The 144,179-nt window shown below is 45.6% G+C and overlaps 2 protein-coding genes and 2 pseudogenes across 2 annotated transcripts; all 4 read left to right on the forward strand.

The window, feature by feature from the left end:
- The first annotated feature begins 14,212 nt into the window (after window positions 1-14,212).
- LOC144133773 (neprilysin-1-like) lies at window positions 14,213-78,477 on the forward strand. The gene is made up of 4 exons (XM_077666882.1): window positions 14,213-15,334; window positions 28,480-28,911; window positions 67,057-67,242; window positions 78,203-78,477. Exons 1-4 carry the CDS (start codon window positions 14,213-14,215, stop codon window positions 78,389-78,391), a joined length of 1,929 nt encoding a protein of 642 aa, XP_077523008.1. The 3' UTR covers window positions 78,392-78,477.
- A 13,776-nt stretch (window positions 78,478-92,253) lies between these two features.
- On the forward strand, window positions 92,254-97,565 carry LOC144133774 (uncharacterized; annotated as a pseudogene).
- Window positions 97,566-107,075: 9,510 nt separating this feature from the next.
- LOC144133775 (uncharacterized) lies at window positions 107,076-108,718 on the forward strand. Its single transcript, XM_077666883.1, has 2 exons — window positions 107,076-107,349; window positions 108,258-108,718. The coding sequence occupies exons 1-2, from the start codon at window positions 107,076-107,078 to the stop codon at window positions 108,716-108,718; spliced, it is 735 nt and encodes a 244-aa protein (XP_077523009.1).
- Window positions 108,719-119,798: 11,080 nt separating this feature from the next.
- On the forward strand, window positions 119,799-121,308 carry LOC144132360 (uncharacterized; annotated as a pseudogene).
- The last annotated feature ends 22,871 nt before the right edge of the window (window positions 121,309-144,179 follow it).

Here is a 144,179-nt window from a genome sequence, read left to right on the forward strand (position 1 = left end):
TGAGAATTTCATAATTTTGTCGTGCATTTGGGTTCATATTCCACAGAATTGTGCTAAAATATGGAATTTTTAATACCTGCACAATTGAGCACACACTTTCTATATCGAGTGTATTTTGCAACAACATTTAATTGGGCAGACCGCAAGGAGGCCTGTCTACTTGACAAAGACAACCAAACTTTATAGATGACACCTAAATTGTGTGCATGGATTGATGAAAGAGCTACAAAATAAAGGCAATAATATTACATGTAAAAAGACTGCAGTGTGCTAGTTTGAATAACTGATTATTTATCCTATGCCTGATTTCAGCTATGTGAATTTCTCCGTTATAATTACAAACGATCGAATATTTGCTGCTAACCTATGGCTTCTTCTAGTCCCGTATCCTTGGCTCCGAGAATTCGCGATACGATTCACGTCGTCGTTCTGAAATTGTTATTGCATGTTAGGGTATAGCGTAACTTTCAATGGGGGCACTCTTCAAATATTCGGAGGCAGAAATCTTAGATCGGTCGTTAGAACGGTTGCATATATGTCTGTTCTTCAGCGTAGTCTAGCCGACTAGCGGTCGAACGAGTTGTGTCACAATCGCAGTGTGATGCCCTTTTTCACTTTCTGAAGTAGAAATAGCGCAAACGATAATCGTTTCCGGTGGCGCTAATTTAGAACATGGCTTGCTGTGTTGCAAAGTTTGTTGCGACTTCGTTCGCGGACGTCAGAATTGGTCGCGCCGAGATCCATGGCTATCACAGCCGATCGCAGTTTTACCTGATACGAAAAATCTCGCAGGTAAACATCTCCCGGAGAGCCACCATATCAATGTTTGTGTATTTTTACGGCAAGACATCTTGGTGTGTCGCTATTGTACATGGCTGTGCTGCCGCACGGGCGGTACTGACGGCGCCCATCAGAACTCCGGAGTCGTCCGCTCGGTCGCATGCCGCAAATTTGATCGTACGTACAGCACCTCATCCGCAACGTGTCCTCACGCGCCCGTGCGCGTGGTCGCAAGGACGCGTGCGCATGCGGAAGAAAAATAATCGTACAGCGGCCATCAGGCCCCTGGTTGGGCGGCGGACCGGGACTGTTTTTGCTCTTTTTTGCTTCTAGGTCTGTCAGCGCTGGCTCTAGCGCTCGACTGGCTAGCTATCTGGAATGAAGTCGGCTTTACTCCATGCTTACGCCTTTCGTTTTGGCGCGCTTTTCACCGTATTTGTCCCCCTTTTCGGGTTTCGTTCACTGCCTAGTTCACTCCGTATTTGCTGCACTGCGTCGTTGTTGTGTGTATGAGCGTCTGCGCGTGCGTGAGGGCCCACTGTGCTTTATTGTTTCTGCTTATATGAGTGAAGTTGGAAAAAAACGCGTTGAGTGACGAAGCGACCTTCACGTTTTTGGCGCTCGTTGAGAGCTGCCAACCTATATAGAATATTGCACACCCTTACCCCCTCAGCATGGCTCTAAGGAATAGGTTGTGGCAAATGATCGCCAAGGAAATGGATGTGCTACAGACCGAGTCGGCCCTGTACAGAAACGGTATTTACTGAAACCTTCGATCTATGCGGGCTTTCGAACTTGCCCTTGCGATGCGTTTTACTTGGCTACGATTCCCTACGCAGGATTGATTCTTGAAGGCGCTGTTTGGAAATAAGCGCCGGACATTTCGAAATAAACGTAGAAAATTGAGGGCGACGAAGAGCGGCCAGGGATCCGTGCAAACAGCGTAAGCACACTGGAGGACATGGTATTCGCGGATTTTCCGCTGCGTCGTGTGAATGTTCGACGTTCGGACCGACTCGCGGATTCTTGGTCGCATGTAACTATAACTACAGTGTACTAGAATACTTTCCAGTGGCGCGACCGCGCCTCTCCACCTGACGCGCGCGGTGTCTCCTGCAGCGGCGGCGCTGCCATCGACCACTCTTGAAAGCTCGCCCCTGCAGCGTACGCGGCACACCAGAATGGAAGGCTTGTTTGGTCACATACCAACGCTGTTTCAACGTAATTCAACTGTTGTTTCGCCATTTATTTAAATTATTTTTTCAGACAACCTTTTCAGCGTCAACTTTTATTGACTCACCCTACGATTTCGGACTTTTCATTGTAAACAAAACTAGAAGCAGACGAAAGCCAGTCGATCTATTTTTCGCAACCTCAGCATTTCGCTAACACGGGTAAGAATATATTGAGAGTACGAAATTTCGCGAAGCAGAGGTTCTTTGTGGGACCAATTCTGCGGTTTTCGAGAAAAATTGTTTACAGTATCTGCCATTTTGTACAGATGCAAAATAACTGGTCGATTTAATTTGCACGTTATTTCATACGCGCGAAAGCACGGTAATTTTTTAGTGCTCGCGGTAAGCAAGGTTTAATACGCGACGCCAACAAGAAAAAGAAAGTGCGAAACTGAGCCCACTGGTAGACAAATTTTATTCCACATGCTTTTCATCTTATTCAAAGTAACACAAGGAGAGCAAGCGGTCTCAATACACGGTTGCAAGGGCGGCACAAATGTAGCTATTTAAGCCTGCTCAGCTTGAGGTGTTCCGCTGCCTTTCGCTTTGACAGCATATTGGACTTGTTCAAGCCCTTGACAAAAAAATGCAGCCGTGTGGTTACATAAAAGCTGACTATGCGAGGAGTCAAACTTTCTGCATGCACTCTGCATCCCACCTTTAAGGGGGAAGCGCAATGTATCATGTGCAAGATGTCCATCACACTTTCACGGTGTACCTTTCGTGCACTGAAACAACTTGTGAAAGTGTCCTCTAACCTGGTTATAAGACGAAACAGTTCAAGCGAGGGGTAGAGCAAGCCTCCTTCATCATTGTGCTGCACAAATACTGCAGCATACAAGCGGCGTCCTAGCTCTGCTGGAAGTAATAGGCTGTCGATACAAACAGAACACTTGCTTGGAAGTACACATGTCTTTGCCACATAGCCAGAGATATAATAAATTAGCCTAGAGTCCCTTCGCTGCACATGGTAATCATGTCCCACTGTTTCAGCACTGTCACATGAACCCGAAGGTCCCGCTTGCTCTTCTGTGCAAAGTTTCACTGTGTCAATCAGCTGTTGCTTTGCGGTTTCCTCCTTGTCCCCAGTGTCAAGAAGAGAACTGATGACATCGCTGTCCGCATTCCCACCTGCAACACTGTGAGCCAAATTATAAAAAGACAGACAGTGAACTGTGAGCACGAACTGTTGCGGCGTCGGGTGAGAGTTGCAGCCAGACGACAGTCTAACAATCCCGAAGAAGTTCTCCACTTTATCTTGACTAAGCCGGGACGTCAACAAGTAGCTATAGCCAACTTGCTCGTGCAAATAGTGAAGGAGCTCAAGAGTACTAGTCAGGGTAACTCTTAAGCCCTCCGCTGCTGACTCGCTGAGGAAATGCTTCTTATGAGTATGCTGCTCCCAGATGTCCAAGAAACTAAGCATCTCCTTTATTTTCTCAACACCTGCAGAGGTATGTCTCAGTGCTTCCGCTGGGTACCTTGCAGTCATTACACCAATCAGGGACTTCATTCTCATGAAGAACTTTTCCGTGGCTTCAATATTACCGCAGCTCCTCTCCAGCTGAGTCCGGTACAGAAAAAATGCTCGCAAAGGACCATGGCCACACAGTTGGAAAGCATAACTTGCGCGCATTTTTTCAAAATTGTTGGGGCTGATATGCACGCTTGTTATTCCTGGCATTGCCTTCATTGTAACAGCATTACTGTCGAGTTTGAAAGCCTCTCGAGCAAACTGCATGGAAACCATACCCTCAGGGGTGTCAAAATTTGTGACGAGGAGCCGGTTTCTTGACATTTTTGACCAGGTGCGGGAAATCGGAAAAAAAATGCAAAAAACGGCTGCTGTCGACAGGATATGGCTTCTTACAGACCACTTCTTTCGATGTTGCTCGAATGTTGAACATGCGCCACATTTTCCTGTTCCAGGATGCTGCGTCGCACGTTATGTAGTCCACAAAGAGACCAGCTCTTTCTGTCAGAACTGTGGACTCGAGCACAATTTTGGCCAACAGGTCACCTTTCACGTTCTCATTGCTCCCAAAAACACCAATAACTTGAGACCTGCTTCCAACAAGCGGCACGAACATTACAACGAGGCCATGATTACATGGTAATGTTTTTTCCTTTTCTGGAGTATATGGTCCCAAGTCAACAAAGCCTTCAATCTTTGCACCTGTTGTCACTGACAGATGTTCAGCCAGCTTCATCTCATCTATAATTATTCCACCGTGTCGGTGGAACACGTCCAGTTGAGCAACTTTCTTTTTCAAAACATCCAGCATCTTTTCATTAAACCCGTAGCCGCTCCTGTACTGGGCAGTGTACTTGCGTAGGGTTGTTTCACTTGGCAAAGCCAAGATTTTCTGCCTCCGCATATACTGATAGAGCTTCGGGCTTCTCATTTTCAGAAGAATGCACTCCAGAATCCAGTCTTTCGCATATTTCATGCCCCGTGGACTCTTCCTTCTGGCTGCCTCAAAACACTGCCTGACAGCGAGCTGCTGCTTTGGAGACAAAGCGCTTATTTTTTCAGCGAGTACTTCCTCAGCTGTTCTAGCACACTCACTTTTCATTTTTTTGAGGTTCAGCGCGAGATTCTGTAGCTTTGATACAAGTCGCTGGTTTTTTCGTGCACTTGCTTGCAGCTTCCTCGTAACGCTGCCGCGGTTAGTGTTACTATTCTTCGTTCCCTCACGCCTTTTGAGACGTGACTGGCGCGTAACTAAGGCTTTTCGCAAATATTTGCAAACGACGCAAGCCGTTCCCTCTTTCACTGCCTTTCCTTGGCAGTTAGTGCTATAGGCTGTTCCCGACTTGTGCGCAATTTGGCTTTTCAAGTGTACTGTAAGGCTGGTCAGCAGGCAGCTTTCATTCTGCAACGCTGCGCCTTTGCAGATATGCATTTCGTGTGCTTCCTGCAGGATGTTAACGGCATCTTGAATTGTTGCCACTGGCGCACCAGCCACCTGCTTACCCAGCACGAACGTCTTCGACTGCAAAGCGCCAGCGCTGTCGGCAGTCATGAACACGGCCTTTTCCACTGTCACCTCACCTGAAGTCGAGTCGAAGGTACATGAAGTGAAACATACTCCGTATGCGTCATAAAGTTCATGTAGCGTCCAACGCTTCCCAGGCACCTTCATATCCATCAGCGCGGCGACAGTCGCGGCCGCACCAACTTCGTTGCCAGCCGCAGGTTCGTCTACCTCGGTCTCCTCTGCAACCTGTCTTCGTGCTTTTTTCTGAGGCGCGACTTCGTCACTGCCCTTCCTTTTCCTTCCATTTCTCTGGGGAGTGGGCTTTTTGCTTAAGTAAGCTGGCAGGTTCGGCAGAATTGTGGGGACTGCGTCCGGTGCAAGTGTAGGCGTCCCTCGTGGAATGCCAACTTCTTCTCCATTTATGCGGTGCACATAGTCTCTGATAATCAGGTGTTGCTCAAAATGCAGTTCACATACCGCGCAATCTTCGGTTAGCGGCTTGTCGGCTCTGTGTAGATGTCTTTCCCACGTGGACCTCCGCTCAGGATCTGCAGGCACCTTGAACAGCGACAGCTTCTTTGCACTTTTTATTCTGGCGTATCCTGTACTACACCCTGGGGCGTAGCAGTGGTTGAGGCGTTGCTTTTCACTCATCGATGCATTGAGTGGGCGCATTCACATGAGAAGAGTATGTAAAACACAACCGCACGGAACGAAAAGGCACCCGAAACACAGCACTGAAATGCACTGGCCGTGCACGCCGAGACCAGCCGCCTTCAAGAGTGGTCGACGAGAGCGCCACCGCTTCGGGCTACACTTCCGGTGACGCGGTAGCTAGGCGATCCTCCCTGCGTTCGTTCCACTGCCCTCTTCTAGTACACTGTACTATAACCGCGCGTCAGCGATCCGTTCCGCTTGTCTGAACCCACCTTATCGTCCCGGCGACATAGACGGCTCCGGCCGACTCGCTCCGTCGATTGCGAGAACTACGATGCGAATTCCGCGTGGGCGGCGCCGGCTCCTTTTTTAGCAAACGGCGAGTCACGTGGCCACAGCTGCCAAGGCGACGGTCGGCACAGCGGTGGCGTGCGTATGCACCTGCGGCGAGTGACGGAGTATGTCATGTGGCTGCCACACCTCCACTGCTCCTGCACTTGAAGATCTAATTGCGGCGCCGATGACCTTGGGTTGACTAGGCCAGTAAAGCTTTCGCTTTCATAATACGCAAAACGCTGGCTCCAGCGATCTATGCGTTAACAGGTGTCTTTGTTCCCTGTTTCTCATAATAAAAGGCTTATCTTGCTTAGTGGTTGGAGCCCATCTTCTTGTTATATCGGTGCGACCCGTCGGCGCACCGATCACAATGTTGTCAAGGGACAAAGAGAATAGGCACAGTACACAAGTAGCGTTTTAGCTCCAAGAGGGCGCGAGTCTTCAACGGATGGAATGGATGGGTGGATGTTAGCGTCCCCTTTGAACAGGGATGGTGGCAGGTACCACAATGCTCGGTAATTCTTTTTCTTCATATTTCTCTAATTTGTCAAATTTAACAGTATAATCAATACATTCGCCTATACACTTGGTAAGCATTGACAGGCTAGCATCTAAGCCCCTACCACTTTTTAACCCATTGTGAAGTTCTCCCAGTACGCTGATGCTTTCTGTCATTGTCTATTTTTAATTTCACTGCTTGCATTGCCAGCTTATATGCAACCTAAGTTACCATATCAGATGTCCGAAGAATTTCTTGTTGGTCCTATCCCCTTCCATTTTGTAGATCACATTCATTCTACTCTGTCTCCAGCTGTCCACATTTTGCTTATTTCATGTGAATGTCTGCACGGCTGCTAACCACGCTTCAATTGGAGCAAGTATAACAATCAGCCTGATTGGAAATCTGTCTGTCCCTGCGGTGAGTTAGGAATATATCCCTGCGCCTATTTTCAGTTACGATTGTTCAATCCTAAATTCCTATCCGTTGCGCTGTCCTGTGATACATCTTCATTTAGCGAAGCAACTATCTTAACCCACACCCTGTCCTCAGGCGCCATCTATGGACACAAGTATGCATTATTGCTTAACGGAATAATGGCACAGATCAAGTGACAGGACAGCAGGAGAGTACAAACACACACAAGCGCCAACGTCAACCGATAAAGCGCAGAGCTTTCTACAACAGTGCCGTTGTAAAAAAAACCAATGACTGACAAGTCATTGACAAGAATGAATGACTTGTCAGTCATTGGTTTTTTACAAACGCACGGTTGCAGAAAGCTCTGGGATTTATCGGTTGACATTGGCGCTTGTGTGTGTTTGTACTCTCCTGCTGTCCTGTCACTTGATCTGCGCCATTATTCCGTTAAGCATGTCTGACCAACTTGTCCAATCGTTTACGCTTCTTGATGCATTATTGCCCCTCCCGAAAAAAAAAATTGCAGGCTTCGAGTGAGCCCCTGGCTAAAAAAGAATGAAGCGTTTTCGTGTATCTGCGTGAAGCAGAGCGTCTTTCCGTGTGTGTGAAATGCCTGAGGCTCAGGTCGACGGCATTGGCTCTGGACAGTACCGTGGGGGTGAGGGGGGGGGGGCAGTCCTAAGCCATATCTTCGATGCGGCGCAGCGCTTTGTAGGATCGAAACTAGCAGCTTCGGAGTGATCCACACCCATGCTGGGCTTCCTCGGCATGTGGAGTGAGCGCCTGGTAGACGGTAGTGCACCGAAGGGCAGCATCCGACTCCATAGAACAGGCGGAACGGCGTAAAGCCAGACTCTTCCTTTCCTGTCGTGTCATACGCGAATGTCACGTGTGGGGGGATCTCGTCCCAAGTCCTACGCTGTACTATCTTTGTCAAAAGTTCAAAGCCCAGGGGGCTTTATTCTGAGCCGCACATTACGGTTCCTAGAGCATTACCATCGTTACAACCTGAAACTAAAAAAAAAAAATATCGGGTCCTGCCTCCTGCAATGGTTAGAGCTTCCACGAATGCTAGAGAAGCCCAACTACATGGCTTACACCCAAACACCCTGGGCTGTGAACTTTAGAAAGAATTTATGAGAGAGGGCGCACACTGCGAAAATTTTCATTTTGGTTTTGTTGGGTAGCTCCTTCAGCCTATTCCGCTAGGGGAAACTAGCAATCATTTGATGGCGGGCTACTCAACTGTAACGCCTTGTGCACGAGCTACGATCAACGACGGATCTCAGATGGTTGATTAATTCCGTCAGTAAGCATATGCTTCACCTGCGTCTGGATCGCGTTCCTTTCTTTCGGCGAAATTCAGTACGGCTGTGTATGGCGCGGGCATTAACGGACGTGATGATTCGGTGCTTCGTGACAGCAATTTAGCACACTTTCGAAACAGACGCGAAGCAGTTATACTTTATGCTTAGCGAGTTGGTTCATATCTCTACTGCAATATCGTATTGTAAACACACGTAGCGATATTCACTTGTCCTTGGCGTCTCAGTCCCTCTTTTTTTGTCACGCTGCGTGCATTTAGAAACCTGAAGCAGGTTGTGCATAGGAGCTACAAGGCACGCAGCTAGTGATGTTGGACCGCCGATATCCCGTAGTTTATGTCAATGGGATATAGAGACGTGTCCGGAAGTTCCTAGGCGCCGGATGCAAAACATTCAAGAACATCTGCTAATTGGCCCGCAAGCGCGATGGCAGGAGCACGGGAGAGGCAGCAAGGTTCGTTCCTGTAAATCACAGTCTGTGGTTCTAGCTTCCAACCGACCGTTAGGATGGTGGACGAGGCTTAGGGCCGCGCAAATGCCGTGCGTCAGCAAAAGTGAAAGCCGGCCCTCGACTACTGCGGTCTTTTCACGTAGTCCGTCGCGTTCGACACTCACGAAAACACTCGCGCGTTGTGGAATCAAAACTGTGGGAGGAATTTCCCAAGAGCAAAGCTGCGTGGACGATAGTGGGAGTTATGAGCTTGTCAACAAAAAAAAATGCCGCTGTCCACTTTCGGAGATCGATGATCGCCTCATTATAACGGCGGAAGTGAACTCTCAGAGTCAGATCAGGGGAATAGTCACGGAGAACCAGGCAGCTCCCAATTAAAACGGAGTTGCGCATCTGGAGCCCAGCTGCCGAATGCTTCGGAGGCGTGAATGCATGTCAGTCAGCCGTACGGATATGCCTGCCAGACCTTGTTGTCGTACTCTTGAAGAAGCGCTGCCAGTATGCCGCTTAAAATCGAGCAGTCTACTCAGATTCCCGCAAGTCTGCCAATGTTATGACCGTCGAAAAGCATGGGTATGTCTACTGAGAACCAATCTCTGGTTTGAGACCCGAGATTGGTTCTCTCTGGAGAGTTGAAGCGATGTCGCCGAAATAGTCCAGTACCTGTTAGCCGATGTTAGCGTCATCGGCGGGACTTTATTGCGTCCAGTTCCAGCGACCCCACCTCCGTGCGTTTCTCTATTCGGTTTTAAGGGGAAAGTCTTCAATGGCTCATCGTTGTCCGTCTGTCCACGAAGTCTATCACACTATAGCTGTCAATCGAACGACGTCAACTGGGTAAGAAAGAAAACATTGTTCACGGTGGGATTCGAACTACCATCCTTCCGTTCCGCAGCCGAGCGTGCTAACGACTACGCTACTTCCTGCCAACGCATATGACGTTCTCGTGGGGCTGGGCAACATTATTCTTCCTTCTTTTTCTCTGCTCACAATAAAATATGCGTAGCGTAAGGACGCTGGAGAGTGTTTCCGGAAAGGCGTCGCATCAGACGGATGCCTCCTAAACGCCCTGCAGTGTCTCCAGCATATAAGATTCACAAACAGTTGTGTACTTAATCAGCACCTCAACCACACATCGGTGACAACAGCAGGAACACCGCGCTATAGGCTTTCGCCTCACCGCACTTTGGGTCAGCGAAGTGCCCCCTGAATTTTTTCCGGCCAGGGCTGTGCGACTGACCCTGCGTCTTTCGCGATACGAACAGGACTGTTGCTGAGGATGACAGTAGCCAACCTAGGTGTCACGGAGAGTGAACTGCTTTGCTTTGGTTGAGTTAATGGAGTTTAACGCCCCAAAGCGAGCGACTCAGGATATGAGGGACGCTGTTCTGGAGAGCTGCAGATAATTTGAACCACCGGGAGTTCTTTAACGTGCATTGACATCGTACAGTCGACGGGTCTCTAGCATTTCTCCTCCAACGAATTGCGACCGCCGCGGCCCGAATCAAACCCGCGTCTTTCGGGGGAGCAGCCGGGCACCATAACCACTAAGTACTTGCGGCGGTGGGGAGTGAACTACCAGGCAATTTAAACAGTTGCAATAAATAGAAGCAGAGATTTTGTCTCCCTTTTGTGAGTGGCTAAACTGAATCCTTTAGTTTTTTTTTCATGTTTCGTAACTCCGCCTTGCGAAGTTGATAAAAGTTGGAATAGCTCGTGCGGAGTTTATGCCTGCAGTAATACTGCGGTCACAGCAGAGCGACCTGCTTGCAGAGAAAAGCGCATGGTCGTCACAGAATACAGCTCGGCAAAACGAACACATGCATTCGGTCAGCCCCTCCCTTTGGCTGCATCGACACGCAAAGCGCTTTCAGAAAGCAAGCACTTCTCTCTCATTGTCCATTGAGCCGCAAAGCGACCCGGTCAGCGACCATAAGGAAACCTCCTCTCACCTAGTTGCAACTTGTCCAACATAACTCGGTCTGTTCCACGCTGGAGCGCTTCCATGGTCTGCAGTCTTTTGTACTGCAGGCATTGCGGCAGATCACATATAGCGTAGCTTGGGGCTGTTCGTTAAAGGTCGCACCTCTGCGCTTGCTACGTGCGACGGTTCCTACTCTTCCCGCGATGCAAATCGACAAGATGGAAACCATAGCGGTTTTGACTTGGCTTGTAGACCGCGCCGTTAGCGGTTATGCGCAGCTGTTTGCAGTACCACTTTTTCTCGTATTTATACAACGCTTTTTATTGTTTGGTGACGGTGACGCTGATGAAGAACCGCAGCTTGTCAAAGCGACAAAGTGGCGACATGTACGACGTAGCGGGTGAAATGACCGTTATTCTGTTCTGCCGTCACTGGGATTTGTTTATTTCTTCTTGAATTATCTTATGATGATGCTCGGCTCTTGGTGATGTTCAGCTCTTTCAAAAAACAAAGCTTTCGCAGCAATTACGCCACAATAGACTATAAGCAGGAAAGGACACATACGTTTATGATCCGGCCAGCAAACAAGTTGTTCTTCGTTCAACATAGCAATTGGCACGTGCCAACCATGGCAGTACAAAGAAAACCCTCTCTTTCATTTTCGCCAACATTAGGAGCGTGATTACCAAACGCGACATCCTTCATAAACATATCGATTCTTCAGATTCTAATGTCATCGCCTTAACCGAGACTTGACCGAATTCGTCTCTAGATAATTCAGAGATTTTTCTTTCATACCCAGACTTCCAAATCTTCCGTGCCGACCGCAAGAACAGACGCAGCGGTGGTGTTCTCATCGCTGCTCATCCTGATTTTAATTGCCACCGAGTATCCATTCATACTTATTTTGAAATAGTGTTCGTAGGCTTTATAGTGGCACACCCCCATATCATCCTAGGCGCATGCTATCGCCTGCCTTATTCCGACAGCTCATTCGTGCCCCAGTTCCATGACTCACTTAACTCTGAAGGATCTCTATATCCGCATGCCCCTATTGATATGTTCGGTGATTTTAACTTTCGTGATATTACTTGGTCTGACCTTGCCCTCTCCATCTCAAAAAATAATACTGAAAGCAATTTTGTTAACACATGCCTAACATTTTCGCTATTCCAGATAGTTGAATCAGCAACTAGGCATACCCGTCATTCGGCTAACATCCTGTAACTTGTATTTACAACCCACTCCGATAGCATTCCTTCGCTGTCATACCTAGATGAAATTAGCGATCATAAAATAAGCCATGGCACGTTCTCCACCAGACTGAACCACGCAGCCAAAAGCAGTAAAAACTTACTTTGCACTAAAAAGTTTTTTATCGAGATTTCAACGAAGAACTAACCGGGTTTTGGTAATTCCTATCTGTTGATTCCTGCATGCAATCTGTCGAGCAAAACAGGTAAAAGTTTAAGTCCAGAATGCAGAAACTAATCAATACCTATATTCCAACCATAGGCATTAGCAAGCATAGTTCCTCCCGTTGGTGTAACTCTGCACGCAAGCGTCTTAAAAACAGGAAGAATCGCCAATTCCGTACAGCCAAATCGTACTAAGAGTCCAGAGGCGTGGCAGAAATACCGCACCACGTCTAAATTTTATAACTCAGTGATTCCTAAATTTAAACGTTCCTTTTATGAAACCTCCCTGACTAACTTACTTCGAACTAACCCAAAACAGTTTTGGAAAGCAATTAGTCAAAAAGAGAAAGACAAATCAGTTTTAATATTGAATCAGGCAAGTCAGCCTGTCCATAGTGACGAGCTACCGGAAATACGCAATCTAACCTTTTCTTCTATTTTTACAAGAGGACCAGATGATAACCTCCTCTACATTTTCTCGTATAACCATCCCATCATGCCAGATATCACATTTTTACCCCAAGGAATATTGAAAGAAATCGAAACTTTAAACTTGACTTCATCAGCTGGCGTCGACGGCATCAATGCGAAGTGCTCAAAAGCACAAAGAAAATCACTAGTGTTATTTTGTCCCACATTTTTCAGCAGTCACTGTCATCCGGCATCGTTCCTCATGATTGGAAGGTGGGTAGGATTGTTCCAGTTCGTAAGCCAGGTTCTACTAACTACCGGCACATATCTCTAACCAGCGTCTGTTCCAAAATTATGGAGCACTTTATTTATTCGCAAATCACAAATTTCCTTACGTCTGTTAAGTTCTCTAACCCAAACTAGCACGGATTTCAGAAAACACTTTCATGCGATGACCAACTTGTTCTGTTTCTTCACGACATAAGTGCTAATGTAGACTTTAACACACCTGTTGATGCTCCTCTCTTCATCGACTTCGAGAAGGCTTTCGACAAAGTCCCTCACAAACGCCTACTACTGAAGCTTTCACAACTAAATCTTGACCCGCTCGTTTTCAAATGGATACAGGATTTCCTCACTAACCGTCAACACTTTGTTGAAGCCAGCAACAAATATTCACCCTACCCTCTGACGCACTCTCTGGTGTGCCGCAAGGCACAGTTCTTGGCCCTCTCCTTTTCTTAATTTACATCAATGACTTGCCCTATCATATTTCATCAAACATCCGCTTATTCGCCGACGATTGTGTCATTTACCGCTCTATTAATAGTGCAGCAGATAATAATGTTCTTCAAATTGATCTATTAAGGCTGGAGGAGTGGCGTCGTAAATGGCTGATGGTCTTAAACACTAGCAAAACTGCGCTTGTTTCCTTCCACAGATGACAAAGTTACCCTACCCCAAATTATCTTGTGAACGGTTCTAGTGTCTTAGCCCGCAATTGCACTAAGTATCTTGGCGTCGACATCTCGGGTACTCTTAACTGGTCTACGCATATAACGCGGATAATTAACAATGTTAAGAAAATTCTCGGCTACCTTCGTCGTAATATACGTTTAGCTTCACCAGCAGTTAAATTTATAGCTTATAAAACATTAATTCGGCCAAAGTTAAAGTACACATCAGCCATCTGGGACCTCGCTCAACTTAACCCAACCAACTGTATTTAACTTGCTCAAAAACGCGCAGTTCGATTAATCTACAAACTACTTATACTCCACCCTTGTTACTTCTCTAAAAAATAATGCATGCCTACCTAACCTCGAGCTACGTCTTATGGTAACAAGGCTATGCTTGTATCACAACTTTCCTCACAACTGTCCTAACCAGACTGTTCATCATTCTTCAGCACGCACAAGCGACCACAAGGCCGTTTAGCCACCTCCTGCTCGCATCGTGACCAATCTTCATTCCTTCATTCAAACAGCGCGTGACTGGAAATAAATAAATAAATAAATGAATATATATATATAAAACAAGTTCCTGTGTACAAGCTGACTAAATTAATAAGGCAATGTTTACTCTTTGTACAAGAGCAGGAAAGGGGAAAATGCAAAGCAATAAAGGGGCATGGATACGCAGCCTTGCTCAGTGACCAACCATAACGGCGCATGATGATCCGGTACGCACGCTAGTTCAACCCTACTGTTGCGTTGCGCCTTTCCATGTCGAGCGCCCAATGTTGTTCAGATTATGTCCACGTCGCATGACTGATCATGGCTCCAGAACGTAGCTGGATAGCTGGATATTACACAAACATCTCTGGTGTTTATCGCAGGGGCCTCATAGAAAGCCATCTGGACAGGAAGGTGGACCCGTGCGACGACTTCGCTGCCCACGTATGCGGCCGATGGGCACCTCGCAAGGAATTCTCCGAGCTGTCGCGCTCGGCACTCATGGACATGGTCATGGCATGGCTCAGCCAGCTACCCGACACACTGCAAAAGAGCGCCGACCAGCTGCCTGTGGGGAGGAAAGCAGCAGCCATGTTCAACAGCTGCATGACACAGACGGACTCGCAAGTGGGCGTTCTCAAGAACTTCATGCGAGAGCATGGTCTCGTATGGCCGGAGGACCCTACCGACAAACTCGGCCCAGCTGAAGTCCTTTTCGACCTGGCGTTTAACTGGAATGTGAACCTCTGGTTCTCGCTGAAGCTGCTCCCGAGTACCGCGGACGACCACGAGAAGCGACGCATATTTCTTGCCCCTAACGACCTGATGCTGCAGTGGCGGAATATCTTCAGACAGATACCGGAGGTCTATTTCAAAACAGCGTATAGCAACCTCTTCAGGCTGTTTAATAACGACATAAATATATTTCCATCGACTGGAAGAATACAGAAAGACTACGATATGCTGAAGAACGTTTTCGACGTTCTCTTGCGGCCGCAGTCACGTAAGAACCGCGTTCCCGCCGTGATGCCGCTCCGCGATCTGGGGAGTCACACGGAGGCCACGAACGCGCAATACATCACAGATGCCATGAATGCCAAGCTGAGAATCGAGCCGCCCTTGACGATGGACGACCTGGTGCTCGTCAGTGACATGGCGCTGCTCAAGGCTGTCTTCGACATTTTCGGCAGCGCTGAGGATGACGCTGTGCGCCGGCACCTGGCGCTCCTCTTCCTTCAGGCATACGCGGCCGTGGCGGATCCCGCGGCTGCGCTGCTCGTGTTGCTAGACAACAAGCAGCGGGCACAACAGCAGCGGCCCTTTTTCTGCGCCAGTCAAGTGGAGGCCAGCTACAGGCTCCTGGTGTCCGCAATGGCCACGGTTGCGTACTTCTCGCAGGACGAGCGGCGCCGCGTCGACAGTCACCTGGCCGCCATTCTGGAGGTTGCTTCACCTTTTTTGTCAAGAGCGCACCTGTTGCATGATAGGAACACTTTATTAACCGGCGCTGAGAGCCTTCTTATGCGGAGAGCATTTTTTAAAATGATAAATATACTAAGATGGTTTTTGACCTAGGCACCCTAAAAATTCGCTAGCAACTCAGCATATGAAAGAAAAAAAATTATTCTAATTTACTTGAAACGTAGCTAAGCAATGTTTCTTTTTATTTCAGTCAATCATACCTATTATTAACGTAAGTACGCGTAATGGGCATTTAAGAATGACTTCGAAAGTTCGCTAGAGCATAACGTTCCCGCTATTTTCGTACAAGCCGCGATGATACAAGTGTTTTGAATTGGGTTCTAAGGATCTAGATTTCATGAAATGGCTGCACCAAACATCAATTTAGTAATGAGCCGCATTTTTTTAACGACGAATGTTGTAGCTGTCCACCCCTGTTGTTCGGCTAACTGCTTAGAAGTTTATTGTAGTGCCTACATTACCTTATGGGACTATTACCTGGTGCCCCTGCACTCAGAAGCAATAGTCACATTTGCTACAAAGGCAGAACCTGTGATTTATACCATTTTAGCAAATAAAAGGTTAACGGCTCACTTTGACCGAAAGAATGAGTTTTGCGCCTGAAGTTTGTTTCGCTTAATCAAGGGACACTGCAAGGCAGATATTTCTCATATTTGTTTTTCTACACGATGCGCTACATGGAAGAGGCACGCCCTGACAGTGACGATGTTCCACTCGCAATAACTATTTCATGTACTCTTTCTTTCCTGGGACTCTTACTCAATGAATAAGCTCGATATTGACAGCTTTACCGATCGACTTCTCTGAATCTTTGTTCTTGCCCCTCAGTCTCATAATTTGACCTCAACTTATTTCATCAGTTTTATATATTTTCTTTCACGTGATGCTTTGTGTTTGTTTGTCTGCCCGTTACAATTGCTCTCTTTTTGTTTACTAACAAATTTACGTCTCCATGAATTGGTTTCTATTGAAATGCGAGGAGGGACTGCATAAAAACAAACAGAGAAAACAAACTTTCACATTGCGCTCCAAACTCCGGGTTAGCATTGATTAGAATAGGGCGCAGAGAACACGGATTAAATATTGCGACGATAAAGGTTCCGCTAAGTTATTACGAGCTGCCAAAAAGTTAAAATAGAGATGTGCAGTCGGTGCGTGGACATAACTTCAGAGACACGAGTTTGAGTTCAGGGCGATGGCTTTAGAGTTCAGTTCAGCGGAACAAGCGGCACCGTCCCGTCGGCGTCATCGTGCAGTGAAAGTCCGGCGTTACGTCACACGTGCATCTGTGGAATGAAACATGGCATTTAATGCGAATTACTCGTAATCGATTTTTTCCAATGCTGTAACTTGATAAAGTAAACGAGAAAATTTTAAAGAACCCTATTAGAGATTCGAACCTGGGACTCTGGCCGCTAGTCACACAAGCCACCACCTCTGCCACGTAGGGACGTTCGCTTGGCGTTCTTGCCGTAGTGATGTATGTGTGGCACATGGTGTTACGACATTATTATTGAGTTATGTGCAAATCGCCCTAATTGCAGACGCCACTAGGTAATGAGTGATGTATATACCACGTGATGTAGCATCCCGTGATTGGATGTGCTCATTAGGCTCATCAGTGTACGCGTCTCTGCGTGAAGAGAGTCCGCTGAAGGAACCCATTAGCGCTATGACGTCACACCCTTAACGCGCAGCTTAAATGTCTCCATAATGTTTAATTTTCTGTCGGTAAATGCTTCGGACGAACAGTTGGGTATTTTTCTCGTTTTTGGCCGTAATGCGGAAGCATTTTCCATTTTTCCATGATTTCGTGCAACCTACAGAATAAGGCGCATGCTAATTAGTGCCAACTGCCAACACCGTTCCTTTATTTCACTAAGAGTTACAGCGAATGCCTCGCATTCCACTTCGAGCCCATACATACTGCACAAAAATTTCATGTGCATCTTGCGGAAGGTGCTCCAAAACTGCTGCACAGAGCTTCTTGAAGCGGCTGAAAGCTTGACATGCAGCCACCTGTCTTTCTTGTCTTGTGTGTTGCGCTGAGTAAAACCGCTTCTAAGTATGTACCAACTTGCCCAGATCTCCGCCTTGAAGGCCACCTGTCATGGACGCTTAGTATATATGCTTCGATGCCACCCTCTCCTGCTGGGGAGTGCTGGTGTCGTTGTATGGAGACACTCTGAAATGGCCTCGAGAATGATGTGGCAAGCGATCAAGAAACTCATATATATACAGTCGCTAGATTGGTGCTAAACTTGGTTTAGAAAAAAGAAACACCGCACATAAACGCCCGAAACACAATTTAGTGGACGCAATTAGCTGCCCTTAACTGAAAGAAAAACGAGGCACAAAAAAAAAACCAGATTGACGGCGACACGTTGCCGGATTTGGATGAGATCAGCAAACCTCAAGGAAATTAAATTTCCTGACCGAGGCCGCAAAGGGCTTAGCTAATGAGGCTGAGCTAGTCGCCGTTCATGCCGAGAAACTTATCCCTCCGCAAGATATAAATACACCTGTATTAACACCGCAAGGCAAAGTGACCTGTGACGGGGTTGTCTAGGTTGCATTCGCATTCACGTAATAATTCGTTACAGCCTTAAGCCTCTTGTCCGAAGGCAATAAATTTCCCGGAATGTAACCGAATGCAAGGTACCATGCAGCCGTACCAGATTACCAATCGCTTCTAATATTTTTTGAATGCGTGCGTTCCTATGCTGGGTTGCTGTATTTTAATCATCATCATCATTTATTGATCCCTTAAGGACCCTTCACAGGGTATTACAAAAGGGGGGGGGGGGCGACGTACGTAGGACAATACAAGAACAAAGTCGAAGAGGTTGAAAAAAAGAACAAATCTAGTAAAACATATATATAAACATACAATGAGGGCAATTAGGACAACGAACACAATCAGTATCATCAAATGAGAACACAATTAAAACATTTAAAAAAAGATCAATCGAGTAGAGAAGGGGATTTACAAACGAGTGGCCCAAGCACATCAAACTATGGGCGAGAACAGAAATATAGACACATTTAATGTTCAAAGAAAGACAGTAACCGGTCTTTGAATTTGACAGGGTCACTTTCCATGACAGTAGAATCTGGCAATTCATTCTATTCCTCTATTGCGATTGGTAGAAGTGACTTATTAAAAGCAGATGTTGATCCATGCTTGCGCTGTATACTTAAGCTATTGAATAAGCGTCGAGATGAACGTGCTGGTGGATGAAAAAAAGATTGGCGCAGATGCGTGAAATGATAGAATATCTTGTGAAAGAGGCATAGTCGTGATATCTTGCGGCGAAAGACCAATAAGGGGAGACCCGGTGATAATTTTATACTGCTGATACTGATTTTGTAGTCGTATTTTGAAGATATAAAGCGAGCGGCGCGGTTCTGCACAGATTATAAAGAGTTGATAAGTCTGATGTGGACACCAGATTGCGCATGCGTATTCGAGTTTGGATCGTACGAAGGTTTCATATGCCAGTTTACGGACGGCCGGGGGCGACAACGATAATGTTCTTCGAATAAAGCCCAGTGTTTTGGAGCACTCCGCGACCAGAATAATTATATGCTCGGACCAATTTAGATTGCTTGAGATTAGGATACCGAGGTAACGATACGTTAGTACTTGTGAAATATTGACTGAGTTTTAAGAGTACACGTGGGTGATGTTAGAGCGTTTGCGCGAAACTTGCATAAACTTGCATTTTGAGATATTAAGCTGCATCAGCCACTTATTGCACCAGTCATCTATTAAAATTAAGTCATCGATTCGGCGGTAGAGGACACAGTCATCTGCGAAGAGACGTATTGATGATGAAATGCCACAAGGAAGGTCGTTAATATAGATGAGAAAAAGAAGCGGACTGAGACCTGTGGAACGCCAGAAAGAACCTTGGTTGAGGCTGAAGGATGCCCTCCTATGACGGTGAACTGAAAGCGGTGGGTGAGGAAGCATTTGATCCATGATAAGATTAATGGGTCTAAGCTGAGAGGAGAAAGTTTACAAATGGAGTAGCAAGTGAGGAACACGATCAAAAGCCTTAGAAAAGTCTAAGAATATAACATCAGTTTGAAAAAATGAATCAAGGTTTAAATGAAGATAAGTCGTGAATTCAAAAAGCTGCGACTCACAAGAAAGACCAGAGCGGGAACCGTGCTGATTAGCGAAGAAGAATGCGTTGTTATCAGGGTGTACGGCAACTTGAGAATAAATGATGCGTTCCATTAGTTTTCAGTGAACATGTTATTCATTCTCATCCTTTACTATAAACTTGAAGGCCAAAAGATGGAATAAGGGAGAATCATATGACACATAACATGGTGCACGAACGCTACGAAACGCCACAGAGAAGAAAGACGCCCAGAAACATTCAAGAAGGCTGTTTACCACAGACAATATAAGAGGGTCAAGAGAACAGATAAAGAACAGAAATGGCGAATAAGTCCACTTTAAAATGTCAGTGACAGCAGATTGAAATATGTTAGAAATAGTTGCGGTAACAACTCAGTCACGGGGCTATTTCCATGACTGAATGTTACAGTTAATGGTGAGGAAGAAAATGAGGATGTAAACGACATTGGAAGGAGAACTTTGCAAGAGCTATTGCTTCTACCAGCAACATAGTTAGGAGGCAAACAAAACAGCCGCATTTGGTAAGACAGGTTGTAAAATATTATGTCAAAGAATACTTAACTTCGAATAGTACGCCCCTCAGCCACGTTCTCTTGGTGTCAGACAAAAGATGTTCGGCTGTAATGGGAGAGAACGTACCAGTTGGGGCTGCTTCTGCAGGGACTCGAGGTGGTTGACGTGTGAGAACGAGGGTACAAAATTTAGCGGGCGTAGTTTATTTTAGGCCTAAGGTGGGCTCTGTAGGCAATGAGTCTAGCGTTGGTGCCAGAAGTATCCAAAGACCGACAGAAAAATGCGTTCTTGGTGTCTACTTCAAACTTAGCGCGCACGCTGAAAGCGCCCGGATTTCAGCCAGAGTCGTCGCTCGTGGTGGTAACGCTGGTTATTGCCGGGACCTCTGTGACTCTTGAATTAGGTGGCAGGACAGGGCCCTATAAGCCAAGCTATCTAAGCTGGCGTGCGGAGAAATGAAGATCGCTTACGTGCAAAAGGCGTGCGCTGTATACGCGACGTGGTCCCGCGTTGCGTAAATTGCTTACCTGAGAGCGTAGGCAGAGATAAATTATTCGTGCAGCCCTCGCGAGCTTTGAACAAGATGGTGGACAAGAACTAGTAGGCGAAGAAGAACAAATATCGGTTGAAAACATGGGTTTATGTCCGCAATCGGCGGAATTGCATTCATAGCGCAGTTACGCTCAAGATTTTCCGCATGTATATAGTACTGTTTTAGAAATTGTCGGTAGGCAAAAGGAGTAGTTTGTTACCACTCCAGGTCTAAAACCTGTTAAATGCGAAGCTTTCTGCATATATGCAAAACGAATAATTCTTTTGCAGCTCAGTATACTACGCGAGGTGACTCCATCTGCACGCTCAGTTTATTCATTGGGCGTTCAAAGACGGGCGATAAGAACACGCCGACAGGACAATGAATCCAGGTGTTGTTATCGGTGTTTGGGCCGTAGCGACCACCTAGCGCTGGCAGGATATTTAGTCATTTCCCAATGCCGCAGCTGACGGTAGCTCACTAGACATGTTTTGAAGTTTTGAACAAAAAACAAAAAACATTCATCGACTCATTCCCATTTAAGGGAGCCCCATGAATGATCCCATAGGCTTTGAAATACACAGATTATCTTTTTGCTACACATTTCTGTGACACAAACTCTGATAGAATCCCAGACCGTTTCGCATGGCTGGTAATCGAGGCCCTGTTAAGAGGGGTTCATAAAACTTCATTTTTAGCAGAGAGGGTAATAACACGTAGCAAAGATTCCAAGTCCAGAGAGCCTAAACATGGCGGAACTTCAGGATTTGTCAGAGTACTCTTGAAAATTGTAGCAGCTGTGGGCTTCAGTTATCAATGCCTCAGATGGCGTTAAAAATAACTACTGTGGAATCTGGATAGAAAGCGAATACTCTGGTGTATTCGGGCAGGTAGACGCGGCTTGGCGTCTCTAACGTTGAGTGCGTTCCGTACACCGAATAAGAAGCGCGCCCACCCTGATGGCCTGGCAGGTGGCGGTTGAATTAATGGTTGATCGCAAGAGGTTGGTCACGCACTGAACGCTGCGGCCTACTGCAGCAGTGCCGCGTGTCTGCCACACCGCTGTCAGCGCTAATGCATGCAGACCACATCCCTTTCTCACCACCGCCGCCTGGGAGCCAGCCATGCGCCCTTTGCCTCAAAATCATAGCAGTCTAAAATGTTGCCAACGCCAATGAACGCAATGAACGCCGATGGCCTGCACAAACAGGAAAGAGCGCTCGGTTTCGGCGACGTCGGCTGAGTGACCTCATAGCTGTCACGTGGTTTCTCCTCTGTTCAAGGTCAAAATCGCGCACACGGCGAAGAAGCTACGGAGGCGAGTAGTAAAGTTTTCGCCTTAAAAAATAAACTCCACATTAGCATCATGAATTATTCCTCTCGTTAGAACTGCTAAGGAGTGCAACATTACGAATTTCAAAGCAAGAAGGGCCGTAAGCTAACGCCAAGTTTTCAGAATAACGATCGTAGAAAAACTTGTAATAGAATGAGTCAAAACAAAATACTATTAATATGTCACGTGCAATTATTATACTTAATGCATTATTGTTTCAAATATTCGATTTGATGTTTAATAATTTTACTCCAGTCGTGCTCAATTTGCTCAACTGCTAGGTTGAATTCGCTCTTAGATGGTTGCCGACCGAATTCGGGTCATGATTTTCATGATTATACGGCGCTTTGACCACCCATCTATTGGTCGTACCCCATTTCCTCAGTTGCCAGGTTCAATTGGCTCTCAGATAGTTGCGAACAGAATTCAGGCGATTTCTCCAGCTATTTGACATCGCCATTTAACCATCCATCTGTTAGCGTGGGGCGGCAGAAGCTTAGGTCAGCGCCTCCTCTATTTAATATAAAAATAGAGGAGGCGCTGCTTAGGTGGACGGATGAGATTAACACGTTTACAGGCATAGGGTGGGCGCAGCTGGCAAACGACAGGGTTGATTGGACAGGCATGGAGAGGCCTTTGTCCTGCAGTGGGTGTAGTTAGGCTGATGATGAGGATCTATTAGTGGCGCACTGTTTGCTCAGTTTCCAAGTTATAGTGGCTCTCAGTTTTAGAACAGAATCGGGGTCAGAAAATGATCTATTTTATATATAGTGCACCATTTTCTCACTTGGCCGTGTTGTGTCTCAGGCGGTTGTGTACTGAATTCAGGTAACGATTTCTCCGGTTATCTGACTTGGCTATTTGACCACCCATCTATTCGTCGTGCTCCATTTTCTCAGTTTCCAGGTGATATTGCCTCTGTTGGGGATAGAGGTCAAAGCCCATCGCAGGCCACCAGTGTTGGGAATTGCGCTTCAACGACACCGGTGCAGCCAGAGTTTAGAGACGGAGAGGCCCTTGTGTAGGCTGACTCGTTCAGCCCCCAGGTCCCGTCTCCGAATGACGTTGTCAGACTCCGTTAACAAGGGAAACTGCACAGTAGTGTTTGTTTGCATTTTTACAAGCATGAGAATCAAAAGGTGGGATCTCTCTGAATGGAGGATCTTAAGGGAGGATGGTTTTCAATGCACTCGCTGTCGAGTTTTATAACGTTCTTCGTCCCTAAATTCCCTAGTTTGAGGACGCCCCCGCCAGTGTGGGAGTGGCCTGAAACTTTCATTCACGCGCACAAACTCAGACCACCGCACATAGGGACACGCCCCCGTCACATGTCGAGCCTGGGAGAGGAGGATGCCGTCGGGTTCACGTCTGTCCACGAAAGGTGATATTATCTGGCCAGTAGAAGGTTCCCACGCGCTGTTGACATCTGTTCTTCATTAGATGGTAACTGACGCGCCAGGCTAGATCGCAAGGTCGGGTCGAGAAGCCGAAAGGGGCCGTTTCTCATTTGAGATGCTTGCGAAATTTGCGGGCGGTGACCTCTAGTCCGCCGCTGTACTCGGCACGCCGTCTTCCACCGGAAACGAGGCCTCTTTCTTCCCCAACATAGTCACGGCCATTGGGGAAGATAACTGCCACTCGTTCGCCGCGGCGGCGTCTTTCAGGCCTCCGCTCCTTCGGTTCAGTTCTCAAAATCCAACCGGGTGACGCTCCACGTGGTCCTTGGCGGGAAGTGTGGGAGCGATCACCATCGCGTGGCTCGGAGCCACCCCGAAGAAGCTTAAGTGTTGGCTGCCAGCAGGCGAGACTTGCTGTCGACGTTGCTAATTCAGATAGGCTGTCGCCGTTCGTAACAGCCCCTCCGCGGCCCGAGAAATCTCGAATGGCCAGCGTTGACGACCTCTGGGCAGGAAGACATGAGCTGGCGTTGGTGTTGGTTTCCTGGATTGCAACGTGAGCGCCACCAAGCCAAAACCCAAAGCACTAAACCACCAACAAAGTAAAGCATAGATGGGACGTTGCAGACAACAAAGTAATGCTCCACACGCAAGCGCTCCGAATTCACTTCAGACCCATCAGGCTTTCGAGTAGTGCGAAAAAAAACCCTGCTCCAGGATACTGACTCCTTAATTTTGCCCGAATTTAGGGTCAGAGCGAGCGTCTGCGTCCCATCTCAGATCGTCAAAGACAGACTGCCATCTTTTACGATAAGCGGTGGAGTGTCAAAACCTACGAAGTTTGAAAAGAAACTCCATTCCTCAGCAATCAAAGCTCCGATCTCCATATACCACCCGAATATCGAAAGTCTGCTTAAATTTTTGGCCGAGGCTCAGATTGATCTACAGGTTCTTCGCAAGGTGCTTATACGCTCGAGACTGGGAATCCACGCTACCAGTTGAACTCTCAAATATGCGACTGCGCATCACAATCCTTACTCATTCCCGTACTGGCGAAAGGGTTCTCTTAACTCAATGAGTCAATTGTGCACCTCGTCACCTTCACCTGTACAGTAAGCTGCTACAGCTCTTCTACACATTATTTTGCAGCCTCACTTCATTCGCCTAATCTCCGAATAACACAATCGGCTAGCTAATCACGCGCCGCTAAACATTAGTACGCAAATGGGCACAAATACGCGTACTTTCGTTACCTCCGCAAGGCATTACCTACACTGTCGCTAATGTAGCAATAAACCCTTGGCATCTCAACCAAGTTTGACACGCCCGAATCTACCGAGCGCACAAAAGCAAATATGCGCCAAAATTCAGAGACAAAAACCGTCGGTCGCGAACGGTTCCCATTAAGGAATCAACGTCTCATCTACATGACTTCAGCTATTTTATATATAGTGCTCCGTTTTCACACTAGCCAGGTTAAGTGGGCTCTAAGATGGTTGCGGACAGAATTCAGGTCATGACTTCTCCAGCTATTTGACATGGGCATTTGGCTACCAATCTATTAGTCGTGCTCCATTTGCTCAACTTCCAGGTTATATCGTCCTCTGATGGTTGCGAACAGAATTCGAGTCAGAAAACCAACTATTTTATATGTATGAGCATCTGCGTGTTAGTCGTGCGCAATTTTCTCACTTCCCAGGTTGAGTTGGCTCACAGCCGGTTCTGGGAAGAATTCAGGTCATGACTTCTCGGGCTATTTTACATGGGCCGCCGCGGTGGCTCAGTGGTTTGGCGCTCGGCTACTGACCCCAAAGACGCGGGTTTGATTTCGGCCGCTGCGGTCGGATTTCGATGGAGGCGAAATTCTAGAAGCCCGTATGCTGTGCAATGTTAGAGAACCCCAGGTGGTCGAAATTTTTGGAGTCCTTCACTACGGCGTCCATCATAGCCTGAGTCGCTTTGAGGTATTAAACCCCCACAACCATAAACCATTTGACATGAACATTTGACCACCCCTCTATTAGACGTGCTCCATTTGCCCAGTTTCCAGGTTAAATTAGCTCTCAGAGGGTTGCGAACAGAGCTCAGGTAAGAAAACCAGCTATTTTTATGCCTGTTCGAACACCTATCTATTTTTAGTGGTGTTCCATTTCCTCACTTGCCAGGTCGAGTTGGCTCTCAGATGGTCGTGCACAGAATTCAGTTCATGACTTCTCTGGCTATTTAACACGGCCATTTGACCACCCATGTATTAGTCGCGCTCCATTTGCTCAGTTTCCAGATTAAATTGGCTCTCAGACGGTTTCGATGAGAATTTGGGTCAGAGAATCATCTATTATATACAGGGTGTCCAGGCTAATTTAAGCCAAGGGATAAAAATGAAGATATTTCAGGTAGGCCAGCGAAGCAACTTACATACACCTACCAACCGGCTTGCGCATCATAGGCAATATTTTGTTTTGCAGTTAATTAATTAGCAATTAACACAATTTTTCTAAAAGCGTAAATATGACTTTAGACAGCAAATGTGAATAGCAAAGTTTGAGAGCCAGCTTCAGGAACCCCCATTCTATTTGTTTCTGATAAAGAAAGCCTCACGTGTATCCTTTTTGCGAGCTCCAAAGAAAGCCCGCGAAATAAAAAAAAATCACGTGACTAGTGCATTCGCGCGCCTCGATTATGGTGCTCTCAATCCTGGCTTGAGTGCACGAAATAAGCTGCTGGCAAGGCGCGACGAGCTCATTTCTCCAGCAGGCCGACATCTCGATGGTGGTTGCGAGGCCCGCGCGAGCCGGTTTGCAAGCGTGACGGTGCGACCACCGTCGACATAACGGCCTGCCGGAGCAATCGGGTCGTCGCGCCATGCCAGCAGCTGATTTCGTTCACTCAAAAAAGGAGTGAAAGCAGGAAAACCGTGGCGCACGGAAGCGGTAGTCACGTGAGTTTTTTTTGTATTTCTCGGGCTTTCTTTGAAGCTAGGAAAAAAGTACCTGTGAGGCTTTCTTTTATCGCGAATAAATGGAATGGTGGTTTCTGAAGGCGCTCTCCAACTTTTCTGTTCGCATTTGCTGTCTTAAGTCAATATTTACGTAATTAGAAAAATTATCTAAATTGCTATTTAATTAATTGCAGCACAAAAAATAGCCTATGAAGCGCAAGCCGGTTGGTAGGTGTATGTCAGTGGTTTCACTGGCCTACCTCAAATATCTTATCTTTTAACCCTTGGCTAAAGTTAGCCTGGGCACCCTGTATAGTGCCCCATTTTCTCACTTGCCGGGTTCAGTTGGCTCTCAGATGGCTCTCAAATGGTCGTGGACTGAATTCAGGTCATGATTTCTCCGGCTATTTTACATGGCATATTGACCACCCATCTATAAGTCGTGCTGATTTGCTCAGTTTCCAGGCTAAATTGGCTTTCAGATGGCTGTGGACAAAATTCATGTCATGTCTTCGCCAGCTAAAGAAATCCAAGAAACCTTCCATTGAGCCCTCAGTTCGGCTTTTGTAGAACTGAATATGACGGTAAATTTTTATGGCGCAAGGGCAGCTTTGGCCAAAGGGCGCCACGGCACGAGGTAGTTTTCATTGCACAAGGTGCGGTCAAAGACCCATTTCAAAACCATTTCACCCTAAATAAGCCGAGCACCAGACCAGGGGAAAGCTTGCACCCATTGTATCACCGTTGGGTACCCGGCAGCACTGGGGATCGAACCCAGCACCTCCCGCATGCGAGGCGGATGCTCAAATCACTAGGCCACCGCTGCGGTCCTTTTGTAAAATTAGTGACATGCTTTTTGTTATCAGCCGCGCTGTGCTCGGGCTTTGTGCTTTCGAAGCTCTCTCCCGCTGTCTTGCTGTCTTTTGCAGCATGCCTTTCAGGCGTTGCCGGCATTTTATGCAATAGGCACAGTGAATATAAGTAGGAGTGGCGCAGTAATGCACAGCAAATCCACCACGGCTATTTCGAAAGCGTGTCGTAGGTTTAAAAAGAATGGTAGGGTTTCAACGTAGTTAAACCGGGTACATGTTCGAAGGCATATTTTGAGCCTGATTGTGCGAACGGTGTGCTTTGCTGGGTCGTCGGCACGTCTCGCGAAGATATTAGACTCAGCTTGAGCTCTGATCGAGGTTTAGGTGATCTGATCTGTTTGCGCCGCAGATGAAAGGTGATGAAAAGGACGATCTGCAATTCACAGCTCAAGTGCGTGTTAAAGTTAAACACAAGGCATTATCGGTTGAGGGCCATAGCGTTATGCCCTCGAGCAGTGGACCGCAAAGCTGATTTGTACGCGCGGCGGCGGGATCGGATCCCAGCCCCAGGTAGTATTTATTTATTCAAGGTGAAGGCTTCAGCCATGAATCTGCTTTTGAGACCTTTGCTCGTGAAACAGATCTTTCGTTCTAAAACACAACACACAATTACCATGAAGAAAATCGAGGGTAGAAGCACGTTTAGTTCCCTATATGTGCTCTCCTGGAACTGACACCCACACAACGGACAGAGCTGACTTGTCTTTTGGGAATTAGTCTTATCTTGTTATTTATCTCTTGAAGCGAACATGGCAGCATTAATCCCTGGCCGTGACGTTAGATGAAGCGTGTGATCGAAGCTGACGTAAAACTAAAAAAATGCTATATCCGAAATGAACGAAACAGGCTTGAGCTTGGACTCGTTGCTCAAAAAGGCGCACGGCTAGAATCTGTTGAAAGTTGAAGTGGCTGTTTCTTCGAGGCAGGTTACAAATTTTGCTTCAATACAAAGATGCCGAAGAAAGGCTGTGTATGCGACACCTGATAGTGCTCGGGGGCAAAGAAGTGGAAAAGTATACATGAAAGAGGTGCTGAGAGCTTTTAGAGAGCTGCAAAATAAGTTGCCCTAAAGCACACTTTCTACGGGAGACTATGCGGAGCACAGGTTCCACATGTGGCGATGCGCTATGCTTTCGCAGTGCACTGCCGTGGAAGTCTCTATCTGTGAGAAGTTTCGCTTTAGGCCAACTGTGAATTCTCTTTTATTGTGTACCTATGGTTTCCCTACTGCTCCTCTGCAATGCGGAGTTGAGGTGCAAGCACACTTTATTGAAAAAAAAAACAAGCGAGAATACAGGCTTTTGTATGTGTGTGTGCGTGTGACCTTATGCAGTAGCATCTTATTCTGAGCAACTCGTCTTTATGCAGGGGGCCGTGGAAGTGACTCAAGGTGCGTTGTGGCTCGACAACGAGACCAGGCAGGTTGCCGTTGAGAAGCTAAGGGATGTCCGCACCGTGCTGTGGCCGGCCGATAAATTCTTAACGGCCCAGAAACTTGAAGCTGCTTATGCCAACTTCACCGAGACAGCCTCCTCGTTCGCCGAGTTTTGGATCAAGACCCGACGCAGCTTGCGAGGCCTCGTCGGCTCCGACGTCGGCCTGCAGGAGCTGCGGATCCGTGACAGCACCGCACATCCGTACGTTCTCTACATACACGTTCTGAACGAGTTGTCCCTCTCCGTCGGGGCCTTGGCACCGCCGCTGTACTACAAAGACGGCACAAAAGCCATGCTGTACGGCGGTCTGGGCTACTGCTACGCCAAGCAGCTGTTAGGAGCTTTGGACAGCGAGGGCGTGAAGGTACGGACGGTTGCACATCAAATATTTCCTTTTAATGTTTCACGCGGGAAATAAAATGGTGTAAAAATTACTACGCAGAAAGCCAAAGTAATGTTCCAAAACCTCTGAACAGAACAGCAGTTCTCGATTTTAACGACCCGTTGGAAGTGGTAATGGAATACGTCTACTTAGAGCAAGTAGTGATCGCAGGTTCGGATCACGAGATTGAAATGGAGAGAATAAAAAATAGGGTGGAGCGCATTTGGGCAGGCTTTCTCAGGTCATGAATGATATTTTACCAATATTCCTCAATTGAAAAGTATACAACAGCTGTATCTTCCCGGCACTCACCTATGGGGCAGAAACGTTGAAGCAAAAGTAACGGTTAGAACTTCAATATATGAAAGCGCAGTGAGCTATGGAAAGGAAAATGATAGCTGCACAGTTAAAGAACCAGAAAATGGCGGACTCTGCCAGGGAATAAAAGCAGGTTAATGACATCCTGGTCGAAATCAAGAGGAAAAATGAGCTTGGGCAGGGCATGTAAAGCGAAGGCAATATAACCGCTGATCCTTAAGGTTTGTGGTTTATGGAGATTTAATGTCCTAAAACGACTCATGCTATGACGAACGCCGTAGTGAAGGGCTTCGAAAATTTCAACCGCCTGGGGTTCTTTAGGGTAGAATGACATCGCAGAGTACACCGGCCTCTAGAATTTCGCCTCCATCGAAAATCGACCGTCGCGGCTGGGATCAAAGCCCCGTCTTCAGGGTCAGCTGCCGAGGAGCACAACCACTGAGCCACCGCGGCGACCTGGTTCGTAAGGGTAACAGACTGGATTGCAAGAAAAGGCAAATGTAGCAGAGGGCGGCTGAAAGTTAGGCTGGCGGATGGTATTATGAAGTTTGCGGAGATAAGGCAGCCACAGCCGTCAAAGGACATAGTTAATTGGAGATATGAAAGAGGACTTTGTCCTGCGTTGGGCGTAGTCAGGCTTATGGTGATAATGAACCCTCAGTTGTTGATGTGTCTGGCGAAAAAGCATCATTGCGAAGTATACAGTGTGAATCCAGAACAGTACGTGGTCGCTCTAAGGTGCGGGCGAATGGTGCTTCTTGTGGTCTCTGCGCATTGAGAATTGCGCTGGTTTCCTACTGCAGTGCACCATAATCTTTTTATCACCGTGAAGAGGAGAGATCATAGGATGAGAGCTTTCGTTTGCTGCAGTCACGCATTTCTATAAATAAAATCAAAAGCATAGCAGGCGATAAAAGAATTTGACAGCTTTTACTTTATCTGCAATTGCCATCTCTTATTCCTTCGCCATTTCGTAACGAGTATAAAAAAAATGAATCCGTTTTTTTCGCATGAAGTGCGACACGTTGAGACTTGCAATGATCTGTCGACATTTCTGTGTACATATGCAATAGTTTTTCAGGGTTACTTTTCTAAGACACGTTTTCAAGTAAATATGCATGCTGGGCTTCAACGCCTGTTTAATGAAGACTGTGCGTATGAAGAGAAAACTGCGAGCTTTATTGCACAGAACCGGGCTTCCCGAACATTCTGACGTGAAAAAGCTGCGCACTATCTTCTGAATAGTTAAGGACCAGGTCTTTTACATTTATTTCGGTCACCCTGTATCATCGTTCACATAACGGCCAAAATAAACATTATTATTATTATTATTATTATTATTATTATTATTATTATTATTAATATTATTATTATTATTATTATTATTATTATTATTATTATAATTATTATTATTATTATGTTAATTATACTGGCGCTAGAATCGCACCAGCTTGCTCAGAATAAAATTCAGTTCGAAAATCAGCTTGCTAAGCTACCAATCGGTGCAGTATTTAGTTGCATTTTCTGTACAAGTAACGAAAATAGTTTTAATCGTCGCGTCCCCGCCTAAGGCCGCTAGGTCAAAATTAATGGAAGTCATGCTGAACTAAAACTCTTTGCTGTGCTAGAGTAGTGGTTTGGGATTGTTGGTCTGGTTGTATTATTAGGGAACGCAGCGCGAAACGACAAGGACGAACAAAAATCCAGGCAGGACTGGCGCTGATCAACTACCTACTGTTTATTCAGAGCGATGAGCAGCTTATAATTTCGGCCAAATCTGACATGACGGCAGGGAAACAATAGTAGAAAATAAGCAAAGGCAAAACGAAACTTTTAATCAATACCACGTGTATCGAAAACCTAAAATACTTTATACAACGGACCTAGCGTGGCAGCGAAATAAAACACTGAAAAAAATTAAAATATGATTATTAAATGTATAGCGAAGAGCAAGGCCCAAGGCCAGCGTAGCGTAGTTGAAATTGTTAAGCATGAAATTCTTTTAGCTCCTGCAGTCTTCCCAGCGTTCCATGACGTAAGGAGAACACGGAGGCGAACCTAAACGAACTTTGGCGAAAATTTCAGTTCATTCTGCCCCTGGTGCCACTTGTTGCCGCACGAGGAACACATGCGGCGACAGCGCCGCGGGAGTTGCCTTCATTACGTAACGCGCGTGAACCTCAGAGAGAAAGTGCCGTGGTGCCATCTATCAGCCTTGGCAGTAACCAGCTCAAAGTTCTTGTTTTTCGATGCGGTAGTCGGTATAAGCGAAATTCTCATCAAAATTCTGTGTAACCTTCCTCTCTTCTACGGCACGTGGCGAGCGCTCATCGCGCAGGTCGCTATCCATAGAAAGCGGCAAACAAGAACGAGCACGCTGTAGCTTTTGTAGCGCGAGCTACACTGGGCTACCAGTCGAGCAATTCGCGGTACATGGGAGATGCCGGTTGCGCGCATGCGTGGTTACCATCGCAACCGAAGAGGAGGAAAGTGCGGCTTGCGCTTCGCCGTCGCCGCGCGCCCGCTCCACCGTCAAAGGCGAGCGTGACGTGATGCGGATGAGCAGTTGTGCGCATGCGCCGATACCATGGTAACCAGAGAGACCACACAGCTGCGCCGCGTTCTTCATCGCCGCATCGCCGCACGCCGCTCTATCCCCTGAATCCCGCGTCGCATGCGCAGGACTGCGTACAAAAGGCGGAGATGTAGTGGACGTCTGTATCACGTTTGACATGCATGCAGAGAAGGAGAGTCCGGCCGCTGCTAAACGGCGGTATAGCAAGAGAAGATTAACTCTTCCGATCCTGAGGTTGTCGCCTAGCAGTTGGCTTGAAGCCGGTCGAGTATGTCGAGTATGTCTAGTTTTTCGAGTATGTGTACGTCAAACAAGGTATCACCGCTGTCAGAGATCTCCCTTCGATCGCGGTGAATAATGGTGAAGCCTGCTTTGTTCGGCTTCTGGAAAGCGGCATTATCATCCAAAGAGTCTACGTGGCACCGGGAACATCTATCAAGCAGACGATTGATGTGGTTGCCACGTGTACACCAGCCTACTGCACGGTTTCACAGTTGTGTGGGACTTTGGGTGATTTCAACAGGAAACAGGACTCTCTTCCTTCAATGTATGAAAGAAGACTTTGGGTATAATTTAGCTTCGGGCCCTCACGTCCAGACTAATCAATAAGGAACTACTATAGAGCTTAGGAAAAAAACCGTCTTTTTACTGTTTTTTTTTCATGAACACGTACCGAGCAACCTAGATTTCAACTCTACTACTATATAGAGCTTGTATACCAAAGAGGCTCTACCAAATCGAAATACTGTATCGACAAAATTAAGACCCCTGCATGCTACTTCACAGATCATCAGGCAGTCTTCGTCTCTGTCAAGCAAAACGAATAAAAGATGCGTATACCCAATGTCTCTCATCGCTAAACATACAGTGACCACAACAAGCTCAGCCAGCGAAACGTACCTCTCGCTACGTATATCCTGGCATAGCCGAGTTAAGCCACTGCCAATTTTTTTTTCTACATGTGTCTCTCCTTTTGCTGCGATGTACTGACACAGCACATTTAGCCGATCAGTGTTGCGAACGATCCGGAAAACAAGTAACCTATTACATATACTTGATCTGAAATTAAGTAATTTCAGTTGCCAATGACAGTCCAGAAAATAAGTCAACAATTACGGATTAATCGAATAGTGTTATATCTTTCATTCATAATTTATTAGCACAGCAAATATTCATTTATTTATTCATTCTCAGGGCCGAAGCATTACAGCGGGGAGTGGGCGGCCAAAACTTTAGTGCACAATTAAAAATTACAAACCAGGGTAAAGCCCGGTAACTCCTTATTATACAATGTTTGCTAAAGCACATTTTAATCGCAGGTTATCATGAATGAAAGCAATGTTGGAAGGAAGGCATTTCCAGTGTTGTGATGTTGGATGCAAATGACATGGCTCGATACCAACCTTAAGGTGATGGTCAACACGAGCAGATAAATAATGTCGCTGAAGAATAAATTCATCACGGAGGGTCGGGTGATAGTAAAGCCTGTAAAAGAAAGTTTAAGCTCAAGTTTTTTCGGCGCGGTGCTAATGAGGGAAGAGAGAGAGCGAATTTAATGATACACTGGCAGCTCGGTTATAAGAACAGGCGAAGCGAGGAGAGTGATTCTGTACCATTTCAAGTGAAGTAATCAAATTGTTAGTGCCTGGGTCCCATAGAGGAGTGGCGTGTTTCTAATTTAGATCAACTGAGTGTTTTATTATAAAGTTTTAAAGAAGGAGCAGATGAAAAAATACGGCGTGATTTAAGCTAAGGAGCAGATGAAAAAAATATGGGGCAACATACCTAACATGCGATTAGCGCTGTTATCTCCTCAAAATGCAAAGACTAGCATAGATTTTATGTGATGTGAACTCCTAAATATTTATAGAAGGAAACAGAGGCTCAGGGAGAGTTTTTCAGGTACTATATAAAGGGACTATTAAATGCACGGGAAACAAACATCACTTTACACTTGTTAATATTTAGTTACATTAGCCAGGTATTGCACAAGGTAAATATAGAATTTAGGTCTGACTGATGAATGTTAGCATCATTATGAAAAGTATTTCACGGAAGATACGAGTCATCAGCGAAAGGATGAATATTAGGCGAATCTTGAGAAGGAAGGTCGGTAATGTAAATGAGAAATTGAAGAGGGCATATTACAGATCCTTATGGGACTCCAAATTGAAGAGAACTTCGGCTGACAGAATTTTCATTGGCAACGATTACAAATGAAATCTTTGATACACAAAAAAGATTACAATCAATATTAAGCTGAAAACGTCTATGAATTACAAGTATATGGGGGACCTTGTGAAATGCTTTAGAAAACTATAAGTAAATACAGTCAGCTAACGAAGAATAGTAAAGAATACGGTGTAATTTTTCAGTAAATGATATGAGCAAAATTTCGCACGAAAATGATTTATACTTCTATTAGGCTTTTAAAGAACTGGAGTTACTTGAGGTCGATTCGAAAAGCGTAACAAGGTCCGAGCATATAATGTGTTGTCTGAATTCACAGCATGCGCTAGTAATACAAATGGGCTTATAATTATTTGGTGAATTTTTATTACGCGACTTGTAGATTGGAATCACCTTCCCAACTTTGCATTGAGCTGAAAGAGTTGATGTGTCAAGGGACATCTTAAATATTTTCGCCACTAAGGTTGAACTGTAAACACAAGTATTTTGCAGAAATTTGTAATCCATAGAATCATAGCCAAGAGAGGAATCATGCTGGAAATTGATTAGTTTGGCAAATCCAGCTTTGTCAACAATGATGTGAGGCATGAATGTGTAACTGTAATGCTGAGTTTCCGAAAGATTAGTATTTGAAACCTCTATAAATTTCTTGAAAAGTTATCGTTTGTGGGCGTATAACGTCCCAACGCGACTCAGGCTATGAGGGTAGCCGTAGTGAAGGGCTCCTGAGTTTCGACCACCTGGGTTTTGTTAACGTGCACTGACATCACACAGTTCACAGTAGTCCAGAATTTCTCCTCCATCGGAATTCGACCACCGCGGCAGGGATCGAGCCCGCGTCTTACGGGTCAGCAGCCGAGCGCCGTAACCACTGAGCCATCGCGGCGGCTTTCAAACGGTTTTGTTTAGAATAGTAGCTATTGGTTAGGTGGAACGGAGTTGATATCTGTGTCCACCAAAACAGCGGAGTTATCAAGACTGGGACTAATCGTGCGCCGAAACTCGAAAATTAGATTTCAGGAACAAGGGTAATGTGTTAGACTTGAAATTATTTTGAGCTTCCATAATGCAGCAATCTAAATATCAGATGCAGATTTGTAGGCTGTCCAGAGCGAGTTTGAGGTGATAATTTGGCCACACGCGATATAGTCGCTTTTTCGGTTAGAAGCCATTTGAACTGGTGATGTACCAAGGTGTTCGAGGATTAGACGTTATGATACGAACAGGCATGCGTTTTTCGATGAATTGATTTACATAAGTTGAAAATATGTCCGAGTTACGTTGAATAGAACGCTCATGAAAGTTAGTAAAAAATATGTCATTGAAATCAGCTAATTCATTGTTCATTGCCGGCAAATAGCTTTCCAATAGTCGCAAATTGTTTTGTTAATTTTCGTGGTTTTCGAAACATTAAGAATGAGAATAACGAGTGGTCATTTATATCTGGTAAATAAGAAACACTAGAAACAAGGTTAGACCTAGTTTCAAAGATTAGATCAAAGGTATTGGCCGAGACAGGTGTAATTGGCTCATGGTTTATGGGGGTTTAATGTCCCAAAGCGACTCGGGCTTTGACGCTGTAGTGAAGGGCTCCGGATATTTCGACAACCTGGATTTCGTTAACATTCCTGACATCACACAGTACAGCGGCCTTTAGAATTACGATGGAGGCGAAATTCGACCGCTGAGGCCGGGATCGAGCCCGCGTCTTTCGGGTCAGCAGTCTAGCACCATAACCACTAAGCCACCACGGCGGCGCGAGAAAGGTGTAATTTCAGTAGCTTGAGTGGTTAACTGTGACAATGTAAACGTAGAGCAAAGTTCTAAAAAATCGTGAGATTGAGAAGAAAAAAAGGAGACGTAACAGCTGGGTCGTTCTTCCACTTTATGTTTGGAAAGTTCGCAACCGATAAGAATATGGGGGACAAAGGAAAACATCCGACAATGCCATTAATACTGTTATGAAGTTCCGGGTGAAAAGTAGGAGTGCACGTGGGCGGACAATAACAAATGCTAAGAACTATGACCGTATAGTACAGATACCCAAATGATTTATACATTACTACTGACCTATATGCACGATGATGGAATATCGAGATAGCGTGAAGGATGCCGCCATCTCGGCGCGCCGCTGTACCACCACGATGTATAGAGAAACGTTTTGCATTTTGGAAGGTTTCCGTGTCTTGGATGTTGTCATGAAGCCACGTCTTGGTCACGGTGATAACATGAGCAGAAAATGTATCTATTGCGGATGATGAGAAGCTGTATTTCTTTAGTACGCTTCTGATATTGGTAAACAGGACGGTCACACTAGCTGGAGTGCCCATCGCCCCTCGCGCATTCTTAGCTTGGAGAGGCGGGTGAGTTGCAGCGCTGGCAAACCCACCGCGTAGCTCAATTTCTTCAACCTCATTAAAGACAGGATTATAAGTGAAGCATCTTTTGTCGACAACCCCTTTGTTGTAACGCGGTTTGGCCGGAGAATTGTAGAATTTTCCTAACCGGTGAGCATGCTGAATGGAATCGGCAGAAAATGAGGGGAACACAGAAATTATTGGATTAGTTAGTTTTTTCAGTCTGTTACCAACATTCTTTGCAATCGGGAAGGCCATAGTAAATTAAGTTGTCACGACGTGACTTGTCCTCCATTTCATCAAGCCTTGACTGAAATGAGGATGCTCTGAAGACGAATCTTGGACTTCCTCTTTTAGGCAAGGCACTGCTTGTAGAATCTGTTGAGCATATTTAGCCCGTTGTTCTCAAGTATACAGGTGATTTTAAAAACCGCGTTTGGTCTCGAGGCTTTTTGTTCATTTTTAATGCTTTCATATCGACGGTATTTACTGGTTTCCAAAGAGCGCGCTTGGATTTCCTTTAGAAACTGAAACATGTCATATTTGCTGATTCGGACCTTCAGGCAAACATTTTAATTCCAGAAGTGATTCTGAGCGGGTGGTTGGACTTGGATTGAGCTCTACATTTCTGGCACGTAACAATAAGCAAAACATTGAAAACCACTCACATAAGTTTCAAGTAATTCAAGGTTCCGCCTTTCGGTGGGCAAGGCAGTAGCAAAAAAGACCGCTTATGACTCTATAGGATTTAGTAGGCAGGTAGGCACCAACCTGCGCAAGAAGGCAGAACGGGTTGAGCATGGCTGTCGGTGCGTTGCTCCCAGGCCCTTGGCCAGCTTCGATGATGCAGACCCTTTTATAGCCATCGGTGAGGTCAGGCGGTAGACGGGAAAGGTCACGAGTGTCGAAGTGCACATGAACATCTCGGTGATAGGACAGGGGTCACCAGGACGAGATAGAAGACAGTCCACAAAACTGTTGTAGCTGATAGGCCATTCACTCGATCGGTGCAGGTGCACGCGATGTTGATTGCGTTGGCAGGCACACAGCAAAAACCTGCGCAAGAAGGCAGAACGGGTTGAGTATGATGGTCCGTGCGCTGCTGCCAGGCCCACTCCTGCTGATAGACCTATATCGCTGGTGTGCAGATATCTACAGATCCGTGATAGTCCGTGCTGCTTTCTTGCCGAACAATGCGGACGGTTTTGAGCACGTTGTCGGCGGTTCCAGAATAACTGCAGCAAAGAGAAAAATCACATGAACTTCCGCGTCGGTCGAGCTGCTCACCCCACTACCACCGCGTGAATAGTGGTTGAAGTAGTCTCCGATCTTTTGTAGCCGAAGTCTGGTGTTGTCACAGTGCTTGGTCCATTCGCTAATTCACATTTTAAATGTGGCCCGTCCTAAAACGCAGAAATAATAGTTTATATGGGGAATCGGTGCTTCTATAAATTTAAGTAAAATAAAATAGAATGACCTAACCGTACTGGCGATAAGTAAAGAATAAAATCCAATAAGAATATTCAAGTTAGGTTGAACACAATATTTGTGTTTGCTAGGATTAGCGAGACCTGGAGAAATTACGATAAATACAGGACTTATATTAACTTTCAAAGTGTTTAAAACTGCGCTGACAAGCACAAAAACATGCTTCCAAGGTATTTTCTGAGGCTCTGGCATTGTGCTAACTACGCAAACACGTCATCTCATTTCAAAGTCGAATTCATGACCGTTGCTCTCCAATACACACTATCCTGTAATGGTAAGTGAACGAAATAAGTTCTGTGTTAGGCCTTCAATTTTGTAGTTTGAAACAATATAATGCCATACTTTTTCTTGATCTATAATTGCCAGGTACTGACGCTGTTCCGCGGAAATTTTAATGAAAATCGGAGAGGTCGTTTTGTTCTTGAAACCTCCTTCAAAGTTCACCTTTTTAAGTTGTTTGAATTCTAGACGATTTCAACGCATAATTAAATATAATTTGCCTTTCTATAAGTACTCATTTTCTCCGGGAATAGCAAATCGAGCGGATTAACGCTGAGGAAAAAATTAGTCTCAGATTCTTACTTCTTCTTGTCCCATTATAATTCTAAGAACTGTCCTCATTGAAACGCCTTTCTTTTTCAGCATTATTTGCTATTTTTTGCTGCCAACTTATTGAAGCGAAAATATTTTTGCATTTCTTCTCATAGGAAATTTTACATAAAATTACTGGACAAATAATGAGGCTCAACAAAATTTTTATTTTACCTTCTGTACTTGTCCAACTTAGCAATTGAGCGAAATCACAAAACCGTCGTTTTCCACCGAATGTGATATGCAACTTTTTCAAGAAAACTACAGGGTATCCTGCAGAAACTAAGCACGATTCCCTTGTGTCAAAACATTTGCCCCTCACATACAGAATTTCATTGAAAACAAAATGGTCATGTGACCTGGATTACCGTTCTTATCTGAACACAACCATTTATACAAGATGTTTCACCAGCAATTTACACATAATGTAAAATTACGATTTTTGAGTTACAGGAGCGCTTTTTTCGACATGGCATTGTCAGCGGTGTAGTACATCAGCAATACCATTTGTTGGGCGAGTTGGTGCTTACGATGATCCATAACAGCGCGACAGATGGGACAGAGAAGAGAGGACACAACACAGAGCGCTGACTCACAACTAAAACGTTTATCGGCCGCCAGCCAATATAAATACTGCCCTGGTGGCCGGGAAGGATACAAGCACGCTTGACTTGCGTGACATTCAAAATCGCCAGTATATCAGGCATGTGTCAACAGGTAAGAGCCATACGTGGGAAATGTCACCGCTGCACCGCTATCACCGTGGGAAATATCACCACTTTTGATGTAGCGGTGATATTTCCCACTAAAGAACCTGAATGGTGCACAAGCCACTTGCAGGAAGCTCCACATTGGACAAATAATGTTTGCTATCTCTCTGCCTTTAGAAGTTTTTTAAAAAGAATGCATTTGTATATTGTATCCTTAAAATCCGTTCATTACTGTCACTTATTTTTGCAGTCCATAACAGACCTTTTTAAAGAAAATTTTGAATTCCGTGCTCCACTCGCGCATTGAAAATATTTTTCGAGCACTATTTTCATCCAGTCTATAAGCCTTCAATATCGATAAAAGCAGGATCCGCAGCAAGTATTACACAAAAACATGGTACATAGCTTGCGCTCTGTGGTATTAATTTTGAACAAAAATATAGTTCTTGGATTTTACCTTCATAGTGCAAGGTAGCTGTGTAAGTTTGTTAGACATTTTTTTCTGAGACTGCAGTTTTAAGCACTTTACAAAACATTGTTACTAGCACGTCCTCAAAACACTGCTCGCAATTTAACTTGTGCATGCGACTTACACTAATTCCATTGGATGTTCGAAAACACTGAATTACACAGACCACCGCTACAAATAGCACTGGATTATCACAAGTGTCAGTTACTAACCTACACACATATCTGAAATATTAACACCAGCAGCATTAAAAGGCTGCTTAACATGTCAAGCTTATTCAATTGAAAATAAATTGAAGAGCCTGCGTGAAGTAAACAAAAGGTCACGAAGACCTGTAGATTACAAGTGTATTTTTTTTAAATGGAGGACAATAAACAACATTTGAAACCACAATTGTTGGACAGGTATTAGAGATAGGGACTAACTTGAAAATCAGCACCTAAAAGTAATCAAAATGGTATAATAGCAAATCTTCAAAAACAATGCAGAGTTGACTTGAAAACTTCTTCGCTACACTTCAGGCTAACTGGTGCTGTCAGGTAAGATTAGCTAAAAACATGTTATGCACCAGACAATTCCCAGTGGCTAGTTCTTAGTGGCTAACTTCAAGGTGCAGATTACAAACTACAGTAAAAAAAATACTAAACAGACATCCTAAAGCAGCCCACTAAATTTATAGTAAAATATCACAGGTATCCAAACTCTATCGTTTGTGTTTGTTCTTGAGAAACACATAGGAAAAACAAAACCTTACAAAACGTATAAAATACATTCACTAAATCTGGCGCTTCGCTGCCGAGGAAAACAGCATGGTGGAGCGGGAGGAGAGATTCAATTTAACACACAATCACATAAAAACAACACAAAACAAAATTTACACTCAATATATGGAGGCCTATGCTCTAGAGAAAGTTTACGTGCCCCGAAAAATATGTTAGCCACCCATTTGAAGAAGCCTGTCACAAATTAAATGCAGTACTCATAACTTATATAGAAAAAATTAGAATACAGAAGCATATCCACACATGCTTTTCAATCTAGCTAACAAGTAATGACTAATGCTGAAGCACGAAGAATTAGTCAACCTTTTATTACGTGACTGTGCGTACTACAAGCAAAGCAAAAACACATGGGCTAAGGTCAAAGCGCTAAGGACATAGGCATTCTGTTTGATTGGGGGAAAGGCATTTATCACCTTCACTTTAGGACGAAGTGAAGAAAAATTCCAGAAAAGTTCCCATGGCAACTGATCAGACTAAGGACTAGTAACTTTGTGATTAAATAAGCAATTGAATCTCTGAAGACCTGTGTCTCAGCACATATTTGCTTGAAAACCTAATTGTTCACCAAACCATTGTCACCATTTTTTTTCTAATTAAAGGATATGTGTAAATGCTAGCAAATGTCATGTGACAGAACAGGAAGTCTAATAAAAACATTTAAAAAAATTACAAAATGCTGACAGTGCTCCCAGGAAGCTGTCCGAGCTCGATGCAAAAAGATAAAAACCATGATTAGCCCATGCAGGCACAAGAAACCAGTGGGGTGATGATTCTTAGGGTGAACGAAATGTTGCTGTTCCTGTTTGTCATGTCTTTCCATGCTGTCACATAATGTGAGTACAGCATTTGTCAAAGCTTAGAGCCCAAGGAATTCGCTTCTGAGCCTTGTTGGGCATCGCTAGCATTCCAGATATCTTGAAGGTACAGAAAATCTTGCCTTGATCACCGTGAATATTGGACACCCATGGATGCTCAGAGGCCTTGTTACACGGCGTAGAAGCCAAACCCTTTGGCTCTGTACTTTTTTACAAAGGCTGTACATCAGTTTTCTCAGAGATTCATGCTGATATTGTTTTCTTTTTCTTCCCTTTGGCCAACTGTATCATGTCAACATTGATAACTTATAGCAGCACAGTTTGTGTTCCTCTACCAGTGTTCCAAACAGTACTAAAAAACTAGACATGTAAAACATGTACAGGCAGATAGAAGAGGCAGCTGTGAAGGAAAGACGAAGTGGTTTTTAAAAACTGATGAGCTCAAAACCATCGAAGTGTGGTTTATTTTAAGCCAAGTCTCTAAAAGCACTATCAAGAAAGGTCAACAGACAGAGAGCCTTCTTTAGATTTTCCAAACGGAACACCCAGAAGGCTGCAAACAGCTGAATTTCCACAGAAGCGATGAGGTTTTCACTACAAGGTGATGGCCAATGAACAGGAAAACTGCGCCTTGATAGGTGAGGAGGCATGCTGTAAGTGCTTGGTCCTGCAAAATTAAAAACAGAATATCACTGCTATTTTTTCTAACACTTGTAGAAGTGCAAAAAAAAAAATACTGTTGCATTTCAGTATAATAGACATTATGACTACACTATCCTAGGGATGAAATCATGAGGGGGCGGTCTCCCGTCCTCAAAGTGAGAAATTTTGCATAGAAAAACCATGCTCAACCCAATTTTTTAAGAATAAAGTCAAAGAAATGCAAGGTTCAAACATGTCCCTGTCCGATTTTTAAAGATAATGGTAACCAGGCTATTGTACTTGGAGCTATCAACACTGTCTAGCTTCCACTTCGTTGCCCACCACTATGTGCAAGAGACCTTGGCGACAAGTTTCGTATCAAAACTTTTTCATTCATGATTCGTTAGTATCGATGAAACATTTTGCGAGAATTTTTCTCCGAAACCAAAGTGTCCATATTACAGCGGCACGACTGTACATATGATTTGTCCATTAGAGCCATGATCACATTTTGTGGGCCACCACAACTGTGCAAAACTGAAACAAAATGCTGCAATGGCCTCCCTGCCAAAGATTTGAAAACCATATTCTAGTTATAAGACAACTGATCTGCTCAATCTCATTTAATTGCAACCAGTGCAGCAACAGTCTAACTGTAATCGAACTAGAGGCTAAAGAAACAATGGTGAGCCACTGCTCATAAGGGAGCGTGATACAAAGTGCGTATTCGAAAGGTACAGCTGCACACGAAAGCTACCACTCTTGCTTTATCCGTGACATTTCATACATATGGCGACTACAGGAATTTTTGCTGAGCATCGAAGAAGCAAATGTTCTCTAGGGAATCACATTTTGAGCACCTATAACAGCCCGGGAAGCAACAATCAGTACTTTGCAATCATATTTGCATGTGTATAATGAAGACGTAAAAATACAAAACTGTTATGGTGTTGTTCAAAGTGTATATCGCCATTATACACAGTTTGTGAAGTAGCGCTCCACAATTATTGGATGCCATCGAAGACTACTACACAAAGCACTCTTTTCCAACTGAAAATGAAAAATAGCTGCACCGTATGCAGACCTCATTACCATTTTTCAATAAAATGACAAAACCACAGTCGCAAAAGCAAATAATGGTGATCGCCTCTAAATAGTTTCTTTCAAGTCTAAAGAAACCACAACCGTTTCAACATTGGATTATTGGTTATTTGAAAAGAGTGGTAGTGAACACGCGGAAAATGAGACAGTAACAATGCAAATCCCAAAATAGCAGCGTGTTAGTACGCTGTATCTGGTTGCACAAGTAACTATGCCTGAATTTTAAAGAAAATCCCTTGAGGGTCAGCAGCTCCTTACTGTCACTCTTTGTATCCCGCCTATTTGCAAGATAATGAAACACCAGGGCTTTGTGCCAGCCTCATTGTAAAATAAATAATCACAAAACCCAAGCTTTGCTAAAGCTCGTGATATCAATGCCTAAATTTGAGTAAATTCTGCGCCTAAAAGGTAGTCATCTGATGCTCAGATAGATACTGAGCTGCTATCTTCGTACAAAAATTTCAGTTCCCGCCTATGTCCACCAATCATTTGCACAAAAATACCTACAAGTGTTGCAGGGAGCATCTTTCTTTGTGACTTAACTCTGAACTGTTTGGTACTGCTTGTCGATTGAACTTATGCAACCTTGGAGTTCTTCATAGATTATAACCTGGATAGAACAATGTCCAGTCAGGTTTGATACCAAACAAATCAGCATGAATAAAATGTAGTCGTTCGCATTACTGACTCTAATAGTGATAGGGGAACAAGGCAATGAAGTATGTGATGCTTTGAAATTAAAGCAGCTGTTATATTTTCACAAATAGTGACAGCACGTTTATACTGCACCCATCGAAGTTATGCCGCAACGAACCGCAGAACATTATGCAAGAACTGACAGCTGTTGCTTTCTCGCTTTCACGCGTGTTCCAGTGACAAAGAGATTGTGCCATTGACTGAAAGCAACAAATAATCAGACTGGAATTCTAAATGTGGCGGCTGAATCTATGACGCAGAATAAAAGTATGGACTTCAGAAGCTTTGAGCACATTCATTTGCTGCGACGTGCACGATAAGCAAAATTGTTTTTTGTGGGGAACCATGGCATTTTTAAAAAAGCAACCTGAATTTTTTTATGTTAATAGCGATGCCGCATACCTCGTTCTGCGAACATGCATGAAATTATGAGTGGACAAAAATGCTGCACATATCCAAACTAAAATGACACAAATGCTTCGGAGGGCACTAAAATAAAAATGGCGAAAACCTACAGCCGATTGCAAGGTGTACTACATTGCAGACGCAAGCAGACTTGTACAGAGCGCTCGTGCGGTGCTTTGCGGAATGAAGGAGAACTTATAACGCAGGCAGTGGGATTGACCGACAATGCAGGTGCTCAAGCGCTGGCGCATAGTCATATAAAACAACCCATAGACTAGCAGCGCGTCGTTAAGAAAACTGCGCTAATGTTTTGCTCCATTCCGCAGCACAGTGCTCCAGCGCTCCACACAAGCCTGCTCACGTCTTTATCGTACAACGATATTTAAGACACAAAATCACTTACCATGACGGCGAGACGGATGTGAGACGGCAGGGATTCAAAAATATCCTTCCGGGCAGCAGTGTCGAGGTAGAAATTTCTCTCCTGCTGGCCAAGGGCGCGGCAAAGCCAGCGCTTGTCTCAATTCGCTCACAAGGGCGCCATAGCGCCATTCGCAAACCAGAGCGAGGGGCAAGCTCAGCCGTCGTTTACGATATCCACTTCAGTGAACTCGGTTAAGCATCCCTCTTTCCTTTCTCCATCGCGCATCGAAAAGCAGCAGTGTCAAGCGCGAAATCGCCGCTCACGATATCCGTTCCAAGAGAGGCTGCAGACAACCTGCCGTGCTCAATTCTGCGACGCAGTCCGAGACGGCCCCGCTGGCGCTGCTACGCCTAGCGCCTACGTCGCTCATTCACAGCGTCCGCACACACGACTCTCTCGCCGTCTTCTGATCCTTTGCGCCGCTTGCTGTCGATTACATCTCGACCGAAACCATAACTTGCTGCTTCGTTCCGGAACTAAGCGAAACAGATAAAGGTACACAGTTCCACTGGCGCGTTCTTTTGAACAGCAGCAGCAATTCGACCTCGCTCTGTCTCAGTTGCCGTACGGTGTTTTTTTCTACACCGTTCGGAACGTTCGGTATGGCGACAGCCACTCCGTTAGATACGGCTGATGAACGATTGCGGACCTCGTTAGCACACCGTCAGTTCTAGCTGGTGTTGCTTCGGTGTTTATGATATCAAGTGCACCGTTTTACCGGTATTCTCGTCTGGCGATGCGGAGTTCTAAAGCGGACGAACACCGATAAACCTCCCATCTCATGTCATTCGTGTTCAGTGTGTACAATCTTCGCCCCAGACATGTATTGTATGAACCTGGCGATAAAGTGTGCGTCTGGACGCCTATTCGCCGCCGTGGACTCTCCGAAAAACTATTACGGCGATACTTCGGGCCCTATGTTGTTCTGAGACATTTAACCGACGTATCGTATGAGGTGGTGTCAGACGGGCGATCGACATCTAAGCGACACCAGCAACAAGTCGACGTCGTCCATGTTTTACGTATGAAGCCGTACTACTCGGACCAATCTTGACCTCCTACTTTTTTTTTGTTACCATCGAGTCTATGCTTCCTGAGGACGGGGGCAAATGCCGCATTCAACAAGATGCCAAAGATGAGGACTGAGTCTACGAGCGCGAGGCTGGGAGAGAAAGAAGCTCAAACGCAGGACTCTTTCTGGTTGACCACTAAACGGATTCTATCTTTAAGCCCTTCTTGGAGTACAACCGAGTGATGACAACATTTTCAACCAACCTGCTAGTTAGCCCTCCTTAGCTATAATCTGATGTACTACACCGCTGACAATGCTATGCCGAAAAAAGCGCTCTTCTAACTCAAAAAACTTAATTTTAAAAATAGTCTATAGTCTTTGGTGAGATGCCTAGTATAGGTATATATACAGGATGTCCCAGCTAACTTTAGCCACAGTATAAAGTAATCCCGCGGCACTCTAAAAGGACGGGGCCAAAGGCATGTTGCTGGCTATTGCATGCAGCAACTCAAATTATTTTTTTTTGTGTATTAGGCTTAGTTGCATAATTAGCCGAGATTAATTAACCAACTTCGCAAGCTTCGAAGATAGGCTATAAAGACCAATGAGAAAGTTGTAGAACAGTCCGCGAATCGTTCCGTTGAACAGTTTCTAACTTTCTATCTAATAGGTATCGGCTTTTCGCTATCCGCAGATGCCCGCGGAATGCAAGAAAATACCACGTGAAATGACCGCTTGCGCGCCACGATTGTAGTGCTGTCAAACGTTCCGCCCAACAAACCAGCCTCTCATTTATCCGGGTGTGCTGCCGCTTAAAAAGGCGACAGGGCTGCGACGCAGGCGCTGGCTGCGCGATTTATGCGAGCGCAGGCGATAAGGACTGTGTCTGCTTGTCGCTATCATCAAGCTCCCTCAAGGGAAGCATACTGCTGGCGTAAATCGCACAGCCAGCTGCTGCGTCGCTGCCCTGTCCCCTTTTTAAGCGGCAGCACACCTGTTCGTTCCTACAGCAAACGTTTGAGAGCATTGCAGTCGCGGTGTGCAAGCGGCCATGTCAGGTGGTATATTTTTGTATTTCGGGGGCATCTTCAGTGAGCGAAAAATAGCTTATGCGTAATAGATGGAGAGTTGAAAACTTTTCAATCAGACGTTTTGCGGACCGTTCTACAACCTTCTCATTGGACTTTTTCGCTGGTCTTCGTTGCTTGCGAAGTTGGTTAATTAATGTCCACTAATTATGCAGTTAAGCTCAATAAAAAAAGTAGTGGGACTTGCTCCATGCAATAGCCAGCATGATGCATATGGTCGCGTCGTCTTAAAACTGCCTCGGCGTATATTAGACAGTTTTAGTTGACCGGAGCGGCATCCCGTTCCGCTCAGGCCGCCCAGCGGGAACACAACTGCGCATGCGCAGTCCGCTTGGCCCTGAGCGGGCTACCGGAGCGCACCTCCCATTCCGCTCGCAGACGACCCTAGCGGAGCGAGCCTTGCGAGATGGCCCCCTCGGCAGCGGAGCAAGATGGCTGCCCCCAGCGAGTCAAGCATGCAGAGTTCGCCGTCGAATTTTTCTGTAAGCGGTGCTAATTCGTCGCAGCAGAGGCTGCGGAAACGCTTCCGTATCGACGAAGATTTGCTGCTTCTTCAGGAAGTAGTGGCTCGAAATCCATTCTAGAGCCCGGAAAACTGGACAGCGGTGTTAAAAAATGTGTTCGCTGTGGGACGCGAACTGACGTTTCGTGCGATCAAAGACCGCACGGAGCTGTTGGTGGGTTACTTCCGCCAAGAGACCGAGCCAACCTTCGGAAGTAAGTGGCATGTTATGTATGTATACTGAGCATAAGTATTCCCACGCCGACACTGTCGCAACAGCTGCCGCATTTTTTTTTCTCGCGCGCACTGCACATTTCTTTAATCTCAGATCCGCAACGGAGGAGCAGTACACGGAGAGAGATCAGCTGCTCCAGGAAATCTCGGATATTGCCCGGGATGGGGGCTACATGCTCAGGACGGTGCCGAGAAAGGCCAGTTCCACGCTCGCAGCGAAAAGGAAGCTGCCCACTGGCAAGAATAGCCAAGCGCAACAAAACCGGCTCGCAGGATGCAAAAATATTTTTATCGATGATGAGCCAGAAGAAAACAGCCAGTTTACGGATGGTAAGCATCTTCGTGTTTTTCCTGCTCGTTGTTTATTGTTGGCCTCTCCTGAAATGGCATTTATGTCCACAGCGAGGGACTGACATACGTGTAATTAAATCAAGGAGTGGATATATACGATTGCTTAGTTATGCAGACATGAATTCAAGCTGGGGTAGACTTTAAGACGTTGGCGTGAAAGCATATGGCAACTTTTGCTTATGGCGAGTTCGGTGGTTAGAGGTGGTATTCATAAAATTTTGGTATTACTTAGTACAGATTGATTTATTAAATCCCAGGAAAAGTGTTGCATGCTACTTGTGTCAATGCAAACGAAAAGTGGTTATTAAATTTTGTTCTTAAATTGTATTCTACCTGTTTACCTTCCTATCGCAAGCATAACACAGGCGCATTTCTGCATTAAAGCTGTGCATTAACAGTAGTCATGCCCCTGTAATGACCTGTCAGTGTTTGTCAGTATAGACCTCCTGCATGTTTGTAAACAGACGAGGTGGTGCTGCAGTCGCTAGCGAGCTCGTGGTAGGCAAAAGGTCGGGGAGTGGCGTCGCGGATAGGTGTTGAGCGCGGGTTTTCAAGGCTTGTAGGCGCATTTCCAGTTTCTGCGAATCATAGCAATGGTCGATGCTTCCAACTTAGTAATTTGTCGAAGTACACGAGCTCGCGTTGGCCACGTGCGGCCTATAAAGAGAAATAGTTTGCCACTGTGTATTGTATATATGGTTAGTAGTAAACATGTAGAAAGCATTCCTGCCGTTTATTTATGCGCTAGGCATTGAATAAAACAAGTTTTGACACTCTGCACTAGCCGGAATGATTGGACAGTAGTGAGGGGAACTGCTGGCGTTGTTTCGTCGGAGCAGACATGCGCTCATCGTCTGCTGACATACGTACGTGTCGCGCTGCGCGAAAAGTGGGGACGGCGTCGTGTCCCTGATCTCCTGTCTCGCTTAGCGCTGTTTTTGGCCGCATGACCACGCACCAGCCAGGCCGACTTGTCCTCTTGTTAAGCTGGTCGATTTGGTAAAAATTTTTGATTTCTAGAATTATTTTCTTTCCTAGCCCTGAAGTCTAGTTTCGTCAGGAAAAATTATAGCAAAATATTGAGTACAAATTTATAAATTACGCTTTTTAGAAGTGTGGTCGTCAAAAATTGTGAGGTAATTTCTTTGATTTCAGTGCCGCATTTCTTTGACCAAAGCGAAAACGAAGGTGCCATAAACGAGGGAATAAAACTTTAAGGTTCGTTTTCTGACCTCTGACATTTTCTGCGACTGTATCTCTCACCTTCGTAATTCGCATGAAAATCAAATGATTCCATTTGTCGCAAACTATTCCTGAGTCGTTGAGGAGCGTAATAAATCTCTAGATTTTTTTCCCTACACGTGCAGTACTGTGTTAGTTATTTTTTGTAAGAAACGTTTTCGTGTAACTATGCATGCATAAGTACTGATCATATAGAAAAAGAACTAATCGCGTCATCAACAGAACATTGCTTTTTGTACATGCTGGCATAAAAAAACTGCGCACTATCTACTCAATTATTTGAGACCTTGGGGAGACTTGACGACGGTGTTAATTATAGTTACCCAGAACTGCACCAGGTATAGCTATAAATAAAAGGAATTACTGAAACTAGCGTAAGAATTTCATATTTGCACCAAGTTTAGTTACATAACGCATGCATGAATAATAAAAACACTTTTCATTGCCGCGTCCACTCTCAATCTCGCCACGTGTCTGTTAGTAGCACGCCTGCGGCTGCTTCTTTCCAAACAAGCTTTGCGATCATGTATTACCTCATGAAACATGACACATGCATGATGCAATGAAAAAGCATATGGCGTTTAGCACACTTAAGGTACGCTATTCTAAGCAGTCACCAACGCGACCGCGCAAGATTTACATAACTTATCAGACTTCTTTCTACTCGAATGAAATAATTACGTCGTCATATCAAGAAACAGTTTCAAGTAAGTATTTAATGCCATAAAAGGAGCCATTAAAACATGGTGTGCTATTAACAAAAAAACGCATTCCTTGGGTGCGAGTGAACCTGTCGGCGCCCCGTGCACAAGGTGATAAGTACGTGTGCAGCTACATATGTCTGTTTTCGGTGAGCAATTATCAGCCTACTATCCTGAAGTTCAGGTGAATGAACGCAGTAACTTGCATGCTATTAAGTGCATTGAGTGGCAGTGCCTATCGACTCCCAGACTTCGCGCTTAACTACCGTGGCCCAATGCCTTTTAGCCAGTTTCCGAATGCGGCATTTATGCGCGAGAAACCTATCGAGGCTAATTTAATATTTTTTATGCTACTACGCGGATCCAGCAGTGACGCAGCTGGTCAATACATGCTGCTTCTGCAGTGCACAGGCTTGAAGCAGCCGCCGGTAACTGCGGCAGCTGCGGTAGGCACGGGCAAGGGGAACCTGTTTTGCCTACCATGCGAAAGTCGCTGCTAACGTCAGCGCCACCGCATCTTCGTGACGTCGCGGGGTGAAGGAGGTCCATAAACAAACAAACATGCAAAGTGTCTGCAATTTTGTAAGGTTCCACGTACTATTAATCTTATGGGAAGTCGCTAGCATTTATGCTTGCGGATCTCTATGGGTGCATGTATTAGAGCTTAAAATAATTGTTTAATGCATACTGTCCTAATTAACGGGCATTGTATAAACTTCACGTGCCACCCACTGAAGTGCAAAAACTCCCCACAATATTATATGCTTATCACATTGAAAGCATCTGCAACAAAAAGAGTCATGTTGTGTCAGTGACATCACCTGCAATTAGAAGCGTCCGCCAAAATTTCCCTTACACTCCATGAATATGTAGCCAAATCTTCATCACTTTACTGAAAACATGGCACTTGCCCTCTAGGGGAGGAAACGAATTTGAAACTTTTGTTTTTCTAAAGCTATGAGATATTTGGAGATAATTCTCACATATTTCAACTTGAAAGAATATTAATGAAGCTAAGATTGCAGATTAAAAAAAAACTTAAAACTGAAATTAAAGTATTTGAGAATTATATGAGTTGCTGAAATCATACAAATATTCACAATATCTAGCACAGGAATATTAATGTTGCTCTGACAAATACACCTGTCTTTGATTCATTTCCGAAGGTCAACAAGAGTCATCGGCATCCGAGCAGCTGCTGCTGGCAATATACAGCGGGGAGGAAGCAGTATCCCCCTCTGTTACTGCTCCTGTCCCACAACAAGAGCCAACAGGCACCATCGAAGGTGCTGGCAATGTGCTAACCCAGCAAGAAAAGCGGTCCAGGCAGCGACCAGTGAAAGGACGCTTGGGGCAAAATACTCCAAAAGGTAAAACAAGAAAGACATCAGAGAACCTATCATGAAATCTGTTTATTGAACTGTCAAATTTCCATCTTCAGTACTTGCTCATAACCAATGCATTGTAAAGTTGAGCGTAGGTGAGGATAACACAGCTGGACAGGACAGGCATTATACTCTGGGCCTTTTTTCGGTAATGCAGCAGAGGTTAGTCAGGAAAGGGGTAACGAGCATTTATCCCTGTGGTGCCATTTGAGGTGGGCCTTTGTTGCTCAGGCTAGGGGTGCATGGGGGGGAGGGGGGGAGCTTAGACTTTTATTGGGATATAAAATGCTTTGCGCTGTTAGAGCATGACCGCATACCCAATAATTTTTTCATATCCTAACATGGTTCTATGTTTGAGACGTGGTTCTATCTCAAAAGCTTTGTCATCCCGTAGCAGTACTGGTGATAAGTTGGATAAATTAAGTGGGCCTTGAGAATTTATGGCAGCAAGTTCAGGCAGTCCACCGCAGCGGTGGTGAAGTGGTTGAGCATCCGCCTTGCATGTGGAAGGTGCGGGGTTCGATCCCCAGTGCCGCCGGGTACCCACCAGTGATACATTGGGTACAAGCTTTCCTGTGGTCTGGTGCTCTGCTTATTTAGGGTGAAATGCTTGGCAAATGGGTCTCTCTGGCCCCACCTCGAGAAGTCGAAAATACCTCGTGCCATGGCCCTCTTTGGCCATAGATGCCCTTGCGCCATAAAAAATCCATAATCATCATCAGTCCACTTCGAAGTGCAAATGTTGTGCGGGATGATGACAACTAAAGTGCACATGTTCTGGTGACTTCAACACATGTTTACTACAATTCTCACTGTGCACTTGCCACAAATTCAAGGTCAAAACTTTTGGATTATCAGTGCAATAGGCATACTGGTATTTAAGGTGAAAACACTCAGTGAACATGCTACAGTGATATCAAATAGTAGGTTCACACTGATTTTTGCAAGAGCAAGGCCTAATTATAAGGTGAAACGCACTTTATGAAAAGTAGCACTCAAGTGTTGAATGGTATGAGTGAGCTAAATGAAGGGCGTCACACAATAGAAAGCCAGCACAGTTACACCAGCTGACAGCAATCACTGGAGACACCAAACTGTCTCTCCCGCACAGAATGCCACAGCTGCTGTGAACCACCACAGTTGAGTTTCCCTTTAAGAGACTGCGCCAGTTACAATCCCCTTCAGGTGGCGATGAGAGGAAACACCTTGTTGATGATGAAATCGGGGTTTCTTGATGACTTGGTGGTTCTAACTCGCAAACATTCACATTACTCGAGGAAAGGAGAAGGTTAACTATTTATTTACAGTATAAATAACACCAGAAGAAACGAGCAAAAAGAAAACTATTTACAACATGACTGAACCTTTGATTAGATGAATTCAGCCCTGGTTCAACCAAGAGCACTTACTTTTAAACCCTCTGTCTCCGCCCTTGGTGGGGACAGTAACCAATAAGGTAACAAGTGACCATTCTCACCAATCAGTGGTTAGGGAAAGGAAAATAAGGTATTTGTCAACCAACCACAGATTTGGGAAAGAATATTGACTAAACAATGGTCGGGGAAAGGAAAGGCAAAGACAAATATTTCAGAAAGGAGATGTTGCAAACACACAAACAGCACATACACGGCTACCATTTCCCACGGCAAAGGCAGGGACGGGACGGATGGGTTCCTTTGCTGGCGACGCGCTGATCACGATACAGCCGCTGCCGAGTCCTCATCGGGCGTTCTTCTGAGTATGTGACTCCACAAGTGCGGCATTCCTCGCTAACACAAGACCGACTGGCGCCACGGAAAGTTAATCGAACTTCACAACCACCCTGCCACATTCCTTTGCAATGGTGTACTATTATAGTAATCATATTCAATCCTGCGTCTTCACACACTTTGACACAATCATGGCGTTGATGCTGACATGTGCCCATGAGGACTGCAGATGATCACCTTTAACCATTTCCCTTCTATATGTCATACTGAACTACACACCCAATGGCACAATCATGTTGTTGACAACATAGGACTTGGCATGTACCCATAAGGAGGCTGCAGCAAAACACCGCTGAACCACTTTCCTTTTATATGGAACAAAATGACTCTATCACCATGTTCAAAAGCACGTCTTCACACACTGAAGGAATCACAGTATTGGCCATATTAGAGATCGCACATCCTCAAAAGAGATTGGACAGTGTTAGGGAACAACAAGCTTTTTAGCCTTCCACTCCTTGAAATTCCTCCTCAGGTCATGCATCGAATGGTCATCTCTTTTCTTTTACTCTTAATCTTGGTCCAGCACAATGCTGTAGCAGACCTGGCATTAAACTACATTTGTAGGCCACCATAGATATTTTCTTTCCTCTGCTGGCCTTACTCAGTGGAAAGACAGTGTCAAAGCTGTAACATATTTTTGTGGAATAACTGCAGCCAGCTGAGTAAAATGTGGTTTGTGCAAAGCAGAGTTCATGTTCTCCACACGTGATGAACACCTTGAATGCTAGCATTCATGACAGTGTTTGATATGTGTACAGATCTTAGAACCAGTGTCTAACTGGTTTTTGTGATTATTTTGCCATTTTCATAGGCATTCGTGGTCTTCAATACCTTGGAATGGAGCTGTTGACAAGGCGAGAAGACAGCGAGTTCAAAATAAAAATGAAGGAGCTAGAAAATGAAAAAAAAAAAACTTGAGCAAGAGGACGTGCGTCTCGAACTAGATAGAGAGCGCCTTACACAAGAAAGAGAGCGCTTCGCCTTAGAAGAGCGAAAAATAAAGCTTCAGGAGGACAGGCTTGCTCATGAAGCCCTATGCAGGCGAGAAGATAGAGAGCAATTCCGACAGCAAGTTGAGCAAATGCTCATGGAGCAAGAGAAAAGGCTCGCTGCTCTCATTGAGAAGACGCCACGTCAGTGATTGCTTTCAATATTAAATTCTTATTTCATTATCAACAAGGCACCTCTGCGATTGTTTTCTTATATGAAATAAGTACAGAAGACTGTTCAACACAGCTGTGTTGTCTAGTGCAACAGTGATGGGAAGACATTTTAAAACGCTGACGATCTTCCCTATTGGAAAGCAGTGCATTTTCTGCCTTGTCACCATTTATTGTTGCACATTTATTTAAAAAAAAACATACTTGTAATGATAGGAGTGGAAAGTACTACAGGACTGTGAAAGCAGTGATAAGGGAAAAATATTTTAAAGATAAAGCGTGCATGCATATACAAGCAAACACGCATCCCTAGTATTCTAGCCACCCGAAGGAGCAAGATATTCCTCCAGTATTGGAGGTTCTAGCCCAAAGTAAATGGACACTTGAGAGCCGTACAAGCAGGTGTGGCAATTGGCAGTATTGTACTCAATTTGTACATGCATTCTAACTTTCGTTTGAACAGTTTTTGATTTTTTATAAAATCCAAGAAAGCGAAGTTGCTGGAGATTTTTCCAAATCCCCACTCTACTGACTGCTGCACAGAACTCATGGCCTTTTTGAAGGCTAACTGTTGCGCTGTCGCACAGGTTTTGCCATAAGGCTTCATCAAAAGAGGCCTCAAAGGGCACGCTGGGTCCCCGTAAATGCAATAATTGCGGCCCTGGACAAGCTTCTCAAGCTTTTCATACGTGTGGCTCTCCCTCAGGATCCCTAAAAAAAAGTACAATTAGTAACATAACTGTTTCACATTCTCATAGCTTTGCACTGTCTCATACAGTACCAGACAAATTGAGGTTTCAGGAAAAAAAATGCTATAAAGCAAAAAATTGGAACATGCTCATTTTGCAAGAACATTTTTGATACATGATTTGTTTGCTGTGTCTTATGGCACTTAAGCTACTAAGGCCAGCATGTGTCAAACGCAAGGCTTTTTGTCATGAAGAGCTTTTCATAAGAGCTGTAAGTGGGATCACCTTCGTTACATCAACCTAAAGCATCTTTAAACATGTGAACATTTTCAAGACCTTTTTTTTCTTTAGCACCTCTCCGAGTTCGGGCAACATTGATGGGAAGGAATGCTAAAGACACTGAATGCATTTATCAGTGTCCTGAACTTACCTGTATCGTGCTTGCTTCCAGGATATGACCCGTCCAGTTGGCAAATAATGCCGTTAGGGCACATAATGGCCTGATATTTTAAAGCGTGGGTGCGCTTATGGCCAGAAAAGAAAAGCTTCTGGTCTCTGGATGAACGGCAGATTGCTCTTGCCGGGCCGTCAATAAAATCCATATGTATCAGCAGCGCGAACACAAAAAGGAAGAAGAAGGAGAAGATAGTACAGCGCTCTGTACTATCTTCTCCTTCTTCTTCCTTTTTGTGTTCGCGCTGCTGATACATATGGATCGCAACCAACTAGCCCGGCAGATGGTGTAATTCATCAATAAAAGCCCAGCAGTTTTCTAGCGGTGCCCCTTTAGAACGGACGGCCTGGAAAGAAAAAAATAAGACAAAAGTCCTGTTATAAATATTCGCAAGCAAAGAAACTAGCGTGAGAGCGCTACCTGGGAGAACTTTTCCAGAGCCGCAAGGTCCTGCCACGAATGGTGGTTCATGTCGTCCAACAAGTGTTTGAACCTGTCCTGAATGTGGACGAAGACTTTGTTCGTTATGCTCGAAATGACTGAATAGTGCCGTCCGAACAAGCGCTCCAGGTCACACAGCCGGTTCGGGTAGGCTAGTCTGCGCAAGGCTGAGCAAAGGGCCTAATCGCCGGGTACCGGAACCTCCTGAGCCGAGTACAAAACGTCGGGCAGCAACAGCGCACTTTGAAGCCTCCGCAAGTGGCTCTTCTCGAACCGAAACAGTGTGCGAAAGACTCCGTCGTCAGTTTCTTCGATATTGAACAAGCCATGAGAAGAAAGTGGACCCCTTCGTTCCACGCTGAAGACTTCCAGACATAGAATGTCTTCAGTTTCTGTCCACTTCAAAGTGGACATTAGAAGCGGGTCTTCAAGTATGCTTCGCGGCTTTGGCATCGTTTTTGTAGACGTAGAAAATGTAGATGTAAGTACGTAACACAGTGGCTCATGAAATCAACGTCGGAAAAAACTAGTACAACAGTGGCTAGAGCTACGGTTGGCTTGCTTTGGATATCGAGAAGACCTGACCTGTTGAAGTACATCAATATATGGTAAAAACATTTCTGCTACCTAAATTATTTTCATCTGCATAACAAATGGTACAATAAAGAGTATGTTTTACAGCGTAAACAGAAATAATGACCCTATATCGTTTATCAGATGTAGTGCTTCCAGTTTAGTTGCACAGAGGGCGCTACGAGGGCCCTCTGCTAAGGGAAGTTCGTTCCACGCGCAACTAAAAACAATTTCGGTGTCAGCGCTCCGCTACCGCTTACCGTGCTACCGTGAGCGGAGCGGGACCGCCGCTCCGGTCAACTAAAACTGTCTATTAAACTCTGGCTAAAGTTAGCTGGGACACCCTGTACATTATAATAAGCATGAAGAGAGAGAACCTCCCCGTTGAGGGGGGTTTGCGAGCCAGGGTCTCGCCCGACAAGTGACATACCACAAGCAGCAGACAATGCCGTTAATTACGGGATAACAGAGGATTTACACAAAACTGTACAAACAAAAAAAGCGTGCACCCGCACCGCGGTCGAATGGGAGTGCAGCGGCCGCACTTGCGTTACAACAAAGTAGCGTACTAGTGCCTTCACGCTACGCTAAGATTACCTTTTCTCGGTTTTCCACACGTCAATCAAACGCCTTCATGTTAATGCTCGATCTGTCAGATGTAAGGATGCACGTATTGAGACTTTCCTGCAACAGTTCAATGTGTCCGTTGACGCCATCATGATAAGCGATACTTGGTCTACGAGTGATACTGATATTCTTTGAATCTTTAGTTATGAGACATTTTTTCTAAATGGTGACACCGGTCTTGGCGGCGGCATTTTTATATAATTTAACAAGTGGCGCCCTGATATGCTACAGCAGTTCACAGGTGCTCTGAAAGAATACGATATCTAAACAATGTGCTTGAATAATACTGTTTTTTGCAGTATGCGTCGCTAAGCTGATTTTTTTTAAAGCCTGATTTCATTTGTAACCAGTCAGCACTTACAATGAACTGACATGTATTCCACTAACACATCCCAAAACAGTTTAGACTTATTGCTTGAGACTTCTGAATGCAATTAAAATGCGAACGCGTGTTACTGTGAGGTCTTCATCGCTCATAGATTGGTATATTACCAATCGCGATCCCAGTGTGATAAGTTCCGGAGTAATGATTTTGGACATCAGCAATCACTTACCAATATTTATGGCATTAAATACACCTCTAAACAGCAACGCAGTCCAGCATGATCTCACGGTTCCTATAAAGAAGGCCAAGAATATATGATCGTTTATTTGCTACGATGCTAACTTCGTCATCAGCTGACATTCTTTCAGCAAATATTACGCCTAGTGTAATAGAAGCTACATGTGTTACAGAACAAAAAAAATTATGAATGCTCGAAAACGTTCCGCAGATATCACATGAAAACACTTTTCTTAAAGTATAGCTTATTTCCAATTACTAAGTTTTACCACTACCGCTTGAGCGAGGTCTCAAACACATCTTTCCTTTCAAAATTAACTGGGCTAGAAAAAAAGAGATTCATGTATAGCAGACGAAATATTGAGTGGTGGAGCGTGAAACCCTACATAACTTCGTATAGTGACGTAACATTAGAAAATAAACGGCCCCCACTTTTGTAAAACAACGTTGTTCTTCAGGGGTCTACACGCCGGAACCTGCTCGGGTATTTCTGGTTGCTGGTTTATGGGGGTTTAACGTTCCAAAGCGACTCAGGCTATGAGAGACGCCGTAGTGAAGGGCTCCGGAAATTTTGACCATATGGGGTTCTTTCACGTGCACTGACATTGCACAGCACACGGGCCTCTAGTATTTCGCCTCCATCGAAATTCCACCGCCGCGGCTGGAATCGAACACGCGTCTTTCGGGCCAGCAGCCGAGCGCCATAACCACTGAGCCACCGCGGCGGCTGCTCGGGTATTTCTGTATTTAATCTAAACCTCTTATTTTGTCACTTGTTTAACCTACTTTTTAAAAGCATTATTAGCTGTACAACTCGCATAACGAGCGTTTCTTGTCCGTCCGAGCTTTCAAGATGGCGGCAGGTCATGTTATCATACTGCTTCAGCATCGTGCAAAATGTGACCCCCCATCATGTGATCGCGCGCGCGGTCGTAGGGCCGGCACGGTGGCCGGTTTACCCCATGCGCTGGCGTTCCGCTGTACATGTACTGTCTAGTCGGGTGCCCATACTGGGGTTGCCATTGGTGACAACATTGTGGCCCGCCAATTTGCAAAGGGTTCGGAGTAAATGAATCGGCCCACATCGGCGCAGAAAGTTTAGTCCAGTTGAAGCCTGGTGTGTGGGAGGGATTCGTATCGACGACCTTCGATCCACGAAACCGTAATGAGAGGCGACCTTCGGAGGGCCGTGGCGGGCGAACCAGCGATCGCAGAGGGATGCGGATTGTACCGAACAAATTTTCGTTCCGTGATGTACACGCCGGTAACCGAGTTTGGGACCTGGGAGTGAAATTCGGATAAGGGGGGGGGGGGGTGCGAATTTGAGCCTCGGAAATGTCTAAGGTACACGTTAATAATCATTGTTAATAATGATGTAAAGCATAGTAGAAAGCGTAGGGGAAAACAACTTAGCTAAAGCTCTTCATTTTATTTCGCATTCTCAAATCATTCTTTAATTTTTTTTTTCTCTGCGTCATTGTGAGCTTGTTCCCTCATGTTTTCACTGCGCTCTATTTGTTGTGCTGATTACTGTTAACTGAAAGGAGCTTTATTCTCTCTGCTTTTACTTGTGTTGAGATGCACATGTGATCTACTTTGCCTTTATGCCCACATGCCATGCTCATGTACTGCTGTCAGAGTGGGGGCCGGTGGCCTTGTCAAGCTCTGATACGGCAGCTTTTACTCCAGGCCCCCGGCAAAATTAGTACCATGATGACAAATAAATTTAATCGAATTGATCAACACGCTGTACCCTCCGACCTCAACGCTACACCAATGGCAGCGCTGCTGGTGTCGTAGCCATTCACCCCCGGTATACTGTAGTAGCGCTGCCGGTAGCCCGCGGTGAAGGAACCGAGGATGACTCCGCCCCCGCCGAACGCGAACCGTGAACGTGTCGCCGGCGGGTGGTGCGCACCGCCGGAACCACGAAGTGCGCGGCCAGCGCTCGTGCGCTGATCTCCCCCGTGCCCTGCTCGCTCGGTCACTACCTAGCCACCGGCCTGCTCGCATGCATGCTCACCGCGGCAGCTGGCGGCGAAGAACCTGCCGGATATGCCTGGTAGTGCTGCACTCGCAGACGCACCCATTCGCACCCGAAAGACGCTGGAGACCTGTGCTCGGCCATTGCAGCTTGATGCGCCGAGCCACAGGAATGCCGTGGGACCCACAATATATACCGGGGGTTACAAGGAAGACTGAGTAATTTAAAAAAAAAAAAAGGATTTTTGAGGCAAAAATCTGGCTTTTGTGGCATGGTATTGCCAGGGTTGACGGGCGTCGGAAAACCGCTGAATCATCTTAACTAGTAAGATGGTCAACTAATTTCCGATAATTAACTTTTTCACTACTAGAGTTAGGCGGCTAGTTGAAATTAGTGAATTGTAGCCGGGCGTTATTAATCGCCATATCAGTTTTTGGAATTTTGAAAACGCGATTGCCCTCCCCGCGGTGGCTCGACAAATTATGGCTGCATCATGCGATCATCGTTAATAATGATGTAAAGCTGTAAGCATGATGCATGCGTTTTTGAAAGCATGCAGGCAAAGTAGCCCCTCCAGTGCACGCAGATAGTCGATAAAGCCAATATGCCAATATATATATATATATATATATATATATATATATATATATATATATATATATATATATATATATATATATATATATATATATATATAGTGAATAAACAGAGACCAACGTTTGAAAAGAATGCAATTTGACGTTTCGGCCATGGAACGGCCTTCATCAGAATAACAGAATAGGAACGGAGGGTGCAAAAAAAGTACAAACATATAATGCACAGAAGATTAAAAACGTATCACACACGTGACTAGAACGCGATTGTCGGTCACAATGGCTGAACAGGAGGGCTACGTTGCGACGAATATATATATATATATATATATATATATATATATATATATATATATATTAGCCATAGATTTATTTTGAGTCGACGTTTCGGACAGAGCCTGTCCTTTCTCAAGACTGAAGTTACAGCGATCTTCCTCCCCTTCTTAAGGAGTTAGAATTGGCACACATGCCCCACGCATGAACAAAGCAAACAGATGCTGGAAAGAAGATGGGACAAAATAAAGAAAATACTAGAGAAGGGAGAAAGAGAGAAAAAAAATAAACAGGGAAAAAGAAAAACGCCCTGTCCCCGGCCGTCCACCGAGCATCCGCGGGGAGCCGGCCCGAGCAAAAAAAAGAAAAACGAGGAGCGGGAGGGGATAATATATAGCCACCCCTCAAGGCAACAACAGAGTCTTGCTCGTCAACATAATTCCCCTTACCGCGCCGGTGGCCACCGAGCTCATGCTCTTTGAGGAAAAGGGAGCGATTGAGGTAAGCGAGACCAAACGAACAAAATTCATTAGAGACGGGGTGCTACTCCTCTTTCGGTCAAATTGAATAACAAGCGAAAAAGAGTCAAGAACGGAGGCAGCTACTAATAATAACCCTACTGTAACAGTAAGCTGCTACAAAAAATCCAATACAACTGCACAAACATCAGCAGTTCAAAAACACGCGTACAACGATCTGGAACGGAAGCAGCTAATAATATTAATCGTGCGGTTGCAAGCACCGACGTTGCTTTCCAGCATAACATTATTAATATATCAACCAGGGCCCTCACGACGGAGGAAATATCCGTCCTCTCTCGAGGCCTTACATTTTGCCCTACCACCGGCAAATACAACTATTTCTGGGTGTTAAAAGATTTGGACAGCTTTTCACGAATGTTGCGACTCAGATAATATTTTTCTGATCGGGCGCAGGTTACCGCGGATAACAGAGAACTCTTCGTTACTAACCACCACTGGACTCCTAATATAGGAATGGACATGTATATTAACGCCGTCCAGAATGGCATAATTTACGCCTACAAAATGCACACTCCAGGGAGGCAGAACTCGTCTAAAAACGAACTGGATGCATTGGACACTCTCAGCAGGACAAATATAATCATATAGCCAGCGGATAAGGGAGGTGGTATAGTTATCATGGACAGCGAAAAATACATTGAAGACGGCTTGAGACAACTCTCTAACATTTGTTTCTATCAACGTCTTGAAACCCAACTCCTTAATACCAACAATTTGTGGCAGAGACTGAATCAACTTGCTAAGAATGGGGACATAACCCTACGGTTATCTAAAGCCCCCACCGCACCACACCCGTCGCCAGGCCGATTCTACATGTTACCGAAAATCAACAAAAAGAATAATCCAGTACGCTCTATAGTATCCGGCATCGGCACGATTACGGAAGCAATTTCCAGTTACACTGACACACTAACTAGACATATTCCAAAAACACACTCATCCTACATACGTGACACAAACCATTTCCTTCGCGAAATAGCAGGTCTCGAACTTCCGGAAGGAGTCTTCCTGGGAACATTAGATGTAGTACTCTCTCTGCAAGAACATTCCTCATTCCGATGGCATCAAATCTCTGATCAAAGCGTATGAACAAAACAGAAAGGAGGAATCACCTGCTCCTAGTGTTTTAGAACTACTGGCGAAAATCGTAATGGAATATAAAGACTTCGAATTCAACAATCAACACTATTTACAAATTAACGGCACAGCCATGGGGACAAGGATGGCCCCTACCTACACCAACATCTTCATGCATAGTATTGAATCTAAATTTTGGAAGATTGTCCCATTAAGCCCACCCTGTACAAACGCTACTTGGATGACATCTTTTTAATTTGCACTGACACAGAGCAAGAACCCATATATTTTGTTGAAAACTTCAACCTCGTCCACCCTAACTTACCTTTCTCTTACACGTACTCCCACACCACAATTAACTTCCAAGATGTTGAGATTTCGGTAAACGAAGGCTCACTTACCACCGGTGTATATAGAAAACCGACGGACGGCCAACAATACCTTCACTTCCAAAGCTGCCATTCTCGTCACTCTAGAGCAAGCATCTCATATTCTCAGGCACATCGATTTCATAGAATATGTTCCCAAGATGAAGACTTTTCGTAACAAATTCCAAGCCCATGCGAGAAGTCCTCATTAAGCAACGATACCCCCCCCCCCCCCCCTATTGTTGACGATGCCATTCAAAGAGCATCTAAACTCAACCGAGAGCAAATACTGGAGGGACGTCGATACAGCGAGCAAACAGACCACCGGGCAAATCACGTACTTACCTTCACCAATAACCCGCCTAACATAAAAACAAAATCCTCAAAAAACATTTCAACATTCTCGAACATAGCGAGCGCATCGCCAAAATTTTCACTGCTCCCCTTCACGCAGTCTACAGGTGACCGAAAACCACTCGAAACATTCTAATACACTCAAAAACAAATAACCAGCTGGTTTTGGGGAGCCGACCTTGTGGAAAAACTAAATGTCAGGCCTGGAAACATAGACAAATATCAAGCTGTGCAATAAGCACAGCTTCAGGCTTCAAATGGAAAACTAATGGCAACTTTGATTGTGATTCCTGCAACGTAATATGCCTGCTACAATGCAGTGCGTGCAGTATTCAGCACAATGGGCAGACCGTTAACCCTCTACGAATTCGCTTTAATTACCACCGCGCGCATATCTTATTCGTACCCAACCTCCCCTTGTCAAAACACATTAATGAGAAAAACCACTAATTTGATGCAATTAAGTTAACAACAATCCCAAAGGGTGGGCTCCACAACACCCTGGAAAGAGAGCAAGGCGAGTCGTACTTATTTACAAATTTGGAACAATTTCTTACGGCATTAATGAGAGTCCCGGTGTATTGTCCTCCATCCGCCCCTTCCAGAACCAGTGCTGACTTTACGAGTGCCGCCTTGACATACCTCGGTCGTTTCTCGCCAGCTGCATCTTTTTCAAGCTTCGCCGATCTGCTTACACAAAGCTCTTCAGCCCCCCCTCCCCCCTCCCCTATTTTCCCAATTCGATCACCTTGCCGCGCGGGGTGGAATTGAAGAACTCTCGCTTAAAGGCTCCCGCCATTCACATTTACCCCCCACACGAGACTTTTCCAAACTCAGATGTTTAGCCGCCTTTTTTCTTTTCTTTTTTGTGTGTCTGGGTGTTTTCATGCTTAATATAAACGTATCAATAAATAGCTTTGTTATGTATGAAATGTATTAAAGTGTGATTTTCCCAACTTTAGCGAGAAACATAAAAGCAGCCTTTCAACAGTGGTCGTTGTTGGCTTCGTAGTCAAATTTATAGCCGCAAATAGCCCTAGATCTAGTTCATTATAGCCGGAGTTTGTTGGTTGTGTAGGCCGAACGGGTGGTTCCAGGCAACATGCGGCACTTGCGATATTAAACTTTTGGTTCTGCGTCAATGGCACAGTGAGCGAAGTGCGCCTCGGCGAAAATTACAGAGCGCGCTGGTGATTTCCATGTTGGTGAGGCCGCACAACCGCACCTCTCAGCTGGCAGCTGCGTAAAAATCGATGACACAGCGTGGTTGTGCGGAAACTGGACATGATGAGGACGATTTCATGGCTATGTTCACCACGCAGCAAGCGGTGCTTCATCAGCATCGTATCCAGCAGTTGCGCTTACTGGAAGAAATCGACGCAGCAGAAGAGTAGCGTGAACACGCTGAAAGCATATGTCGCCGCGTCATGGCGATAGCAGCGCGGCACTGTTCCTCCGAACGGTGGTCATTGGCTTATCCGCGAGGCCAGTCTTCGTACGAGACTACGGTGCCCCACTTGCCAGACAGTGAGTTTAGGGCGCATCTCAGAGTGGCCCGTAGTACTTCCCGGTACCTCCTGAATTTTGTGTGAGTGTATGAAGCGGCAAGACACGACCATGCGAAGCGCAATCTCCCTGGACAAGCGCGTGGCTGTGAGCCTGTATCGTCTGGCGCCCTCTGCGGAAGAACGAACAATAACCAACACTTTTGGCCTAGGTAGGTCGACTGTCAACACTATATTTCGCTAGTTTTGCGCCGTTGTTGGGCGTAAAATTAGTGAGCATTCCCAAGCAAAGTGAGTTGGCAGAACACCTGCGCCAGTTTACTGCTGTGACCGGCTTTCCGCAAGGTGTGGGAGCCCTTGACGGCTGTCATATTGAGGTGTGCCCGCCAGAAGAGCACCCCGCTGATTATAATAACTACAAAGGATGGTACAGTACCATCCTTTTGGCTATTGACGACCACAACTACAGCTCTCTGTGTACAAATGTGGGCTCTCCGGGAAGAAACCACGCGCCGGCTCAAGCCTTCCCGATATATTGCCCAGTCCTCTTTTCCAAGCTGAAGTAAAGGTTGTGGCAGGAGTGACAATGGAACCGCATTTTCTTGCCGATCAAGCGTTCCCGTTACAGTGTCACATCATGAAGCCGTTTTCAATTCCAGGGCCACCAAGTTCGCCTACTGGAGTGCTCAATTACCACTTATGCAGCGCTAGACGCACTGTTGAAAATGCATTTGGCAGGTTAAAGGCTCGTTTCCGTATCCTACTTAAAGGACTTGAGTGCGACATAACCAATGTCAATATTGTAATCCGCACATTATGTGTGATACACAGCATCTGTGAGGAAATGTCCGACTGCTGTGATGCAAGTTGGTTTGATGAGGTACGAGCTCTATACACTGGCCGACCTTAGCCAACTTGTACCAGCAGCCGGGCAGAGCCATCAGGTGTTGCAGTTCGAAATGCCCTCATGAATCACTTTGTCTCAACCTGAAGTTTGTCTAAATCATTTCACTACAACTATTTTCTTTGAGTAAAATGTCCTGGAAGTGTTTTTTATTTTTATTATGCACAGTGATCACTTCTACCACTTCTTTCCCTGCTGTGAAATAATCTGCTCCTTCTCTCTGAGTGCTTACACTGCCCAAGTTTCACTGAAGTTATGCTCTATTGAGTGTATAATGACACGAGAACCATAAGTCGAGAAGCAGACCTGGAAAACAGAAACTTGTATTCGATTCATTTAGTCGCGTCTTTATGTGTATGCTTATTTAATCATTCGCTCGACTTTATTTTGTGTAACAAGCAGGCTCTGTACCATGCAGAAGAATCGAGGCTACTCTACCGATGCGAATACATTTTAACAGCCTAGCGTAATAGCTGCAAATTCAGGCTTTTTGGAAAAGTCTTGGATGCTTCAGGTGGTGCTCTTACCGGAAAGAATACTTGTGCGATTTTATCTCGTGGTCATTATGAGAAAAAAAATAATTGTTCTAACATGTGATTTGCGTTGGAATTGAACTAACCATAACTTCTACTTCGGCTTGTTCGCAGCAAGTTTGCTAACCAGCCGAATTTCAGTGTTTCTTTCTACGTTGACCTACACCGTTTTTTCTAGTCAAGTGTCATTTTTTGTTTAGAGGAAGACACTTAATGAAACCGTGTCATTTCAGATAAAATAAGATGCCATAATATCCTGCCCTGATTCAGAAAGATCTTTTCAGATTTCCATTCTGAGTACTGCAGCTGATACTTTTTTATTTGGCACGTAAAGGTGATGATGGAAGGAAAATTTATTCATCTGTCTGTTTAGATTATAAATACGACTGCCTTGAGCATATCTTTTTGAATGACATCAGATTCCCTCTGCAGCTGGATCTGTTGCTTGTTCAGCTCATGACTGTCAGAGGCGGCCTTGGCCGCACGCTCCTCCACTTGCTAGTGCAGCACCAGCAGGCTGTTGAGCACTGAAGAAGCCGGACTTTTTCGGCTTGCTCTTCTAATGCTGCCGCTGCTCCCACTGGTTCTGGCACGAGATGGGCCAGGTGCTGCTGCAGGGGCTTCACTCGCAGCAGTCGCCTGATTTTCAATATCTGAGTCACTGCTCGCAGCCGACTCAATTACTGGAGGCTGTGTGCGACAAGAAGGGAAAGCTTGTAATATCAAAGCAAGCTGTACTTTTATGTCATACGTGACACCAACCTTTGGCGCTATGTATGTCAGAGAAAAACACTTGACATCAAAGTTCAGCAAAATTCAACACACTAGCAGGCAACCGGAATCATTTCATTTCAGTACATAAATTAATCAAAGACACTGAGTTCGTTCCAGTTTAGAAAAAGTGCAAGCATTGAGCGAGTCGCAGATAACATTCGCTATATTCAAGGGCCAGACTCTTTTCTTCAGGAGTGGCATTGTACATATTGTATCTTTGCCATCACAGTGCTTTGGAGGCTTTGGTAGATACCTTATTTGTGTTAGTTGTAGTGTAGGAAACTGTTGGGCGTTCACTTCTCAGCTCACCTTGCGGAAAGTATGCTTTTCTTTAAAGCAAATCTATAATAGTCATGCATGTGTATCAGGATAACCAACTTTCCTTGCCACCTTGCATGTAACGACTAGATACATAAAACCAATTACAAGGAAGAAATGACGTTCACAGGCACAGTACTGTTCCAATGATTTCCAGAATAGTGCTCTATTTTCACATCACATGGAAGCTGGTATGACATGCTGAACAGAATATGTGCTAATTATGTATAAAAATCCAGCTTACAGGATTAGCTGCGCAATGAACACTACTGGTATGATAATGAAAACATCTGGTTACCTTCAAATTTTCTTTGACAATGTCCTTGTGTCATTTATTGGCAGTGAGCCATATATATATATTTATATATATATATATATATATATATATATATATATATATATATACTCACACAACCTGCTTGGGCAGGTTGCGCCTGCCCAGGCAAGCTTTAGACAATTACAGAACGGCTAAATGCGCGGAATGGCCGTCATAAGTGCTACTGCTGTAAAAATGTGCTAGAACGCATATCTTGTTCTTTTTCCCAGGTGGACCCTCGCGGAAACATCGTGTCCTCATGGTTGAGCGAGATGGTGAAGCCTGTATTCGAGAAGCGCGTACTTGGCTGTTTGCATAGCAGCGACACCAACGTGTTCCCCGAGGTGCCGGCAATAGAAGTAGCGTTCGCCGCGTTCAAGCGAGATCAACACAAGAACGACACCCAGCTATCTGAAGTAAGCAACGAAAACATTTAACTGACGGTAAGATCCGCGATGTGTGTGCTGTAACGAGCAACGTGAAACAGAGGCATTCGTAATTTTCTTTTGCGGGAGGAGCAAGTGTATGATAACTGAAAAACTTTCCACCTGTATGAAGATATTTTTCCTCGTGCAAGCCTAACAGAGATTTTCAGAAATGTCTCTCACATCACCTCATCGTGGTTGTGAATCTTTTGTAAGAGGAGGGTTTATTGAATGTTACTGGGACGAAGGGACCAACAGCGAAAATAAGTTTGAGGTCAGCCAAGCCGAGCACAGACATTCGCGGCAATACCAATGGGGCTGAAGAGCATGGTTTTCTCTGTCTTGGTCACGAACGTGCGCTTTTTTCCTTACAATCGCCCCCTGGGAGAAGAGGAGCCTTCCTGGAAACTTACGGCGATGGTAAGATGGCGGGGTTGTAGTGTGGCTTGATGCGCTGGATATGCAGCGTCTCGCGGCCGCGGCGGCTGAGATCAGGAGACGGCGTGTGGGATTTGATGACGTAATTAACAGATGTGCGCTTCAGGACGCGTTAGGGGCCGTGATACTTGGGGACAAATTTTGAGGGCAGTCCGGGAGTACTGGGCGGTACACAGTGCCACACAAGGGAACCAGGAGAGAAGTGCGATGTGGCGTGAGCGTTGTCGCGGGCGGATTCCTGGTGATACTGGGTTTCAGTCGTGAGTGAGCGGAAGTTGGCGCCAGACTACTGCGCGTTGCGCAGCTTCGAGAAACAGGGGTATATAGGGAGACGTCAGGCTGGTAAGGCAGAATGGTATCTATTGTAGCAGACGGATGACGGCCGGAAAGTAGAAAGTAAAGAGAAAAGCCAGCAGTGGACTCCCGAGCGGTATTAATAGTGTAATAATAAGTCTAATCAATCAATCAATCAATCAATCAATCAATCAATCAATCAATCAATCAATCAATCATTTTATTCAGACATGAACTTGTATGCACAGTACATGCCCACGAGATGAGACAAAAGGAAGAAGCTGCTGGCATTCTTCCTGACGAGGCCTCACCCCGGGTCACACATCAAAGGCAGAAGGGTGGTTACATTCATTAAAACTCAACAAGCTCTTTAGTTCAATTTTCAGAGTAGTTGAAAGTTAATGAAGGCACATAGGATAACAAAGAGAAAAGAAAAAGACCAGTAACGCTACAGTTCGCAACACAATAGAAAAATATGACAGGAGTGAGGCTATCACTGTAAACACTACATAGCACAAGTATTTGATGGGTCAGTCGTACGCATAAAAAGCATCTTCATTTTCTTTTTGAAATGACAAGTGGTTTTACAAGTTACAGCTTCGTCAATTATGGAAGGATACACATTGCAAACTGCAGAAATTTGGTTATCAATGTGTTCGGTGCCGTAGTTTGTCCGGGCACGACTGGAAATAAAAGAAGTGACTCGCAGACTATAGCGTATGTTTCTGTTCACGTACTTGTTTCTGAAAGATGTGATGTCCTGCTTTATTTTATGATAAATATGAACAGCAACTGAAAGCTTATAGCAAAGTGGGAATGGAAGAACATTGAAGGACTGTAATAAGCAGTCACCTGAGGAAGGATTAGGAGAACATGCGCGCAGAGCTCTTTTTTGTAATGATAATAATCTGGCTGTGTCAGTTTTCTTGCAAGTGCCCCAAATTAAATTGCAATACACCAGTTGTGAATGGATGAGGGCAAAATACAACTGCTTTTTAGCCTGTATGGGCAACAAGTACCTGATGCGATTTATCACACCAATAGATCGAGCTACACGCAAACGGACGTGATTTACATGGTCACCCCAGCCTAGGTCACTACGAAAGAATACGCCCAAGAATTTACAAGAATTTACGGATTCAATCAATGTATTGTTGAACTGGAGTTGGATGGGATAGTCTATAGGCTTATTTTTGGGACGGAAAATGATAAACTTTGTTTTCTTAACATTCAATTCCAATCTGTTCACTGCAAGCCACAACATAAGTTCATGTAGCCAGGAATTTGAACGACGCTCGAGTTCACGAAGATCTGAACCGGAAAAGAAAACGTTAGAGTCATCTGCGTACAGAGCAATGCTAGAATAAGATAAAATGTTTACAATATCATTGATGTATAGTGTAAAAAGAAGGGGCCCCAGTATGGATCCTTGAGGAACGCCAAATTTGATTAATTCTGCGTCGGATATGGCATCATTTAGTCGCGTGAACTGAGTGCGATTTGACAAATAGCTTTGTAGTAACCTGTGAGGTGTTCCGCGGATACCATACGTGTATAACTTATGAAGTAGTATGTCGTGCTTGATGGAATCGAAGGCTTTGGAGAAGTCAAGGAAGACACCGACAGTGTAGAGCTTATGTTCGATATTATGGATCAGACTGTTTTTTATCTCGAGCAGAGCTGCCTGCGTGGATTTTCCGGGCTGAAATCCGTATTGCTCCTTGCAGATGATATTGTTGGAATGCAGGAATTTGTATACCCTCGTGAAGATCACTCGCTCAGCAACTTTGGAGAACAAAGGCAGTATAGATATCGGACGGTAGTTATTGGGATCATTTTTGTTGCCTCCTTTGAAAATTACTGTAACACGGGCAGACTTCATTTTATCCGGGAACTCTCCTGTAAGAAGCATTTGATTACAAATATGCGCAAGAGGAAGGGCAATAATCTTAGCAGCAGCTTTTATTGCGAGTGCAGTAATGCCGTCTGGGCCAGGAGAGCATGTATTACGAAATGAGTTTATAATGGAAAGAATTTCATATTCAGAAGTGGGGGATAAAAATATTGAATGTTCACAAGCTGGGATCAAAAAGGAATCGACTGATTTTACAGCTAAGGGAAGATTATACGAAGTACAATTTCCTACATTTAAAAAATGGGCATTCAGCTTATTGGCGAGAGAGACACCGCTATACATTACTCCATTGATTTGCATTTCCGAAGGAAGAGCGTGCTGCTTCTTTCCAATGAGTAATATAATATAATAATATAATAATACGCATAAGCCACATAAAGATGGACGAGATCCTATTTCGAGTGGTTGGATGTTACGTACACAGAGAGCATGTCCCCGAGGATGCGGTTAAATTACTCGGTGAGGCCGTTGGTCTGCTGATGATAGGCGGGGGAGGTTCGATGAGTTATTTTGTACTGACAGAGAAGTGCTTTAGCGACATGGGACTTTAAAAAGGCGTGGCCTCGTTCGCTAATAGTTCACGAGGTGCACCATGACGAATGACGAAATGTTGCAAAAGTATGGAGGAAAGATCTGTCGCTGTGGAAGCCGGAAGGGCGGCGGTGACTGCATACGTCGTCAGATGATCAACCGCAACGATAGCCCAACCATTGCCGGCGCCAGTGTTCGGAAGCAGGCCTTAGAAATCGATGCCGATGCGGTCGCAAGGGCGTGGTGGGCGATGGAGCGACAAAAGATACAGGTCATATTACGGAGCACGCTTCGGTGATTAGGAGGTACTTCTTACACAGCTTAGCACACGTCAATGGCGCATTCGCGTATGAACTGAAGACACACTCATATCCCCTCTACAGAACACGTGAGAATATTTTCAAACACCGAAGCATGCTTCCTATAAATTTTGGCCGCACCTGCACGTAAAAAGTACGAAAGCGTACATGCCGCGCCAGAAGTATCACAGCCGGATGCAGGTGTATGTATTGAAAACTTCCGCTTGACCGCGTTGTAGGCTAGCGTGGAAGTAGGCGCATACTTGCGTGTACGAGAGGGGAGGAATAACGAGGAATCACTTCCGCCCGTCTGAGCTGTAGTTCCTGCCATTGAGACGATGATCACGAATCGAGAAGTGGAAAGCATGGCGGCGGAGAACACATCACATAGAAGACTTGTGGTTGAAGAGAAAGTCGAGGCGAGAAGCGATCTAGGGGTCGGTGCGTTGAGCAGAGGGCATGTCACTGATATGAAGCGACGGCTGAGAGGCGTCAAAGCTGGATAGGTGGCGACCTCGGCTGGAAGTGGGCACCGGGACAGGGCATCAGCGTTTTGATGATTGCAGCCCGAGCGATAATCTACGCGGATGTCATATTCCTGCAGAGGAGGAGCCCACCTGGCAAAGCGGTGGGATAGGTGTTTCAAGGGCGAAAGCGAGCGAAGCACATGAAGGTCCTTAACTTAAGCTGTACCCTTTTCGTTAGCCTCCATGTTTCTGCCCCGTCGGTGAGTACCGGAAAGATACAGCTGTTGTACACTTTTCTCTTGAGGGATATTGATGAACTGCTATTCATGATTTGAGAGAACCTGCCATATACGCTCCACCTCATTCTTATCTTTCTAGTTATTTCCCTCTCGTGATCCGGATCACCTGTCACTACCTGCCCTAAGTATTCCTTTACCACTTCCTGCACCTCGCTGCCGATTTAGAACTACTGTTCCTTTGCTTGTCTGTCGAACATTACTTCGGTTTTCTGCATGTAAATTTTTAAACCGACCGTTCTGCCCTGGCTGTTTAACTCATTGAACATTCCTTGCAACTCATCTCCTGAGTCACTCATCAAGGCAATGTCCGCAGCGTATCGTAGACTCCATTTACTCTTATTCCCAACTGTTCCCAATTCATGCCTCGGAATATTTCCTTTAAACAGGCGGTGAATAGCATTGGAGAGATCGTGTCTCCCTGCCTCATGCCCTTCCTTATTGGAATTTTATTGTTGACTTTATGGAGAACTATAGTAGCTGTGCAGTTGCTATATATATCTTCCAGTATTTTGATATAAGGCTCTTATGCACCTTGGTTTCGCAATGCCTGCATGACTGCCGAGGTTTCTACTGTGTCAGATGCTTTCTCGTAATCAATAAAGGCAATATAATTTGTGTTGGTTATATTCTCTGCATTTACCTATCACCTGAGTGATAGTTTGAATGTTATCTGTTGTGGAATATTCTATACGAAAGCTTACCTGATGTAGCGATGGCGGAGCAGTAGAGCATCCGCCTCGCGTGCAAGAGGACCGGTGTTCGAATCATGGGGCCGCGCAATTCTCCACCGGGCTTGAAAAAAAAGCAAAAAACTCCGCGCGTCGATGACAGAGCATATCCAGGCTCGGGGTGCGGCCTGACCTCGGTGACCAGAACCGACAACGCACTCCCTCACCAGAACAGAATTTGGCCACCCTGGTGTAGTACTTGGCGACTACCTTCTATGAACAAACCTGTTTGTGGTGTTAAACACCATGAAACAGCTAAATCACCATCACATAAAAATTGACTGCTTAATATAACTGCGGCAGCACTTCTACAGTCGGCTACTAATTTTAAAATGTATCGCGCGAGCGTCGACCGGCCGGCTTATCAGCGCCTTATCACGGCGCGGAGCTGCGAAATCGACGAGAATAAGCGCGTGCGCCCTAAATTCCCCGCCTCACGAGTGTCGTCTGCTGTGCTCTTCCAACGTGTGTGACGCAACCCCTGTCGGTGTATGGTGGTTCGCTGGTGGGCGACGACAACTTCATCATTCATGACTGAAGAAAAACGAACGCCGACCAAAAGGTTGTTGTTTAAAACGAAGACGTTTCGGCTTCCATACGGAAGCCTTGATCAATTTTGGTCGGCGTTCCTTTTTCTTCAATCATGAATCTTCTACCCGACCACACGAGATTTCGTCAGACTTTAGATTTCAACTTCATCATGTGGGAGTGAACAAGAATTTATCAGCGCAAGCACGGACAAGGCTGAATTGCCTTACTGCCGAGGCTCACAGATATGAACGCGATCTCTCGCGACGGCAGTGGCATGCGTGGTGTGAGCAGTTCTCGATAAAGTCATCGAATGCTGCTCTCTGGCGAACGTTTCGTGCAATGGAACATGGTTCCCGTCGTCCTGACGCATCGGCCACAGCATGCTTCGCAGTTGACTTAGCTCCGGATGATTTCGCCAGAGAGGCAGCGCGGAAGTTTTTCCCCAAGTATGATGTGTTGCCTCCAAGGGTCACAGGAGCCCCCTTGGCTGCCATTCCAGCATGTGTCGATAAGCTCCCATCTACAGCCGTCGCCGAGGGAATTGCAAGCCCATTTTCAATACCCGAGTTGCTTGCAGCAATAGACGAGGCCTGTCGGAAGACTGCGCCCGGTCCGGACTCCATTCCGTACGAGGTTTAAAAGAACCTAAGTTCCGCTGTCCTGCCTCAACTCCTCGCCACCGTTAACAAGGTATGGATAGAAGGCGTCGTACCAGAAGACTAGAAATCGGCTATTGTGATCCCCATACCAAAGCCGGAGAAGCCGCCGACCGACCTCTGAAATTTCCCGCCTATATCGCTTACGCCAACATTATGCAAGCTTACCGAAAAAAATGCTTGCCACACGTCTGTCGTGCTGGCTTGAGCACCACAGTTTCTACCATCCCGCCCAAATTTGTTTTCGTACGTCCACAGGTACAGAAGATGGACTGGCTGTCTTGGCGTCAGCAGTTCTGGCCTCAACTCACAGCCACAATGTACGTACTGTACTGGCCATGGACGTTGAAAAGGCTTACGATAATATCACTCATGCTGCCATCCTGGATTCGCTTGACATGGTGCATTTCTCCGTTAGAGTGCGCAATTTTGTTAAATCCTTCCTTGAAGGCCGAGATTTTGCCATACGCCTCAGTGTTGAGGCCATCGGATAATTTGTGCCTTTTCGCGGCATTCCTCAGGTATCAGTGTTATTGCCAACATTATTTAATATTGCTTTTATCCCCCTTGCTTAACGCTTGCATGATGTCCCCGAGATTAAGTTCTTATTGTATGCTGATGACATAACGGTGTGGAGCACTCACAACGACCTGATGACTCAAGCAGCAGGCCTACAATCAGCCATAGATATTACGTCGACTTTTGCTTCTTCAATTGGTTTCCAGCTTTCAGTGAGCAAAACCACGTTCGTGTCAGTCGCCAACCGCTGGGGCGCCGTAAACTGGCTGCAACACCAATTCGTCTCCATCTATCCGAACTCCAATTCAAGAAAGTTCGACCGTAAAAATATTGGCCTTGACAATACACGAGTCAGGAACAAGTACTGCTTGACTTTCTCGGGCTAAAAAGCAAGCAATTCAGGCGTTGGGTCTGATTAGACGCATTGCTCCTAAAACAGGCGGAGCCCGCTCTCATGTTGCACGACAGTTGGTGCGGGCGGTTGTGCAACCGCGCCTCGTTCACCAAGCCCAATTCCAGCATTTTACGAGGGCTCAATGGGATCGTCTAGAAGCTGTTAATCAAGAGGCAATGAGGGTCATCACTTGCCTTCCCCGCATTACCCCGATCGTGGCTCTCCAAGAACATGCCCAGCTGAATAAACTAGATGAGCTGGTGCAGCAACGAGGCGATGCTCGCCGCCTAAAGTCAAGCCTTACACACACCACGTGTGCACTCAGGGCATATGCTTCATCGCACTCCATTCTACAGCCGCCCCCGCCAGTTCTTCCTCCCTGGCGTTTTCTGCAGCTGAGCGACAACAAGCCACCTGATCTACGTCGGCCATCATCTACCCGCGCGGCATCGTCGTTTCGCGACCGAATTATAGACCAAGACGCCAATATGCCGCATGGCTCCATCGTTATGTACGCTGACGCAAGCATTCAGGCCTGCGAAACAACAACAGCAGTTTACTGTCCTTGCAAGCCTGCTCTGAAAAGAACGTCAAGGTTTCGCCTCTCAGAAACTCCTTCCTCCTTATGCGCGGAGATGCTTGCGGTTCAAGAGGCACTTTGCTCTGTGGCCGCCGTTCCCATGCTACCCACGGCCCGCATTGTCATTCGCACCGACGCCCTTCACGTCAGACGCCTACTACGACGAGTCAGTTGCACCCCAGAAATGTGCCAAGACATCTATCGTCTAGCGGCACGCATCCCGCAACAAATCCGTATTGAGTGGGTTCCGCCTGACCTCCTGAGCGCACAAAGCCGCGCAGATTCGGCGACCCGCCTTTCGACCCCAACCTCGTCTTTGCCTCGAGTCCTCACTCTGGATGACAGCACCCTCCTTTTAACAAGAAAAGAACACCTCCGGCGCCGCACACGTGCTCTAACACCTCCCTGTGCGGTAACCCTCCCACGTAGTCTTACCCGTGCAGAGGAGGTTGCGCTTCTGAGGATACGGGTCGGGGTTGCCCTAACTCCAGCTGTGACACGCAGGTGGCCGCATTTCAAAAATTTATATCCCCGCCTCCGGTGTCCAGTCTGCAAGAACAGAGACTGTGAGGCGGATATCCACCACCTGTTGTGGGACTGCCCGGCGCTGAAGCCGACGAGAACTCGGCACCTGGCGTCAGTGGGACGCTCACCGAACAATCCGGATTCATGTATTGCATGGACACAGGGCCCATATCATCGTTCACTTCTTGGTTTCATCCAATCAGCTCAACGTTTTTCATTTATTTAAGAATCTTACTCATCTTTCACTTCATAGTTTTTATGCCCTGAGGCAATAAACATCTCTTCAAAAGAATAAAAAAATAAGCGCGTGCGCCCTAAATTCCCCGCCTCACGAGTGTCATCTGCTGTGCTCTTCCAACGTGTGTGACGCAACCCCTGTCGGTGTATGGTGGTTCGCTGGTGGGCGACGACATCATGTGAGAGTGAACTAGAATTTATGAGCAGCTGTGCAATCAGAAGCAGATGGCACGAATGCGGCAAGTTTTGATCTTCCCGTAAAATGGATTGCGCACGCGCCCAAAATGATGGCGCCTTTTTTATTGTGCATATATGGCCTTTCCCTGGCTTGCTGTTCTAGAGTAGCTTCCGATTAACGCTATCGCGTAAAACCCTTAAAACGGAGCTTAAGTGTCCACCGAATGTTTTTCCACGCTTTTATTTTCTGGTGCTTGCGCACTGCAGATGCATACACCAAGCAAATAATTGAACCAAGTTGCACACACGCTATCTCCGTTGAGCGCGCTACCAAATTTAGCCATCGAAGGGGTTGTGTCGGGCAGGTCGGAAGAGCCCAGCAAACGACACTGGTGGGGCGGGGAATTTAGGGCGCACGCGCCTATTCTCGTCGATTTCGGCGCTCTGCGCCGTGATAAGGCGCTGACTAGCTGGCCGGTCGACGCTCACGCGGCAATTTTAAAAAAAGTGGCCAACTGTATACTTGTGCGACTTGCAAAACGGAGGCATTTTATTGTAGTTGAAGCAGTTCCAGGTGCGAGGATTATGTCCGACGAAGGTCATGACTTGAGCAGCGTGTCGACAGCGGACACAGCTGTCAAGCGCCATGGAATTTTCGCTAAAAAAAGATCCAAACTAGACGAGAACGCTTTGCCTCCATAGAGATAGTAGCACGAGATGATTGTTTTGTAACCGTTTCTTTTTGAAATGTCTCAAATAACTGCGCTCAGGAGGCTGGCTTCGCTTTGATGCTCATTAGTTGTTTTCTTCGCGCTATTTCGCAGTGAGTGATGAACTCGGCCGTTTCAAGCTGCCCATCTTGTAATTTTAGTCTCTCAAAATAAAACATAATTTGTCTACTCACACGGCGGTCAAGAATGGCCTTCGGTCACAGGACGCCTTACAGTGCAAACAAGTCGGATAGTGAGCGCCCTTTTTGTAACAATTAATTGATTTCATTTATTCAGGATAAAACAATTTGATTATAATCAGCGGCATAGCGATGGCCAGTAGAGGAGAGTACCTTTTTCCATATCCCTCCAAATTAACCCTCCTCTGCGGCAGCTAGGGCTGGCATATCCCGGAATCGTTTAGGACTCCTCAGCCCAGCTGATTTCTTGCTGCTCCTTCTTTCTCCTGCCTTCCCTTGGAATTCATTCCATTGCCCTGACGGACCGTCGCCTGCATTAGGAAACACTGCATCTCATTCAGACAAGAAACAGGCCAGTTAAAAGCGCTGCAAAATAAATACAAGCAGGGTTTTAACGAGAAATCATAAAGCATCACGTCAATATGACGAGACAAAACAAAGTAAAATAAGAAAGCAAGTGTCTGCACAGCATGCTCTGTAGCTCTGATAAAAACGTGTGCAAAATGTAAACGAAAACTTGCAGGCACTGCATACACAAGAGCAGCTATAGGAACAGCATTATTTAAAAAAAACTAAAGGTGTGAGACTCGTGACACAAAATAGCAGCGAATTTTCAGACTTCCCCGCAGAATCATTTGATAATCGGTTTTAGGAAGCGTGTTTCATTAATTGATCATTCATTGCGAAGATGTTTTAAACAAGTTTTTATGTTCCGTGTACCCTAACGCAGCAGAAGCAACTGCACTAACAATGGCACACTGTGAGCACGCCGATATCTGACCGTTAACTGTTGGGCAAGATAAAAATATTCTGTCGTCATTCTGATTTGGACACTGGAACTGAAAATGTCCTCGCCCGTAAAAGTATGGAGGCTCGATCGGTATCTTCGGAGGTTGTACCAACTGCAATTTGAGAACAGTTTTTTTTTGAACAGTACCATTTAAAACGAACTTATTATAGTTTTTGTAGGACAAACGTATTTTACATCACTCAACGCTCCCTTTTACCTTACGCCTCAAGAAATCATTTTATCCACGACGCTGATGCGCACATACGTATTGTCCACATTTTCTGATAAAACGATAATGGTAGTTACACATAAATATTTGCTCTTATTCGCTTTCGGTCTAGACGGTGTCAGACACTAGATGTTCGGTGGTCACGGATAGGATGTAACGGGTGGCTTTAGTTTGAATGTAGGGAATGCTACTCTCCTACGTTCTTGTGCATGTAGCAGCGAAGGGCAAGATGTGTCAGCGCTTCACTGTAGAAGATTTTCATAGCCTCCCTAAAAACACTGCATAAACCAAACACGAAAAAGTAGTCCCAAACATTTATCTTCTCTCAGTAACTGCGATCTCGTCATGTCAAGCGAGATGTCACTTCTTGCGCTCTAGTGAACAACATTTCAGGGAAAAAACTGGCCTTCTGTGGACTCCTGTTTACCGCAGGAGCTGACCGAGGAAAAGGTGTTCTTCATCACCGCCTGCCTCCAGAGCTGCGCCAGGTCACCTGTGCACAATCTCTACGGCGGCGACTGCAACAAGGCGATGGCAAATTTTGTGCCCTTCGCCGAAACCTTCCGATGCCCCGCAGGTTCCAACATGAACCCCAAGAAAAAGTGTACTTTCTTCAGCTGACAGCTTCACTTCCCCCCTCTGCGCCAGTGTTCCTCTTAACTATCTCTTTCACTGAGTGGTGGCAAGCGTGCTGCAGTGCTTGTGCAAAGCTTATTTTACTCCGCTGTCATCTGTGTTCAAAACGCATTTATTTATTTTAAGGATGATGGCTTCCCCTTTTTCATGTATTACTTGAAATTGAAAGAGCGATCTACATTCTGGACATTTTCTTGTAGGGCGCAATGTGGCCGAAACGAGACTACCCTGTTTTTTGTTTACCCCATTTTTTATTGCACGTGGCTTCGTAAAATTATTTTTTGTTGCCTTCTCATTTTGCTTGTGTTAGACATCGCATTCCGAACGTGGTGTTCTGCGCCAACAAGTCGGTGTTTGTTGCACGAAAGTTTTGTGGGCTGTTATATTGTAGTTTCTAGTGCAGCGCACATTTCAGTTATCTTCAAGTGCGCATATGAATGGGATATTTGGCAGCATGGGGAACAAGTGGTAGCAAAGCCATTGACCACATTGTACATTCGACCACATGACCGAGATAATTTGTGGCGGAAGCATGGGGAGTGGTTCGAGTCCTCTTCACTAAGCACTTCAGTGTTTCAGGAAGGAGACTTTGAGGTACTGGTTTGAACAGTGTGACACAACTCTGTGCTTTCCAGAAGACGCCTTCCCGTGCCGCCGCCCCTACTGCTGCAGCTGGTCATGTGTGCGGTGGCTGAAACCAGCGCGATATTTTCAGCGGCAAAGATGCAGCGATGATATGAATGCATTCCTGTTGTGGCCACAATGTTGCCCTTTACATATCCGTCACCGTTTTCTGTGGCAGGACGGAATAACTTCGAGGTCCTAAGCGACTGTTTTACAATATCGTATCAAACTTACAATCGGCTTACCACTACAATCGGCTTACCGCAGATGCCATAGGCACCATATTACAGCAATGGCGCTGGCTGTCTTCTCCATACAGGTGGCGGCAATTTGCACCATGTAATTGACCTGCACAAAGAAGGAAACATGTAAAAAAATTTTGCAACTACAAAGCTTAGTACGACGTGACCGTGGGCTTAGTTCATCACTAAAAATGTAAACTGCGCAAAAAGGCAGGACTAAAAGGAGATGCATGATAACAATGCCACAAGTGCAGGCTTCTAACTGCTTATTATTGAGAACTAAAATCGAAAAATATATGCAGAGAAAAGAAAACAGGTCCCAAATGACCGCTACTTAATCGCTCACAAATGCTCACATAATCGCAAGGAGACCGGCTTCTCAGGAAAAAAATTGATGCTGTGGCCAAGAAGACAAAACCCACTAAGAAATCAGAAAAAAACTAGAATATTGTTCACAGCTGCAGGGTCAATCTATAGGCACCACGGATGCCGGAATACTAGGACAGTTGTGTAAAGAGAAAGACATGTATTCCTTTTTTTTATTTAACAGTACTGTCAACCCCCGTGCGAGGGTCCTTAAATAGAGGGTATGAAAGCTTCATAGAAAAACCGCATTATTCACAAGCACTAAATACATCAGCATAAAACGGTGCATTCAGTCAAGCATCAAATGGCACTTTCAAGGAGATGGTTATCCAGAGATCGCTAGAATTCTTCATGCAGATCACTCTGTTCCACAACACTCATTGGCAAGTCATTCCACATTTCAATTACATGAGGGAAGAAGGAATGTCTGAAAGTTTCACTACGGGCGTAGTACGGCTGAATTATCCGACTGTGATTTGTTCAAGAACTCCGTTTGCCTGGTGCTTGTATGTATGTTTTATTTTGAATGTTTATCTTTCCTTGGAACATCTGGAATAATAGCTTCAGCCGATTTTTTTTTGTCTACGTATTTCTAATAAATCCAGGTCGCAGGAAGGAAGGATATCTGTAACTGAGTCTGTCCTGCGATATCGGCAGCAAATAAAGCGTACTGCGTACTTCTGAACTCTTTCTAATTGTTTCTTTAAATAATTCTGTGTAGGACCCAATAATACTTATGCATACTCAAGGATTAGCCTCACAAAATCTTTATATGCAATTAGTCATACATCCTGTGTAGCATGCTCCAATTTTTTTCTTAAAAACTTATACTCTGGTATGCTTTAGAACATAACTCTTCTATATGTGTGCCCAATTTAAATTTTGTGTTATTGCCATTCCTAGATACTTAAACTGAGTTACGTTTACCAAACACTTGTCACCAATTAAATATGGGAACTTAAGAACAGACTACTTCATTGTCAGGTGCGTGTACGTTGATTTCCAATAATTTATTTCCATGTTTCATTTTTTGCACCATTCGCTTATTTCCTGTAAAGAGTTGTTAATTCTAAGCTGGTCGTCAATGTTTCTAACTGTAGAATAATTTAAACAATCATCTGCGATTAGCTTTAGTCATAAATTTGGTTTCATGACAGCAAAGATAACAATAATATACACCAAAAATAACAACGGACCCAGAACAGAATCCTGCGGAAATCCTGAAAGAACTGCTTGTGAGCCGGACACATGACCATTAATTTTGACCACCTGCTTACGATTTGCTAAGTACGCTTTAATCCATATTACAATATTCATATAATTACAGCTCTTTCCAGTTTAAAAACTAATTTATTTTTCGGCACTTTATCAAACGCTTTGCCGAAATCTCCAGCGATTATGTCAATCTGCTGCTTCGCATCAATCGTCATTGCCAAATCGTGAATTATCTCTACGAGTTGTGTAGTGGAAAGGCCTGCTCTGAATCCGTGTTGGTGAGGGTAAAGTAAACAGCTTGTTTTAGGTGATGAAAGATGTGCTTCGCTATAATATGTTCCATAAGTTTCCAAGAAATCAATGTAAGAGATATTAGGCGCTAGGTATTTACAAGTGTTTGGTTCTCCCTTTAAACATCGGAATTACTAGTGCATTGCGCCAATATATGGTAGACAATGGGTGTGCAAGGATTTTTAAAAAATAACTTTAAGGTATCGCGACGCCCACTCGGCATATCTTCGGAGACACTGGGTTGGTATGTTGTCTGCTCCATCAGCCTTTTTAGCATTCAAATTGAGGAGCTGCTGAAATACGCCCTCCTGCGAAATTATGACGTCATTCATTTCGCTAGGCAACAAGCGTTCTGGACTAAGGTCTATGCCATCTTTGGTTGAAGTGAATATGGAGTGTAAAAAGGGATTATAGTGATCTACTATATGCTCCTTTTTTATCAGTACCTGATTTTCGTGCTTACTCTCCTGTATTCTCTTTTTCTCATCACTAAAGTATCGCCAGAACATTTGCGGTGACGTTTTGAGGAAGCGGTTAAGCGTTTCATCCAAAAACCTTTTTTTTATCCTCTTGCAGCGCTTGCTTCAGCTCAGCACGAAGTCGCAACACTTGAGTACGTTTATTTTTTTTACGCAGCTTTTTATTTTAGATTTCTGTGAATATTGTCCCTGGTGATCCAGGGGCTTTGGCGCTTCGTGTTTTTAACACGAGTTAGAATATAGCTGTCAACGCAGTATTGCATAATTTTCTTAAATTGCAGCCACAACTCTTCTACCGTTTTTCAATCATAATCAATTTCAAAATCATCAAAGGCAGATTCCAGGTAGTCAAGAATGGAGGTGTCGTCCGCACGCTCATCATACTTAACGCGCACAGGGATAAAAGGCCTTGGACACTCACTGATTCTAAGTGGTATGGCAACAACGATCATTTTGTGGTCAGAGACACCATCATAACGTTAACAGTGTGTTCTATAATATTTGACAGGAACACCAAGTCCAACAATGACCGCAAATTGGGTGTTATTCTTGTATTCTCTTGCACAATTTTTTTTAGGTTATACGCTAACATAACTTACAATTTCTCTCCGCTAGACGAATCAGGACCAACAGAACATAGGCGTTGCCAATTTATGTGTGGCAGGTTAAAATCGCCAGTCATTATTATTCTTGTGTTCTTTTTCAAATTCGCAAATAAAAAGTGTTTACTTCATCAAGGAACTCGGGTGAAGCAGAGGGCGCGCGGTACACAGCTCCAATAATGTAACGGTGCAAAACTTTATATTGCACCAAACCCAACACAAAACCTCCTCAAAATCTCCCAGAAATATCCCATCAGGACGTTTGGAATCTCCTCATGAGGTGCTCATTTTTCCCGAAGACATCAAAAAACGTCCCCACAACTAGCCGTGTCCTAAATGTGTGTCCCAGAGACAGCCCCAAAAGGTTAATGCTCGAGTTCTCGCCTCTGGCTCAATAAAATTATTTCTTTTTCATGCAGACTTTATGCATCTAAGCGCACATATGTGCCAAATTTCAGGCCATGCTTACGTTACACATTGTGTAATACATCTGTCCACTAGCGTGAATGCATGCTGGCTAGGCCATTCGGACTTACCTGTTTACATGAAATGAGCTTTAACAAGGTGAAAATGTGGGCTCGTGTGTGGGTGATCTAGTAACGAGAGCAGTGCAGCACGAGAAAAAGAGAGAGGCGGGACACGACGCTGAATATCAACCAGACTTTTAATGCACGTTCGTCGAATATATACATCTCGCTCGTATGAAAAGGAGAAGAGAGAAGCATGAAAAACGCATAAGATGTACACGTGGTAAAATATTAAGACATCGCACGCATATGATCAATTTCTCTGTCACGAAGCGCTATTGAAGGTACGCAGACGCATCCCAGCAAACACAAAGCCTCCTCAAGATCTCCCAGAAAGAGCCCATCAGGACATTTGGAATCTCCCCAGGAGGTGCTCATTTTTCCCGAAGGCATCCAGAAAATGTCCCCACAACTAGCCGTGTCCAAAAAGTTGTGCGTCCCAGCGATAGCCCCTAAAGGTAAATGCTCGATTTCTCGGCTCTGGCTCAATAAAATTATTTCTTCTTTTTCATGCAGACTTCAGGCATCTAAGCGAACATATGTGCCAATTATCAGGCACATGCTGACGTTACAGGTGATGTAATACATCTGCCCGCTCGCGTGAATGCATGCTGGCTAGGCCATTCGGACTTACCTGTTTACATGAAATCTGCTTTAACAAGGTGAAAATTTGGGCTGGTTGGCGCATGATCTTGTGACGGGAGCAGCGAGAGCACGAGAAAAAGAGAGGCGGTACACGACGCTGAATAACAACCATATTTTTAATGCACGGTCGTCGAATATACATCTCGCTCCTATAAGCAGGGAAAGAAAGAAGCATGAAAAACGCATAAGATGTACACGTGTTAAAAAATTAAGATATCGCACGCACATAATTTCTCTATCACAAAGCGCTATTGAAGGTATGCAGACGCATACGTCGCTGTTTGGTCGGCTGTTGAAGGCTTCTTCAATCTCCCTGGTCCGTTGATCAAAATATGACGGGATGACCATTGTGTTGATAAGCTGCGGAGAACATTCATGTTCTCTGCAATGTTTTGCTATTCTCTGCTGATGGCGCCCTTTAGGGATCTTTTGTGCTCTCGAAGCCGTTTATTTAAACAGCGCCCTGTTTGACCAATGTAGGTGCGTCCGCATGACAGAAGCATTTCGTAAAACCCGCTTTTCACACATTTCACGTGTTTTTTGGATGTTTTTTCTTGCATTGTTTTTCTTGCTCGCTGTTGACTTTGGCGCACAGGCTTCTTAACTTGGGCGCTGACATGAGCACTTTTACGCCAGCTCTAGCGCCTACCTTTTGAGACTGTGGAAATAGCATTAATGTAAGGAATGACCGCGTACGGTTTGCTTTATTCTGACGTGGTTGTGACACATTTTCTGCCTCTAAGTGCTTGCAGAATTCCTTCTGCGACACTGGATAGCAGTCACGTCGGGCAACCTGCTGCTCTAAGCCGACGGTTTAGGGGCATCACCCGATCTAATACAAGAGACCAACACAACACCGACATTAAGGGGCTATCAATTCCAGGAGAAAGGACGGATAGCAACCCTAATTAGCAAAGACCTAGTCACCATAGAGCACAATGAAATCACGGACACGGGAATCGAACACATAATCACGGAGGTCATTCCCAAAAAGAAAGACAAAGACAAAAGCACGTTCATCATTAACCTATATAGCCCGCCCAGACAGAAGAACGGCAACTTCCAAAGACTTTGTGCGGAAGCGGGAAATCTAGCAAGATCGAATACCCTAACATAGCTGGGGACTTAAACGCGAGAGACCAAAGCTGGGGCTATCAAAAAGGCGAGAAAAAGGGACAGCAGGTATGCATAGCAGCAGAGAATACAAACTGCATCCTATTGACCGATGAAAATCAACCAACGCGCCTAGGAAATAGCGTCAGACCGGACACGTGTCCCGACCTAACCTTTGTCAGAGGAGCGAGACAGGCTGAGTGGGAGAACCTGCTGGAGAACCTAGGGAGCGATCACCACATAATAAAAATCACACTAGAGGCGGAAAGGATCAAAAGGAAAATAGGATCAGCCCACATTACAGACTGGGATGCATTCCGAGACAGCAGCAGACAAATAAAGGACAAAATCACCTCGATCGAAGACATGTACAGACAAGTGCTGGAGCGACATACGCAAGACATAGACAGGACGGAGACCACACCGGAAGTGGACCCTAAACTTCTCAGGCTATGGGAGGCAAGACGTGGGCTCACGAAGAGATGGAAAAGACAGAAACTAAACAGAAAGCTGAAGAAGAAAATAGCGGAGATCACGCAGAAAGCAGAAGAGTACGCAACGCAACTGGTTAGGCAGGGCTGGGAACAGTTCAGCAGTTCACTGAATGGTACACTCAGCACAGCAAGAACGTGGCGGATTCCTAAAGCGCTAGTGGATCCCAACAAAACAAAAGCAGAAAGCGGCAAAGCCATACAAAGACTCGTACACCAATTCAAGGGCAGCAACGATGACTTGATCGAAGCGATCAAGACGAAATGCTACGGCAACAACAGGCCCCAAGAATACAAAGGAGAATATCAGGGAGAGGATAATCCACACTTAGACAGGCCGATAACAAATGAAGAAGTCTACGCAGCAGTTAGAGCGATCACCAAGAATACGGCAGCGGGAGCAGACAAGACCAAGAATTCGCTCATTCGCAATCTAAGCGATGAAGCAATAGCTCAGCTTACGGAATATCTAAATGAACTATGGGCCACAGGCACCGTCCCCAAATACTGGAAGCACGCGGAGGTGGTCATGATACCAAAACCAGGCAAAAAGCTTCAGATAGAGAACCTAAGATCCATCTCGTTAACATCATGTCTAGGCAAACTGTACGAAAGAGTCATCACGAAAAGAATACAGCAACACCTTGAAGACGAGGAACAATACCCCCAAATTATGTTCGGCTCCAGAGCAAACTTGTCAACCCAAGACATCCTCCTACAAATCAAAGAGAAATAATAGACACAATTCCCAAAACAGGAGAAAACATCGTAATGGCCGTGGACATCAAGGGTGCTTTTGGCAACACCAGTCATGAAGCAATTATGGAAAGAATCAACAACACCAGGTGTGGGAGAAGAATCCACAACTATGTAAGGGCCTTCCTGTCAATCCGCACGGCCACGGTGGGACTGGGAGACCTAAGAAGCGAAACATTTAACACACCAAACAAAGGAACTCCACAAGGATCGGTGATCTCACCGGCCCTGTTCAACATGGCAATGATCGGCCTCGCACGCAAGCTGAGCAAGATCGAAGGTATCCAGCATGCCATGTATGCGGATGACATCACTGTCTGTGTCAACCAAGGGTCACTTGGCCGAAAAGAAGAACTATTGCAGAAAGCAGCGACATGCGTGGAGGAATACGTCAGGGCTAGAGGACTCGCGTGCTCAACCAAGAAATCGGAAATTCTGCGGGTCGGAATGAAGCCAACGCCGGAAGAATTGGCAGTGCGTTTGGAAGGGCAGACCATTGCATAACGAAACATGATAAGAATACTGGGTATGTGGATCCAAGGATTAAGTAGATTCAGCCACACGCTCAGTCTCCGAAATCAATCCATACAGCAAGTCAGCAGAATGATCACCCGAGTCTCACAGAAAAGGCACGGGATGAAGGAGGGAGATACAGTAAAGCTGATTAAAAGCCTCGTAATCAGCCGGATCACCTATTCCCTGCCGTATCACCACATTGCAAAGAATGAGAAGGAACAAGCGGACACGCTTATAAGGAAAGCCTTCAAAACAGCGCTAAACCTACCAAGAAATACATCAAATGAAAAACTCTTGGTGCTGGGCATCCACAATACATTCGAAGAGCTACGAGAGGCGCAAGCTGCATCGCAACTAACCAGACTCCAGCAGTCGACCACCGGCCGTGCGCTCCTCCGCAGGTTAGAGTATAGCAGTAAAGAAACAGAAGGCAGAGTAGCCAACATACCAGACGAAGTCAGACAAACAATCAGAGTCTGCTCCTTACCGAGAAACATGGACCCAAACCTGCACGAGGCTAGACGAGCCGCTAGGGCAGAGTACGTAGAAAAACACATAGCTACCAAAGAAAACACGGTGTACATGGATGCAGGCCTGTATCCGTGGAACAGGGACACCAAAGAACATAGAGTTACATCAGTGGTCGTCAACCAGAGCCTAGAGGCGGTCACGTGCGTAACAACCAAAAAGTGTTCGGTAACCGAGGGGGAAGAAGTTGCCGTAGCTCTGGCAGTAGATGAAGGGAACCGACTAAATAAATCACTCATGATTATGACGGATTTGAAAGCCGCGTGTAGAAGCTACACGGCGGGAAGAATATACAAGGGAGCACTGCAAATCATCCTCCAGGCAGGGCCTCCCAATACATCATTACAACACAAAATTTTCTGGATACCGGGACACGCCGGAGTGGAAGGGAACCTGAGGGCAAACAGTCTAGCTCGCGAGATGACCCACCGAGGAGACACAACGGAGTCACAGGAACATACCACGACGGTACAACCCACATATGCAGAAATATTAAATTACCACAGAGGAAGGAGACTGACGTATCCTCCACCACACCCGTTGCTGACACAGCACGAGGCACCGGGATGGTGAAGATAACAAACAGGTACCTTTACAAACCTACACACACTACATAAGATGTATCCAGGACAATACAATGACAAATGCACGTAGTGCGGGGCAACCCCCACGCTATATCATATTACATGGGAATGTAGACACAACTATGCATTCCATAAACTAGGAAAGCCCAGTGCGGAACAGCGGGAGGGCCTGCTCACCAGCAGCGAGCTGGCGGTCCAGAGAGGACTCGTGCGGCACGCAAGAGAGGTGGCAAAACTCAGCGGGGCCCTGGAATGAGGGCACCGACCATTGGAACTCGGAAGATGAAGACGTCCGGAATCCGCTAAACCGAAAGAAACGAAAATAAAGTTTTATTCATTCATTCATTCTGGGTGTCAAAACTGCCTTTGACAGGATCTCGTCATGGCGGCTCCCATTGGAGTGTGCAGATGTGTAGGGGAGAAGTCCATTCTAGCCCTTTGTGGGATAACGGGACAGATAGGCCCCGCTTTTTACTCAAGGATGCATTAACAACCGATGCCAGTCAAACGCAGTGCAATAGTAATGTGCTGCCATTTATCGTGGGTGTCTGAAGATGTTTTCTGCTGATGTTTTGATGTGCTTTTATAGGTGGCGCTTCAGGTTCGTAAAATTGAAAATTGTGTTCTTTGCAATGTTGCACCCAGAATTTCCGCTCCCGTAGGACTCGATCAACGAGAGCTTGGCATGAATGGTAAGATTCTCCTCTTCTGCCCATTCGAAGGAATGCTTATTGCATGCATTGGTGCGAGGAATTTGAAAATCAGAGCAATGGGCCGCTCGATAGTGATGTCAAATCCAGGATACTCTAAACGCGTATCCTTATTTTGCTAGGCCTAACTGGCCCGAACTATAAATGTGACACATTCGCAATATTTCTGGTTTTGTGATTTTGCAGTGGACTTGCTCACACGCGAAGAGGCACAGGAACACTTTTTCAGCCTGCCAGATGAGTCAGAAACAAGTGAGGACAAGGCACTGAGTAGCGAGGATGAGTTCGTTCCGGAGCTTGCACCACCAGATTCGAGTCCCGACGAAGATGACAACGAAGCTGCTCTATCAACACGCAAACGAAAGAAACGGCGACCAACAATTTCAAAGAAGATGGAAAAAAGGAAGCGGGAAACAGTCGACCCGTATCACCAACTAGATGACGTACTAGAAGAGAAAGTTGGGGACAACTGGAGTAGAGATGAACCGCCGATCCGAGTTAGGATTCCAAAATCATGCGATCCTCAGAACTCAACAAAGCCAGTGGTGCGGGCAGCCTACTGTTTTGATCTGTACTTCGATGATTAAGTGTTCGTATTGATTTTAGAGCGCACAAACCGTGCCGGGGCACAAAAATACCCCAAGAAGTAGACAGACTCACAAGAGATGAGCTGCGCGCATATTTTGGATTGCTGCTTCTGATGAGCGTGTCACTACGACATTACTTTTATCATTACTGGAGCCGTGATTCTCTTTTCAACTGCGAAGATATCGCCAAAGTGATGTATTTCAAGCGCTTTCAGTATATATCATGAACTCCCTTCGTGTAAACGACCCAAGCAAAGAAAATAAAAGAGGAGAAGATGGTTATGACAGGCTTCCTATGCTGCGTCCTTTGATTCAAAAAATAAACAAGAAATTTCAGGAAGAATACTCGCCGTCATCTCACCAGGCAATTGACGAGAGCATGGTTGCTTTCAGAGGAGGATCCAGTATGAAGCAGTACCTTCCAACGAAGCCCATAAAAAGAGGGTATAAAATCTGGTGCAGGGCAGATTCAAAGACAGACTATTTGCTGCAATTTCAGGTGTATGAAGGGAAGAACGCACAAAAGACCGGCCGATCAAAGCCTTGGTGAGCATGTCGTGCTTTCTCTGTCAGAAGAAGTGCAGCCTGGAACGCAGCTATTCTTTGATAACTATTTTACGTGCACTGGACTAATGGAAACTCTCGCTGAGAGGAGCATCCTAGCCGCAGGGACGGTTCGCATCAACAGAGGATTTGCCCGAAGAATTGAAGCGAAACAACAAGCTAAAGAAGGGAGAATACTTGTGGCGCTCCGAAGGTCAGGTGACAGCCTATCAGTGGCATTACACTAAAGATGTTCACCTCATCGAATTTCCATGTTCCCACGGAAACTGTGGAAGTAACATGGAATCTTGCCAATGGCTCTTCGGTGGCCGTCATCTGCCCAAAAGCACTGGCAGATTACAACATGTCGATGAGGGCCGTAGATAAATTTGACCAAAAGCGAAATGCCTATACTTCTGACTGGCGTTCCAAGAAGTCCTGGTATAGAATATTTTATTTTCTCTTCGATGCATCTGCCGTCAATGCATTCATTCAATACAGCGCCAACAATGACATAACATACTTGTGGTTCTGGCTTGTTCTAGGTCGGCAACTCATAAATGGACAAATCTTCAGGCACTACAATAGCACGGGACCATTCCGGAAGAACAAGGAGGGCCAAATGAATTGCCAAAAAATGGTTGGAGTTTCGGACTAAATTCGGTTTACAGGGAGCGACCACTATCCACAAAAAGTGCCCGCAAGGCGAAGGTGCAGGTGGTGCTCCACCAGAGGAATTGAGGTCCGCACAAAGTTCATGTTTGGGGTGTGCAAGGTGCCCCTGTGTGCCACTTGTTTTGGTGCCTTTCACACTAAATAGGCACATAGTTGAACTGAGGATGGTGCCTTCATGAGACAACGGGACAGTGTTGTCCCACTTCCGAGAGCCACTGAATGTGCCAATGGGACATATAAGTCCCACTTTTTTCTAATAAACTAGACATGTTATAATCCTCAAATTAGTTTAGTATCATTGGTGAAGCCTTCAGGAGCTCAAAAAGTCAAAGCATTTCCCTTTTTTGCTAGGGAACCTTATATGAACTCGCAAAGGGCTAGCTAAGTGGTCCGTGCCTCCAGCATATGTGAGCGCCTAGAAAGGCTAGCGTCAAGTCAAGAAATCGCATAACGTTGTTTTCTGGGAGTTCACTCGTTATTTCTAGACTTAGCTCTTCTAGACCTTAGCAAAAGCAGCAATGAGAGCCGCATTGACGAGATCCTATCACCATGAAGTTCAAGGCAGTTTTGACCCCCAGAACAGTTGGCTGAAAGCATAAGGTTACCCGACGAGACTGCTATCCAGTGTCGCAGAAGAGATTCTGCAAGCACTTAGAGGCAGAAAATATGTCAGAATCACATCAGAAGAAAGGAAGCCGTACGCTGTCACTCCTTACATTAATAGCATTTCCCACAGTCTCAAAAATTAGGCGCAAGAGCTGCTGTAAAAGTGCTCATGTCAGCACCCAACAAGTTTAAAAGCCTGTGCGCCAAATTCAGCAGCGAGCAAAGAAAAAATCAGTGCAAGAAAAAGCACAGGAAAAACATGTGAAATGTGTGAACAGGGGGTTTATGAAATACCTCTGTCATGCGCACGCACCTACATTGGTCAATCAGGGCACTGTTTGAATGAACGGCATCGAGAGCACGAAAGATCCCTAAAGGGCGCCATAAGCAGTAAATTAGCAAAACATTGCAGAGAGAATTAATGAGACCTGCAGCTTAGCAACACAATGGTCATCACGTCATATTTTGAACAACGGACCAGGGAGATTAAAGAAGCCTTCCACACCCGACAAAAGAGCGACGTATGCGCCAGCATAGTTTCGATAGCGTTTCGTGACAGCGAACTTGATTGTCTGCGTGCGTTTCCCTAATATTTTACCACGTGTACATCTTATGCGTTTGTCATGCTTGTGTCCTTCCTTATTGCACGAGCGAGATGTATATATTCTACAAACGTGCATTAAAAATCTTGTTGTTAGTCAGCTTCGATTCCCGCCTGTCTCCTATTTGTTTTGTGCTGCGCTGCTCCCGCCACAAGAACATGAAATATGCTAGAATTTTACACACAAAGGAAATATGAACACAAAACGTCGCCCGACGCCGCCCATACCACAGGAAATAGAAGCGCAATACAGATGTAATTTCAGTTTATTAGATGTGCTCTTTGCATTTAAATGAATACAAACAGGAGACGCATATGTATGCACCATTTAGCACGCAATGTACGGAGCGCTACGGCACCAGCATATAAAAATGGCCAACTTTTTCTCTAGCTCTGAAAAATCTGAAAATATGAAGCAATAAAAACATAATACAGGCTGAAAGTTGATGCACCTTAAGCAAACATTCTAAAGGGTACAAAAGCATATATGCGCACGCAAAAGCAAATGCATGTAAAGTGCAGCCTGGGTGCCAAAAGAAAAGACGAGATGGACGTGCGATACAGATGCGCGGTTTCAGGTCACGGATATTCTGCAGGGTCAAACCTCCCTCTCGCTTTGCCTCTTGCTCGAGCCTCGGAGCAAGCTTGAGCGTGTTATCAATACAGGAAAAAAAGTTAATTCTACTAGGCGAAAATAAAAAAAAAACGAGCACAAACCATTATACCATGACGATGTCGCCAAAGGAAACCCGGGGATGAAATAAAATGCTGCAACTATATATATGAATTCAACGCAGCCTTCTGTCCTGCGCATTCTCACGGCACAGAGATCACTCAAGCATACGTGTTACATCCTCGTTACACCCCCGTTGTGAAGAAAACGGAACTATAGAACTGGCTACAAACGCACGGTGTCGGCTCCGTCGTTTTTCGGCTGGAGCCACGGCTAAACCTTCTTCACCCCTACAAGACCGATGCCTTTCGACGCAGCAGTCACTCTGGACTACGTGGACACCAAATTTTGCCAGGTGGGCCCAAGTTTTCTAAATCCACGGCCGATTTACACCCGGGCGACGCAGTTTGGCCTAACGGCGTCGTCGTTCCACGCCGACGCGCGGCGGCGTGGAGCCGGCCTCCCTACGCAAAATGGCTGACCCTGCATCATTCGCGAGGGGTTACGATCCCGACGGCATGATCTGGACGACAGTTTCAACATCGGAAGGGGACAACTCCGCTTCTGTTCCGAAATTTCGGCACCAATCTCTTAACGAAGCGGTCGCGGGCCGCTCGATCGTTCAAGCCAAGCTTGCGGCGTCCATCGCTGCCCCGGCCTCCGGCACACCGGATGGCAAGACGGAGCCTCCTGCTTCGCGCGCTGCAGGAAGCAAAGGCAAGGACCGTCCTAACTGGAAGCCTCGCCGATTCCCAAGACCGGGACCAGACGACTTCGTGGTTGTGCTCAAGCCATGCAAACATATGTCGCTGCACCAAGCCTTTTCAGAGAATCGCTACGGCGCTGCCATTACGGCCTACCTCGGGCCCGAGGTAGGCCGTAAGGTAGGCCATAATATAGGCCCGAGGTAGGCCATCCCGTGAACAAAACCTCATTGTGATTTACACCCCGAATCCGGCGGCGGCTGATCGGCTCCTCGGGGACATCTCCATTAACACCGAGCATGGGAAGATTCCACTCCACGGATACCTTCGACAAGACGGAGGTGATGTATGCCATGGCGTCATCACCGTCAGCAACTCGGACACTACGGAATCGCTTCGGAAGCAGGTGCAGTGGAGGGCAGGCACCATCGCCGAGGTTAGGAAGTTCGGCTCCTCTAACCAAGCTCGGATTTCACCTTCACCGGGAGGGAAAAACCGCGTTTTGTGCACTACGAGAACATGCTCATCCCTGTGCAAAACTACTTGCGTACGATCCCGGCCTGCGGCCTGTGGGGGGCAGTTGGCCACCGAGTGGATGCTTGTCCCAACACACAGCCGAGCACGTGCGGTCTGTGTGGGCAAGAGGCTCCGCTTCAGGAGGGGGTGCGGGCCCCTCACGAATGTGTGCCGCGGTGCTCGGTTTGTGCCGGTGCACACGCCACTAACTCGCGGGAGTGTGCGGCGAAATTCCGCAAGCACAAGATGACCACCACAAAGAAAATACTGCCAAGAAGAAGAGCCGCCATCTTGACTGCCCCTGTGAGTTACCAAGCCGGGACAACAACATCGAGAAGCCGGAGAATCCCACCGGAGGAGCAGGCAAGCGCCCGTCGACGAAGCCGCCACGACACGGCGATACTGGAAAGCAGTCGACAGCGCCACCACACAAGACCAGGGCCTGGGTCAACGCCGTGAAACATGGAACGCAGGTGAGCGGTACGGACAGGGCTGCCTCCTCCTCCCCTCCCTCCTGCCCCCCTGCGGCACGCAATGCCGAGCAAACCAAAATAGCAGCTCTTGAGGGCAAAATTGAGATGCTGCTCGAGAAAATTGCGCTCCTAGAATCGCAATCAAACCAGCCTATCACTCCCCCCTCTCGTCCCGCTACCGAGACAATGGAGAGTGAGCCCGCGGCACCGAACGCCGCACTGAACGGGGATACTGCACTTGAGGCCCGTCTAGAGGCCCGCATGTACGCCCGTTTCAGTGCCCTAGAAAGTCAAATTTCCGCGGCAGTCACCTCCGCTATCGCCAAAATGACCGAAATTGTACCCACTATAGTCGCACAGCACATCGCACAATCTTCGCGTGGCGTCCGACGAGTCGGCGGTCTAATCAAAGGCGTGTCTGGCCGCTATCCCAAAATGCGACGCGCCATGGAAACTTTAGCAGAAGACGACAACAGCTGCTCGCTCTCCGGAATAGAGGATGGCCTCCTCACCGCGAGTGCTGGCTCCGTAGCAGCGCCCCCACAGTTGACATCTCACCTAACTGGCCATGGCGGACAGGCCTCAAATTAGGCGCTCTCCTCATAACCAATTCGGCCACCCCCATCCTAATCACCCAGTGGAACTGCCGCGGTTTCCGCTCCCGTGCCAAGCGGGCGAACCTCCGGCTTTTCGTGTCAACATTCGATTCACTTCCTGCGGTGGTTGCCCTCCAGGAGCCAAGTAGCGGCGCAACCCTTACAAATTATGTTACGTTCCAGCAGGACTCCTCTTCCTGTATCTGCGTGCACAAAAATTATACAGCCAACTTGGTTGACTTGCACCTCAATGCTGCATACTCCTATGTGATTGTCACTCTTCTTCCGCTTAAGAAAAAAAAATGCACCCTTGCATATACTTAACATCTATTGTCCTCCCAAGATAAAAATGTAACTTTCGCAGCCCTCTTCAGTCGCGCCCTGAAGGCTGCGGGCAGTGACCCCCTGGTGATTGTGGGCGACTTCAACGCTCAAAGCACACTTTGGGGGTACGTGCGTGAAGAGAAGCGCGGCCGTAAGCTAGCGGAACTTGCGTCCACGCTGGGCCTGACCCTTCACACCGACCCTGCACATCCAACGCGGGTGGGTATCTCCGTGACTCGGGACACGTGTCCGGACCTTACCTTCACCAAAAACATAAGACACGCAGAATGGGCCAACACCGAGGAAACCCTCGGCAGTGACCACTGCATACTCAACACCAGCGTCAGAACCAGACCACTGGCAAGATCCCACGCCCAAGCACGCCTACCCAACTGGACAAAGTTCCGGCAGACCTACACTAATTCGGCCTCTATTCACGAACAAGGCAACCACGCGTGGTCACAAGAATTGGTTACAGACCTTCGTTCGGTAGAAACTCAAGTTCAACTATCGGAGGCCACGCCGGAGGTGAACAACCACCTCCTGCACACCTGGGAGGCGCGGCGCAGCCTCGTCCGCAGATGGCGCCGCCAAAAACATAATCGGAAGCTCAAAATTCGCATCGCCGAGCTCACCCAGCGAGCGGCTGATTACGTGGCACTGCTCGCCGACTCGAATTGGGTGGACCGGTGCAACACAGCCGCTTGACATATGTCTAGCTGGAGCACTTGGCGTCTCTTTCGCGCCTTGATCGATCCGACTAAAGCCAGAGCCGAGACACAAAAACATCTCCAACGGGCTATCCATAGCTACGCGATCAATACCTCTGCATCCAAAAGGACCCCCGAGGGCCAGCGTACTCGTATGCAGGTTCTGAGAACGCGGAGCTGGATCAACCGTTCCGGCTCCACGACCTAAAGGCGGCCTTGAGTAAAATGAAACAAGGAACGGCGCCGGGAAGAGACAAAATAACTGTGAAATTACTTGCCAACCTTCCCGACCCGGCCTACGAGACACTCCTCGCATATATAAACTCAATCTGGCAAGCTGAGGCACCCCTGCCAATCGAATGGAAGACCGGCCTGGTCACCTTCATTCCTAAAGCCGGCAAAACCATAAACACGGACAACCTCCGCCCCATCTCCCTCACGTCTTGTGCGGGAAAGCTGATGGAGACTATGGTGCGAGACAGGCTGTCCGAGTTTATGGAAAACCAAAATGTGTTCGCAGACACCATGTTCGGGTTCCGCCCGCACCGGTCCGCGCAGGACGTCCTGCTTCAACTAGACCGCAAAATTCTGAATCCCGTCGAATACCCCCTTAATGACAAGGTAGTACTCGCCCTCGATTTGAAGGGGGCTTTCGACAATGTAACGCACGACATAATTCTGACGCACCTCTCCCAAACCAACTGTGGACACAACACGCTTCAGTACATTAGGCAATTTCTCTCATTCCGGCAATCGTATAACCGTATATATATCGTATATATATGAAGAACACGGCCCCTACCAATTAGGTACGAGAGGTACCCCGCAGGGCGCGGTCGTCGCACCTCTACTATTCAATTTTGCAATGATGAAACTTCCGGCGCAGTTGGAAAGTGTCGAGTGCATACAGCGCGCGCTATATGCCGACGACATCACCATCTGGGCTAAGCACGGATCGGTAGGCGACATTGAAGCCAACTTGCAGCAACCGGCGGAGATTGTGGACGCTTACGCCCGCCGCTGCGGCCTTGAATGCTCCCCGGCCAAATCGGAATTTGCACGTTCGACGCTCGCCGAAGTGCACTACCAAAATCGAACTGCCCTTAGCGAGTGGACCCATCCCAGAACACGCGGAGATCAGAGTACTGGGTCTCTTTATCAATAAACACCGCCGTGTCGGCACAACACTGGCCAAATTGCGCAAGGTGGGAGACCAGGTGGGCCGCATGATTAGCCGGGTTTCCAATAACCGCGGGGGGTTACGGTGCAAATACGCCTTGCGGCTGGCGCACACATACGTAACCAGTCGAGTCTTGTACTCGACTTCTTACCTCCACCTTCGCAAATGTGACGAGAAAGCCCTTGAGGTGATTCTCCGTACGACTTACAAGCGTGCTCTCGATCTCCCGGTCACCACGTCCAACCAGCGCCTCCTGGGCTTGGGGATGGTCAACACCTTCATGGAGCTCCGAGAAGCACACTTGACAAACCACTACACAAGACTCTCAAAGACGCCGTCGGGTCGCCGCCTGCTTGCCCGACTTCACATCCACCATCCAACACTAACGGAAGAGCGCGTGCGCATCCCCGAGATCTGGAGATACGCCTTGCACGTACGCCCTCTTCCGGCCAACATGACACGAGACGACCATAGTGGCCGGCGCCTCGCGCGGGCGGAAGCCTTGGCACGCTACTATGGAAATAAACACGGAGTATTTTACGTGGACGCCACCGGCCCACATCATGGGGGTTGGTACACAGCCGCAGTCGTCCACCAAAACACCGCAGTGAACAGCCTTACGTTCAAAGCTCAAGACATTACTCATGCGGAAGAGGTGGCAATCGCGCTCGCCGCCGGCGATCAGGACTCGCGGGGGTCCTGCAGGATAATAGAAAGGGGCTTTATTCCCTATTTGGCATACCGAATTCTTCAACATAGTAATTATCCCGGGGCTCCCCCGTACCGCACAATAGTATGGACTCCCGCGCACATGGTTCTCGAGGGCAACGAAGCGGCCGACGCCGCTGCCCGCGAGCTCACTCTCCGGGGATCACCCTCGCCTCCCCCCGATGCGGACGCCGACCCTAATCCGGCTTTTGCCTGCAAGGAAATCATCCAGTATTACCAATTCGGCCACGCAATCTTTCCTAAGCCCTGCAAGGGCCTCACGAAGGCGGAGGAACACTTACTCCTTCGCCTTTATACTAAAACACTTCTGTGCCCGGCAGTAATCAAACATTTCGACCCTGCGTGCACAGGGGAGTGCCCGCACTGCAGGGAAAAGTCTTCGGACATTTACCACATGGTGTGAGCATGCCAATCAACTCCGCATCTTCCCCCTATCCCCAACCCTGCCCGGGAGGACTGGGAGGCGGCCCTGCTCGGCTGCTCTGACCTGACGAGCCAAAAGGCCCTGGTCGGGCGCGCCCGAGCAGCAGCTACCGCCAATGGGCTGCTGTAATGAGCAGCCCACCTAGAATTTATAAGGAACGGACCCTTAATGACCGCTCCACTAGCTCCCTGTATATATTTTGAAAATAAAGTTTTCAGTCAGTCAGTCAGTCACCCCCATTTTATTTTCTTGTGACTAAGTGTTGAGATAAGACTGCTTGGGGCCGGATGGAAAGGGGGTACGTCTTGAGGTAGGAGCCCTGGCGCGCCGCACCCATGGTAAAGCAGGCCGCGCGTGTGGCACAATAAGGTGTGGGAGGCGAGATCAAGGTGATCATGGCACAAGTAATCCGGTGGGGGTGGGTTGGGAGTCAGCGACGCGAACACAACACAAACTATACCGCCGCGACAGGACGGCACTGTAGGTAGAGCAGGTTAATCCATGGGCACTCGCAGCAAGAGTCGGTGGGCCTCCGAAGATCTCTCCCGCCTATGACCGCAGTGCACGGCCACGCTGCCACCAACAACACGCCACAGTCGTCGAGGCGCTGGGGGATGCAGAGTGCGCGCTAGGTGTCGCCCATTGCCTTGAAATCCGCTGCCGCGAACGACGCCTCTCAGAGCGCCATTATGGTGTAGGGCCGTGAAGCTGCGCAAAAGACTTGCGATGCGCCGCGCGCCGCTGCACCAGTTTCAAAAGGAATTATTAGGGCACGCCGAGGTGCACGGGAAAGCTGCCGCGAATCCTTAGCTACAAAGTTCACGACAGCCCAGTGATGAGAGCAAGAGCTGCCGCGCGCTGGGGCTTGCGCGCGAGAGGCTAGGGGCTGCGCGAATACGTGTGCGCAAGATGGCTTCCGTCCAGCGAGGAAGCCGGGCGAGCGACGGGAGGCCCTTACTGCGCCCCTGCTAGACAGCGGCGCAACGACGACTGCTCGTAGTTGGAGATGCCTGCAGGGACCGCCGCACCGTGCTGAAGTTGGAAACACTATAGAGGACGAGCACGTTGGTGACCGCCGCTTCGGGCGGTGCGATGAAAAGGCAGACCGCCGTAGCCTGCCTGCCTGCAGCATGGAGCCGACGGCCCACGAGAGAGATGCGGGGTTAACTGCGCTTCCTTCGGCTGTTCGAACAAAACTCTTTGATCTCTCAAAGCGGCAAGTGCAAGAGCAAAACCTTCTCTCCCCGTAGCTTTTGGCGCGAGGGAGAGAGAAAAGGGAGGGAGGAGTCGATTTGTATTTTTTGTTGAAAAGCATTGGTCCCAAAAACGTTCTCCCAGTTACCTTTCTGGGACCAAAATGCTATGATTTGTTTCTGCTTAACACCCTCGAAAAAACGTTTCTAGGCCATTAGTGGGCGCACTACCCTTTTGCTTGTGTTTTGTTTGTCCTGCCTCTACGGCCTGGAAACGTTCGATAAATGTTGTAGGGGACTGGGACATTCCATCCTTTCTTGGTGCACCTGGGGAGGTACGTTGTTTGCTTGGAACTGTTTCAGCAACATTGCAATGGATCATTGCGGCAGATAGTGTTTTTTACAATAACACAAACGCCCCCATTACGTTGTCCCTGTCTTTTCTAAACATTATAGAGTGCAGAGGAATAATGCAGTCAGCAGAAATATTGTTATCCAACCAGGAATTTGTTATTATTACAACATCCCGGGCCAAAAGTAACTGAGAAGTTAGAAGAAATGCTTGAGAACCAAAGTGCGTTCGCGCGTACGATGGGTGACATCAAAGGTGAAATTGTTGCAGTGAGCACGAAAACCGACCACTTCGTCTGTGATCCCAGATATATGCTTCGTTGTTTACGCGAAGTTTATCACGGGCAAAGACCTTTGCCTTGTTAGCCCTGCAATGTTTTCGGCGTACTTCTACAGTATCCTTGGCATGGACAGGGCTTGTACGCCAAGAAGATCCTTTCAGCTTTGTGCCTTCTTTGAGGAGACTATTTTTCTCTGGGATCGTAAAATTTAAGAATAACTGCTCTACATTTCTGTGGTTGAGCTTTACAAATGCGATGAATTAGCTCCACTGTGTCAACCTGCACGCCCTTGGTCTTCCGAAATATATTCTCCACAACAAGTTCCTTCAGTTTTGATTCTGCTTCCGTTTTTCTGTCTGTCTCAGTTTCAGTGACACTAAATACTAGAAAATTGTTAGGTCGGCTTCGGTTCTCATAATCGATAAGGTTTGCAGCCTGCTGTTGGACTATATGTTCTAACTTGAAAATCCTGTTTTATTTATTTATTTTTATTATTTATTGATACTGTCAGCCATAACGCCGTTACAGGGTGGATGCATACAACTCAAGAAGTACACACAGCCACAAGTACAAAATTTGTCCAACTTATATGAAATCATCTTGCCAGCAGATAAAACCACAAGTGCGTCAGATAGGTAAGTGTTCATAATAATACGCTCGGTTTCAGACCACCGAGGATCGGGACCGCAGGCAAAGAACATAATGAATGACAGCAAAGGCAAATGGTTTCTATAGGCTTAAATAACGGAACAGATAAGTTTCAAACTGGTGTAGATTGTCTGCATGTAAAATGTCCTGAGGCAAGGAATTTCATTTAGCTGTGGTTCTGGGGAAGAAGGAGTATTTAAAGGAATTGATTCCGGCCGCTATGGGTGTAACCTGATCTTTGAGAAGATCTAACAGCTCTAGAGGAACGCTGTTTGAAGTTGCTGCTCGAGTTCAAGTTTAAGTGGTTAATATTGCAGATGAAACATTTTTAGCCTGGCAAACTTCCTTGGCTTTGAAAGTTGAGGCAAGTTTAGTTCACGAAGCATGTTAGTCACTGAATCTGTAAATCTGTATTTTGACAAAATGAACCTAGCAGCCCTTCTCGAAACTTTTTCAATGCTGTCAATTTGATTTTTTCTGATGCGGATCCCATGCGACGCTCGCATATTCCAGTGTCGGTCGTACCAGCGCGAGAAAGGCTGTTAGTTTTGCTTTTGTGGAAGCAAGCTTCAGTTTTCTTCTTATCAACCACAGTTTTGTTTCGGCCTTTGAGCATTTGTTATTGATGTGTGTATGCCAGTTTAGATTTGAAGTTATAGTGACGCGAAGATATCTAAAATGGTGGAGTCGATTTGTATAGTGCCCATCTATTTCATAATCAAAAGAAAATATATTTTTGGTTTTATTGGAAATTGTAACAAATGAAGTTTTTGCATAATTGATTTCTATTTTAGGTAATGTCCACCATTATTGATAGCGCTCAATGCCAAATTTAGTAGTAACTGGTCTTCTTGGTTTGAAATGAAAGAGTAAATTAAACAATCATCCGCAAAAAGCCGGACTGTAAATGGGGCGGAATAGAAACTGCGATATCATTGACGTAGCACAAAAATAACAAAGGACCCAGCACAGACCCCTGAGGCACTCCCGAGGGTACCCACAGGACGTCTGATTTAGCGCCATCTAATTCCACGAACTGGGTTCTGTTTGTTAGTGTGGGGTTGAATTTGGGAGATAAATACGTTCTCCCCACTCAATCGCGGCTGACACGGTTCAAAGCCGCCCGGACCCCACCCCGCGGTCGCGTACGCTACCGAGCGCTCGCCGACCACGGCGGGCCTTGCTCCGGGGGAACAAAGGAACGACACATTGGCTGACACAAACAGGCATTTATTGCTACAGAAACAATAACGCCAGCTAGCAACAAGGTACGCTAATGAATCGAGGTCATCCGACTCACCAGCAAGGTTCCGAGCGAATGTTTGCCCGCGCTAGGGCAAGGGATGCTCCGAAGGCCGGACGGGACGAGTACGGGAGCCCGTCTCCCTGTCGCTTCCTCGCCCCGCCGGCGAAGAGCTGAGCCGCGAGCGACACGTCCGCCCCCGCCGACGATCCCAGCCGAAGCCTCTGTGCCCCCTCTCCCGCGGGCGGGCTTTGGCAGTCTCCCTCCGGCGCCCTCTCTTGCCAGTTAATGTAACTGACAAGAGAATGCGCTCAGCCTCGAGGTGAGACTGCCGCTGCACGGTGCCTAGCGGGAAAGCAAACTCATAATGCGATACAGCGCGAATAAAGACGGGGACGAAGCGAGACAAGACACCACAGCGCTGTCTTGTCTCGCTTCGTCCCCGTCTTTATTCGCGCTGTATCGCATTATGGAATATTACCAACTAGCCCGATCTGCCACTCTTGCAAGCAAACTCAGGGGGCTGCAGGACAGGTTCCCACATTAGATAAGCCTGTATCTACCGTACAATATTCCTGTTTATGCCAAGCTCGAACAGCCTATCAATAAGTTCATCATGTGGGACACGGTCGAATGCTCAAGACATGTCCAGCCAAATTACATCCACTTGATCCCTGTTGTTTATTGCTTTAGAAAAATCGTGCACCGTTTCTACAAGCTGGGTAACAGTAGATAACCTCCGTCTGAAACCGTGCTGATTGGGATTTAGCTTGTTGTTGCCCTCAAGATAGTCGGATAAGCAGTTTGCCAAGACATGCTCAAGTATCTTGCAACAGGCGCAAGTGATACAAATAGGTCTGTAATTATCGGGAATGTGCTTGTTTCCAGACTTGTGTATTGGTACTATCCTAGCCTGCAGCCAATAATTTGGTAAAGAATGCTGCTCTAGAGATGACTTAAATATGATGAGTAATTCTTTAGCTACCCATTCGGCATATCATCTAAGGAACTCATTTTGAATAGAATCAGGACCAGACGACTTTTTCGTGTCTAAATTAAGCAGGAGGGAAAATATGCCTTGCTCAGACAAAGTAACATCCGCCATGTCTGACGGTGGTATGAACTTTTTGCTACTAGAATTCTCAGGCGATGTAGGGCAGCGGAACACAGACTGAAAATAAGTATTTGCACCTGTTAGGAATTTCTGATTGATCAATAATAACATGACCATCCACTTCAATAATGCTCATTTGTTCATACGAGGGTGAAAGGCGACGCCAAAAACGTTGTGGGGAAGTTTTCATAACTTCTGTTTGCTTTTTTGAAAAATACTGCTCTTTTGCCATCATCAACATCTGTTTAAGCATCAAGAAAAGGCCGAAATTTCATGTATATTCGTGTCAATATTGCCCTTTCTACGTTTTATCTTGCGCTTTAGTTGGATAATTTCACGATATATTCATGGATTCCGCTTTCTGACAGTTTTAATTCGATGGGGAACGAAAGTTTTCAGGCAGAAGTTGACAATACTTTTAAACTTTGTCCACAACGTGTTGACGTCATCCTGCACATCAAATGAGTTTAAAGACATTTCCAAATAGATTAAGGTGCTTTCATCCCCAGCTTTTGAAAAATCTTTAACAAAAATAGTCCGCCTTTTTTCATTCTTTTGGAGGTCTAAGTTGTTTTAGGGTGACTAAGACAAGCTTATGTCAGGAGCCCTTCGCGGATAGGCACGTTATATTCGTTTATTTTACTGCTTATAAAAACTAAGTCCAATATTGATTCTCTAGTTGCTCCTATCCTTGTTGCTTGTTTAACGATTTGTGTGAGATCATTATTAAAAGCGATGCCCAGGAAGGCATCAGTGTTTAGCATCAGTTGTTTTTGTGTCTAGCGACTCCCAACGGACGTGTGGCAAATTGAAATCAACTACAATGATTACTGTTGCATTGGCAGGTACATTACTTGAGATATAGTATTGCAGCGACTCGAGAAACATGACAGTGACGTTAGGGGGCGTATAAACCGCTGCAATGACATAGAAAGAAGCGCCAAGTTTTAGCATGCACCAGATGCTCTCTGTGTTGGGACAATCTTTCATGGGAACAAATTCAATTCCTTCTTTAAAGTAAGAGCTACACCACCACCATGTAAAGCACGATCCTTTCGAATCATTCTATATGTGAGCGGTATGATCCCACTATTAGCAATCTCAGGACGCAACCACGTTTCTGTAACTGCAGTGACGTTTGGCTGATGAATCATGATAATGTGTTCAAGTTCCGCGGTTTTATTCAGGTGGCTGCGCGCATTGACATTTATCAGAACAAAATTCCTTTCTTCCGTCCCACACTGTCACGTTGATTTACTATCAGTTACGAGCGCCCGTTCTGCCTTGACACGGCAGTTGTTCTCCTCAACCCAGAAAAAAAGCTTCTTTGTCAATGAAAATCAATTCGCGTTCGAGCCGAACGTTTGCGCCATTGTCTTTTTCATGTTTCGCACTATCCCATAGTTTGTTACGCTTTTGTAAAGTTGCCTGAGAATAATCATGTGATAACGATAATTTTCTGCCCTTTAATTTCTGGCAGTTATCAAATTATTTCATCTTTTCGTTGTAGTCGAAAAGTCTAATTATCACAGGACGCGCCTTCTCCATACGCTTCTTTCTAAGTCCGTGTATCCGCTCCATTGTGTTAACTTCAACACCAAGGCGTTCATGGAAGACGTCATGCAACACTCTCTTCTTGAGATCATATGTGGTTTCGGTATCTGTTTCGGTTATGCCGAACACAAGAAGGTTATTTCGGCGACTTCTATCTTCTAGCTCAATTATTTTCTCTTGCTGTGAACGGAGAGTGGCTCCCATGCTCTGTACTAACGAATCGAGTCATTCTTCGTTTTATGTATGTTCATTAATGTATTTTCAATCTCGTGCATCTGTGCACTGACTTTTTCGAGTTGTTTAGAAAGAGAACTCTGGTTTTCTTTAATTTCCCTGACATCTTCCATTAGCGTTTTCTGCCCTTTCATGAGTTGACTAAACATTTTCTCGACAATTTCTAGTCCAGGGTTTAGCTTAACATTCCCGGAAGGCATCAGCAACAAGGAAATGCACTCCAGCACGACATCAGCAAACACTGTGGGGAACGGCAGAACAATGATGAACCTATCATCACTTCTAAAACATTTTACATGCTTACTAACCTGTAAAAATAGGATAAACGGTTCAGAAGGCTTCATCCTGAAGGCTTCGCCGTGCCCACAGAGTGGCTAGATGTCGACTGTGCTTAAGTAGCTGGTGCTGTCCGTAAGCATTGCCGAAGGGAACACGTGTGCAGGTCCGTCCCAGGTTGCAGCTTTCCACGCAGGTAGCAGCGAAAGATGATCTTTAAAGCTGGTAGCGACAAAGCACGTACTTGAGGCGTGATGCAAAGTTGAAGCATGACACAGGAAAGCCTGTAAAAACAGGATAAACGGTTCAGAAGGCTTCATCCTGAAGGCTTCGCCGTGCCCACAGAGTGGCTCGAGGTCGACTGAGCTTAAGTAGCTGGTGCTTGAAAACTAAACATTTTGACAGATTTGCCTGTATGGTTGGGTTTGAAGACTTATAATAAACTGCACATCTCGAACCAAAAATTTTAACTTTAACCCAACGTTTCGAAGCCGACTCGGCTCCTTCATCAGGGAACAACTGGTGCTGTCCGTAATCATTGCCGCAGTAGGCATCGAAGCGAACACGTTCGCAGGTCCGTCCCAGGCGGCAGCGTTCCGCGCAAGTAGCAGCGAAAGATGATCTTTAAAGCTGGTAGCGACAAAGCACGTACTTGAAGCGTGATGCAAAGTTGAAGCATGGCACAGGAAAGCCTGTAAAAACAGGATAAATGATTCGGAAGGCTTCATCCTGAAGGCTTCACCGTGCACATCGCGTATTCATCGCGTAAAATGCATGAAGAAGGCCCTGTAAATTGTCGATTTTTGCGTTCACTGCAACAATTTCACGTTTGATGTAATCCATCTTACGCATGAACGCAGCTCGGCTCTCAAGAATTTCTTCCAACTTCTCAGTTACTTTTAGCCCGGGATTCTGTTCAACGTCACCCGACATAAGCAATAAAAGAAGCATTGAGCGGCAGTCGTACAAAATTTCACAACACTTGCGAGGGCCCGGCAAGACTATCAAGAAGCGTTTGTCACTAAAATGAGCAATCGTATTGCTTGGAACACTTGTTTGCAAAAGCAGTATCGGAGACTTAGACATGTTTCTTGCCAGCCAAGTGCCGTGCCCTCTGAAGCAGTGGTCGCTGCGATGCTCCTTATGTACAGCGTTGAGTGATGATGTCACAGATAACGTACGGTAATCGAAGATAAGGCTTTCTACGGTATCATTGTCCCGAGGCACTCGGAAGAAGGCCAGTCGTTGATCGTTGCTGGTTGTTGTAGCGGTGAAAATCCACGACAAAATCTGCAAAAGCAGTAGCGGAGGCTTAGACATTTAGCTTGCCAGCGAAGTGCCATGACAAGCCAAGTGCCCTCATGGAAACTAGAAAAAGGTGAGAAAATAAAATGAAATTGAACAAATCTTTCCCTCCATTCTCATGCGTTTAGTTCTCCATATTTTCATTTGCTTTCATTGATCAATTAGTCTTATTCCCTCAACTGCACTTCTGCTCTTGTTTGCTGCGTTTCCATTCCATCATCTACGAATTTTCATTATTTCTTTGAGAATTTTCCTTCCCAGTGGCCTGAATTCTGGAGTGACTAAGGTTTGATGCAGCCCCTGGCTCTGTATGGCTCTGGTCTCTGATGCCACTCTATGTTTTGTAGCCCATGGTGTGAATTAAAAGGGAATTGTAGGGGTGTAGGGTTCGGCGCGCTGTCGCATCTTTTTGTACATGTGTTGCGAATATTCCGCGAGAGGGCAGTGACCTAGGCTGCGCGTCCGGTTTTGTTTTATTAATGCGAAGCAATACTACTTTAGCTCACACTTCAGGCCGTTCCGTGGCGAAGCGGTGGTAGGCACCATTGACCTTTAGCGTGACCTCGCTGCGTGACTTCACACCACGTGATCTAGAGTGACGTCACACCAGCTGTCTAAAATCGGGGCCCCATCTCACGCCGTCGCGAGGCGAGGCGGTAGCCACCAACGGCGGCCTAACTCCCGCTCCTCTCACCAGGGGCACTACTGTCGGTGTGACGTCACACCAGCTGTGTAAAAACTCGAAGCGTCTAGACAGAGCCCGGAACCGGCCTTTTTCTTTGTGTTTACTTCAGTCCGTCCCCAGCAGTCCCTAGCTCTGGTTCGTCCCTAGAATTCTCTGTCCCTAGCAACAATTGTTTGTTTTTGTTTCTCATTTAAATAAAAATTTTGGATATGATTGCTGTACAAAGCTTATGAATTTTATAAACACATTTTTATGTTCTGTTTCTATGTGAAATGAATTTGTTGATACATTGTTATTAGTTATGTCAAATCGCGTGGCTACTTTCATTTCGTAGGCACAGATTTGAATCTGTCGGACCGCAGAGACACGCCGACTGCCGTTACGCGGTCAGGTTACTTATTTCGCCTAGGTTAGGACAATTGGCTAGGACATCGCCGTTAATTGCGATTGAGGTGCACCGGGATTCTTTATAGTTGTTACGCCTATTGCGTTTGGGTCACATTCTCTCGTTCTATACTCGCCAGTTTGCGCAGTTGCGCGTACTTTGTTGTCTTGTTTTCAGTGCTCTTGTCCACTCGCGAGGTCGCGCAGTAGCGCGCGCGCTGTAGCGCGTCTTTTGTTTTACGCTTTGTTTTCAGTGCAGTTGCGCGCCCTTTGTTTTACGTTTTGTTGTCAGTGCAGTTGCGCGTTCTTTGTTTAAAGTTTTCTTTTCAGTGCTGTGAGCATTGTGCCTGCCGCCTCGTGGCCTCATTGGAATGGAAGGACCAAATTCACCACCTGCTGAATCACCAGCGCGAGATAAGTATCTGTGCCCTGTGTGCAAAGCTGAATTTGCTTTTCAGAAATCCCAAAGTAGGCATGTGCGAAATAAGCACCCCGAAGCTGCGAGGTCATCAGCTCGTGCGAAAACTTTCGCATGTGACCTCTGTTGTAATGCTTTTCTCCACCGTAGTGAACTGTTGCAGCACCACGAGCAGGAGCATGGCTTTATGGCGAGACGCAGCACGGTTCAGTTCTCTTCCATTGCAGGTGAGAAAGAATCACATGGTCTTAGTTTTTGTTTGTGTATGCACGCATGAAGGAATATGTTAGCTTGTGTACAGGGAAGCTGGTTTGTCTGAAGCCCTCGTGCTGTGTTGTGCAGAGCGCGTGCTGTGCCCCTTATCTTCCATCCTCTAGATGCTGTTGTCACCAGTATATCATGCATCAACTAGCCCCACTGTTCACCTTATATCGGAAGTGGTCTTTCTGGTGCATGAAATGAAAGACAAGTGAAATTGAAATAAATGCATGCAGTGTATACACATTGAAGACTGGGCATGGTAATCTTCAAGATTTTTACACAGCGGTAGGTGGTATACCGTAATAATGTGCCCTTTCAGGACTCAGGATTAGTGTTGATCTTTCGTAGGCTATTTACAGGTTGCTGGATTTGTAAAATGCATGACGCCTGCTTTAAAAAGTGCACTGAACCGTTTCTAAAGCTTAGGCTGGCGACAGTAGTGAAGTGTAAGTGTTGGTAGTGTTTTAGATGTTACGTTCATGGAGGTTTACCATCTCAAAGTGACTCGGAATATGAGGGACACTCTGGGGTCCTTTGACGTGCACTGACGTCGGACACAGTAGACTGGCCTCTAGAATTTCGCCAACGAAATGCGACCGCCGCGGCTGGGATTGAACCCGCGTCCTTCGGGTCAGCAGCCAAGCGCCATAACTATCGAGCCATCGTGGCGATGTGCTGTCTTCAAAGTAGTCTGAGCAGTCATTTAGTAGCTGTGTCGTGTAGAGAGTGATTAACTACCGCTTTTTGGTCAAAGCCTACAGCTGGCTGCCTTAAGGCTTGAAGAATGTCATGTAAATGGTTGTGAACATAGCAGATCAAATGCACTTATTGTGTGGTCTCTGCATAAACATATAATTTTTTTTTCTTTTTGCAGAATTTCAAGCCTGGACGGAAAACACTGAAAGGAAGGAGCAAGCGCACTTCATCGCAAAGAGAGGGGTGACCCGTTTGTCCTCTGGAGCGACAAAGAGGTACCTAGAGTGCCACCGTACCAGAGTAGCTGTGCAGTCTGGACAAGGTAAACGGCAGCCAAAGGCAGTGGGCAGTGTGAAATGCAACAAACATTGTTTTGCTGGTATGGTTGTCACTCAGGATGGTGAAAAGGTAACCGTTGAGTACCAGGCCGAGCACTATGGCCATGAGAAGAGTGTGACACACCTGCGCTTGTCCGCCACTGAAGTGGCTGCCATAGCACAAAAGCTCGGTATAGGAGTCCCCATTAGAAGGATTCTTGCAGATACACACTCATTTGCTGGAGTTGCATTGGACAGGCTCCATACTTTGACTGCGAAAGATATATATAACATAAAGTACAAGTACCAAATTGGAAATTAGGAGCAAAGAGATCCCGATGACTTTGTCAGTATGCAGATGTGGATCCATGATCTAAAGGATTCAATGCACGATAACCTGACATCAATAATTACGGAGTGCGCAGTAGAAGTAGGCGGTAGGACAGTTCGAAAAGATACCGGGAAGCTATCTCAGGTGACGAAAGATCTGATTAAGAAGCGCCAAAACATGAAGGCATCTAACACTACCGATAGAATAGAACTAACGGAGCTATCAAAGTTAATAAATAAGCGCAAGGTAGCCGACATAAGGAAGTTTAATATGGAGAGAATCGAGCATGCTATAAAGAACGGAGGTAGCCTAAAAACAGTGAAGAGGAAACTAGGCATAGGTAAAAACCAGATGTATGCATTAAGAGACAAGCAGGGCAATGTCATTAGCAATATGAATAAGACAGTTAACGTAGCCGAAGAGTTCTACACAGACCTGTACAGTAGCCAATGTAATCAGAGCGCTAATGAGAAAGACAGCAGTGCACAGCAATGCGTCATCCCGCCAGTAACGAAAGATGAAGTAAAGAAAGCCTTAGAAGCAATGAAAAGGGGAAAAGCAGCTGGGGAGGATCAGGTAACAGCAGATCTGTTGAAGGATGGAGGGGACATCGTGCTAGAAAAACTAGCCACCCTGTATACGCAATGCCTTATGACCTCAACTGTACCAGAAGCTTGGAAGAATGCAAACATTATCTTAATTCATAAGAAGGGAGACGCCAAGGACTTGAAAAATTACAGGCCGATCAGCTTACTATCCGTTGCCTACAAAGTATTTACTAAGGTAATCGCTAATAGAGTCAGGGCAACGTTAGACTTTAATCAACCAAATGATCAGGCAGGCTTTCGTAAAGGATATCCCACAATAGATCATATTCACACTATCAATCAGGTGATAGAGAAATGCGCAGAATATAACCAACCTCTATATATAGCTTTCATTGATTACGAGAAAGCATTCGACTCAGTGGAAACCTCAGCAGTCATAGAGGCATTGCGTAATCAGGGGGTAGAAGAGCCTTATGTCAAAATACTGGAAGATATATATAGCAACTGCACAGCTACTATAGTCCTCCATAAAGTCAGCAATAAAATTCCAATAAGGAAGGGCGTCAGGCAAGGAGACACGATCTCGCCAATGCTGTTCACCGCATGTTTGCAGGAGGTATTTCGAAGCCTGAATTGGGAACAGTTGGGAATAAGAATAAATTGAGAATACCTAAATAATCTGCGATTTGCTGATGACATTGCCTTGCTGAGTCACTCAGGAGGTGAACTGCAAATCATGATCAACGAGTTAGACAGGCAGAGCAGATCGATGGGTCTAAAAATTAACATGCAGAAAACCAAGGTAATGTTCAACAGCCTAGCAAGGGAACAACAGTTCACAATTGGCAGCGAGAGCCTAGAAATTGTGCCGGAATACGTCTACTTAGGGCAGGTAGTGACAGCTGATCCAGATCATGAGAGGGAGATAACTAGAAGGATAAGAATGGGCTGGAGCGCATATGGCAAATTCTCGCAGATCATGAGTGGCAGTTTACCAATTTCCCTCAAGAGGAAAGTGTACAACAGCATAATCTTACCGGTACTCACCTACGGGGCAGAAACGAGGAGGCTAACGAAAAGAGTTCAGCTTAGGTTAAGGACAACGCAGCGAGACATGGAAAGAAAAATGATAGGTGTAACGTTAAGAGATCGGAAGCGGGCAGAGTGGGTGAGGGAACAAACACGGGTTAATGACATCCTAGTCGAAATCAAGAGAAAGAAATGGGCTTGGGCAGGGCATGTAATGCGAAGGCAAGATAACCGCTGGTCCTTAAGGGTAACAGAGTGGGTTCCAAGAGAAAGTAAGCGTAGCAGGGGGCGGCAGAAGGTTAGGTGGGCGGATGAGATTAAGAAGTTTGCAGGCAAAGGGTGGATGCAGCTGGCAAAGGATAGGGTTAATTGGAGAGACATGGGAGAGGCCTTTGCCCTGCAGTGGGTGTAGTAAGGCTGATGATGATGATGATGATGATCTAAAGGAAAGCACAGATTCGGCTCTGTTGTATGCTGATAACGAGTTGCTCTCACGAAAAGACGTCAAGGAGTTTAACATGGCCCTTGTGACTTGCACTCAAGGAGAAATGCTTCTGCACTATGGCACCAAGGCTGTATGTGCTGACACGACGCATGGTACGAATTCTTATGGGCTTCTGCTCATGACAGTGCTCGTAATTGCGGCTGACTGGTCAGGCATACCTTGTGCTTATCTCCTCTCTCAAAGCACATCGGAGGAAACTATGGTTCGGTTTTTTCAAGCAATAAAAGATAGGATGGAAAGTTGGGGTAGTTGGGTTACGTACATTTTAAAGGAAAAAATACAGCGCGAACATAGACGACGTACGAAGAAGAGGTGCACAACACAAGCGCTGTCTCGCAACTATTTTTTCCTTTAAAATAAAGATAGTATTGGTCAGGCACTTTGCTGCGAGGACTTCATATCTGACGGTGCAGCAGCATATTGCAATGCTTGGCAAAAGGTAATGGGGATCCCTCAGATACGCTTGCTCTGCACCTGGCACTTAAAACGCAGTTGGACCTCCAAACTTAGCAAAGTTAGTGGCGATGAAAATAAAAAACTGGTCAGACACTCTGCACACTTTGATGGCTTGCCCAAGCGTACCAGAATTTCAGGCTCTTCTTCAAAAATTTCTGGCGGCTAAGTCTGTGGGGGAGTGCAAAGACTTTGTGGAGTATTTCGAAAAGTCTTATGCGAAGCGTCCTGAGCAGTGGGCGCATTGCTATAGGCAAGATACTGTCCTCACGACAAACAATCACATAGAGTCTATGCACAATGAGCTAAAGGCTGTTTATTTGCGAAGAAAGCAGTGCCAGCGCCTGGAAAAATTGCTGCATACTTCACTGAAATTTACGAATGATCGGCTCATCAAGCAGCGCATTTCACATGTGAGGCCCATGGCAAGCCAGCGGACAGCAGACTGCTATAAGAAGCACTGCGCAGGTCTCGAACTCGCTCAATCTGGCGTGAGTGAATCACCTGATGAATGGTGGCTGGTGCAGTCGCAATCTTTGCAAGAGTAAGCACACTGTAGTAAAGGGCAACATACCATGCCAAGGGTGCAGCTACCGTTGCAAACAATGCAACATATGTATCCACACCTTGCAATGTGTATGCTTGGATTACAAGCAGCACTTGAATTTGTGTAAGCATATGCATGCAGTTGCTCAATGGGAGCGTGAAAAAAACAATTCAAGCGCTCGGGGATCGACTGAAAAAGGCGCAGCTCTTCCTTCGACTTCAACAGAAAATGATTCATTCGCTCTAGATGAGCCCCAGGCACTTCTCGACAGCATCCAGGCTGATGCAATCCCTGAGCCGCAAAGTCGTGGTATTGAAAACATCCGTACTTTGCTTGGAGCTGCTTTACAAGACTTGGCGAACAAGGAATCAGGCGATGCAGCACAAGAAGAGTTCGTGATAAAGAAAGTCCATGAGATAAGACAGGCGCTAAGGCAATTTCCGGATAAGCAGCCATCTGCAGCAAAGCGCACTGCTACAAACAAATATCTGGAAAAGCAGCCAGATTATTGGCTCAAAAGGCATCGCACCTCTGCGAGCACACGGTTTCTAGCATTTTATCTTCATATGTACTTTTTATTTTATGTCTATGTGTACACCGTTTCATCAGGAGAAATCCCTGCAAATGTATTGAAGTTTTGACTGCTCCGAACTAAAGATGGGAGTCGAGGCCTTGTCAGGCTCCATGCCTTTTGCCTCGTCTTCCACTTTCAACTGAAAGGAAATAAAATGGTCTGAATCTGAAATAAAAAGCCTCAGCCTTCTCAGGAATGGGAAAGTGGCTGAGGTGCATCATGTATTAAAGCAAACCAGTGGTTCAAGATTTAGTTTTTCAAGCACCGCTGCTTCTTTTAAAACGCTAAAAACAGAATGTATGTTAACAATGGCATTATCATCTAAGAGCAGTGCTGGATGAAAAGGAATGCATTCATTATAAAATTGAGTTAAATACTTTTTTTTTCAGTGTTTCTAGTTGCACACATGAAGATAAAATGCGATTCACCGTAAGATCATCTCCGCATTCGCAAATAGGTTTGCCTTGTTTTGTTAGCAGGAAGTTATGCGTAAGGTGCGTGTGACCTATCCGGAGACGGCATAAAATCACTTCCTTAAAACGTTCCTGGTGCACACGATTTAAATTCACCTAAAACTGGCTTCACCAAGTGTAGTTTAATATTCACTTCGCCGTTCAATTCCGACTGCCATTTTTCTCTTAATTCACGCTGTGCCAAGTTTATGCAATGCTTAAAAGGTATATTTACTTTTTATTTCCTTCCCACGAGGTTTAGCAGTGCAGTAACTGCCCTCTTGTTGCCTCTTATTCCGACATGACTGGGAACCCAGCAGAACTTTGTTTTGTCCTCGAGCTGCGGCTGTTACTATCTTGTGCATGATGTCACCAAGAATCGGAGTGACTGCATTTCTAGAGTGAAAAGCTGTAACTATACTGAGGAAGTCTGTGTAAATAATACTGTTGGTAAGGTTCTCGCTTTCTATGGCCACACAGACTGCGTAACATTCTGCAGTGAAGATGGATGAGCACTGTGGAAGTCGTACTGTTTTCTCCGACTTCCCTCGGACCACTGCGCTTCCTACGTAAACGTCCGTTTTTGAACCATCTGTATAAAACTACTGTACTTTTCTTCCAGTGCAAAGAATTCTTGTACTATATGTTGTTGTGGAGTTTGTTTCTTATGAAACTGTGTAAGAGTGAGATCACAGATTGCAGGAAAATTGTACCATGCAGGCAGTGGATCTCGTCTCCAAACAATGTTAGGTAATGTATCTAGTACGCCGAGGTTTTGGAACATCTCTTCAATACACAGAATGAGTGGCCTGATAGCGAGCGGTTTGTTGTGAAACAGTGTTCTAGATGGGCACTTTGCGACTATTGGGTAACATAGGTGTTTGGGCAGTGAACGGATGTTTAAAATGTATGAGCATGTGAGCATGGTGCTTCTATCTGTAAGCGATGGTTTGTTGATTTCTACACGAAGACTAGTTATTAATTAATAGGCAACGCGGCCTACAATACGAGGACAACAGACAGTTGGAAAGTGCCAAAATGCCGTACGAACTATGGGTTTCAGAGTCTTAGGAATAACCTGCCTCGATTACTAAATGAACATATTAAAGCGGGAACAGATATTTTAGGACTAAATTTCCGGAACCTGAAGGCGTTGTTTTATTAATTTGCATGTCCCTAATACACACCACACATTTCATAAACAAAACACCTTGTACAGATATTTAGCCACTGTTTCATTATGACTGCATGTCTTTATTTCCCGACCGTTCCATGAGCTTGTCGCCATACCTTTCATAAAAATGCCAAGTTATAATTTTGTTTGTCTCTGTATATTTCTGTATATTTTTTTCTGTACATTTGTTTCTGGATTGTGTTGCTTCGTTGCCGTCAATGCCAGGGGGGACGAAGATTTTTTTTTCAAGCCGTAAAGGAACGGCTTTTCTTCTTGGCCCCTTTCACAATGTGTACGTCATGTTGTGAAGAACAAATAAAAATGAATGAATGAAATGAAATGAAATGTTTGACGTTCTGTAAGCACCAGAGTAAAGACACCAACCTAAATTACGTATTGGATCTAGTCGTTTCAGGTATGAAGGCCTCGCTGACCCATAAACTATACATCCGTAGTCTAAGGTCAGACGTCCTGTCAGCACCCCAACGTTTACCTGACAGTACTTTGAGTATATTTAGGGATCCGGAGGCTTTCTTTTTCAGTGCGTTTATATGAGGCAGGAAATTGAGTTTTTGTCAAAAGTTGTATCCAGAAATTTGTGCTCTTTTTTGACAGGTATCCGTGTTCCGTTCAGGTGTATAAATGGGTAAGCTTGTATGCTTCATTAAGGCGAGAAAAGGATGGCTACTGTTTTCTGTGTGGAGAACTGGAAACCGGAATGATCTGCCCATGTCACTAGTTTATTCATTGTCAACTGTATTTGTCTCTCGCATGTTGCTACGTTTGAGGATGTGCAAGCTATTTGAAGATCATCAACGTACACTGAATACAGGATGGACTTTGGGATTATTTTACTTATGGCATTCATTTTTATGCTAAACAATGTGTTGCTTAAAATACATCCCTGAGGAACCCCATTCTCTTGAACGAAGCTCCTGGACAGAGTTGATCCCAGGCGTACTTGAAATGAGCGGTCGGAAAGGAAGTCAGTTTAACATCCTACCGCGGATACCTAGGTTGCCAAGGTCGCGGATTATACCAAACTTCCAGGTTGTATCATACGCTTCCTCCATATCAAAGAAAACGGCAAGAAAGTGCTGTTTGTGTATAAAAGCTTCTCTTATTGTTTTCGAGGCGAACTAAATGGTCTGTTGTTGAGCATCCCTTTTTATAACCGCATTGATGGGCATCAAGTTCGCGGGTTTCAAGGACAAATGTTAATCTTATTTTTTTGTTATTTGACAGCTTACAGATGAAATGTAACTCTGCCATGAGGCTTTCTCAGCACTGTGACTGACGTACTGAGCTTGAGGTTCTATGTGTAGGGTATCTGCGAAATTTGCCCCAAGCTCTATTTTGTTGTTTTTTGCTTCCTTGCATTCCTTTGTCCACCACTCTGTGTTTTTGCCGCACCACTCCTGAAGACTGAGGAACAGCCAAGTGTACGGCAGTAATTATGCAATTCGGGAACATTTCGTTGGTGCTGACGTTTTCTAAAGCTATATTTTCTAAATTGGCCTGTGCTCAAATTTCCCAGTCTGCTAAATGCAGCTTCCAATGTCGCGGTTTAGTTGGGATGATTTCTGGTGCTGATGTCAAACTATTAATACAGGAAGGTGATCGCTGCCATATGGGTTGTTGATAACGTTCCATTTAAAATCGTTAAAAACAGATGGTGAACTAAAAGACAAATCTAAACAGCTCATATTGCCCGAGGTTGGAGAGCAGTGAAATGAAGCGAAATTCACTCCATCTCATGTTTGTTGGGCTTATGAGCCCCGTGATGTTAAGCCCATCTTGCCGTTTTCATCAGCTCACTCCAATCTGGTGAAAAGGGCAATTATACATACCGTTTTTAGCAACTCAGTGAACAAATCCTGTGAACACAGGTTGGAGCATAGCTTCAGCAACCAAGTAGACCGCCTGGCAAAGGCAGGCTACCCGTCCGAATTATTAGTTTCCGTGGCAGGAAAACTACCGGAAAAGTTAAAATCAAAAGGAAATAGCGAATGTACGAAAGAGACGAAGAAAAGGAAGATTGTTGTGCTGCCATATCTTCACAAAGTGTCGCACAATCTAAAAAGAATCGGAAAACATGCAGGCGTTGATGTCGTCTTTTCGGCGCCCAAACGACTGTCCAGCCTGATTAAGAAAGTAAATTCAGAGAATAAAGAATCACGCAAGTGCCCGATAAAGCACGCAAAACAGTTTGTGCCTTGCCAGGAAGGGGTGGTATATTCGCTGCCACTGTCTTGTGGTAAGCGATACATCGGCCAAACCGGCCGTTGTTTAAACGAAAGACTCAAAGAGCATGAGTATAATGTCTCCTGTGTCGCTATCTCTGGCCACGTGGCGAAACATTGCAGGCACTGCAAAGGCAATGAAGATGACGATGATACCTACGTCTGCGCGCCAAACTATCATGAAAGTGCAGTGTTAGAAAAGAACCGTGACTCGTTAGCAAGGGAGATCATTGAAGCTCACTTAATAGGTAGGCTCCCGGAAGAATGCATCAGTGCTTCATCTATCGCGTTGTCAGAAATAGAAAGACGATACCTTGATTGCGAATATTGACAAGTGCTTGCTCACTGATTATATTGTATTCTCGCGCATGTGATCTGCTTGGAGGCACATGACTGGCACACCAGTATGTCAGTCACGCATGTAAGTGTGGACTGCATTCTTTCTGGCCGCCAGGGAGGTATTTATACCTGCTGGCATCCAATAAATCTTTAGTTGTGAGTCAGCGCTGTGTGGTGTCCCTTCTTCATCTCTGTCCTGTCGTTTGCGCTGTAGTTATGGATTTACTTAGATATGGGCCCGTTATGAGGGGCCTGTCTTTTTTTCGCTCAAGAGAGCTGTTCCGCCGCTGCAAAGCAGGCGGACTGGGAGTTATATCCATCACCTTGCCAGAACTGCTGGAGGACCACGCAGCTGCGGTTGTGTTAGTTTCAGGCCTCCCCTGACAGGGGAAGTCCTGCGGGATGCCGACACATGGACCGGCGCTCCCTGCTTTGGCAATGACAGGACAGCTTTCGCTGACTCTGCCTGGGGCGTCGATGGCCCTGCCATAGGCTCTGTGAAAGCGGCCTTGGCAGGTGCTGGATTGCTGTGTGGTGCTACGCCCCTGCGCACCACATCAGCGAAGTTTTGTTTTGCTGTGAAAAAGAATGTGTTTGTAAGCGCAAAACGCCTTCTCGCTTCTTTAAATGAAATGTTTCCCTTTGTTTTTATGGTGATTATCTCTTTTTCTTTCTTCCAGGACAGACATGCCCTGGAGTATGCAGCATGGTCTCCTTCACAGTTTGCACAGTGCGGGGCTGCGTCACATCCATCAGACTGGATCATTCGAAGCCCATTTTGCGCAAGTTTTGCGATCGTGGCAACTCTGTGAGCCATGGCCGAACCTTTGACAATAGAAATATCTGCGAGGGAGGGGTATGTATGGTCTTACATTAACTTTCAAACATCCCACGTGAATTGTGTCGGGCAATGTGCTGGTGTTAACGTAAGGATCAAGTGTTTGGTGTCTATTTCCTTATTGTCCTTCTGGATTTTGATTTGGTGGACATCTATGACGTCTTGGTCAGTGGGCCCTTCGAGCATTTCTTTTTTGTTGATGTGAACAAAATCATTTTCGGATATTACGCCTCGGGCAGTGTTAAGTGAGCGATGAGCAGTCACGGAGACAGAGATTTCCGCTATGGACGTTAGGTTGGAGAACTTGGAGTGTTGGACATTGTCGCACAGTTCAAGCAATAAATCGCCGCTGGCCATTTTTGAGAGCTTGTAGCCAATGCCTAATGTTTCTGTCAAGCAGATTAACACAAGGAAGGGGGATATTATTCTTGCCTGCTTATCTTCTTCTTCACTGTGGATCACGTGATATTTTGGAAAAGTTACTTTTCTTTTTTGAAAGAAGTCTTCCTCGCTCTGCCCTCTTTTGAGAAAGCGATCTTGTTTTTAAAGTGGGGGAGCTATAAAAAATTAAGTTTTTCGGTCATGGTGCCAGCCACCCACCATAGAGCCCAACTAAGCAACGAGACAGGAATTTGCAAGGAAGGCCTGCCCACGCCACCTGTACACCTTAACTATAATCAAATATGGCGCAACTCACGGTGGTTGGTCACAAAAGGTTAACCCTCGCTGCCAGGAAAAACGAAGACGTGAGTAGGAGGAAGGATAGTTGTGCGAAAGGGGTAGGAAAGTGAAAGATAGAGGAGAGGATAGGAAAAGGCCGACTACAGATTTCCCCCAGTCGGGTCAGGCCGGAGGTGCCGTCTACAGGAAGCTGGGGCCAAAGTGGTGTATTGCCTTCGCCGAGGGGCCTTACAGGTCCAAACACTCGGCATCGGCTCAACCACCAGGAACCCCTTTTCCCCGGACACGGCGATGCCACGCACGGCGAAGCGCGGGTGCTCGGGTTCGTGGTGAAGCACTGTTCACCACTATCCCCCTGCGGGAATGTCCCTGCGGATCCTCGGGAACCCGTGGTATCGCCGAGCTGTGAAGGGGGACAGCGCAGCGGAGATCGGGTGATCCAATCATGGAGATGGCAGCCATCGGGCACTAGGTCCGTGCTGTCGTGGACCTCCCTTGAACCACCGATGCAAGCCTCCTGCGCCCCATTCAAACGTGGAGGTGGCAGCCGACGGACATAAATTATGGTGAGGAATGAAAAAATAAAAATAAAAGAGCTTTTGCCTGTGGACCGATAGGCAGAGAGATCGTGCTGTCGAGAGGCTCCCTTGGATTGGCTGCATTAAAAGGTTCCTGAAAAGGGTATCTGAGCATGCTTATAATAGCGCCTTGCATTATGTAGAGTACAGGCCACCGAGTGTTCATGCCACGTACAGTACTTTAAAAGCGGACCAATCATTTACAATATTTTTAAAATTCGCGGCGACCTGCGGTGCCGCGTGTTCGCCCGAAACCCAAGCTCGTTACGTCAGCAGCAAAGGTCTTTTATTGGTTTGCCATGACGTCACGCACCTCCCATGGCCGCGGCCGGAATCTCCGCCCCCTCTCCCACCGAGTGGGTGGGACCGACAGAGGCGTGCCAACATTTCAGCGCGCAAAAAAGTGAAGAGAGAAAGGTGCGAAGATGCGTAAATTCAAATTTTGTCTACGGATAACTCAGCTTCCACAAAAAGCATTAAAAAAATTCTAGCCGGAGGATATTTGTGACCAGCGCCCTTTAACATCGTAGGCATGCCTAAACTTTATTCAGAGCCCCTTTAAGCCTACGGCGTTTCAGGATGTCGTCGACGGGTCCTGGCTATGGGTTTTCCTGCTGCTGCCAAGTTCCTGGGGCTGTTGGCAGGAGTGTACCGTTGTCTTCCTGTGGTCCTCTCTGTTCCTACTACCACTTAACTCCCTTACACTGATTCCTTCGACGTAATGCCAGCGACACGTCGCAGTTCATCCACCCGCGTCCGCCCTGTCCCTTGAACATCCAGCAAAATGGTGGCCCTTTGTTTTCTTCCACAACCCTCCCCCCCCCCCCCCCCCCCGCCCAGAATTCGGAGGATAAAAAAATTAGGTCGTCATCATTATTCTACCCTTAAAGGCCTCTATTGAGGCATTGAGGTGGGCTCGGTGACTGCACCTCAGCGCAGCCATCTAATCCGCTGATCTTTGCGATGCAGACGATCAACCAGCTGTTCGTAAGCCTACTGTTGCCGACCTTGGCAAGCCTTCTTTCGGGTGCGTCGTTTGACTGCGCACCACGATGCTCCAGTGACGAGCCGGGACGCTACCACTTGCCGCTCGTCAGCTGCCCGCCCCGGATGACTGCTGCCACAACAGAGGAACAGTGGCTGCCGGCGCCGAAGGAATCTTGGACGGCCGCATCATCACGGACATCAACAGCTTCCCCCCATATAAAAGCACCCCCGCCACCGGCACCGTTCTGTGGGCTCGGTGACTGCACCTCAGCGCAGCCATCTAATCCGCTGATCTTTGCGATGCAGACGATCAACCAGCTGTTCGTCAGCCTACTGTTGCCGACCTTGGCAAGCCTTCTTTCGGGTGCGTCGTTTGACTGCGCACCACCATGTTCCAGTGACGAGCCGGGACGCTACCGCTTGCCGCTCGTCAGCTGCCCGCCCCGGATGACTGCTGCCACAACAGAGGAACAGTGGCTGCCGGCGCCGAAGGAATCTTGGACGGCCGCATCATCACGGACATCAACAGCTTCCCCCCATATAAAAGCACCCCAGCCACCGGCACCGTTCTGTGGGCTCGGTGACTGCACATCAGCGCAGCCATCTAATCCGCTGATCTTTGCGATGCAGGTTAGTAAATAATATACCTTATTTGCCAAAAGATCAAGCAATTATATTCTGGTGCAGTTCCCGAGTCCACAGTGCTGTGTTGCCATTGCCGCCGAGTGTGTCACTGTTGTTCATTCTTTGCTATTGTTATCAGGAGATATCGAAACTAACCCTGGTCCTAACGACAGCAGTGCAGTACTCGCGGAACTCCAGAAACTAACCGCAGGCCAAACCCAACTAATAGCCGAAGTACAAGGTCTGAAATCCCAGCTCACTACTACGGATGAAACCATAACTGATTTAGGCAATCGTATGGCCGACCTGGAAACACACTACCAAGCACTACTTCCCCTTCGAGACGACATTGAAAAGATGCAGGCTGACACAAGCAACGTGGTGCGTATAATCCAGGAACTAGAAACCCGCATAGAGGACGCTGAAAACAGGTCACGCCGTAACAATCTCATCTTCTATGGTATCCCTGACACTACTGATAGCGAAACGTGGGCAGAATCTGAAAAACTAATCATTGATGTTTGCCGTAATAACCTTCAAATAACTGTGGAACCTCACGAAATAGAAAGAGCTCATCGCCTCGGTCGTCACTCACAAGATAAAAATTGTCCCATAATCGTGAAATTCACAAGTAGCAAAACTAAAGAATCCCTCCTATCAAATGGGCGAAATCTGAAAGACACGGTTTTTAGTGTTGGAGAGGACATCTCGCATGCCGTTCGTCACGCGTAAAAACAACTTGTTGCATTTGCTAAAGCCAGGTCTGCCAAATTTTCCTTGCGATTTAAAACACTTCACATCGGCTTGAACCGTTATATTTTTGACATTTCATCTAACACCGTCAAGCAACTCGCGTAGCAATCGTCCCTTCACCCTACACCAATAAAACGCCAGCGTGCGACACCCTCAAATGTTCCCTCAAATGTTCTCTCGTTTTCCGTGATATTCACTAACATCCGCAGCTTCCTCCCAAAGCGTGAACTCATATCCAATGTAATTTCGTCATCCAGGAGCAATATAATTATACTAACTGAAACTTGGTTAAACAGTAACGTGTCCGACGCTGAAGTTTTAACTGACTTACCCGAATTCAACGTCTACCGAAACGATCGAAAAAAACTCGCGGGGGGGCGGTGTTCTGGTTGCAATTCACCGAGGTATATCATGCTCTATTGCGCACGTCACATCTGATATGGAATCATTATGGCTAATTATTCGCACTCCCCCTGTAACAGTACTTCTCGGCGTTTGTTATAGGCCCCCGCAGTCAAATCCAAACTTCTGTCGACATCTGAATGATGCTATAAATCATCTTGTTGTTAAATACCCAAATGCGCGCATTCTCCTTTTCGGGGACTTCAATTACCCGGACATTGATTGGCAGAGTTTAGGCACTTCCTCATTAACATGCAATACAGAGGCCAAGAACTTCATTGATGTCTGTTTAAATTTTAACCTCGCACAGCTAGTCTCGGAACCTACTCGCACCACGCATGCAACCGCAAACACCCTTGACCTAATACTAATAGCCCTGAGTACCTATCATTCATTAGTTATCTTCCAGAAATCAGCGACCATAAAATCTTATATGCTCTATTTTCATTTACCCCAGCTCAGAAGCACCCATCCAGAAAAACAATAAATCTTTACGATAAAGGGAATTACGATGCAATAACTGAAGACCTTAACATGTTTTTTTCAGAGTACCAATCCACATTCGACACTCACTCTGTTCACGAAAACTGGTTGATATTCAAAAATAAGTTAAATATGCTCTCTAATATGTTTATCCCCAGGGTATCTTTCCAAAATAACCGCAATAAACCATGGTTTACTAAGCATCTAAAACGTCTAGAAAACAAGAAGAAACGCCTGTTTCGTACAGCCAAACACACTGATAATCAAGCCACTTGGGAAAATACCTTGCATCTGAGAAATCATACTTACTTGCAGTTAGTAGCACCAGGCGCTCATTTTATCACACTGACTTACCGAAGCTACTAATCAGCAATCCTAGACAATTCTGGCAGGTTTTAAATCCTAAGCACACTCATGATATTACACTGACTAACGACTTGCACGAAGCGGTCACTGACCATGAATGCGCAGAAATATTTAATAACGCCTTTGTGTCTGTTTTCACGAGTGAATTTGACATGCCTTCAGAGTTACCATCGCTCAACACAGAAGCCATCATGCCAGCTATCACATTCTTCACAGATGGTATCGCTTCCATAATTGATAACATGAAACTTTCATCATCATCAGCTGGTATGGACATGATTAATACAAAACTGCTTAAAAATGTGAAATCAACATGTGCAGCCTACTTTCTTTGATCTTTTCGCAATCGCTCTCTTCAGGGATCATTCCAGATGACTGGAAAACGGGGAATGTCGTTCCAGTCCACAAATCAGGTAACAGAGACTCCCCCACGAATTATCGCCCCATTTCACTAACTAGCGTACCCTGCAAAATCATGAAACATGTCATCTACTCTCAAATTATAAATTTCTTAGACTCAAATGATTTCTTCCATTCTTCACAACATGGGTTTCGTAAGGGCCTCTCTTGTGAAACCCAATTAGCGTTGTTCCTTCACGACTTGCACACTAATCTTGACCGTAACAAACAGATTGATGCCATATTTCTAGATTTTGCGAAAGCTTTTGATAAAATTCCCCACCGTCGTTTACTAGTAAAACTTGCATAGCTGAACTTACATCCTAACATACTACAGTGGATTGAGCAGTTTCTCACTAATCGTTCTCAATCAGTGTTTGCTAACGGCCACCTGTCTAACAGCCTCCCGGTTACTTCGGGCGTTCCGCAAGGATCTGTACTCGGTCCATTACTCTTTTTAATATATATTAATGATTTACCTGACCACGTTTCCTGTAGTATTCGAATGTTTGCTGACGACTGTGTTATTTACCGCACTATTAATAACTCTCGTGATCAACTTAGTCTTCAAACCGATCTTAACAGCGTACTTAATTGGTGTAACAACTGGCTCATGTCCCTAAATCCTAATAAATGCGAACTCTTATCTTTCTCTCTTCGCCATAGCCCGCATCGCTTCCAATATTCCATTTCTAACACCTCGATTGATTCAGTATCATCTTACAAGTATCTAGGAGTCACCTTGTCTTATGATTTATCTTGGCGCACCCATATTGGCAACATCATTTCAGCATCGAATAAAACACTTGGTTTTCTCAAGCGCCATCTCCGCCTTGCCCCTCAACACGTAAAATTACTCGCATATAAATCGCTCATCAGACCAAAATTAGAATATGCCTCTGCCATATGGAGCCCGCACCAAACTTATTTAATTAATGCATTAGAAGCTGTCCAAAACCGTGCCACTCGATTCATCCACTCTTCATACTCATATGACGTCAGCATTTCTTCATTGAAAGCATTATCAGGACTACCGCCCCTATCGTTCCGTCGTCGCATTTCAAGTCTCACCCTTTATCACAAAATATTTCATTCTTCCCTCAATCGGTCACCGTATATCACAACTGCCGCACGCATATCTCACCGCACCAGACATCCTCTACAAGTTGCCCGGCCGCCATCGCATACTGCCACCTTTTCAACTTCATTTTTCTTTCGAGAAGCAACGGACTGGAACGGCCTACCCCGTGACATCGTCAACATCGCTTCACCCTCTACTTTTCAAGAACATGTAATCGATCACCTTCAGTGCTAAATAATATTCGCTGTTTTGTTTGCTCATTTCATTAAATTCCCACCCCTTATGTAATACCCCCGATACAAGGGGGCCTTTAAGGTAAATAAACTGAACTGAACTGAACGTAAGTTTGAACATGAACATGGAATGTTCAAACTTAGGTACAGAGCAGGCTATTCAAGTTTTATAGCTAGGAATGTTTTGTTGTTACCAACAATGATAAATTACCTCTATCTAGTGCATGTTTTTCTTTCCTAGCAACAAACAACAGGATGCACAGGACACTGCTTGCTTTTGTTTTGTTAAACCTTTATTCAATGCCGCAGGAAATGCAGCAGCCATGGAGAACCTGCTGGCCTTTCCTCTTCCTTTGGCTCCTTCTTTGTTCCAGCTTTTGGCTCAACATGTCATTAGCATTGGTAGTGGTCATACAATGACGCTGGACACTATTTTGTCTAGGCCTCTCGCTTTGAAAATGTACTGTTCGAACTTACCTTCAGGTTACGCCATGCACTAAAAATGCAGGTCTATAACAAGTACAAGGCATCCACTAATACCCGTGCAGTGCTCTTGGCGTTGTGTTGTGGCAAGTTATATTTTCCAGAAGCTGCAGTTTTGGGTAGATATGAGGCTTAACCCGATTTCTGAGAAATCTGCTAGAACAGAGTTCCAACTGAAAACATACGGTGTTGAAAGAGTACAGAACTAAATTTGAGTTGTTTTCTCACTTTCGAATGATGAGCAGTGCACAGAATAATGGCCATGCAGACGGACTTCGCCAACAAGAGGTGCATAATTTATAACTGCCTTTTTTTCGCTGTTCTGGTTTCATGTGTTAAACGATGCTGTGATGTACACAAGGCGCTCAGGTTGTGCAAGGCATGAAAAAAACTGCAGTATGGTCACTGCTTTATTCGTTTCACCTCACATCAACTGTTACGCAAGCCTACCCAATAGTTGAACGATTATTTTTTGCATGCCTTCTGTGAACTGGACACATCATGTATGTGCGTATGTCACTGCTGCCATGCAGCGTTCACATCGAAACAGCATGAGGAAAAAATCGTAAATTATCAGTAGGCTTGTGAATTCCATGTCCTAATATATACAATTTTATTTACATAGCATCGTTCCAAATAAAAAAAAAACATGCACCCAAAAATTTGTTGCCTCTATGGCGGTGTTTTGCAAAGCGGTCACAGAGTCTGATACACTATTGACAAGGTTTCACTGCAGCTTATTTTATTTCATGCGATTTTTAATGCGGAATTGAAATTGGACCCAAGATGTTTTCATTTCTACCAAATCTTGACGACAAGTTTTGCTCATTGCCGATTTTTTCATTCATGGTAAAAATTTAATTTATGGATCATTCTGGCTTTACTGGTGATGGTTATGCAACAGACTCATCCACTGCTGCAAAATTTGCATTTCAAAGTTTTCCCAGCCACTCTATTCAAGCTAATAAGTCGCACACACATAAAGAACCCTGTTGAAATTGAATGGCGGTGTAGTCTAATCTCAAGAAACTGTTCAAACCCTGCAGTTTACTTGCAGAAATCAGCTGGTGATAGGAACATGTGCATTTCATTTTTGGCCTTAAAAGCTTATGTTATGAGGTTGCTTTGAAAACTGCATATTAATGCAATAGCTTTAAAGGTGCCATTCTTGAGAAAAAGTGGCATCTCTCTGTGTCATAAAAATCCCTGGTTGGTAGAGACAGGTCATGTGACCTTGTGACATCGCAATCTAATTACTGATTGGTCGAGTGAGATCACGTGAATTTGTTATCGCAACTTGTCTACTGTGGGGGGCGAAAATTAATTGGTCATTAGAGGTCACATGATCATGTGGCGTCCTCATAAGCTGCCCACCATGCAAGGTGGCACTACGGAACTGCTTCTGCAACATCCCTGCATGTCACACAGTAACGTAACGCCATTTGGGCTTGTGAGCAACAACCTAGGAAAAAAAGCATGGGAGGGATCTCTATTTCTATTGCATTGTACACCTAAGGGCAGAAGTGCCCCATCACCTTTTTGGAAAGGAATTTTTCAAACCTTATTGAAATATTAATTTTTCTTGGAAATCACTCAGAAATCATGTTCCCATTACACCGTTTCAAACATGAAGGCAAAGTTGGAGCATTAAATGTGTCTCGCGAAACCAAAGCTAACTGTTTCAGTTTGACACACAGGAAAATAAATGGAAGATTTTTGTGACATTTACTTTCAGTTTACATCCTACCAACACTGAGGTTTGGTTTCTATGGTGCCATGTGTCATCTCAACAATAGCAAGGGAAGGATGCTAGAATTCTTGAACCACAATGGGATCAAGTTATATGTGTAAACATTGAAGGCTTGCCTCACATGGGACTATAACTGGAAATTTTCTTGTCAGCGTAGGGATTCGGCAGATAGTAACCATCTCGACTGCTTTATGCATTCATAGATGTTTCAAATCATTTTAGCTGTTTTTCTTGAAAAACCTTTTCTGCTACTTATTTTTCCTATATATTTGCCTGTGCAATGAACTAGAATAAGTAACTTTTTTATGCTGCAGTTCCAAAAAGATGCCTGCATAAAGACAGTTTTTTTTTACAGTCATTCCAACATACTTGTCAATTGGTAATTACACACCTCACCTTTATGTACATGAACAGTTATTTCCCTCTTAGTGAACTATTTTAAAGTTTCACTGCTGGCCTTGCATGTATATTTAGCAAAATCAAAAATTCAATCTGTTTTAACACTTTCATTAAGGCCCACTTTCGGGGCAGTTACACGGAATTCGTACTTGATGAAAAAGGAATCCGTTCTTCGAGCAATAAAAAGAAGCTAAATTGCAAGCCGAAATTACAATGTCACGAATTTTGCTGTCTGTGGTTTGTTTGAGATAGTGAGACTTTAAAAAGCTGATTTTCCTGACTGTTGATTCGTCAGCGGAGCAATGCAAGATGCTGCAGACCATGGCCCATTGTTACTAAGTGCGGTTTTTTAAAGTTTTGTCGTGCTGTAATATTCTATTCTTATCTGCTGTTTTTTTCTGGAAAAGTTGTCTCGTGGGATGCAGAGGAGAATTTGAAGTTGGCTAGTATTGATAGAATGCCAGCTCCTAATCACAAAAAGACCAGTCTCGCTGAAAAAACACCTCTTGGAACGTAGAAAAAAGCTAGAACTGAAATATAGGTATCGTTGCTACAGGCCAACTTCGCAAGTGCAGGTGAGATGACATCGCCAAAATAAGACTATCTATGAAGCTGACAAATGCCCATGAAGGTTACGCATCTGAGTATTGAAGCAAGCGTCATTTCCAAATGCTAGTGCACTTTCATCACACAACGAAGAGTGAAAAAGGCAGTCTGAATTTTGCAAGTTAAAGGCAGCTTTTGCTTGGTGGCGCCAGAGGCAGGCAGATCGTGTCAGTATGCTTGGTCTGGCGATTCGTGTCTGTGTGGTTTCATTTTTGTTGTGCCATGATTTACAAGTATGGAGCAGCAGTTAACCCAAACGCTTTCTAAGTGTTCCTCGGACGAAGTTTGTCAGTACAGTAGAACCTCGTTGATACATTCCCGGTTCGTACACTCAAAATCATGAACATTATAATTGTCTTTAGAGTTAAACTATATTTTTCCGGTTAATATGTTCCCAGAAACGCGATTTCCCGGCTACTACGCTTAAACTTTTTTAAAACTTGTGGTCGTATAATACGTTTTGACCAAGCGCACATGTGCAAACATACAAGTGGGCCGAATGAGAGGGCACATGACGTTTTTTGCGGCAGTCACCCACTGTGGTGGCTTGTTTGCGGTGTCTCAGTGCGACGACGCGAAGCACCAACGCCGCCATCTAGAACTAAAAATAAAAACTGCGTGCTAGCATTCGCAATGGCCATTTCTGCAGGGTCCTGATATGAAGAGGAGAAACGCTGAGGTTTCTTCGCGATGCATAAGAGAAACGAGGCGAAGCTTCTATCAACTACAGCGATGAACTTGTATATGAATTGGCCTGGTCTGGGACATGCAGCTTAAAAAACAACACTTCGACAATTAGCTGCCGCAGTGGCTTTCCCACATTACTGTTGAGCAAAAGGGCGAAGCATCCAAAATTGCAAGACAGAGATTTTGGTTACTTTCGTCACTGCCATCGACGGACCGTACGCATTACGAATTTCCTTCCGCGCTAAAGAAAGCGCAAACGGAGACTGAATTCAGCGAGCTCTGGAATAGGATCTGTTCAGCACTTGTGCCAAGAAATGCCAATTGACCTTTTTATAAAGTGAAATTGTCAATAAATGTTTTTTTCCCTCAATTCAGCAGTTACATTTCTCAAAATGAGGTTGTTTGAATAATATGTTTCTTCCCGCAAGTAAAAAAAAAACGTACAACGAGGTTTTACTCGAGGGTTCCAAGGTTCGAGCGACACTGTCGAGAGAGAGACCCGGCAGTAACATACGACCGCACTCTGCAGGTCGAGGCAATAGCTCGTTTGCTGCCAACTCGTCAGTGCCCAATACTCTTGGTATCCAGGTAGTGCAGTTTTCTAGGTCCTCAGAAGCATTGTGCACTCTCTGGGGCTAAGGTTGGGGAAATGCAGGGCGGAGCTAACAGAGTTTTGTTGCGAAAACTTTGCTATCGGGAACGGGATCCATACCAGCTGCTGGTGTCAACGAAGAGACAAAAGACTCCTTCAACGTCTGGCCGGCGGTTGCTTTTACTCCGGCTGCTACTAGCTCCGCTTGCAGTTAACAATCACAGAGTCCGCATTTACGTCACGGTTCACGTCACGTTTTGGAGGTGACATCATCAGAGAGTCCAGAGTTTGAGTCAGAGAGGTGGAAAAATTGTTCTGAACTCAGAATCCAAATCTCTCTACAATAAATTAGTCTTTTGCTGCTGGACAAACAACAACTCTGAAATGCCCACATATTGGATTTTGCTAACAATAGAGTTGTTCTCAGTGTCCCTTTAAGCTGAGTCAGGTGAAAATAGTGACTCTGTCATTAAAATGCAGTTAGCAATACAGGCCAGCTTTGAAGGATAGAGATAGAAAGGGCACATACATAACCAGTGCATTCGTCTTTGCACTGTGGTTTTGCAAGAAAAGGAACCTCTTTTACAGCTAAACTAGTTGTGCGTGTTTGTTTGGCTCTCTCTTACATGTGTCACCAAAGGCCTGCAGCATGGCGTCACCAGTGGTTCGTCTGCTGCAAGGAAGCAACTTCTTTAATATTCAGCATTCAGCGTGTTGCAAGTGCAATACGTGAAAGCTGCTGTCCAACTGTGGATGAAAACAGCCTAAAAATTCCTGTGCTGTGGGTGAGCTGCTTCATTATGAGAGTTCATGGTACTGGAGGGCACTGGCCCACAGAATAAATTGCTGTTCCCTAGTACGTTTCTTTTGTCACTTACTGCAGTTTTACATGTCGACCTATACTGTTGGGGAGAGAGTGCCTTCGTGTGCTCCTTAAATGACTCCATTACAAAAGCCTGAATACTGACAAAGTAGACCTGTGTGCCTGGAGTGTGAAAACTTACCACAGCGCTTGAGTGTGCTTAATAAACCTGCAATTGTGGTCTCGCCGTCTTATTGACTGGGGCCTTCCTGTAGCATGCAACCTTGCAAAATTGCAGTCTGCCAAAAGAAAAAAAAGCATTAGGCATAAATCCACGACTTTGGGGATGACTTTCAATTTATTTCCATGGTCTAGATTTACACATGTAAAACTGCACCATACTACATTAATATCAAAGGCAGCACCGTGCTTGCAACGAGCAGATTTGACAGAATTGCGGAAATAGAAGCAAACATAAAAAACAAGATCAGGGCAACGCATTAGCAGAAAAGTAAAAGTCCTTCCAAATGCAACCAACAAGCTACTAAAGCAACATTGAGCCACCATAGCTCAGCTGGACGCTAATTCGACCCTGGCTGCAGTGGTCAGATTTCAACGGAGGTGAAATGGTAAAGGCCTGTGTACTGTGCATATTAACAAACCACTCCCCTGCTTGGTCTCCTGCCTACTTTTTGCCTGCCCTGGTATTGAAGTTGCCCATCAGCTACTCAATTAGCCTTATGTCATATCAGAGCACAGCCCATATTCTTCCTTAAAACCAATTATGGAGCAGGGCTTGGTGGAGATATGGCAATGGAACTGTAGGAACTTTGCGGAAAACGGGAGAACCTACAGCTCAAACATTGAAACCCTTTCAAAAGAAAAAAGCCTACAAGAAACAAACGTAAAAAATGATTAGGATATTAGACAGTGAAACCGATCAAGACGTGTGAAGGCGGGTCGACTCAATTCTCGATTTGGGCGAAGTTAATTTTGAGGGAGATGCGGCACTGGCGTAGAGGTATAACATCCGCCTCGCGTGCAAGAGGACCGGGGTTCAAATCCTGGTGCCGCGCAATCCTCCACCAGTTTAAAAAAAAAAATCCGCGTGTCGATGCAATTGCACAACCAGGCCTGGAGTGCGGCCTGATCTCGGTGACCATAACCGGCAACGCACTCTCTCACCAGAGCAGGATTTTTCCACCCTGGTGTAGTACTTGGCCACAACCTTCTATGATCAAACCAATTAACCCTCGGCCCTCAGTCCCCAGCGGCTGCAGAGCAACTGACCACGGCGGCGGTCAGACCTGTTACGCAGCGGAGGGTGCTAAGAATCTCTGGCTCCGGACAGGCCGCCATTGGAATCTGAACCTGGCAACGTTTAATGCTAGAACTTCAGCTAGTGAGGCTAGCCTAGCAGTGCTGTTTGAGGAACTAGCGGGAATTAAATGGGATGTGATAAGGCTTAGCGAAGTTAGGAGGACAGGTGAGGCGTATACAGTACTAAAGGACGGACACATACTGTGCTATCGCGGGTTAGAGGATAGACGAGAACTAGGTGCGGGATTCCTCATTAATAAGGATATAGCTGGCAATGTAGAGGAGTTCTACAGTATTAACGAGAGGGTAGCAGCTATAGTAATTAGGCTGAACAGGAGGTATACAAGCTGAAAGTGGTGCAGGCCTACGCACCCACATCCAGCCATGATGACCAGACCGTTGAAAGTTTCTATGAGGACGTAGAATCGGCAATGAATAAAGTAAAATCGCAGTACACTGTACAGATGGGCGACTTCAATGCGAAGGTGGGCAAGAAGCAGGCTGACGACCACGCGGTAGGTGACTATGGGATAGGCTCTAGAAATAGCAGGGGAGAGTTATTAGTAGAATTCGCGGATAGAAATAATTTACGAATCATGAATACCTTCTTCCGCAAACGAGAAAACAGGAAGTGGACCTGTAAGAGCCCCAATGGTGAGAATAAAAATGAAATCGACTTCATTCTATGCGCTAAACCTGGCATCATTCAGGATGTGGCCGTCCTCGGAAAGGTGCGTTGTAGCGACCACAGAATGGTAAGGTCTAGAGTTAGCTTAGACTTGAAGAGGGAACGGAAGAAGCTATTGAAGAAGAAGGCCATTAACGAGTTAGCCGTAAGAGGGAAAGCACAGGAGTTTAGGATAGCGCTGCAAAACAGATATTCGGCTTTAACTGAGGAAGATGATCTTGATGTTCATTCAATGCACGATAATCTGACATCAATAATTACGGAGTGCGCAGCAGAGGTAGGCGGTAGGACAGTTCGAAAAGATACCGGGAAGCTATCTCAGGTGACGAAAGATCTGATTAAGAAGCGCCAAAACATGAGGGCATATAACCCTACCGATAGAATAGAACTAACGGAGCTATCAAAGTTAATAAGCGCAATCGTAGACGACATAAGGAAGTTTAATATGGAGAGAATCGAGCATGCTATAAAGAACGGAGGCAGCCTAAAAACAGTGAAGAGGAAACTAGGTATAGGTAAAAACCAGATGTATGCATTAAGAGACAAGCAGGGCAATTTCTTCTGCAATATGGATAAGATAGTTAACGTAGCCGAAGAGTTCTACACAGACCTGTACAGTAGCCAATGTAATCAGAGCGTTAATGAGAAAGACAGCAGTGCACAGCAATGCATCATCCCGCCAGTAACGAAAGATGAAGTAAAGAAAGCCTTAGAAGCAATGAAAAGGGGAAAAGCAGCTGGGGAGGATCAGGTAACAGCAGATCTGTTGAAGGATGGAGGGGACATCGTGCTAGAAAAACTAGCCACCCTGTACACGCAATACCTTATGACCTCGACTATACCAGAAGCTTGGAAGAATGCAAACATTATCTTAATTCATAAGAAGGGAGACGCCAAGGACTTGACAAATTACAGGCCGATCAGCTTACTATCCATTGCCTACAAATTATTTATTAAGGTAATCGCTAATAGAGTCAGGGCAACGTTAGACTTTAATCAACCAAATGATCAGGCAGGCTTTCGGAAAGGATATTCCACAATAGATCATATTCACACTATCAATCAGGTGATAGAGAAATGCGCAGAATATAACCAACCTCTATATATAGCTTTCATTGATTACGAGAAAGCATTCGACTCAGTGGAAACCTCAGCAGTCATACAGGCATTTCGTAATCAGGGAGGTAGAAGAGCCTTATGTCAAAATACTGGAAGATACATTTGCAACTGCACAGCTACTATAGTCCTCCATAAAGTCAGCAATAAAATTCCAATAAGGAAGGGCGTCAGGCAAGGAGACACGATCTCACCAATGCTGTTCACCGCATGTTTACAGGAGGTATTTCGAGGCCTGAATTGGGAACAGTTGGGAATAGGAATAAATGAAGAATACCTAAATAATCTGCGATTTCCTGATGACATTGCTTTGCTGAGTCACTCAGGAGGTGAACTGCAAATCATGATCAATGAGTTACACAGGCAGAGCAGATCGATGGGTCTAAAAATTGACATGGAGATAACCAAGGTAATGTTCAACAGCCTAGCAAGGGAACAACAGTTCACAATTGGCAGCGAGAGCCTAGAAATTGTGACGGAATACGTCTACTTAGGGCAGGTAGTGACCGCTGATCCGGATCATGAGACGGAGATAACTAGAAGGATAAGAATGGGGTGGAGCGCATATGGCAAATTCTCGCAGATCATGAGTGGAAGTTTACCAATTTCCCTCAAGAGGAAAGTGTACAACAGCATAATCTTACCGGTACTCACCTACGGGGCAGAAACGTGGAGGCCAACGAAAAGAGTTCAGCTTAAGTTAAGGACAACGCAGCGAGCCATGGAAAGAAAAATGATAGGTGTAACGTTAAGAGATCGGAAGCGGGCAGAGTGGGTGAGGGAACAAACACAGGTTAATGACATCCTAGTCGAAATCAAGAGAAAGAAATGGGCTTGGGCAGGGCATGTAATGCGAAGGCAAGATAACCGCTGGTCCTTAAGGGTAACAGAGTGGGTTCCAAGAGAAAGTAAGCGTAGCAGGGGGCGGCAGAAGGTTAGGTGGGCGGATGAGATTAAGAAGTTTGCAGGCAAAGGGTGGATGCAGCTGGCAAAGGATAGGGTTAATTGGAGAGACATGGGAGAGGCCTTTGCCCTGCAGTGGGTGTAATAAGGCTGATGATGATGACGATGATGATGAATTTTGAGGGGTGGGCCAAGCATATAACCTGTTATTCCGACATACTGAGACATCCTAGATTATTACAGGGGCTGATGGAAGTGCTACTCAGCCCTGCACAAAAAACTAACCAAAAGAGGTGGTAGATTAGAGAAGGCTGCAGACAGGCACCTGCTCACACCTGCATGAGCTCCAAAAGATGTGCGCTGCACAATACACTGACAAATGCCCGTGGTGCAAGCTAAACGACAGTCATATATGTAATACGGACCTGCCCGCATGCAGAGTTGGATCTGAAAAAAGAGAACACAAACGTGACACAGTGGGAACACCTGCTGCCCAGCGAGGAAGATGTACAGAGGTTTCTCGTACGTCAAGCCAATACGGCAGCAACCAGGTGCGGCATCCTAGACCAAGGGTCAACCACAGCACGTGGCAGCCTGTAAGGGCTACCGACGTCTCTAAAAATGTAGAAAGAGAATTTGTCTAATACTTAACTCCAAGTCAATGTACATAATGCCCTAATCCGATTTTAGGTATGGGGCAAGCAAATTTTCACCTCACGGCAACTCTGATAATAAATGGCAGTTACCAGTATCTCTCGAGGGAAATAAGTTGTGGCTTTATAGACTCCTCAGGTTTCTTAGGATTGCTCGTGCAGCAGTGCTTCCACGCTAAAAAGTAAAAGTTCACGACCGTAAAACGTGAAAATGATAAGGAACGAAGACCACTCACGGCTGTCTTGGTCCACAGAAATATGATGACAGTACAGCACAACACAGAATGAAACGGTGCACGCTACCCACTGATTGAGCTCATTGCACAAAAAAAGAAGCGAGGCCCCATACTCCATTCTAGATATATATAGCAACCCCAAAAGCGGAGTCCTATATTAATGAAAGCCATGAACGAAGCCAGAAAATTAAGCATAACGAATCCCCTGATATTATCAACGCAATACGCATGGCATGGGGTTATAGAACAATTTTAAATAAAGGAATGAGCCTCTGGCAACACATTCAAGGCAATGGCTACACATGTGATGGATCTGCTAGTGCCAACTAGGATAGGAAATAGTGCGCAAGCCAACACATGCCCGGACTTGACCCTATGCTAAAACATCATACATGCACAATGCAGAAACATAAATGAGAACCTAGGAAGCGACCATTACTTAGCAGTACACTCAAGAAGGGAGACACGAGTGGTAAACTGGGATAAGAAAGAAGGCAAGGCAATGCAGTTGGCGAGAAGATTGAAAAACAAAAAGAGTGCATTGACTCTTGAAGGATGCAGAGCACACCACAAAGACTATAGGGATAGAAGCAGAAAACCAAGCCATTGATAGTATGTTAATACACGTGTCAGACACCTAACAGCTTACAAAAAAGATGGCTGAAACAAAGACAACAAGAACTAACGGTTAGAACAGCCAAACTACAGAGACAAATCGAAAGCCATGCTCGAGAAACAATAATGAGAACAAATCTAAGATACATTTTTGACCCAGATAACAGTAACACAAACAGTGCATGGAAGCCCACCCATTGAAGAAGAGGTGATCAAGGAAATGCAGGAACGACACCTATGCAAAATTTAAAAAAAACTCTTCGCAACTACAGCAGCAACCCCAATCCTAAAATGATAAAGACAAAACAGTACCCTAGGTAATAGCATCCATGCTGAAAACTACAACATCATCTGCACCAGGAGCAGATGAGCTTACCAACAAAATACTCCGCAACCTAGACAAGGACTCTATTCAGGAGATCACACAGTACAGCCACTGCTGGAAAGATGGATGGCTGCCAGACACCCGGAAACGCACCAAGGTACTTCTCTTAGTCATACCGAAGCCTGGCAAGAAACTCACTAACCAACCTCACGCCCATATTCCTAACCCCATGCTCACAGGAGGTTTGGAGCGTGTGGCGCTATCTAGTTTACAGGACCACATGGACAAGCACAATCTCTTCCCGCACATGATGACAGGCTTCCAACCCAACCTATGTATGCAAGCTATAATGCACAAGCTTTCTTAACATATTGAAAATATACCTGCGCTCAAAAGACACGGACTGAAAGATAAAGACACACACACACAGCGCTGGACTTACAACTGAATTTTTTATTCAGGAAACACTGCTCTTTATACACATCAGCAGCTGATAAAAATGGAAGATGGACACCCGGATGATAAAAAATCGACAAACTGCCTCGTCACATGTCCAGTCCTACCTTCCCTTTTGCAAAAATGCCTTTTCCTTTGATAGTAGTGAAAGGGACGTGCTACTCACGCATGCAACCCCACTGTCCGCTATGCTCATGGCTTCAATTATTTCACGCGTCGTTTGGTCACGGTTCCTGCTTACTATCTTCGTCTCGTTATAGGAAGGTACACATTTACACTCTTGACAATGAACCACCAAATTCCCATCGCCTTTCCGTTCCATGTTCCTCCGATGTTCACGGAGCCGCTCGTTCAAACAACGCCCCGTTTGGCCTACATATGCTTTGCCACATGTCAGCGGCATCCTGTAAACCACTCCTTCTGCGCATGCGACCATGGGGACTTGGTGTTTCTTTTTACACCCCTTAGCTTTTCTTTCTGGGTACGTTACTATTTTGCATAAGTTTTCCAATTTGTCCGGGGCTGAAAAAACGACCCTAGTTTTTACTTTCGATGCAATTCTTTTTAGATTATGGGACACCCCATGAATGTACGGAATCACCACCGTTTTCTCCCTTTGTTTTGCTCCCTCCTTGCTAGGCACCGTACCCTTTTTCCCACATTTCTTGAGCAGGCTTTTTGCCACCGACACCAACACCTGATCCGGATAACCTGCTTCCTTAAGCCTCACCACCTGCTGCTCAAAACTTTCTTTGACTAATTCCGGGCAAGATTTCTTCAACGCATTTTGAAAACATAACCTCACGATTGCCCTCTTCACTAATTTCGAATGTGCAGAGCTGAACGGAAGCAAACCTTTGTTACCTCTAGGCTGGTACATCCAAAATGTCCCATCAGGCGCCAGTGACAGCTTGATATTGAGGAAACGTATCGTGCCTTCATTCATTTCTTCATATGTGATTATTAGTGGGTTAAGGATTTTACTAAAAACAGCAAGTAGCTCTTGCACAGCATAGTCGTAAATGCCGTCAAGGTGATTAAAGACCACTAAAAAGTCATCCACAAACCGGAACACTTTTACGCCATCAACTTTGTTTTGATCTCGCAACAGGATAGCCAACCTTCTGTCACATTGGGCAAGGAAAATGTTACTAAGAACTGGCGCGATAAACGACCCGATGCAAACTCCCTTCTTCTGCCGATAAACCACATCAATCCAAGTGACGCACGTGGCAGCCAAATAGAAGGACAACATTTCCAGAAAATTGCTCACGCACATTCCCGTTTCATTTTGGAATGCTACACTTCCAAACTGATCAATGCAATCACCCACGCATTGAAGCAACTCCTGATGTGGCAAGGAATAATATAGATCCTTTATATCGAACGAGCACGCCATGAACCGACTGTCTTTGTGATTGTCCAGAAAAGTTATAATCTGTTGGGAATCCTTCACCAAAAACGGATCATCGATGCTCAGTAGGTTGAGCTTGCCCTTAAGAAATTCAGCAATTGATGGATGTTGGATTTTGGATGTACCAGCCTAGAGGTAACAAAGGTATGCTTCCGTTCAGCTCTGCACATTCGAAATTAGTGAAGAGGGCAATCGTGAGGTTATGTTTTCAAAATGCGTTGAAGAAATCTTGCCCGGAATTAGTCAAAGAAAGTTTTGAGCAGCAGGTGGTGAGGCTTAAGGAAGCAGGTTATCCGGATCAGGTGTTGGTGTCGGTGGCAAAAAGCCTGCTCAAGAAATGTGGGAAAAAGGGTACGGTGCCTAGCAAGGAGGGAGCAAAACAAAGGGAGAAAACGGTGGTGATTCCGTACATTCATGGGGTGTCCCATAATCTAAAAAGAATTGCATCGAAAGTAAAAACTAGGGTCGTTTTTTCAGCCCCGGACAAATTGGAAAACTTATGCAAAATAGTAACGTACCCAGAAAGAAAAGCTAAGGGGTGTAAAAAGAAACACCAAGTCCCCATGGTCGCATGCGCAGAAGGAGTGGTTTACAGGATGCCGCTGACATGTGGCAAAGCATATGTAGGCCAAACGGGGCGTTGTTTGAACGAGCGGCTCCGTGAACATCGGAGGAACATGGAACGGAAAGGCGATGGGAAATTGGTGGTTCATTGTCAAGAGTGTAAATATGTACCTTCCTATAATGAGACGAAGATAGTAAGCAGGAACCGTGACCAAACGACGCGTGAAATAATTGAAGCCATGAGCATAGCGGACAGTGGGGTTGCATGCGTGAGTAGCACGTCCCTTTCACTACTATCAAAGGAAAAGGCATTTTTGCAAAAGGGAAGGTAGGACTGGACATGTGACGAGGCAGTTTGTCGATTTTTTATCATCCGGGTGTCCATCTTCCATTTTTATCAGCTGCTGATGTGTATAAAGAGCAGTGTTTCCTGAATAAAAAATTCAGCTGTAAGTCCAGCGCTGTGTGTGTGTGTCTTTATCTTTCAGTCCGTGTCTTTTGAGCGCAGGTATATTTTCAATATGGTAAACCAACTCGCCCAACAAGCCACTCTGCTTTCTTAACATGTAATATGCACACTGACTAACGCCAACACTAAAGCAATACTGGCACTCGACCTCACGAAAGACTGATAATGTCACCTACACTGCCATCACGAATGCCCTAAAGGCAAAAATCACTTCTGTAAGCATCAAGTCAGATAGACTACAGCTAAGAATCAAAGGCACACTGGAAGGGTTGGTTTCTTTTCAACACAAACCTCATACCCACGGCTAAGCTTCTTGTCGCCATACCAAACCCATCGTTGCCACTCTACGCGGCAACATCGGCCTCTGGACAGCCCGTCAGACAAATCCTAAATGAGCAATATCTTAACACAAAACCCATTAGAAACATATGGGTTCGAGCCCACACGTTGTACCCCGGGAATGAGGTGGCCTGCAACTTAGCCCGACGTTTCGCTAACCTGGCAATGCAAGAGCCGGTCCTGCGGTCGGCCAGAGAGACCCTTACCACCTACTACGGAATTACACATTATAGAAACAACAGAAGGATGCTCCCGCCGACTGAAAAAAGCCTTAGCACACATCAACAGGTGGCATGGCGGAAACTGCAAATAGACACATTTCCTAACCACCATATTCCAGGGCTTTCCCAGGGGTCTACACCTGCGATTGTAAGCTCTGCCGGGCCACACAAGCAGATTTAAAGCACATTTCATTCGAATGCAACAATTTGAAACTGAAGAAAGGTTGGCAACTCTTAAACGAGCAAGAGTGGGAGGATGCCGCGTCCAGCCTGGACCCACCATCTCAACTGCAGGCCGTCAAATGAGCTTTGGAACTAGGAATGGAAAGACCGGACCCCACGACTAGAGCATGCACCGGAGGGCATGATTGAACAGCCACCTCGTGTACTCTGGAAGCCCACTAGAATCAACCAAATCCGTTCTGTCGACGAAATATAGTTACCACCACGTGCAAATGACACTCTACAGACAAAAGCACAGCTACAGTTTTTTTTCCCAAGCAATCCAAGAAGTCACGCACACAACTGTCACAATTTTGCACACAAGCAACGATAGAGCGCGCACAGCGACAACCGACCGCAGCACGCGAGGAACAGATACATGGAAGACCAACGCCAAGGACAAAAGATGCGTCATCTTGCTCCATTTTAGAAGGCAGACTCCTCACTGGTGAACAGCATAGCGCAGAGGTTTTTGGAACACAGAAATATGTTAATGCCCGACCGCTATGCAGTACAAGTAAGCTGTCACGAACTCAAGGATAAGCTTTGTACTTCCCTGTGCCACCTGCAAAGTGTACAGTCTGCGTCACCCCTGTGCAGAGCACTCGAGCAATGTGCACCGTGCAATAAAAACCAGTTGGAAAGCAGCCCAAGGTTTCCGGGAAAAGTGCTTGGGCCCATCTAGCTTGCAGGCTGTACTATCAATACCTGGCTGGGCCTCTGGGCGATGCGGAACACGTTTTTAGTGTTTTTAGTGTTCCGAAAACTTTTAAGGCTCATGCACAGGAGCGGCCGAAGGTCCACGCTTCAAAGTGTAACTTTTCTCGCGGCCACTGTACAGAAGATAAGCTTTTTCTTGTGCTTGTATTTAGGCGATCGCACCACAAGCAATAGCTGGTCTGTGTATAACGCATGCTCCATACTATGACCGCACCTGTACGAATGCATATCCCGCCTTAGGTAAGCAATGAAAACAAACACCGCATATTGAGTACCGGCATGCTTATTAAGAAGAGTTATTTGTGTTCTAAATAACTCACTTCAAAAACGCCGCTGACATCAATCACTCGCATTCGATCCTCTTGGCACCCTAATTCTCTCGAATCGGTAGCTAAATGTCATTTATCGCTCTCGCTTACTATTCTACACGTTAGCGATGGCTTTGCCTGTTAAGCAGCAGGTCGAAGTACACTCCGCGTTTCATGCACGCACTCCGCCATATTTATTTGTTTCTCGGATTTGTGCTAGGCTACAGGCTCGTTTTGACTTGCAATGGATACGGACTCGTGAAGTAGGAACTGATGCGGAAGTGTATTTTTGCTTACAAATTGATACAGAAGCAGCCTTATATTAATTAACAACACAAATTAAGACAAACTGTGCGTTCTTTCTCGCACAGCGAGGACTAAATTTAGATAAGTCCAAAGGCACTGCCATAGTCAACACTGGGCTGTGGTGGTGGCGCAAGAAAGAGATGAGGTTAATGAGGATTAAACTCCACCCATGCCCACTCCACAACTGCCCCCCCCCCCCCCAAAAAAAAAAAAACACATGGAGAGGCCACTTAAGCTGCGCCTTACGGGTATGACGCAATAGCATTGTGGGTTAGGCTTCCCATTCTGAGCGGTTAGACAGGTTTCCAAGCATTTTTCATTGTTTAAATTGTTTCAATTCATTAAATGAACAGCTACACATTCTACATTTTCTTAATTATCATCATCAAGCAGTGCCTTTTCATTCAGAGCAATCTGACACCTATGAACCCCCTTTTCCAATTTTTGCTTTCTTTAATTAATCAATTATAATGATTTCATCAACTCATCACCTGTCACACACTGATCACTCACTAGAACTACAAATTACCATGATAAACTTTTTTTACGCAGGCCCCCGGTAATAGGTCGTCTGTTCGAACCCCTGCCGCAAGCTAGGGTGTAACTTATATACCTAGAAAGTTTATGCTGCACGAAACGCTGAATTGCATGACACCATCCAAAGCACTGTGTGGCAATGTGACATTTTTTTTTTACTCAACCCCCGATTATTTACGGCGCACGGTGCGGACATGTAGCTTTCCGACCAAACGAGCGGCATACGCTGTCACGAAAAAGGTTTTGTTGAAAGTCGCGCAAAAGGTCTACGCAGTATACACAAGTTGCACAGGTCTTAGCCCAGCGAAACTGTTGTGCAGCTTTGCTTCTTCAAGTAGTACCATAAGCTCCGACTGCGAGGGGGCTTAAGGGCTGAAGCCCCCCTCCTTTTTTTTCCTCTGTCCCCCTCGAAGGTTGAATGATGTGGTTAGAGGGAAGCATATCTTGTTTCGTACGGTTCTGGACAAATTAATTAAAGAATTACATTCTGAATTATTTAGGGCGCAAGGACAGGACGAAGGTCGAAAAACACAGGACGTCCTTGCACCCTAAATAATTCAGAATGGACCAAAACCAACTAGCCCAGCAACAAATTCTCTAAAAGAATTACAGCTGCCTAATCACACTGCAAGAACAGCATGACCTTAAACTGCCACGGATACATATAGACTTGTTTCCCACTTACGAAGGGCGACAATAGTAAGTTATAGATCCAGTTCATCATCAAGGATCTGACTGGAAACAGGAGCTCACCAAACGTCTCCTGTTCCAAGTCTCTATGCGGAATCAAATGACTGGCCACTTAATAAGGGCAGTTTTTTGTGCTTGAACATAGTCTTTTTGAAGACTTCGAACTGTCCCCAAACATTGGGATCATATTTTTATCCGAAATATGAACTATGAGCGCACCTTTAAAAATAGCTCTTCTTTAACTCTGCTTTTCCGTTTTCGCGTAGAAAGCGGCAACACTAGTTTTACTATATTGGCATGGATAACCTTTCTACGCAACAAGATAACAAGCGGGTGCTTCCAAGAAGTGATGGAATTCAGAGGCAACAGAAACCTGAGAGCATGTTGTGGATTTCATTAAGTCATATTCACATAGCGCTTTTCCATGGGCCCACAGAGTTGACTTGCAAAATAAATCTCAGTGGCATCGCGGACAACTTTATTTGGAGATCAACTGTGCAAAGAAACAATCTTGATTTCATGCTAGCCTTTGTATGAAACAAACGACAGTGAACTTCATCAAAGTATGCCAGCTTTCTTCAAACTGTGACAGTTCAAGTTACCCCTTCCCATAAAATCAGCATTCAATTCTTCGTGTTTCCGCTTCCCCATTACAACGTTTGCTCTTTGATTCCAATTTCTGTCTTTTGTTTTGTATAGAGTTTGGCAGTTGGTTTACAGTTTTGATAGACAAGCAGTCTTTTAATCCATGTTTACATTTTTGATTGTTGCCATACTATGGCAATGTTTGTAGAGCCCAGTGTTCCTTAGACATGAAGAGTTTAAAATCTTTTTAGTTTTTGTATTGTTAGCTTATTGTGGAAATGTTTGCATTGCCCGGTGGTTTTTACAAATGAATAATATGTAATGAGTCTGTGATATATGAATTGTTAGCATGTTGTGGAAATGCTTGTGTTGCCCAGTGTTTCCTTTCACTTCGACTATGGACATTATGGACCTCTACCTAGAGGTTAGTATTTTTCAGATATTTTTGTTAATTAATTTATTTAGTATTTTAAGAACCATGGGGTCATTCTGTATAGCATATTCGCTCAACTCAAGCCAAAACTGATGTTTACTGTATATCCGCATATATATCGCTTGCCAAGGAGCATGCATGGGGGGGGTAGGGAGACAGAGAGAGAGAAGGGAAACAATTAAAAAGAGAGAGGGTGCTAATTAGAGCCCACCCCCTCCTTTTGGCAGATTGAAAACTTTCCGCCTATGAGTAGTACATTGACTCCCAAGTCATCTCAGTATAACGAAGCGAAACTGAACACTAAGATACAGTAGATACATAACCCAATGCAATACATTTTATGCGTATGAAAACATTTTGCATGTAACATTATTTCTCAGGGCGAAGTGTACTTGAGCAGCTTGAATGTGGTTTATGGGGGTTTCACGTCCCAAAGCGACTCAGGCTATGAGGGACGCCGCAGTGAAGGGCTCCAGAAATTTCAACCACCTGGGGCTCTTTAACATGCACTGATATCACACAGTAGACAGGCCTTTAGAATTTCGCCTCCATCGATATTCGACCGCCGCAACCAGGATTGAATCCGAGTATTTCGGGTCAGCAGCCGAGCGCCATAACCACTGCGCCACTGCGGCGGCCTAGGACAGCTTGAATGTGTGCACTGTCAATGCCAATCTGTCAGACTGCAGCCAGAGAGCAACTACGAAAGGAAAGGAAATGGTATTCCAGCATAAAGACTGGTTCCAATATAAATGTAGTTTGAGAACAAATGTTTAAGGACCACGCATTGTTTTGCAGCTATGGTCGTCACACAAGAAAGTGAGCAAGATAACTATGGAGTACCAGGCTAAGCACTGTGACCACAAGAAGAGTATGAAGCACCAGCGCTTGTCAGCCACTCAGATGGAAGCCATAGAAGCAAAGCTGAGTGTATGAGTCTCCGTTAAGAGGATCATTGCAGATGCATATCCACCTGTGGAGATGGACTGGACATGCTCTGAGTGGAAAAGACATATGCAACATAAAGTACAAGTTTCTTGTTGGAAACGCACATTCCCTCTGTAGTGATGGATTGGACACTACTTGACTGGAGCAGAGATCTGCAACATGAAGTACAAGATCCATGTTGAAAATAAGGGCCCTTCCAAATGCACAGTGACACACTGGAGGTACCTTGACTGCAAAAAAGACAGATGCAATCAAACCTGACTATAACAAAATGGTTTGCGATGAAATAATGGTTATAATGAAGGAGTTGGCTATTCCCCTTGGAAGCTGCCATATAACTGACATCTCGTTTTTACAAAGTAAAATTTTTGTGCAGTGGCATATAACGAACATCCAATGAACCGCATTGGACATTTGACGCTAAGTGTAATGCTTTTTCACAATGCCCAATGCTTCCATTCCAATTTTGTGCACAAAACTGTAATCGCCGCGCATTACGTGCCTTGCCGAGCAGTGCATAAAATATGCGGAAAAGTTATCCTGCCTCAAGCAAGGACCTGCATGCAGCCTTTTTATGGACAATTTGTTAGCTTTCATGTGCGGTTTGATGCTGACACACCTTTCAAAGGCCATCGCCGTCCATGAACTGCTTCAGGATCTCGCGGAAGCACGGACAGCTTCCTGAGGTTTTTTTGCTTCGCTTTACAGGTGGGTGAATTTCATAACTAGGTGCTATAGAAGCGATTATAGATTTCTAGTGCTGTTGGCAGACCCCA

The sequence above is a fragment of the Amblyomma americanum genome, chromosome 5 (genome assembly GCF_052857255.1).
Source record: "Amblyomma americanum isolate KBUSLIRL-KWMA chromosome 5, ASM5285725v1, whole genome shotgun sequence".
NCBI classification, from domain to species: Eukaryota; Metazoa; Arthropoda; class Arachnida; order Ixodida; family Ixodidae; genus Amblyomma; species Amblyomma americanum.

Bases quoted from the DNA above. Each gene is read 5' to 3' on its own strand.
- LOC144133773 (XM_077666882.1), top strand. From the start codon at position 14,213: ATGGCTCCAGAACGTAGCTGGATAGCTGGATATTACACAAACATCTCT. The intron at 15,335-28,479 runs GTTGCTTCACCT...GTCTTTATGCAG, and splicing joins ACCTGGCCGCCATTCTGGAG to GGGGCCGTGGAAGTGACTCA. The intron at 28,912-67,056 runs GTACGGACGGTT...TCTTTTTCCCAG, and splicing joins TGGACAGCGAGGGCGTGAAG to GTGGACCCTCGCGGAAACAT.
- LOC144133775 (XM_077666883.1), top strand. From the start codon at position 107,076: ATGGAAGGACCAAATTCACCACCTGCTGAATCACCAGCGCGAGATAAG. The intron at 107,350-108,257 runs GTGAGAAAGAAT...TTCTTTTTGCAG, and splicing joins TCAGTTCTCTTCCATTGCAG to AATTTCAAGCCTGGACGGAA.